The sequence below is a fragment of the Vicugna pacos genome, chromosome 27 (genome assembly GCF_048564905.1).
Source record: "Vicugna pacos chromosome 27, VicPac4, whole genome shotgun sequence".
NCBI classification, from domain to species: Eukaryota; Metazoa; Chordata; class Mammalia; order Artiodactyla; family Camelidae; genus Vicugna; species Vicugna pacos.
The window spans coordinates 19,766,033-19,882,939 of NC_133013.1; the positions used below are offsets into that span (position 1 = coordinate 19,766,033).

Below are 116,907 nucleotides of genomic sequence, written 5' to 3' on the forward strand. Positions count from 1 at the left end.
TGGTGTCTTTGGATGGGTCTGTTCCCCAATCATTGCAGCTGGTCAGCTGGAGCAGCCTGGCGGAAGCTGAAGCCATTCCTCTTACCCACTTGCCGGAGTACCACTTTGAAGCCATGCCGGACTGGGCTCCCGTTCCCAGCCCCTCCTTGTGTTCACTGTCCTCTGACCTGTCAAGGCCTGCAGTTAGGCTCAGGCCACACATGGACCTCCTGGGTCCTCACTAATGCTCTACCCAGCCCTTGCGGGGAGGGGGCACTTTCTGCCTCTGTGGAAGTCCCTGTGCGTTTCTGGCCCCTCCCCACACCCCTTCCTCTGCACCAGCACAGCCTAAGAGCCCTTCCCAGTCTGCTCTGTAGTCCAGGGCCCTGGCTGCCCCTTCAGTGCTGTTCACGGGACACATGAGATCCAGGAAGCCTGTGACCACAGTGGCCAAGACTTGGATCAGTGACAAGATATGGGGTATGATATGAGTTGGAAAGAAGAATGTTCTGGGAAGAAGTGAGGCCTCCGCCCCCAGGTCCAGGACCTGTCTAATCTGATCCCAAAATGTGTGCTAGGTAGGCCCTGCCTTATCTCTGCAGAGGCTCACTCAAGGATGCTAACATGGCAGAGCTGTGGGAGGTTCAGCCATGGACCTAGAGTTTTGGAAGAGATGGGCTGGGCTGGGCTGTGCTGAGGGCTCCCTTCCTCTCTGACTGACGTTTTCTCCCCGCAGCTCATTCGCTAGAACAGAACGGGCCCCCTCCCCTTCCTGGGTTGAAGATCGCTACTCTGCCTGCCTCCGCAGTCCCAGCCTTCCCAGCTGGGCTCCTCCTCCTCCTGCCCAGCTGCAGACTCAGACTCTCCCTGCTTACACCTTGCTCTCCTGCTTCCTGCCTCTCCGGAGACAATCTCACGCACAAGAACCATTCTCTTAAGAAGGGCTGTTATTGCTAATCCCACAGCCTGGGACACATTCCAGAGAAACCAACACAGGGCTTTGACCAACGTTCCCATGCTCTGGACTCTCAGGGTTGGAGATCCTGGGGCACTTTCCAAGAGGTTCTGGGAGCCTGGTCTGTGAGCTCCTCGGCATGCTTTATATATAGGCTTCTGGTTCCCACCAAGTCAACTCTGCAGCAACGTCCAGGTTGGTAAGGAATTCTCTGATGGTCCTTGTTCTAATTCTTAAAAAAAAGCCCCCACCTTCTTTCTCCTGCTGCAGGCAGTGCTGATTCAGAGACACGAGTGAGAACGAGTCTACCATTCAAGTGGCCCTTGTCTGGTAGATCAGTCCCATTTGAGAACCTGCAGTGACAAAAACAGTGATTCCAGGAAGACTTTGGGGCCCCAAGGCTCTCAAAGCAGCAGCAGCCCCAGCTGCTCTCCAGTGCCACAGAGCCCAGCAAGTCCCCAGAGCCAGAGGCAGGGCTGTCCCCTGGCACTGCCTTTGTTCTTCCCTGAGAAGAGGGCCACACCTGCTTCCCCGTCTCTCCGCAGACAGACTTGCTCAGGGACTCTTCAGTGACAGGGCCCTGGGGGGGATGATCAAAGAACTAGAATCTTGGTCTTGGAGGATCAGGGCTGAGGCACCACATCTCGAACTATCACTGGAGTGTGTTTCCTGTAATACAGTCAATCAAGATGCTTTGGGACAAATGCATCCCAAGGTCAAAACCAAGTATGGGTAACACTGAGCTCTAGCCCCTCTTGGAAGGAGGGGGTGGGGGGTTACAATGTGCATTAACATAGTAAAGGCTCTGAAAAAGCCTGTGGGAAATAAACTTAACTGCATTTCAGTCCATGATTTCTAAACATATTTGATTACACTTCTTTTTTTCTGGCAGAACACATGTTAATAGAACACCTTTTACACCTTTAGGAACCACTGCCTGCTCAGCCTCTCTCCTCACGGGGAAGGGCACCAGGGAGGGCCCTGGGTCTCACTGCCACCCCCAGAAGGCTTGGCCCAGGTGTGGAGGGCTCTACATCCTCACTACTCAAGTATGTCTGTGGAGCAACAGCATTGCTGGGTTGCTGGGATCTTGTTAGAAATGCAGAACCTCAGGCCCCACCCCAGACCTACTGATCTGAATCTGCATGTTAGCAAAATCCCCAGGGGATCTGATAAACGGCAGTTTGAGAAGCACTGTTCTACATCTCCTGTTCTTCCCCCTCCAAGATGGCCAGTTGGGTCATCTCCCCAGCTAGGTGGGGGCCCTAGGCTCCGTATCTGGATGTAGTTGACATAGCCTGAACCTTGTACCTGCTTAGGAATTCCCCACATTATGAGTTCTTCTTCCCAAGAGCCCGTGAGGGGAACCAAAATGGACTGCCAGACATCGACAAGGCTTCATTTTTGCAGAGGCTCATGAAAAGGACCAGGGAGTTCTTCCAGCTTGGCCTCCCCGTCCCTGATCAGATGCCTCTTCCACAGAAGGACCTGGAGACTCAAAGATGGTCATCTTGGGGGTCCAACCAGAGTCACCTCTGAGAGTCAGTCACAGCCTCCCCTAGAAGGTCAGTAGTGATCATTCACAAGGGTCAAACATAGTCGCTCTTAGGAGCTCTCCCCTACCCTCGCCAACCCCCTTAGGCACCCAGAAGAAAGGAAAGGTAAGCCAGAATCTAGGGAGAAGATGTTTTATTGAGATTTTGCTACATAGATAGCTACCGAAAGCTGAGAGGACTAAATGGAGCAGCTGCTGTCTCCTCCCTCTGCACAGGTCACCTAGGAACCCATGGGGAGGGGAAACTGGGGGGAGCCTGACAATGACTAGATAGAGAGAGGACCCCTGGATGGTATCTGGAATGAGGAGTCTGATATGAGAGAGGAAGAGAGAGAGGCTAACAGCCTAGGTATCACAAGGGAGGGAAAAGTGAGGGCCAAATAGGTCACAGCACTTGGGATCATTGGGTCAGAGCCTGTACCACATCCTTCACCAGCATAGTGCCGATCACCATCTTCTCACTGTTGACGGTCAGCTGGGCAGCTCCAGTGGGCTGGGCGTCCAGGGTCAGCAGGACCAGGCTCCCGCTGGTCAGTGTCCTCCCTGCAAACCTGGGGTGGGAGTAGAGGAAGGGGCTCAACCCTGGGGCATGGGACCCCTCCTTCAAACCAGCCCTTCTCTTCCCCTCTGCTGGTGGTCAGTACCTATACTCATCAGATGTCCCACAAGGGACACGACCCAGGTTAGCAGTGGCAGTAACTTTCTGTACCACAACGTGGTCACTCCGACAGGTGTCTGGCAGCGTGAGCTTCTCTGTGATCTCATTCATGCCCGTCAGCTTTCCTGGGGACAGAGGTCATGATGAGGGCAGAGGCCGTGGTGGGTGCACCTGCTTCTGCCCACTTAGCATCCTCACCAGGCTCTACTTAGGCTGGGCAGGTCTGAATCTCCCTCACTGGTCTTGAGGAGGGGTCACGTCCTTCTTGAACCTGGCCCTCCCTCAGGGAGCCTCTGTATCCTCACCCCACCCAGGGGTCTATCCACAGTGCTGACCAAAGACTGAGCTGGCGTTTCCCCACTGTCAGACGTCTGGGCCACCAGCCGCTTGAGAGTACCAGTGGACTTGGTGGCCAGTCAGTCCTTCCTAGTTGGCCCTCCAATCCAAGTTCAGATCTCTCCCAGCTCCTAGAGGTTGAGTCTTCACAAAGAGATCACTGGTGGCTGCTGCTGGTCCCCCCAGACAGGCCAGAGTCCAGTAGTCACATGCAGCCCTCACAGGTGGACCCCTAATTTCACCTGTGGCAATAGCTCCAAACCTGCCCAGGATTCCTGAAGCCCTTGGGCACCCACAGCATCCCTAGAAACCCTCAATCCACTGACCCCTCCTCTACACTCACACGCGCTAGCCAGCATGTGAGCTCCTCCATCTGCCCTCCTCTTCAGCCTCTTTCTCCTCCTCCTGCTGCTTCTCCCATTCTTCTCCTTTTGAGAATGGACGTGCCCTTCCGGTTGCTTTCACCCCCTCCATTCCTTACTGTGACATTTTCTTGCCCCTGTTCTTTTAGCTTCTCCATGATTAAGTCTCCTGGCTCCTCAGAAGTCCTCTCCAGAAGACAGATCCCTCATTATATTAATGCCGTGTCTTCCCCCACCATTCACGGCCAAGGTCCTCCAAAGAGGACTCCATTTCCTCTGTGTCCACTTTTGCAATGACCTGCTCTCTCTGATACTGGTAGCAGCTTCCTATCTGTGGCTCTGAAGGTCTTTGGTCATCCCGGCCTGTACACCCTCTAGGCACTTTTCTACCTTCTCATCTCTCATGGTTCTCCCACCTCTTACTCTGTTCCTTCTCTTAACCTTCCCTTCTTTTTCTCCTGAAAAACACAGGTTTTCCTAAAGGAAGGTCCTTGGCCTTCTTATCTTCCAGCCCATCTCTCTCCCAGGCTGATCTCACTCATATTCGCAGCTTCAATTATCACCTCTATGTTCCTGACTCCAGCATAGGAGTATTTCCTGGGCACAGACCCACACTTTTAGCTGTGTACTAAACACCTCCTCCTGAACTTCCCAAATGTATTTCAAAAGCAGCTTATCCAAAACTAACCAAGATCTTTCCCCCTCCCTTACCATTCTTCTTTCTTCCAGATTAGGAGATTGGCAAATTACAGCCTCAAGGTCAAATCCAACCCACCACCTGCATGACCCATGATTCTTTTTTATATTTAAGTGTTGGAGAAAAAAATCAAAAGATGGATATTTCATGACACGTGAAAATTATATGAAATTCAAATGTAAGTGTCCACAAATAGAATTTTATTGGAGTACAGCCACATACATTCATTTACATATTACCTGTGGCTCTTTCTGTGTTACAACAGTGAACTGCCACAGAGACCACCTGACCCAGAAAACCTAAAACATTTGTTTTATGGTCCATGAAAGAAAGAGTTGGCTGACCCCTAGTCTAGATGAACAGCACTGCCATTCTCCGTACCATCTAAGCCAGACATTCTAGAGTCAGTTTATATGTCTCCTTCTCCTCCTTCTTAGGGCAAATGCCAATGGCTTCTCTCTCCCCCACTGCAGACTTTCATTTTTTTTGCTATGGCTCTAATCCTGGTCCTCATCATCTCTCATCTGATCTTCTGCAATAGCCTTATAACTAGTCACAGAATTTAGTCCAAGGCCACACACCAAGCAAGTGACAAGCTTAGAACTTAAAGCCAGGACTCATGAAGCCCCATATTTCTTCCCACTTTCCTCTTGCATATTCTCTCAATTCCAGTTTTAGCTGTAAATGTTACCAAATTCCTCTTTTTGAAGCAGAGGTCTGAACCTGACCCCCTCATTGCTCAAAAAAAACTTCAATGACTCCTCCACTGCTAGGAAAATGAAATCTATAGTCCTTATCTCTCTAATGATGGACTTGGACCTCTGTGACCCCTTCCAGCTCTGGGATTTTTGGACTGAAATCCTTTAGCATAGCATTAAAGGTTTCCAGAAACTAGACCAAACATATTTTTAGCTTTGTTCTCACTACTCCCCTATGCTAAGAACTTCTATGTCCCAGAGCAAACTGCTCCCTTCCATTCTTCCTCTAAACTTTCACTAACACATACTCATGATGTTTCCCTCAGTAGGAATGCTGGCCTAGAATTTTCTGCCTGGCTGAGTCCCAACTCTCTCCCAAGCCTCACTGAAGCGTCCTGGAGCCACAAGTTGTGAGGCTTCCCTCGATCTGCAGGAGCTGGGGCTCCCTCAGCATGACTGTGTGGTGGAGCTGAATGAGCCCCAGTGGGTGGTGCTGAACACTCTCCCTGCCCACCCCCAGGAGCACTCACCCTGTTCCTTCTTGAACTCGTTCTCACTCATGAACACGGGGGCCATCAGCTCCCCAACAGGTGGCTGAATGGAGACGTAGAACTGTCGGGTTTGGGTGCTGGGAAGGGTAGGAAGAGACAGAGGGAGAGGTAGTGAGACCAACATCTCTCCCCTCACCTCCCTCTTTGCCTGGAGGCAGGGCTTAGAGGCAGCAGGAGAGGGAGGTAAGACCTGAGGTCTTGGGAGGCCTTCCAGACCCATCAGATCATGGTGTATCCCCACCTACTATCACCCCACCTCTCCCCAGCCACCCTACTACCCCTCTCCATGAGTTGGACACATACCACAGCTGGAAGTTGGCCGCCTGGGTCGAGTCACAGAAATTAATGCCCATGATAGCAGTGGCAGACTCTCCAGGTGCCAGGGACTCTGCAGCAGTATGAGGCAGGGAAAGGGGGAGAAGGAGACACCATCACTTGACAGGTCTGGAACCCAGGCCCATTATCCCATCCACTGCCAGAGCTGACCACCCCTCTATGGAATGCTGGCTTTCTGGGCCCTTGGAGACTGTTCTTGGTTTTTTCCTAAATTCTAAACACCTTTCCCCATTTAAGTCAGTTCTGGAACAACCAAGCCTCAAGAACCTCTTGCCCTGATATGGACTTTCTCATTTTCTAGTCTGTCTTGTCCACCAGGGCACGGACTGTGTTAGATGCCATCTCCATGCCCCTATAGCTTAGACCCTGGCCTGACACAGAGGGGGCCTCAACAGCCACAGAAAGACCAACTCCACCCAGGAGCCTCCTTCTCCACAACCTTCCGCACCGATTTCAGGAAATTCCTGGATGCTGATGCCAGCAGGCAGTTTGGGGGTGCCCACATGCAGGCCCTTGATGGGGGTATCAGAGCTGTTGGAGAAGTGGATGTGCACAGACACCATGTGGGGGTCCCCGGAGAAAGGTTGGCGGCTGAAGGTGTAGTCCACAGCCAGCCCCTCGCCAGCTACGCGGTGCAGCAGCTCCTGCCTCCCAACACCCAACACTGGACTCAGCAGCTAGAGGAGAGGAGGAGTGGGGGAAGTATAGAAATGAGCAAGAAGGAGATAGCATGTCCCAGCCTTGTCCCCACCTGTGGTCACAGCAATAGGGACTCAAAGCTGTCCCCTCCATCACATTCCCTTCACACAAACCCATACCATAGGATGCAGCACAGAAATGTGTCCCTGCCTCAGCCCAGTGCCTCCCCATCCCACTGACCGAGGGCACCAGAGAAGAGTCTGTGAGTGTCAGGCCCTCCAGGTCAGTAGCCAGACTGGTGGACACAACCATGGGAGGAGACACAGGCTGGACACTTGGAGGGGTGACTGTGGGAACATATGAAGAAGACTGATGAGGGAGAGGCAAAGTGGAATTGGCTCAGATCTAGCAGGAACCCAAGGCGCAGGGAGCAGACAGTTCAGCACCATGGACAGCGAGGCACGTGGCAGCCTGGTGCCTCTGCAGGGATACCCACCCTTGACCCCAAGCCCACACCTGGGGAGGTTGTCCTGCTGCCCTCTCAGGGCTGAAGATGTGTTCTGTCTGCTCCCCCAACCCTGAAGCTCTGAGAAACCTAATTCAGAACTCCCATGGACCTTCCAGAGTCACATTACCTAGGCATCCTTCCCCTAAGACTTCTACCACCCAAACTCACAGTCCTCTAGATCAAGCAGGGAGATCTCCTTGGCTGCAGGGGCACTTTTGCTGCTGGGAGGCTGGAAGAGAAATGTGGGATGTGAGTGTGGAAAGGGACTATCCTGGCCTGTTTGGGTTGTGGGGAGATGCCTGGGCCTGGCCCAGAGGATGGGGAGGGCCCTGGTCCAAGAGCCCACCCCCTTTCTGCCCCAAGGCTCTCACTGTTTTTTTTCTCCAGGAGGCAGGTTCCACCTGCTCCTCCTCAGTCTCTGATGTCATCTCAGACTCTGATGAGCTGCTGCTGGAATCGCTGCCCTCGTCTGAGGATGTGCCTTCTCCTTGTCCCTCTGACACCTTCTTCCTCTTCTTCATCTTCTTCTTACCTTCCTCCTCACTTTGTTCACTGGAGGAGAGGGGGCAAATGGGGCTCAGGCCCAGCCTGGATGGCTCCTCCATGCCTCACAGAAGAGTAGGAAAAGCCTTGGAAAGCAGGGGTGAGGGTGGGGAGCCTGGGCCAGTGGAGTCCACACCTAAGCTCCTAGGCCTGTGCCAGCTCAGGCCCCCGTCCTGACTGCTCTTCATGCTGCCCCCATGAGGTGCAGGCCTGCCGCAGAGACCTCCCGCGAGCAGACCAGCGGGCCCATCAGCTCATGGGGAGGCTCAGGGGCTCTTAGGAAACTGGCTATTAGCCCTTCTTTTCCTGGGGAGACCCCAGAAGCCCCCCAGTCATCTTACCTCTCACTACTCCTCCCTTTCTCCTCGTCGTCTTCCTGGTCTTCATTGTCAGACTCACTGTTGGACTCCCCAGAGCCACTCTCACTGCTGCTCTTACTGTCCGATTCACTCTCAGACCCGGGGTCTGTGGATAGACCATCTCAGGCTGCCCTCCCTTGTGTGCAGGACTCCTAGGGTTCCCTGGGTGCCCAGCTTCAGACTCAGCACTGAAGCAGTAAACCTCCCACACCCTCAACCTGCTCCCAGTCCCAGACGCCAACTAGATCACCTGGGACAAAGATGGACCTGTATGGACAGAGACCTGAACAAGCATCTGGGACATGCAATCCATTAGGTGCATAAACACACGTGCAGGTGCACTCAAGCAGGTGCACACCCTGTTGGACACATGACCATATAAAACATGAGCACACACGTGCACCAGCCAGCCACAAGGCACACACATGGGCAGGAGCACAGGGCCCCAGCTCTGCCATCTCCTCACCACTGTCTGCAGACTCTGTGGGGCCTGACTCCCCCTCAGAGTCTGAGTAGAAGGGTTTCTCCTTCTCCTTCCTCTTCTCCCGATTTGAGCACTTGGTCCATTCCGGTACCTGGAGATGGAGAAGGGGGTCATTAAATGATGGGTGGGGAGGGGGAGGGAGAGCATGAGGCCCTCTAATCTGTCACCCTGCCTCTTCTTGGGGCCCCAACTGGTCCTGTCGCCAAGAGGGAATAACGGAGGGGAGGGAAGGGGCACTGTCCACAGAGGGGAAGGGATGCTGTTCACAGAGGGGGACTGCCAACAAGGAAGAAACAGGGTATAGGGAAGGCACAGGGCTGCAGCACACAAGGGGAAGGGGAGGGGGCAGCACAGGTTGGGAGAGAGCACTGCACACGGAGCAGAGGGCACACAGCACACTGGGGCAGGGGACCTCAGTGTATTCGCCCAACAGGCCCACGTGGGTCTCAACAAGGGAGAGATCTTCTTCCTGTGCATGGGGAGGGTATCAGGAGGGCTGGCTGGCACACCCAAGGCTCCCTGCTGTCTATCCCTCTGCACACACAACTCAACCCTCCACCCCTGCTGACCTCCACGTTGCGCACAGATGGATCTGGGGCTTCCTCTGGCCAGTCTGGGAGCTCTTGGTAGCCCGTGGCCTTAGCGTTGAGCAGGTGGGACAGTGAGCCCAGCTGGAAGTGGTCCCGGTCTGGGGACAGGGTAAGAGGTCAAGCCAATGGTGACAGTGAGGAAATTGCCCTGGGACTTGTTTCCTAGGTGAGGCTGGGTGGTGATTCTGGTTGGAAACCCCTAGCTAGACAGAAGAAAGGGGTGGTCGTGTCCCCTGACGGTACTTCTGCCCTGACTGAAACTTCAGGCCCATATGCTGGAAAAAAGGTTGTATGGCCCAGCTAGAGCAGGACTGAAGGACAGAAGCAGAGGAGGGCAGGAGGGGACTCAGCTCAGAGCTGCTGCTGGCTTGTCCTCCTAGGTCTACCTGCTGGGGATGCAGAAATGTGAGTGAGGCTTCTCTTCCAGGGCAGTGGGGACTGTGCTGTTGTAAGTCAAGCTCAGGAAGGAGGCCTACTTGGGACCAGGGTAGCAACTGTGAATAAGAGGTCAAGGGGCAGGGAGGTGTGTCTGGTCAGGCTCCAGACTTCATGGGGAGGGGTGAGCAGTCCGAAAGGGAGTGGGAAGGAGTCAGGGCCAGAGGAGGGCAATGCAGAAACTTGTAAGTGGGAATGGTGTTAGAGAGAAGAAAAGGACCATTCCCCTTCCTCCAGGGAGGTTTTCACATCTGCCCCATCCCTCAGAATCTCCCTATTCCTGAGGTCCAGGGAGGAGAAAAAGCAGAACAAAAAGATCTGCAGGAGAACCAAGCTTGGTGAAGGAGGCTGCCCTCCTGGGTAGGTTCCTGGGTCCAGAGAGCCAGCTGGAGGACCCTCCCGCTCCCCGCCTCTCTCAGAGCCTTTGACATGGGAGACCAGCCCAAGAAAAGAGGCAAGGCTGAGGGCCTGAGGCCCAGGGTTTGGGCTGAACTCCAGTGACAGCCCACCAAGTGCTGGCAACTGCTATCATGGGATCCTTACAAACCTACACCTCTCCTTTGTATGGTGTTTTACTTCCTGTCTTCCTGGGCCCGTGGTATGTAAGATCTGGATATATAGAGCCTGCTCAGGGAGGTGGCTGGAAAGGGGATCCGGAGAGGAGAGACCCAGGTGAGGTGATGCTGGTGGTGGCTGTGAGTGGGTGAAGGAGCAAGCCCTCAATGCTGCACGTGGGGCAAAGTGCTGGGCCAGGGGGACAGGACTGGCATGTCTCCAGAAGTCCTGCCCATCACAGCCTGGCACCAGGCTAAAACAGAGCTCTCAGCAGGGAGGTCTGGGACTGGGGTGCCGGCCAATCTTCCTCTTCCCCCATGAAGGCTACTCTTGATTTCAGCTCCCACCTTTGAAGGATGACTCCAAGACTGGGGCTGGTTTGGGTGCCAGGAAGAGCTTCTTGGCATGGCGGCTGAGGGCCCCACCCTGCTCCGAAGGGACGATGAGCTGCCGGGTGAAGCGCGCTCGGTCTCGGATATCGTAGTTCTGGTCATACTTGGCCAGACTCAGCACATACTGGGTCAGCAGCTTGGTCTGGGGGACAAGAGGTGGGACATCAGCCATCACAGAAGGTGGGGACACAAGAGCTCTCTGAGCCAGATTCTTTAAGCCAACAGCTCCAAGCAGTGCCGCCTCCACCCGGTTTTCCCTCCCACCCTGCCACTGTGTCAGACCCTGCATCTTTTCTCACCTCGCCGGCCCTGACTCCTGACCCCAGCTTTGATAACTACCATGAGTCAGCAAAAGAGGCTGCCCTTTTGGAATCCTCCCTCTTGGCCCTGGATGCCATTCTTCCTCAGGTTTGTGGTCCCTGCTGCCCCAGGCCCAGTTCCTACCCCACCTAGTCCAGGCTGGGCTAACCCCTCTACTCTGGGCTGGGGTGCCACAGTGAGTGAAGGGCTGGAAAATTCTGCTGGACCTCACAGCTTCCAGGCTCCATCACCCAGGGGAAATTATACAACAAGAAGAGAAAGGAGAACACAGGAATGCCCTCAGCAAGGCCCCACTGACCCACAGAGCAGATTCTGAGCAGCCCAGGGGTCTCAGAGGCCATAATCCTCCCCTGGAAGATTCTAACAAGATCAGAGCAAACTGCAACTGCCTATGGGTTTGCTGAAGTCACATAGGGTTCATAGTCTGGAGTCAAGGCAGCCATATTCCAGGACCCCACATCTCAACTTCTGCCCTGATCTGACTAGTCTAACCTGTCTTTAGAAAATGAGGGTGCTGGCCATCATTTATGGGGTATCCTCTAGTGCCAAGTACTGTGCTAAATGTTTCACTATCTAATGTAATTTCCATAACCCTCCTGAGAGGTGGGTGCTATTGCCACATCTACACAGAAGCAGACTCATTAAGTCACTTTCCCAGGTTAAGGAGCCAGTCAGTGCTACATCCAGGCCTGGACCCACCAGAGTCTACTCTGTCTGCTTCTCCCTACTGCTCACCATCCATGGCTGCCCTCATCCAGGTCTCCATCCCTCAGGATCAAGACAGTCAAAACCCACCAAGTACATACATCCTGTGTCACCACAGCCAGAGTACGTGGGGAGATTCTGAGCGACGGGGATCAGCAAACCAACTCCTGAGGTTTATGGTTACATAGTGTTAGAAAGATGTCCATGAGGCACAGAGCCCCAAGATGCTGAACCAAAATCATCTGTTCCACTCCTACCTACAGCATGACCCACGAGGACTTCACGTTCAGCTCAGTCCCTTCCAGCATAGCACCATCTGCAACGCTGTTCCATTATAGATAAGTACTCGGAACCACATACTACCCTAGGATGCCACCATCAAAATGGACTTCATCACAGACCTGCCTCTCCCTTGGCCAGACACCATCTCACCAGCCAAGGCTAATGGGCACCCTTATCAATGTGGTCCATTATTAAGATGCTGCTGATCTTCCTCCACAGACTTCCCAGCTGGCTGATCACAGACTTTCTCCCTCCCCCGAAATCCTTGCCTAGTTCTGGAAAGAAGTGTTCAGGACTTGGATCCATCTGTCCATCTGTCAACAACCAACATAAGGAGGGACTGGACCACCTCCTCCACACTGCAGGATTTGCCTATAACAAATTAATTACCCTGCTCCACCCTAAGGACCCATTTCCCAGGGATTATGACAACCAGTCTGCAGCACCCCAGGCCCACCCCTCCACCTCCCACCTCAGCCTAGGAGTGCAGGAATTATAGGCTGCTCAAGAGGGCCTATGAGACATGCTTCATTGCACCAAGAATGGAACAAGTCTCCCACTGACCAGTGGGCTCCAGCTGCCGGGGAGAATTTTAAGTTGGGAACACTGATACTTTTTCAAGAACCTATACTAACATAACTGCTACCTTGCAGACACCTATTAAATCATGCTGGGGAAACTATCTATTCAAAAAAATAAAATGAATTAAAAGACATTCTCATCTGACACACTGCATAAAAATTAGCTCTAGATATGAGGCAGACAGACGCCTAGGTCCTCCCCCACAATCCTTGCCTCCTGATGCTCATGCCTTGACCCCCTCCCCTTGAGCATGGGCAAGACCTGACCAATAGAATATGGCAAAAGTGACTGGGAAGTGAAATGTAATCCTATGGTTATGTTTCATTATATAAGACTCCAGCCTTGCTAGCAGCCTGGTTCCAGAGACTTTTTTCCCTGTAGCTTTGAAGAAATAAGCAGCTATGCTGGGAGAACCCATGTGGCAAGGAACTGAGGGTGGTCTCCACCTGCCAACCAGCAAGAAGCAAGGGCCTCAGTCCTGCCACTGCGAGGAACTGAATCCTGCCACCAACCATGTGAAACTGAATGTGAACCCTTGCCCAGCAGAGCCCCCAGTTGAGAATCCCAACTTGACCAGCACCTCAACTGTAGTCTTACATAAGACCCAACTAAACCGTATCTGGAACTCTTGACCCATAGAAATAGAAAACAAACATGTTGTTTTGAGCTACTAAGTTTATGGTAACGTACTACACAGCAACAGAAAACTAATACAGTGGATTAAAAAAACATGAAAATAGAAAAAAATCTGGAGGAAATTAATGGATGAAAATTTTAATTCATATGTGAATGGGGAAACAACTTTCTAAATACAAGGTATTGACAGGAAACAGAAATGAAAAGACTAATGTATTGAACAAGACACAAATGTACAACTTCTGGATGACTATATATAGGAATCAATTTTTTTTAAAGCTGAGGAAATATAAAATTAATGGTGATCTTTTCTAGGTAGTAGATCTATGGCTAATTTAAACTTTTAATTAATATTTTTCTGGAGTTCCCAAATGTTCTATGATGAGCATGCATTAGTTTTATGACATATTAAAAAAAGTTACAAACTTTTTAAAAAGTACTGCCAAACTTATCAGAATCTTCCATCCACTGTAGAAGCCAGATTTCGGTTCCTATCATGCCCTAAGCAGACCCTCCCCCCCCCACATATCTCACCAGGCATACAAAAGCAAACTCACCTGCCAAAAGCATTCCAGACAGTTGCCCCAAGTGGCTGCAAGAACCACCCTCACTATCACTGCCACCCCCAGCACTCTCTCAGTGCATCTATTATTAGAGCCTTTGTGGCCTCTGGCCTAGTATCTGATTATCTGCTAAGCAACAGAAGGGCAGAGCTCCTTGGTCTTCTCCTTGACCACAGTCTGGGCCAGGATCTGGTGTGCAGTGGGGGTCAGTACGAGAGGGAGATGGCTGGGATTGTTGAAGCCCTGTGGAAGGTCCAGAATGTTACCCGCGGTACTGTGATGGGGGAAGTATCTCTGCTTTTTTGCAAAGATAGCCATGCGCACATCCAAACTACCTCCCTCTTAGAATGCCAAGAATTCCCCTTCCTCCACTACTCCCAGAACAGGCTGGGAGGAAAGAAGAGACAGGAGGGTAGGAGGTTAGAGGAAAGCTCTCTATATTGAGTCAAAGAACCATTCTAAGGGGCCTGTGCCTGGAAGGACCAACCTTCAGGTGAAGGGTACCTGGAGGTCAGTGTCCACTTGCCTAAACAGCCTACTCCATGCCTTGATAGGGCTGGGTCCCCTGTGTCCTGCCCAGGAGAGGGGTTCAGCTGTATATACCCACAGCTCTCTGTGCTAATCCTGACCGCACCCTTTATTGCTCTGCATGTGGTGCTGTTTCCTTGACTTGGCTATGACTGTTTGGGGGCCAGTAAACATGTCTTACTCACTGTCATTACCCCCAGGACATAGCTCAGTGCCAGGCATAGTAGGCACTCAGGAAATGCATGTTAATTAAATCAGTGAATAAATGCACATGCGGCTGACAGTGACAACTTGGGGGAAATGCCACGTGGGCACACCCAGGCTTATGAAAACATGCCCACATCACCATTCTCGGGCTCAGGACTCTGGCTCAGTCCTGAGCCTGTCAGATGTCCACCTACTTGGGCGGCCACCCACTCAGGCTGCTTCATCTATTCAAACGTTCCTCCCACCTGCTTCTTCCTCCCATTTGAATAAAGGAGACACACAAGTATTTGTTCTATGACTGAAGGCTTCCCCGTGGTGCTCCCTCTAACTTTTCTGTCTCTAATCTGCTTCTCCCACGGTAGTGACACCCACAGACCCAGCCCCTCATTGCTTCCAGACAGAGGCTGTCATTTCCACCACCTGACAAGAGTCCCAGCACGTGACAGCCCTGCCTCCCAGCTTGACCCACTCTGGCCACCATGGATCAAAGGAGCCGCTGATGAAGCACTAGTGCCACCAACCAAAGCATCCCATAGAATGACAAAGAGGCCACCTTCAGGCCAGCAGGGATGTCACAGTCTCCAGGGTGTGGCCCAGATGCTTTGCTCCAAGGGTTGGCAAACTCCTTCTATCAAGGGGCCGAGTAACTATTTTAGGCTTTGCAGGCCACATGGACTCTGCTGCAACTACAACATCCAGACAATAAACAAATGAATGAACATGGCTGTGTCCTAATAAAATTTTATTTACGAAAACAGTCAGCAGGCCAGATTGGGCCCGTGGATGGTAGTTTGCCAACCCTGGTCTTGATTAACTGAGTGGGGCAGTGACTGTGGGAACTGTCATAGTGCTTGGTGTCCCCAATACCTTGGAAAGCTCTGCACATTATACTTTTTTCTCAGCAGAATCTCCTGGGACCATCTCAGAGGATGCCGGACACTCGAGAGACTTAATATCCTGGTATTTCAGCTCAGTTGAGCCATGTCCTTGGCTACAGTGCCTCTTATAACTTTTCACCTTGGGAATGACAATGGCTGCCAATACCACCCAAGGCTGAGCACAAACTTGCCCTCTTACCCCTGGCACAGACTAGCTAAGCATCACCAAGCTTCCAGAGGAAGCACAAACCACACCTCCTGGGACACAGAGTCGCCCATCAGTGCCTGTCCCTGCCGGCCCCTCCCCTTGGCCACAGTGTTCTAAAGGCAGCAGGTAGGGACACTCCCACTGATAGACTGGAAGTCACAACCCCAAAAGAGAGCCTCTTGCACCACCCCTACCAGGCCCTTGGGTCCCCAGAGGAGCTGTGGACACTGGGAAAACACTGGCTACCTGGGCAGACCAGCCACCTACCCTGAGCTCTCTCTTCAGAAAGAGGTGCTGGAGTTCATGCCTAGCTGGTGAGGGCCCCCCACTTCTGGGGCTCAGAGTGTTTGAGGAGGCATCTTGCAATCTTTACCTGCTTAGAGTTGGTCAGGTAGAGCTTGGCTGCCAGGTTGATGACCTGCAGCTTAACAATATCCTCCTCTGCTGTGAAGGACTTGGCCATTTTTCTCAGGACATCAGGTGCAATCCTGGGGACGTGCTCACAGTATTCACCAATGAGCCACAGGATGCTGGCTCGGGCCATGGGCACCTGTGGGTGTGGGAGAGGAGTTAGGACTGGGGTAAATGTGAGAATGTTGGAGGGCCTGCCAGGGAATTGGCACTCTTCCTATCTGTGCTGACCTATTGTATCATGGGATTCTCTGGAAACGGGGGTGGGAGGTGGTGGGAGAGAGATTATATGGCAAGCATTTCCTGGGCAGCATCCCCTTCATCCCTAGGGTTCATTAGCATGAGCAGAGCCTTCAAGCCCCCAGTTCAGTCACGGTTTGATATAGAAGATTGCTTTTCTGGATCCATTGTACCCTTAATGCTTAACTGCCAAGTTATTCTTCCTGAATCTTCAGGAACTCCTTGTTTGAATGTTTCAACTCGGCAGTGTAACAGAAAAACACATGATTTGTCAATCGGCCACCCTGGGCCAAAGCTTTGGAGTGGTGGTCCAGACTGTGGATGGAGTTCAGCAAGGGATCCCCAAAGGGAAGGTGACTCAGGGTCACATGGCTCATCCATCCCCTTCTTCCACCTGAAGACCTTTCAGAGCCAGTATGGAAAGTTTGGAAGCTGATTTTTATTAAGGCCAGTGTTTAACCTAGGGTCTTAAAATCATGGGGAGGATATTGATGTGGGGAGGGAAATATGGGGTTACTCCCTCACCTGGATGTTGTCTGTGAGCTTTGCCAAGTGTTTGATGATCTCTCCGTGCTGTGCTGGCTGCATTTGCAGCAGCTTCTTAATGACAACCACTGACTCTGCAACCACGAGCTCTGTGGAACAGGAAATGAGCGTGTGGAGAGGAGAGTCAGACGATCACACACAGGTAGGCAGACGCACTTGTGATGTCCCCAGGCCCTTGACTCTCTTCCTCAACCTCCTGTACTTCTGCAGGTTCCCTCAGAGGTGTAGGAGCACTTACACACCAAGTGAGGCAGACAGACTGGTGAACACACACTGCCTGTACAGACACTGGCCATCAGAGTTAGACATGCAGGCAGACACCCACTAGTCATTAAAGCTGGACACTCAGACACAAACACTGACCATCACGGTTGGACAGCAGCTGCACCAGGCCGTTGAGGCAGGTGTCACGGACTCGGCCTATGTTAGTTGCACAGCGTCCAATGGCCTGGATCGTGGCTGCCACAAAGTCCTTGTCCATGCTGCGAATGTAGGTCTGTGGGACACCACAACAGTGACCCCTCATTCCTCAGGCCTAACTCAGCAGTGACTCTGCAGGCCTGAGGGTGACCTTCCAGAAAGCTGTTACCCCTCATTCAATGACTCATCATGCCAGAGAATAAACTCCATGAAAAGGAGTGACATCCTCTTCCATTACTCAGTGGTTCCCTAACCCAAAGCCAGCAGAAGGCATTGGGAGGGGAGCTAAGATAGCAGTTTCTCCACTTTGGGCCCCTAAGAGAAGGTCTGACCCACCAGGACAATTCTCACTGAGCACAAGGAGCTGTAGGGCAACTCTCCCAGGCCCCTCTGGCCATGAGCTGACCCCTGACCCATACCTGGAATTCCCGTAGGACAGTAGGGATGTTGGTCTCATTGGCCAGGTTGGTCAACACTTCGAGCTGCAGGGAGGCAGAAAATGGGCAGCATGGCTAGTGGGTTTTCTGTGCTTTCAAAACCCTTCATTCCAAACACACTTCTTCCAAACACACTTCGCAAGAAAACGATCCTCAGGCAGGACAGCCCTGTGTCATCCTTAGACTGGTGAGGAAATTGATAAATCATGAAACTTGTCCAAAATGTAGCATGACCAGTTTACTTCTTTAATGGACTCCCTGATAGAATGTGCTTACAGTATGATCATGTCGCCTCTCTACCTCCAAGAAAAAGGCAAAGCCTCCTATTGCTTTTAGGATAAAGACCAACGTCCTTACCACAGCCTGTAAGTCCCCAAATGGTCTGACTGCTGTCCACCTCTGATGTCCCACCATTCCCCTCCTTCCCCTCCCTGCCCCAGGCACACAGTCAGTCAGACCTCTCCTGCCTCATGGCCTTTGCAGATGCTGTTTCCTCTGTGTGGAGCACGTCTTCCCATTCCTGTCCCTGCATTTATCTGGAGACTTCCTGTTCATTTCTCAGGTCTCAGCTCAAGCCTCACCTCCTGAAGGAAAACTTCCCTGACATGAGACAAGATCAGGCCCTCCTCTTTCTGCTCCTATATAGCTCTCTGTGCTTTCCCTTCATATCATATTTTGCAAGTGGATTTTTACCTATGTTTTGTGATTAGCTGCTCAATGTCTCCTCCTCACCCCAGCTAGACTGTAAGCGCCACAAGGGCGGGGTGCCTGACTAGTTTGCTGTCTGTTGTACCCCTCAGTCTAACCATAAGACACAGTAGGTGTTCAGAAGGGTTAGGAGGATTAACTGCTGCTGAATGAAGTCACTCAAAAATGAGGAGAGCAGGAATAGAAGGTGAGTATGGGCTCCTGCCACTTTTCCTGTGGGTGTATGTTTGCACGACAGCCTAAGTGGGTAGGCGTGTGGGAGTGATAACACAGTGGGTGGGAGACAGACTATAATGGGAAAGCATGAATTTTGGAGTCAGCAGACCTGAACTTGGCTAGTTACCTCACCTCCCTAAGTCTACATTTTTAAAAAGTGGAGAGAATGTACACCTCCTGAGGTTCTCATGAAAGTTTAATTACTTCATATGTGACAAGTGGCAGGTGTATAACAGATATCAGGCAAAGGACAGCTCCTTTGGCCCTGTCCCCCTGCTTTCATTCACTTGGCTTCCTGGGCAAACATTTGTGACTGGAACAGCAGTGCCAGAATTAGGCAGGCACCAAGGTGGCCACTGTGGATATTTGAGTGGGTCGGTGGGGTTGGAGGCAGAAAGGCCACATGCACTTCTGTCCAACACTCACCTTTAGGATCTTGATCTGGGTGGGGTCGGTGGACCTGATGTAGAAGCTCTTCAGGTACGGCTCGAACATGCCCTGGCACAAGAGAGGCAGCCCCAGGGAGCTCCACCACAGCCCTAGACCTGCTTCTCCTCCAGGGCACCCCGCTCCTCTCCTGCCCCAGGGCCCAGTACACTTCTGCCCCTAACTGCCCTCCACTCCTCCATTCTTCCCTCCTCCTCACACCTGACCCGGTCTTCCTTCACCGGGCTTTCCTCCCTCAGCGGCCCTGGGATCCACGCTCTGCTTCTCCAATTGCTTTTGGGGCCTCCCCTCCCCATGCTCTGCACAGCTAAAGCACTCCCCCTTTCTGCCTCCGCCCACCCCCGTGCCCTCAGCCTCGCAGGAGCCAGTCCCCGGACTGCCAGGCCAGACCTTGGTCACTCGCTCACCCGGCGCTTGATGGACATGGTGGCCACGTTCTGGAGCACCACGTACTGCACCTCACTGTGGAGAGGAGGGGTCAGAGGTACCTGGGCCCCTCGGCTGGGGTGAGGGGCAGCAGGTGGAGAGAAGGGAGGAGAGCCAAATAGGAGGGAGGAGAGGAGCAGTGTGGGGAGGTCTCCGGTGGCAGGAGGGCAGGGCTGGGGTCAGTGCGGGAGCTGGTGGGCTAGGGCCCGTGGTGTGATGCGTTTATGGTGCGGGAGAAGTGGGGCAGGCCCGGGCCCAGCCCCCGGGTGTGGGCGGGGAGGGCGCCCACCTGTGGCTGCGCAGCAGGCGCACGAGGGCCTTGGCGATGACGCCCACCTCCGCCTTGGGCGCCAGGTGGAAGTAGAGCTGCGCCACCGCCATGACCACCGCGGCGCTGCGGCTCTGCAGCAGCGGCTTCGTGTTGCGCAGCAGCAGCCGGTGGTCGGGGTCCATGACGTAGGGCTTTCGGGCGGGCAGAGCTGTGGCAGTCGCCTCCTCCGACCCCGGGCCCTTGGCTTCATCCTCCTCGGAGCCGTAGAAGGCCTTCTCAGGGTTCTCCTCCAGCAGAGACTCCTGGAGAGGGAGACAGGTGGGGCACTGGGCACCTCCTCCAGGCGACCCTCCTACCCACACTGCCGGGCGAGGGTGGGGGTCCCGCCCACTCACGTTCTGAGTGGGGCTCAGGAACTGCGTGCGGGCGTAGCGGGTGAGCATGCTGATGATGACCACCTGGCCCCACTCCTCCACGTCGATGAGCAGGTTACAGAGCTTCCGGTAGTTCTTGTGGATCAGGTCAATGCGCTCCGGGCACACCTCCTCGAAGGCCATCACCACACTGCCTGCCACCAGCTGGGGAACCAATAAAGGCAAGAGAGCATGAACGGGGACGGAAGGGCCTCTGCCTGGCACCTTTCCTCCATGCAACCCTGTACGTCTGTATACGCACCGTGGTCTTGTCGGCCAGAAGCTTCTCAATAACCTCTATCAGCTGGTCCTTCTGGTCAGAATCCAAACTGAGGGAGAAATTGTTGAGAAGAATTTGCCCCTCCCCCCATCTCCAGCCTTCCTAATATCTGCCAAGCTGTGTTCACCTCCCTCACCCCAACCCTATTCACAAAGAGGTGTGAGCCACTGCCTCCAGTGTCCTCCATCTGTCAGTTCCCCCAAACTATCTTAAACCATCTGAAGAGTTTTTTTTAAGATGGCAGCCTGCAAGACTTGGGAGAGGGCAGGTAAGGGCCGGGGGCTTGGGGTATACCTGTAGAGCTTAGGGATGGCATGGGCAGCTGTTTTCCTCACGTAGGGTGACATATCTGAGGCAGCTTCCTTGATGGCCAGCATCATGATGGGCACTATGATGGGCACACGGATGCTAGAGAGGACGCGGAGGGCACTGGCACGAATCAGCTGGTTGGGATCCTAAGGACAGAGGTGGAGGCAGAGCCATGGGAGGGCAGCAGGTGGCCCGATGGGAGAGGCCATACCTATGGAACTCACTGTTCCTAGTTAACACCAGCTCTTACTTCCCTGACTGCTGTCTTGAGCCTGGATGATGTGCTAGTGCTGGGTACCTGGGGGCACTGCCTGAGGGCACCGACTCTTGGCCTCGCTACAGAAATCTGATACCTGAACTGATGTGGCACTGGGCTGCTTCGCTTTCAGGAAGAGTAACAGTATTTCCAAATACCCAAAGTTCTTGAAACACACCTCCTGTTCCTGAGGGGTGTGTGTGAAGGGGGAGGACATCTTTGTGTTTCCACTGGAGGTGACTGCCAGCAAATGCAAACTGGTCTCCCTTCCAAAGAGTTCATCCTTACAGCCCTCTCCCAGCAGCCCCTCAAAAGCTGCCCTTTTTCCTCATTCTCCACAGTGTTGAAAAGAGAATAGGTGTGTAGGCCCCGCCTCTTTGCTCCTATTGCTTCCTACAGACACCTGAGAAGAGCCTCAGACAGTGTACTGTAATCATGAGATGGCATAGCAACAGCAGAAGCTGTAAATTACTGTTAATCTTGGAGGATGGTGGACAGTGGGAGAGGTGCTGGTACACTAAAGGATAGATGCTACCCTGATTTTCTAAAAGGGAGAAAGAGAAGATCCACAAAATTACAAGTGAAAATGATGGTAATCCCTGACAAAATTCTGGAATTGAGTTTTAAGTAGATGGTTTAGAAGCACCTAATTAAAAAGCAGAAGTCTATTTTCTTAAGGTCAAATCATATCACATTCACTGCTAAAACCTATTATCCTTTTTTTTAAAAACACTTTCTTTGAAAATAATTATGGACTCACAGGAAGTTAATCCACCCCCAAATCCATTTTCCTTTTTGACAAGGTAATTAGGCTGATAGATATAAACACTATGTACCTTGATTTCAGCAAAGCATTTGTAAGAGTCTCTCACAGCATTTCCTGGATTGCCATTTTTGATGCCAGTCTTTTGTCTCACTTAACATGTAAGCATTTTAAGAGCAGAATTCACGTCTACTTTATCTCTGAATAACCACAGCCCTTTGCACATGAAAGATATTGAGAAATTATTTTGCTGTTGAATAAGATCTTTCCTAACAAGATAGGATGATGCTGGCTGACTGCACAGTGAGGTGGATCAACAGTTTGGTAAAATGTAGTAACTGGGGTAAGTTTTACTAACAGATCAGTGTCAACCTAGAAACATGATACACGGGGCTCATTGTTTGTTGCCTTTGTCTGAATATCTTATCAACATTTTGGAGGAAGACACAAAATCAGGACAAAATTCAGATTCAGAATCACCCTGGCTTGGATCCTGTGCTAAACCTGTAAAATGAAATATAACAGAATTTCACAGGGAACTCAAGGGACCAACTGCATAGACAGGATGTAGGAAGACCTGGATTATCTGCTTGCCAACTGGAAGTTTGTCTGAATTGAGCCAACAACTTAAGTGGGATGCTAAGAAAGCAAACACAGCCTCAGCCTAGGTTGAGGGAAAAGGCTGGTTCGGAAGTGTAGGAGAGCCCCCCAAACAGTACCAATAACAAAGAGAAAATGAGTTTTAGAGGAATACATATAAGGTACTGTTTACAAAACAATGTTATATATTATTTAGGAATATCTAAATAAATAGTAAAACAATAAAACGTGCATATGAATAAAAAACAGGAAGGTACATAGGGAGCTCTGGCGATTTGATAAATCTTTCATTTCCTATGCTGGGAATACATTTCATTACATTATTCTTTATGCCTTTTGCAGATCTGAAATAAATTTTTAAAAATTACAGCCATGGAAGTTTCAAAACGATATAATTTTTTTTTAAAAAAAGCTGTAATCCTCTCACACCTGTGAGAATGGCTATGGTCAAAAAGGTAACAAATAATAATGTCGGAGAGAATGTGGAGAAGAGGGAACTCTCTTGCACTGTTGGTGTGAATGTGAATTGGTGTAGCCACCATGGAAAAGAGTGTGGAGATCCCTCAAAAAATTAAAAACAGAACTTCCATATGACCCAGCAATTCCACTCCTGGACACATATGCAAAGAAAATGAAAACACTAATTTGAAAAGGTGTGTGACCCTAATGTTCATAGTAGCATTATTTACAAGATATGGTTATTGCTATCTCAGCATTATTGCTGAGATAGTGGATAAAGAAGATGTAACACACACACACACACACTGGACTATTACTCAGTCATAAAAAGAATGAAATGCTACCATTTGCAACAACATGGATGGACCCAGAGGGTATTATGCTTAGAGAAATAAGTCAGAGAAAGACAAATACTATGTTTTCATTATTTGTGGAATCTAAAAAATGAAACAAATTAATAGAGCAGAATAGAAACAGACTCACAGATACAGAGAACTAGTAGTTACCAGTGGGAAGGGGGGTGAGGGTAGGAATAAGACAAGGGAAGGGGATTAAGAGGTACAAACTAGTAGGTATAAAATAAATAAGATACAAAGATGTAACGTAAGGCACAGGGAATACAGCCAATATTTTATAATAACTTTAAGGAGCATAAGCTACTATACAAATATGGGATCACTAGGTTGTACACCTGAGACAAATATAACATTGTAAGTCAACTATACTTCAATCAAAACAAAAAGAAAAAACAGTTGTAATTTAAGACAGAGTGCGGGCTCTATCACCGGAGGTGACCTGCCAGGTATCATTTGCTCTAGATGATCCTTTGTTCTAGGGCAAAGGTTGGCACACTACAGTCCTCCGGCCGGATATGTCTTCTGCTTTTTATAAATAAGAATGTATAAGAACCTGGCCATGCCCACTCATTATGGCCACTTTCACACTACAATAGCAAAGGGGAGCAGTTGCAAGGTTGAGACTGGATGGCCTGCACAGTCTAAATTACCACCTCCTGGCAGTATACAGAAAAGGTTTGCTGACCACTGTTCTAGAGAAATCATTGCATTGAGTTGGACTGAACGAGCTCTGGTTTTCTAAAAAGGGAACAAGGGCGGCTGTAGGAACTTCAGGTCAGTGTAAAAATCTGTGCACAAATACCAGAATGGTTCTTATAAAATGATTCAGCCCCGATTCAGATCAATCTGAGACAGATAGATCCTATGGTTTTGACTTTCACAAATAGCCTAGCACAATGAGTGGCACAGAGATATCCAAGTATTTGCTGAATTAAAGAACAGCGTATGCACATGCCCATGCTTTCTGCCCCACCTTGGAGAAGCAGACTTTGTCTTCCCTTCCTGCCAGCCACAGCAGACTGAACCAGGCATGAGCCCTGGGTTTGGGCAGTCAACGCTCAGGCTGCTCAGCAACCTACAGAATCAGCTGAACATGAAAAGATTAGCTGGACCTTTCTGAATCTCTCTCATAAGAATTTGAACTAAATGTGTGGGAAGACTAGGGAGCGTTAATGGCTGTAATCCGCACTGAAGAGTCTGATTTGGAGAGAGAACAGAGTGGTGGGGATGCTGGCTTCTGTACCCTGGAGATTATCTTATACTAACCAGAAAAGCACCCAGTGGAGGGGGTCATGCCTGCATTTAATATACAAAACAAGAGGTGAGAATATTCAGTTTATATAGTGTGGGGGGATTCAGCCTCCACTCCATTCTAGAATACTTGAACTCCATTCTAGAATACTTGAATCTTCTGTTCTAGAATACTGTTCCTTCCCTTAGGTGAAGTCAAGTTCCGCCTTCCTCAAAGAGCATTTCACCACAACAAATGTGATCCAGGTCCTTAAAGGCAAATATTTTGCATACATTGGGGCATCTAAGGCAAGTCAACTACTTCTTCTGGTGCTAAACAGAATAATCAATTTGTTCCAATTCTCCAGGAACAATCGGCTGTATTGAAATTCTTGAAAATGGACTGGTTCTATTTTTATGTTCTCTGTGCTGACCCTCAGACCTAACTTCCACATCTAGTGTTGCTCTCCTGCTTGGTAAACTTTGTGATTTTCCTCTCGGTGGAGCTCATTTGTTTTCAGTAAGCCCTTCTGTCCTCCTTACCAAGTTCCAGGTGAAAAGGTTCAAAAGCCATCATTCTCTACAGAGATCTAGACTAGGGGACCCTGCCAGTGCCAAGGCTTTGTCACCCAGAGGTGAGGAATCCAGGTCAGCACCTCACAGAACCCTGTCTTAAGCAGGTTGACTTCTGCCTGGCTGTGGGTCACAACTCCGTTACACCAGTGGAGATGAGGGCCAATTACCAGGAGCTCAGGTGGTTCATATCTGAGGCAGCCTCAAAGCACAGGCTCCTCTAAGTCTGACTCTCAACTTTAGGCAGCTAGGAAAGGGCCTCCAGAGCCTGCCCCCATGCTCAGACCTCTTCCTGGGCTCACTCCTGCAATACAACATCAACAGGGCCCAGACCCCAGGGAGGCAAGCTGAGCCCTCTGACCTTTAGGCCACGCTGGAAGGTGGAGATGGAGAGCAGGGCTAGGTCTTGCTGCTCCTCAGCGTAGCGCACCAGGTACACGTAGACAAGCTTCTTCACCTGGGAAAGAGCGGGTTTCTCAGAAGGGATTGGTACCCCGACTCGTGAGATGTCATCACCCCAGCTGGCTGCAGTCCATGGGGTGAGCATCCTGGGTGAACCCTGGCTCCTTCACTCTAACGCACATCTAGTTCAGGGACATGTAGACAGTGCCTTTTCCTGGACCAAGGACATTTTTGAGCAGATCAGGCCCCCAGGGGCTGGAGGGTTCCCTTCCTCACCCCCAGTCAGCTCCAGTTTATTCCTGGTGGAGGTGGGCATGAGGGACCCCTCATTGGGTAGCACTCACCTCTATGTTCTTACAGGCCACATTCTTCACCACAGCAGGAAACAGGTCTGAGGCATTCTTTCCCCGGGCGATCATCTGGGTGGTGGGATCAAGGCAGGGGGAGAAGGAGAAGAGAGGAGGCCAGCACTCATTAGGGGAAGGTCCACAAGGAGCCAAGGACATATGTTCTTTGATTCCCAGGCCCCCACCCCAAGGAAGGACCCCTCCTTCCGCCCTCACCGCCACAATCCTCTTCATGGCCTCCAGCTTGAGGGAATCCTTGTTGGTGTCCAGCATCTCCTTCAGGTCATCATGCCTGGCAGGAGGCACAAGAGATCAGCTGAGGGCACAAGGGTGGTGAGGGCGCTGTCAATCAGTAGGATCCAGGCAGAAAGAAGGGACATGGGCATGGAAGGTTCAGGCAGGACCCAACCAGAAGGGCAGGTGGTAAAGGACAGATCAGGGAACTTGGGGTCAGGAGAAACATGTGGGCCAGCCAATGTTATGGGCTGAATTGTATCCCCCGCAAAACAGATGTTGAAGTCCTAACCCTGAGTACCCCAGAATGTGAACTTATTTGGAAATAGAATTGTTTCAGTTGTAATTAGTTAGGATGAGGTAACATTAGAGTAAGGTGAATCCCTGATCCAATATGTCTGGTGTTCTTATAAGAAGATGGCCCATGGTACCAGGTTGAAAATATGAAGTCATGGCCTCAGGGAGAATGCCTTGTGAAGGCAGAGGATTGGAGTGACACATCTACAAGTCAATGAACACCAAAGATTGCCAGGAAACTACCAGAAGCTAGGAAGGGCGAGGCAGGATTCCCCTACAGGGAATCCTGCTAGCACCTTGATTTTGGACTTCTAGCTTCCAGAACTGTGAGACAATAAATTTCTGTTGTTCTAAGCCCCCAGGTTTGTGGTTACAGCAGCCCTGGAAAACGAATATAGTCAGGAGATAAGAGGATGGGTTTGGGGTGGGAAATTTAGGAACCCAGCCTAGGAAATGGCCAGTTGGATAGATGAGAAGGACCTGATGGGTGTCAAAACAAGAGCCAGATACCCGTGCCCTGGCTGAGGGTACTCCCAGGCCCTGACCCCACAGATTGAGCTGATTTCAAGGACTGGACAGGTCCTAGGTGCTCCAGAGTCTATTGAGATGGCCTTATAACAAACACCAGATATGTCACTCAACATTCAACAGTCATTCAAGGAAGTTATAAAACCCTAATGTGAGAAATAAATGACAATTTGAATAAATAACCCCTTTCACAAGGCAGAGGGGAATAAAGGTAGCCCCCAAGGCAACATACAAATTGAATTTCAATGGAGGCCTTTGTCAAATTTCCTGAAGTGACTGCAGATTTCATCTGGAAACAAAAATCAATAAGTAAGAATTCCAAAGAATTTGGGAAGGAGGGAGAGAAGAGAACAATGGAACAGTGACAGACAACTCACCCTACTGGAATTCAAAACACAAAACTACATGACAATGATAAAAGCCCTCTGGTACCAGGTTAAAAATATAAAGTCAAAGGTCATAGGGGGAAATTTCACAAATGGATCTAAGTTGATACATTAGGGACAAAAAACTCACCAATGAGAGAAAGAAACTTTGTCCTTCCCTTAAATAAATATTGTTGGGACAACTGCCATGTAGCAAATAATTTAACTTGTTTACATATCTCACACCAAAATGAAGTCCACATTTATTTAACAGTTATATTATATATATAGTTTTTTAGATAAAAGGGGAACTTAATTTTCAAGGTTATAAAATCATCAGTAATAAGATAGCTAGGTTTAATGTTAACTTTATTTTTAACTTAAACTAAATTTAGGGGGCGGAAAACCCTTTAAAGGCTCAACCTTCACTTAGTCACATTCTGAGATACTAGGGGTTAGGATTTCAACATATGAATTTGAGGGAGACACAGTTCAGCCCATAACAGCAATAGAAAGGAAAATATTTGGGATATAGTGAATAAAAGTTTAATATTCAAAAGAGGTAAAGTATTGATGTAAATTTAGGGCCTAAATTCAGTATTCATTGTCAGGGCTGCTTCAAGCCCATCTACCATCCACTTGCCCCTCCAGGCAGACATAGCTCTGAGATGTTGTTCCCCATTCAGTGATTGGAGCATGGTCTGGTATTCCCTGGCCATGTACCCTTGTGCAGTGAACAACCTGCCCAACCATACCCAGAGGTCCAGGGGCTGGTGGTCAAAGAAGTGAACAGAGAAGTGTGAATAACCCCATGAAAAAATGTGTCTGGTCATAGCTGATAGAGCTGTGTGACCACTGATGTACTCATATGTTGCCCAGACAACTTCACAATGTGATGAGCAGCTCTGTATGGAGACCTGCACATTCTCTAATCCCCAGATGATACTCGGATAACCCACAGCTTTGACCTAGGGATGAGAACCCAGCCAAGAGAGGTATCACCAATGGTATGAATTAAAAAATCAGTGTATACAATTAGTCACAGAAGTGAAACATTTAGAAGCTGTAGAAAATCAGAAATTGGAGGTAGCAATATTAGGAGAGGGAAGAGCATGATAATAGTCACAAAGAGGCAAGTGTGACCAGTGCTGATGCTGCAGGATGAGTAAGTGACAAATACTAAGAGGAAGAGAAGAATCTAACACACACCTAGTCACAGGGCTGCATTTTATAGAAACCTGTGAATGCTTAAGAGATAAAATCAGAAAAGACAGGAGGAGTGCTAAGAAATTGATGTTCAAGGATTTAAAAAGTGTCTTTCCTGAAGAATTTATTATGGAAAGCAAAATAAAATTTTGATGCCTTCCAGAACACAGAGGACTTGCTGGTAGTCAGATGAGGGCAGATGTCCAGACCCACTCATGTTGCTCTAAACTTGGGATGTCCCCCAAACCAGAGGACATTTTCTACTCCCTATGGCCATGCCAAGGTCAGAAGATAATCACCTTGTCACTGTCCTAAACACAAACCAGATGGTCAATTCCTAGGCGTGTTGAGCTCAGGACATGTGGCTGTGGACAGAGGTACAGACCACTCAGCTGGGCCTGGGCAGCACTGAGGGTGTGGGAAGAATGACAGAGCTGGATGTCACCTTTCCTGGTAAAAAAACGCACACCACTGCAACCCCCAGGATCTTCCACACATGCCCCAGCCAACTCACCCCTACAGATACCTACACATACCAAGAACCCCGCTGAACGCTGGTGCCACCAATACACTCCCATATCTCCCCCACAGACATACCTACACCCCCAGACATAACCATACCCCCAAAGACACACCTACATCCCTCCAGACACATATAATCCACTCATAAACCCCCACCACACAAAAAACCTTTCAGACACACACCCCCAATCCCCACAGAAACACACACAGTCATAGACACATACAGACACTTCCCACAAAAACACTCTCAACACATAAACCCACATACCTGTGGACACACACACCTCACCCACAAATCCCTACAGACACTCATAGACACATACCACCACAAGCCCTCTCCATACCCCTCAAACCCTGAACTAGACATGCACAGCCCACACAATGCACATGCCCTACGTACAGTCCCTCCATAGATACACACACCACACATACTCTACACACACACACGTTTTCGACAAAACTGGGTCACTCCAGTCTTATTCACCAAAACGGCCTGTGGACTCCTATTTGAGATTCTTCATGATAAATATAGGCTTCTAAGATCAAACAAATCTAGTGTCACAGATCCTCTGACTTCCTCTTGAGGAATCAGGTGGGTGTCCTCATTGGTCAGTGTGGGGTGACTTCACTGGGACCAGTCAGAGTTTGCCCAGGCCCCTTTAAAGCTGGCTGTTCCCTAAAGCAGACTTCCTCACACTCGGCTGTCCTAACCGCCATGACAGATGCCACGGGCCCATGTCAAATGCCTTCCACATACCCAGGACATGTACTGGGGTACGCACACTGCCCCCACCCAGCTAACCTAGTGCACACACTCCTGGCTCCTGAAGGCTCCAAGGCCCTGGGCAAAGGGGACTCGAGGGAGGGGAGGGGCTGTCACAGCAGACAAGCAGAGGCAGGATTGTCAGATGCCCACTAACACAGACAGCAGATCCCTCTACCCTGGGTCCCTCATCTTTGCTCCCACCAGTTCATGTTCCCAAGAGGGAGAGGAAGGGAGAGATACACAGCAACACTCTGAGGCCATGAAAGATTCATCTCATGTAGTCAGATCCCCTTACACTGCACTCACTGTGACCTGACCTCTGGCCTGGCCTGGCCTGAGGGGCTCTCCGGGGGTGACTGGAGCCAGCCGGGGATAAACATGGCATATCCACTTCACCTGATAAACACCTTCCTCACTCCTCTCCCCACCCAAGTCCCATTAGATGGGAGAAGGTGGCCAAGTATTTTATCCTGTGTTTATCCTGTGCCCAAACCTCACCAGAACCCACTTTAGCCAAGATCTGGGGGATGGAAAAGGTCAAATATTTTGCTCCACCCTCGAATATTTTAGTATCCTCTTCCCTTCAGAGGTTACAGGGAGATAAGCTCGTCTCCCCCCAACTCAAACTCTCAGTCCCCGCACAGTGCCCCTGACAGCCCCCTCCCTCATAGACCTTAAGTGCCGCCCAGTCCTCCTGCTGAGGACTGGAACTTAAAGGGGTCTGGGCTCAGAGTGGCAGCTTCCCATCCCTTGACTTCCCGGCTGTCTGTGTGAGGGTCCCTGGGGGCTCCTCTGTACCGCAGTGGCTGGCTCTGGTTCTGGCCTTGGTCAGTCTCCGGGCAAGATCCTTCCCGGGATGTTTCTGGGGTCGTGTCTTCCTCTGGAGCCTGTAGCCACCGAAGCTCCTCCGGCTGAAGGGCCTGGTACCAGGGTGGCGGCCCACCTTCAGGGGCCAGCACAGGGCTGGCAGCCTCCTGATCAGCCCCACAGGCCCCTCTGCCCCCTGGCCTCACCACGGTCCCTGGGAGCTGCAGGAATCGCTGCATTGGACACCAAGTCTTGATCCAAAATGGGACTGAGCTGACCAGGGAGCCAGGGATGCCTGTCACTGTCACCAGACAGCCCGCCCCGAAACTCAGAAACCAGACACTGGCGGGGAGGAAGGATCTGGTTTCCTCTTCGCTGCTCAGAGACAGGGACTCACCAGGGGGAGGAGGGCAGGGACTGGGGACAAAGCCAACCCCCAATATCCAGGCAGGGGACTAGGAGGGGTTAGGGAGCTGATCCAGACAGAAGTGAGGCTTCCCTCACCTCTACTCTCATGCCACAACTGGACCTCTGCCTCCCAGAACTGCTCTTCCTCAGAAATCTTATTCACCCTGTGCTCCCTCTGACCCTAGCTCTCCAGATCCTCACCTATCTTTCCAGAGCCAGTTCCTTGATTTTTCCCTTCCTATCAGCACTCTCTTATCCCTACTTCCTTCATACCTGGCCTAGGCCCCCCACGTCAACCCCTCCAACTGCTCCCTACCCTGCCAGGAGCTGTTGCCTTTATTGGCTGTATTTCAAACCCACTCCACGCTCCTCAAATTCTCACCCCTAGCCTTGCCCTTGCAAGCTTCACTAATTGCTTCTCATAGAAAATAAAGATCTTAGATCAAATCCCCCGCAGCTGCCAAACACCTGCATCTATGCTCTCCTCTCCTCCTGCCCTCCTCCCTCGGAGCAGAGCTGGTCCTCCTCAAAACCATGCCAGTCCTCTGACCCAGCTCTTTAAGCCTTCCCTCCCATCACTCAGGGATCTCTGCCTCCTTCAGTTCCTTTCAGCCTCCCCTACACTATTGGCTCCTTCCCATCAGCAGTTAAACTTGCTCTAGTCTCTCCCATCCTATAATAAACAAAGAAAAATAATAACAAAAATAAAATAAATAAATCTTGAACTGAAGTTCTCCTCTGGCAACTCTCTCCCTCTCTTCCCTCTACAATCACACTTCTTGAAAGAAAAATTCCTATTCCCTGTGTTTATTTTTTTAATTCCTATTCCTATTCACGCCTCTATTCACTTTAATCTGGCTTCATATGCTGATTAGAAATTAGGGCTGAGGGGCCATGTTTGCAACTTACATGGTTCAGGCAAAAATATTTATAGCTAGATGGTTAAATAAAGCAAATATGGCACAATGTCAATGTTTGAATCTAGGTGGAGGGTATACATAAATTCATTACATTATGTTTAAAACTGTTCATTGTATTATGTTTAAAATTGTTCATAATATAATGGGGGGGTGGAATCTAGCTTCTCTTCTAACTTTGCCAGAACTGGTCTCCCAGGGCAGGAGGTGGGGGTTGGAGCAGGGAGGGGTTGCCCTGCACTTTGTCAAACCAGTGGTCACAATTTCTTCCCTTATTTGAGTTGAACTCAATGGGCATTGACACTGCTTATATCTTGCTTCTTCTTGAAACTACATTTTATTTTTCCTCCTATCCTTGGCTTACTTTTTCTCAGTTGCCTTGAGACACTTTCCCTGCTCTCTGGTCACCCTTAATGTCCATGTCTTCAGGGTTCACACCCATGCCCTGTGAACTTATTTTACTGCAGGCTGTCTAAGTTATCTTCACTTCGTTTTGTGGCTTTGATTGACATATATATACATACATATATATATATACATACACTAATAATCTCTCCTGGAATCCAAATCCTAACACCCTAGGACTAGACTTGAATGTACCTCAGAGTTTACAATCTCGGCATGTCAAAAGCTGGGCTCAACATTATTTTCCACAACTTTGCTTGTAATGACTTTATTTCTAGTTACACTGTATGGTACCATCATGTGTCCGCTGCAAGAACTAGTAACTGGAGTATTATCCTTATCTTTTCCTGGCCCCTTCCTCTCCCCTCCCCTCCCCTCCCAAGTTATCATCAGGTCTGTGGCTTCTACCACTTCAACAGCCCTCAAACCCTCTTAAACTTAGGCCACCATCATGTCCCCCCTCCTCCAATTTCAACATCCCCTCACTTGTCTCCTGCTCAGTCCAGCACATTCCTTCTCCACAATCCAGCCTGGCATCCTTCTAAAATGCTAATCTGCTATTGCCTGTTTAAAACTCTTCAGCGGCCACAGCCACCTCCAACCTTGGCGTCTCCTCACCTATATTTCTGGTCACTCCTGGGGGCTTGCTCAGAGATTCTGGCCACATTGTACTAACACCTACAAAACCTGTGACCAGGCTCTCCTTCACCTCTTTCCTCTGCCTGAAACATACCTCGCTCTCCCCCTCTCCCTTCTCTCCAGGCCCAGGGAACAACTCCTCATCCCTCTGACTGCCCCCACTACACTGAATCGTCACTGACAGAATCTTCCCTGTGTTCCCCTCTAGACAACTAGAGGACGTTCTCAAGAACTGAACCATGCTCAAGGCTGCATTTAGTGACTAGGACAAGGACAAGGCCCTTAAAAAATGCTTGTTTCAGAACTCACGAATAAACGAATTAACGAACGAATGAGCCAAAGGTAAAAGGGAAGAGTGGTAAGCACAGGGGCAAAGTAGGGACCATAGTGTGGGCGCCAGAGTGTAGATGGGGATGAGAACACGGGGACCAGAATGAGGGAAAATGGACTGTAGGAGGGGCCAGGCCTGGGAGGTTCTGAGTATGTATCCAGCACCGTCCTTCCCGGACAGGCCCGCGGCTCAAGCTCGCCGATTCTGGCCCCTCCCCTACGTTCTTTCAGGGTCAATTCGTCACGCGCGGAAAAAGGCGAGGACCCTGTGATCCAAACCTACAAACAGGAGAAATCCTGGGGTTGGTCCTCCAGAAACGGAGCTGGCTAGCCCATCCCCCACCAGCCTCCAACTCCCTTGCCGGGTTCCAGGCCGGCCCCTCCGAGCAGGGCGCTGGCGTGGGGACGAGGGTTGCAAGGGTCGGTGCCCGCTGCGGGAGGGGGCTTCCGGTCCGCGGCGCCGGGGCGGGGCATGGGCTGGGCCGCAGCGGACGGGCCCAGGCGCTGTCCGTGGTACCGGAGCGCGTCTCCCGCTGCGGCGCCGGGTCTAGCCACCCTCTCGGCGGGCTCCCTCACCGCTTGTAGTCGGAGGAGAAGATGCCGCCACTCGCCGGGTCGTGGCCGTACTCGGGCTCCCCGGGGCCCGCAGAGCCGCCCTTGTCGTCGCTGTAGGCGGGGGCGGCCGACATGAGGCAGCAGAGGAGAGAGCTTCGCTGGAGAGGAGTTGGCGCGGCCGGGATGCGGCTGGGGTCGAGGAAGGGAACGCAGTCCGGGAAGGCGAGGTCGGCGGCGCGGCCCGCGCTCTGCAGAGGCAGCAATCTGCTGTGGCGGAGGCAGCGCGTGGATTTATCAATCAGGGCGGAGGGCGTTGAGGTTCTTAAAGGCACCAGCGCCTGCGGAGCGGAAGGCGTGTCCGTGGGGGGAGCGGGAGGGGAGGTGCATCAGGGTCTAGCCCCGCCCCAATCCCTCGGAAATCAGCCCCCGCCTCAACCCCGTAAGGAAGGTTCTTGACCCTTTAAAGGTCTGGGGGTAGGTGGAAGTGCCTGGACTGATGATGGGACAGACTTCCAGGATGTCAAACCCACTCCAGAACACCAGGTCTCAGTGGTATGGCTTCTAGGAAGCTCCGCTCATTCCAGACTCAAGAGCGGATACTCACCCACACAATGAAAGAAAAGGTGGGGTGGGGTGGGGGGTTAAGAGAAAAGCTGTGCCACAAGACTGAGACTGAGGGTCCTACAGCAGGAAGGAGGCACTGCACCCTGAGACTGGGTCAGAGACCAAGGTCGGTCCCTCTCCCCACTCCATTTTTCCTACAAAATCTGGGCCCCTCTGACAGCGTCCTATTTTCTTACCAGGAAGCCAGGGACCTCCCTGGAGATGATGGAATTTAAGGAAGGCTGAGGAGCTTACATACAGCAGGCTGCTGTAGATGTAGATGCAGATGTGGAGAGATGGGGAGAGAATAGCGGGGGCGGTGAACCCTGAATTCAGCTTCGGAAAATAGTTTAATGACCATTTCCGAAGCCTCCATGCCCACCTTGGCATGCCTGAGGTCATGGCTAGTCCATAGTCAAGTCCACATCCACTGACACCTAGGAAGGAAGGAAAAGGGAAGAGGCTGAGTAAGGGTCTGGTATGATTGCCAAAATTCTTGAATCATGTGAGGCCCCCGGTTCATCTCCCAAAGCCCAAGGTACCCCAAGGAAAGACGGCCTGGGTCTAGAGGGAAAGTTGTGAGTGGGCTGGAGAAAGGAGTGGGATCTAGTTGAATTAAGGGCAATAGGTTGAAAAGCTGGGATCTCCTGCCTGGGCTTGGGGGAGGAGGTGAGGAAGACTGGATTCAGAGAGCAAAAGGATTCACAGGGCTGAGTCCTGATCTCCAGAATCAGAATTGGTGGGCCTGGGTGGAGATGGGTGAGGCCTGGAAAGGTGGAGCTTTGGTTCTGTACATGGGTTCCACTGGGGAATGGGAATGAGGGTTGACCAGGACCATGGCAGCGCTTGGCTGAAGTAGGCTGAAGTAAATAGATATGCCCAGGACCTGTGAGCTGGGATCTTTCTGCAGTGGCCCCAAAAGGGTTTCAGAGTAGAATCTTAACGAGTTAACAGGCCTAGCTTGCTTCTGGGGGCTTTGGGTCTACCAGAGTAAAGTAGATTTTGAGTTTGAGGAAGGTGACCCTGGGTGGGGAGGGAGGCGTGAACTCTGCAGCAGCAGATTGGTTAGCTGCATTTGTTAACCGGCTCTGGAGGTGGGGTGGAGTCCTGGGTGAGTAGCTGAGCTGTGCTCACCGGGCTAGTGGGACTCTGGTCTTCTTGTAGGGGGTCCAAGCTGAGCAGATGTAGTGCAAAGTGCACACCATTGCTCCGCATTGGGTGATAGGAAGGTGGGTCAGCGTCCATGGCTTTATGTACACAGCACTCTAGCACAGAGTGGTCAATCCCCCTGCATTTACGCAGCATGTGCCAAAGCCAGTGGGAGCGCAGCACCGGGCGCTGCCCCTGTTTAGATACAACACCTTCACAGTAGCCCAAAAATGTGTGCAGCTTGTGGCCACCAGGATTCTTGCCTATGGGGATCACCCGACAAGTGTGAATCAGAGCTGAGCTTAGGTCATGTGACTCCAGCCCTAAGATCTCACACCCCCATCTCCCAGGAGCCGGTAGCCCTGCGCCACATGCTCTGGGCCCCCAAGCACCTGTCTTCAGGGACCTGTGCCATCTGCCCTGACCCACAGTCTTCATCCCCATGAAGCCCCGCCCATTGATGGAGTGGCGCTTGATGGGAAGCCTCTGTTCCAAGACGAGGGCCCTGTTTCAGCCAGAGACACTCACCCTGGAAGTGGATGATCTCTCCTTGGCCACAATACATGCCCACATGGGCCCCGCACCAGCGTCCAGTGCGGGACATCAGCCTGAACAGGAAGAGGTCTCCAAGCTCAGGTTGGCTGCCCTCCAACTCCACAGCCTCAAAGAGCTGACCTAGGAAAACCTCAGATAGGAAGAACTTAATGGTGCTGACTTCCCCAGTTGGAGCCTGGAAGGAGGAATGGACCAGACCGCTGGGTTTTTGCAGGCCAGGATGAAGGAGAATCCAGTTCCTTTCACTGGTCATTGGGTTAGATGGGCTACCTAGGCCTCAGGGAGTCCTGGCTGGGGGCTAAGCCTGAGGTGAATGTCTTCACTATCCCACACCTGCCTCCTTGTGCTGAGGAACTTCAGAGGCCTGGACATCATGGATAAATCCTGCCCTGAGCCACCCTTCAGTTTCCAGCAGTTGGGACCTCCTCATCCAACATTTTCTTCCCATCTCAAATTCCAGCCTCTCCATCCTCTTCCCCTCCCCATCCTCTAGAATCCCCCTTCCCCAGTCTTCACCCATCTTGCCATTCTCTGGAGGCAACACTGGGGACTGCTTACACCTAAGATGAGCAGAAGTCCTAAAGAAAGAGAGAAACCTGGGTGAGATCTAGATCCAGGACAGGCATCTTTTCCCAAGTCTGAGTGAGAGAAGACTCCTCCAACAGCCTCAGCTGCCAACATCTATTGAGCAACTGCTCATTTGATGCTTAATATGATCTGACAAAATGGGTACACTATTCCCATTTTCAGGATAAAGAAGCCAAGGTTCACAGAAGTTATACATTGCCAGAGTACACACAGCTTAATCTATGCCTGTGTGACTGTTTCTTGTGCCCTCTGTACTAAACATAAGTCACCTCTCTTATCTCCCTTTCCTCTACAAAGTAATGAGAAATGCATTTAGTTCATATTTCTTCTACCTTTACTGGGAACAGAGGGCTTTGGAGACGGGAGGATGGCCTCCTGGGCTGTGCCTGAGCTTTGGTCCCAGAGAAAGCCTGAGAAAGGGGGTAAAAGTAGGGCCCGTTGAGCACTGAGCCATCTTGAGCTGGCAGAGGAGCTGGGAGAAGGAAGTGGCCCATTCACTGCTCACCCCTCTCCAGGTCTCTATCTATTTTGGAAGGGAGGGGATTGACTCCAGCAGATATAACTTGGTGGGAAGGACCCACATACAAATGAGGAGCAGGGATGCCCAAGCCACACTACAGAGTGCCAACCACTGTGTGTGGCTCTCTGTGTCTCTCCTGTCCCCTGACCCTCTCCTTCCCTCCTGGCCTCAGTCCATAGTATCCTCTACCTATTACTGGGTGAGTCACATTTTCCCAAACTGGGAGCTGTGAAAGACTCGGGGGACCAACTCATCCCAGTCTTCCTGGGGCCTTCCAGGTTTGTAAAACTGAAAACCTTACATCCCAGGAACCCAGCAAAATTTGGACGGCTGGTCACCTTAGGCTCAGTCCTCCTGTCTCCCATCTCTCTCTTTACCTCAGGAGACCACAGGAGGACCTATTCATGTGAACAGCCACGTGGACTTTGGTCATGCTCTCCTGCAACCTACCAGTAGCCTCTCTTGCTTCCCACTCTCCACATACCCATTGGGCCAAGCAGTGGTTATAGCTGTGGAAGAGGGTGGACTGTCCTGGCTCCTGTTGGGGCACAGGGACCCCACCTGGAAAAAGATAAGACAAGTTGAGGGCTGCTCTTAGTTACCTGGGATGTGAAGCTCATCTAAGGAGGAACAGAACAGAACAAAACAAAACAAAACAAAAACCCAAAACACAGCTGTTACCCCTTGGCTCCTGAGGCGTGAGGATCCAAGCCACAGCCCCTCTCCCCTCTCCCCACTCAGGCTGTGCACTCTGCTTGAGGGGCTATCCGTCTTTATGCCCATGAGCTTGTGTTGCAATGCTGGATACAGCACTGGAAGACAGAGTCCTGCCTATGCCACTTCTCTATATGGGACATCAAATACGCCACTTCCTCCCTCTGGGCCTCAACTTCTGCATCTGTCAACTGGGGACAATAAGCGTGGAAGGCTGGGCATCACAGGACCATTGTGAAGCACTGAGAGCTCTTTGTGAGCAAGACAAGGAGAGAGGGGCAGGATTTGTTATCTTCAGTCTGTGCCTGAGCATGCAGAACTGAGCATCAAAGAAGGAGGGGTGGGGAGAATGTGTCTTTCTCAGCTCAAAGGAGAAAAACAACGGGCCCTTAGAGACTGGCTGCCTCCCTGTGACCCCTGCCCCAGAGCTCTCAGGAAATCACCCAGCTGGAAAGGCCCTGGAGAGCAGGGCCCCACCCCTGACTCTCCCTCTGAAAAGTTCCTGAGTGGTGATGGGGGTAATCATCACTGTCAGCTGGGCCCCTGGACTTTGAGTCACGATCTGGATGAGGAGATGCCCCTTTAGATAGGGGATCTAGGCCCACACATGGGGTTCCTCCAAAATGATAGTAACATTTATTGCCAGAAACTGTGCTGAAGCCCTATTTAGCCCTAACAATAATGTCATGAAATAGATACTGTTGTTTTTTTCCCCCACTTTACAGATGAGGGAACTGAGGCTTGGAGAGTTTGCCAAGGTTACAGACTAGTAAGTGGAGGAACCAGGATTAGGCCCAGATGGTCTGGTTCTAGTGCCCATGACCTTAACCACTGTACAGTACTGTTTCTCATGCTGCTGGCACACGAGCTCCCCCTCCCCCAGACGCCCCCCAGCAGGAATTCCTGACCCTGTATTCTTCCTGACCTTACCCTTGGCTTTCACTGAGCCACGCGGCTGTTTTCTTTGTATGAATGAAAAAGGAACAAGGTCCTGGAACAGTGAGCAAGAGCTCAGGGGACAGAGCATCCCACTTTCTGGGCACCTGGCCTGACAGTGCCATCCACCCCACTGGGCCTCCTTGCTGGGGACATGAGCTCTTTCCCCTCTCACCCTGACCGAGGCTTTCAGGGGAACAATGGTGAAGGTGGTCCTGCAACTGAGTGTGGGAGTGACAGGCAGTCGCTTTGGAGCCCCAGGCCCTGCTCTTCCCCCAAAGATTCCTGAAAGACCTCAACCCAGTGGGGCCCTATCACTGAGCACAGGGCTTGTGGGGCCATTGTGGGGCCTTGGCTTTGTGGCTGCTGTCTGGCCTGAAATTCCCACTCACTTCTGACTCCCTTCAGTCTAACTCTGGACAAAGAATTCCTCTGTGGGAAGCAAGGTTTTGGGGTCACTGTTCCCAGCCAGCCACCTCCAGCCAGAACAAGGGTTAGGCTCTCCAATGGGGCAGAGCAGGCCTTTCCTTTGAGCACCCAGCAAACCTTGGGCTGGCGCTTTCTTCCCTTACAAAGCTTTTGGTCACCATCTCCTCTCTTGGCCCAGAGTGATCCCACCTGAATCCTAGCCCCCAGCCCAAGTAGTTTATCTCGCAATAGTCATGCTCTGTACCTTGCTAGGTTCTCTCCTTCTGTGGCCAGAGCAGGGAGGACTAGCTGTTTGCCCCTCAGACACAGGAGCCAAGCAGGAAGCCTTGGGGCCCTGTTCTGAACATCACCACCTGGGCCAATCTGATGGCAGCACTCCCTCCCTCTGACAGCTCTGGGGGCAGCCAGAGACTGTAAGGCTGGGGTCTGGGGAGGGTAACTGGTGTCCTCACCCACCTCTCTCCCCTCCTCCTGGTGTTCAGCCCCTACCCCATCCCTGCTTGTGCTGGCACTGCCACTTGGGCCTGCTCTCTGAACCCACTCTTCTCCCCTTACTCCAGGGTACCCAAGTGCCCCATACCCACCCTATTGTGGTCAGAGAACAAATTCTGTATGATTTCAATTCCTTTCTATTTACTGAGACTTGTTTTATCAACTAACATATGTCTATATTGATGAATATACTATGTGCACTTGAAAATGTATATTTTGCACATTTAGGGTGTAGTATTCTATAAATATCAGGTCAAGGTGGTTGATAATGTTGGTCAGATTGTCTATATCTTTACTGATTTTTTAAAATGTAGTTTTCCTATCAATTAATAGAGGGACATTAAAACTTGCAACTAGGATTGTGAGGTTTCCATTTCTGTCTTTAATTCTGTCAAACTTTGCTTTGTGGATTTTGAAATTCTATTATTAGATATATAAGGATTTTATTATTGTTATTTTTTTCTGATGAATTGATATTTTATGGTTATGGATGTCACTCCCTATCTCTGCTAATACTTTTTGCTTTGAAGTCTATTTGATCTGATATTATGCTCACTATTTGCAGGTATATCTTTTACCATCCATTTACTTTTGATCTGTCTGTGTCTTTATATTTAAAGTGCATCTCTTGTAGACAAAATATAGTTGACTCTTCCTTTTTTTGGCAATCTCTGCCTTTAAATTGGTCCATAGATGTTTAATGTAATCATCGATATGGTTGGAGTTTGACGTGCTATTTGTTTTTTCCCTTCTTATTTTTGTTCCTTTGTTCTTCCATTCCTGTCTTCTTTTGGCAATAATCAATTTTTTTTAAGAATTTCATTTTATCTACTGATAGATAGCTCTACCTCTCTGTCATATATTTTAGCTGTTCTTCTAGTATTACAATGTAACCACTTAAGTGTTCACAATCTACTTAGGGATAATATTGTACAACTTCACATAAAATGTAGAAGTCTTGTAACCAAATAGGTCCATTTACTACCATCCCGGCCCCACCCTTTATGCTATATTTGTTATATGTATCATATCTACACACATTATAAACTCCACAAGATAATATTTTTGCTTTAAACTATCCTGTATTTTAAAGAAAGTAGGAAGCAAAAAATACTCTTTTATATTTACTCAGGTATTTACCACTTCTGATCCTCTTCATTCATTCTTGAAGGCCTAAGTTTTTCCCTGGTATCATTTCCCTTTAGCCTGAAGAATTTCCTTCAGCATTTCTTGTGGTGAAGATCTGCTGGTGATGAGTTCTCTTAGATGAATTATTTTATCTGAAAATAACTTTATTTCATCTTCATCCTATTGGGGTGTATAATTTTGTATTAACAGTCTTTCTTTCAGTACTTTAAAGATTCTCTCCCACTATCATCTGACCTTTATAGTTTTCAGTGAACGGTCAAACTCAAATTATTGTTCTCCAGTATTATTGTTCTCCACTGTTTTTCTTTGCCTGCTATTTAGATGACTCAAATAGTTAAAATCAGAAATGACAGAGGAGACATTAAAACTGATACTAAAGAAATACAAAGGATCATAAGAGACTACCATGAACAATTATGCATCAACAAATTGGACAATCCAGAACAAATGGATACATTCTTAAAAAGCATATAACCTTCCAAGACTTAATCATGAAGCAAAAGAAAATCTGAATAGACTGATTACTAGTAAGGAGATAAGGAGACTGAATCAGTAATCAAAAATCTCCCAACAAACAAAAGTCCAGGACCAGATGGCTTCACAGGTGGATTCTACCATTCAAAGAAGAATACCAATCCTTCTCAAACTCTTCCAAAACATAAAAGAAGGAATGCCTCCAAACTCATTTTATAAAGCCAGCACTACCCTGATACCAAAAACAGACAAGGTTACCACAAGAAAATAAAATTACGGGCCAATATCCCTGATGAACACTGATGCAAAAATCCTCAACAAAATATTAGCAAACAAAATTCAACAATACATTAAAAAATCATACACCATGATCAAGTGGGACTTATTCCAGGGATGCAAGGATGGTTCAACATCCACATGTGACACACCACTTTAACAAACTGAGAATAAAAATCATATGATCATCTAAATAGATGCAGAAAAAGCATTTGACAAAATTCAATATCCATTTATGATAAAAACTCTCAGCAAAGCACACATAGAGGAAATGTACCTTAACATAATAAAGTCCATATATGACAATCCCAGAGCTAACATCATACTCAATGATAAAAAGCTGGAAGCATTCTCTCTAAGATCAGGAACAAGACAAGTATATCCACTCTTGCCACTTTTATTCAACAGAGTATCAGGAGTCTTAGCCAGAGCAACTAGGCAAGAAAAAGAAATATAAGGCATCCAAATTGGAAAGGAAGAAGTAAAACAGTCACTATTTGCAGATGACATTATATATAGAAAACACTAATGACTCCACCAAAAAACTGCTAGAGCTAATAAATGAATTCGGTAAAGTTGTAGGAAATATATATATGTTGAATTTCTACAAATTAACAATCAACTATGAGAAAGAGAAATTAAGAAAACAATCCTATTTACAATTGCATCAGAAGGAATAAAATATCTAGGAATAAATTTAACCAAGAAGATGAACGACCTTTACACTGAAAACTATAAGACATTGATGGAAAGAATTTGAAGAAAACAAAATAAATCAAAAGATATAAAGTACTCATAGACTGGAAGAATTTATATTGTTAAAGTGTCCAAAGCCACCTACAAATTCAATGCAATCCCTATCAAGATTTCAATGGTATTTTTCATAGAAATAGAACAAACAATACTAAAATTTGTATGGAACCACAAAAGACCCTGAATAGCCAAAGCAATCTTGAGAAAGAACAAAACTGGAGGCATCATGCTCCCTGATTTCAAACTATATTACCAAACTATAGTATTTAAAACAGTATAGTATTGGCATACAAACAGACATTCAATGGAACAGCATAGAGAACCCAGAAGTAAACCTATGGTCAATTAATTTATGGTAAAGGAAGTGAAAATATACAATATGGAAAAGATAGTCTCTTCAATAAATAGTGTTGGGAAAACTGGACAACCATATGCAAAAAAATGAAACTAGACTATTTTACAGTGTATATAAAAATTAACTCAAAATGGAATAAACACTCGAATGTAAGACCTGTAACCATAAAATTCCTAGAAGAATAGGTAGTAAAGCTCCATGATGTTGGTCTTGGCAACAATTTTTTGGATTTGACTACAAAAGCAAAGGCAAGAAAAACAAAACAAATAGGTAGGACTACATCAAACTAAAAAGCTTCCGCACAGCAAAATAAATCATCAACAAAATGAAAAGATAACATACTGAATGGGAGACGATATCTGTAAATCATATATCTGATAAAGGGTTAATATCCAAAATATATAAAGAACTCATACAATTCAATAGCAAAAATATCTAACTAAAAACTGAGCAGAGAATCTGAATAGACATTTTTCTAAAGAAGACATACAGATGACCAATAGACACATGAAAAGATGCTCAACGTTCCTAATCATCAGGAAAATACAAATCAAAACCACAGTGAGATACCACCTCACACCTGCTGGAATGGTTATTATCAAAAAGACATGAGACAAGTGTTGGCAAGGCTGTGGAGAAAAGGAACACTTTTTCACTTTAGGTAGCATTGTAAATTGCTGCAGCCACTATGAAAAACAGTAGGGAGATTCCTCAAAAAATTAAAAATAGAACTACCATATGATCCAGCAATTCCACTACTGGGTATTTATTTAAAGGAAACAAAAACACTAATTTGAAAAGATATGTACATCCCAATGATGCCCCATTATTTGCAATAGCTAAGACACGGAAACAACCTAAATCTTCACAACAGATGAATGGATAAAAAAGATGTGATATATAGATATAGATACAGATATAGATACAGATATAGATAGACAATGGAATACTATTCAGCCATAAAAAGAATGAAATTTTGCCATTTGCAATAAGATGGATCAACCTAGAGGGTATTATGCCAAGTGAAATAAGTCAGACAGAGAAAGACAAACTCTGTACAATCTCACTTATATATGGAGTCTAAAAAACAAAACAGACAACAACAAAAACTAAGTTAATAGATACAGAGGACAAATTGGTGGTTGCTGGGATGTGTGTGGGGAGCAAAATGGGTGAAGAAGGTCAAAAGTTACAAACTTTCAGCTATAAACAAAGCATGGGGATGGAATGGCCAGTCCAACATGGTGACTAGAACTAATGATACTGTGTTGCATATCTGAGATTTGCTAAGAGAGTGGTTCTTAAAAATCTTCATCACAAGGAAAAAAATTGTAACCATGTATGGTAACGGATGTTGACTAGACTTATTGTGGTGATCACTTCACAGTGTATACAAATATCACATCATTATGTTGTACAGCTGAAACTAATATAATGTCAATTATACTATAAACAAAAACAAAACCAAACAAAAACCCTGGTGACCATTTCAGGCAGCAGTGGAGACAGTACCTCAAGAGAAGTTTCTGATCAACAGTCTTTGAAACAGGTGTGCTTATATATTCCAATTTTATTTCTATGATAAAAATCATTTATCTCCCTGTTTTATAAGTGAATGATCATCTAGTTATGCAAAGTTTCACATAAGTTTTCCTTCCAGAGGAAAATGACTTAATCAGGATAATCAAATATTCTAAATCTCCTCTCTCTTCTATTAACATTCATTTATATTCTAGAAATTTTATGCCTCTCTTGACAAACTGCTAAACTCAAATCAATTTCTCAAAACAAAATCCCCTCTAAATATTATAAACCTTGAGCTTATTGGCCTAAAAATGCTGGAGGCTGAAACTTATACTTTGGTGGACAAACCATCTCCTCTCTTGGGCCCTGGTTTGAGTGGGCAGACTGACATCCACTAGCCACACATATTGTACATCACCAACTTCCTGCCAGAGATAATGGGGTTCTATAAAATATTATGTAAATATTATAAGTGAAGAGCAATAATGAAATACAGCTGACCCTTGAACAAAATGGGTTTGAACTGTGGAGGCCCACTCATATGCAGATTTTTTTCAATAAATAGTGACAATCCACAGTTTTGAATCTGTGGATGTGGAACCCCAGATGTGGAAGGCCAACTATAAGGTTATACATGGAATTTTGACTATGTGGAGGGTCAATGTCACTAACCCCCACGTGTTCAAGCATCAACTGTAGTATTAAATGAATAAATAAGTGTACAAAATTATTCAGATATAGAATGAACAAGTGAACCTTAAAGTAGTTGTTTAATGAAGTTGTGGGTAGAAAATTTCTAATTCCTATTCTAATATCCTAATGCTAACTTAGTAACAAAAGAGCATTATTTTACACAAAAAGAAAACGCTAGGAAAAAGTGGAGCTTCATAGGAAGATGAGAAAAAAAAAACCTGTTTTATGTTGAGGATAAGGAAGACAAAAGACTTACTGAGAACTCCACTAGAAAAATGAGTTACTTAGAATTCAGCTTCTTCTGAACAGATTCAAATTCCAACTTTCTCATCCAAAGACTCCCTACATAGTAAATACCATATAAAGGTAAAGCTGCAGAACACATAGTCCACGTTCTGAATTTTATGGTCAGAATGACTCAAAGCCTCATAAATAAGCTTCATTCCATAATCTTCCACAAAATTGGCACTCACATTCAGGTGGGTCAAGTTCTTGTTGCTTGGGAAAACAGTGACCAGATCACAGCAGCTATTCTCCAATGACAGAAAAGCAGCCTAGAGGGCGAAGACAGACACACGAGAAGCATTGGCGTCAGGCACTGTATACCCTGTACCTTGTGCATGCCTAACCTTCTCATGGTCTATCATCATTACTCCTCTTTTATTTCTCTCCAGGTCTCTTAGGTCTCATGCTGAATGATAATCCAGGTCCTGTATGTCTTAATCAGCTCAGGCTGCTACAACAAAACACTACAGACTAGGTGCCTTAAGTAACAGAAGTTTCTTTCCTGCAGTTCGAGGCTGGAAGCCTGAGATCAGTGTGCTAGCATGGTGGAGGTCTGCCAGGGCCCTCCTCCTGGTTTTTAGATGAGTGTCTCCTTGCCGTTTCCTAACATTAGCAGGGAGAGGGCAGAAATCTTTGGTTTCTTGTCTTATAAGGGCACTAATCCCATCATGAGGACCCCACTTTCATGATCTCATCCAAACTCAATCATCTCCCAACATCATCTCCAAATACCATCACAGTGGGGGTTATGGCTTCATATATAAATTGGGGGGGGGGCACAATTCAGCCTATAGCATTGTACCTATTTTGGAGTATTTCTTCTTTTAACAGTAGCTGATAGTAGTAATAAGCGTAATTTAAGAGCTTTTTATGTACCAGCACTGTGTTGTGTGCTTATATGGATAGTTCCACATAGTCCTTATTACATAGATGAGGGAACCGAGTCTAGTTCATTAATGAGACTAAGGTTACAGATGGTAAGCTGTTGCAGAGTTAGGGTTTGAGCTCAGGCAGTCTGACTGTAAGTCCCACATTCCTAATTCCCTCCCTATACTGCCTCAACCAGAGGAAAAATCATTTTGAAATCTGATGAAATGAGTTCAGGAATTTGTTTTTGTTGTCACATTTTTACAGACTAGGTAGAGAAGGGCTCCAAGTATTAAAGTGGTTCTTTTGATAACTACTCATAAGAAAATTAACCAGACAGACAAAAAAGATGTTGACATAGAAAGAGCTGAAAGCAAAGAAAAACTTTGGAAGGTGTACCAGTTTGAAAGGGATAACCCCTTGAGTGCTATTCAGATGAGACACGCCTTGTAGAAAGCACCAGAAGTGATGACCTATCAAACTGGCTAACAAGGGAAAAATGAGTGATGACTTACCATTCCTTGGCCCTAGTAAGGGTCTAGGGAAGTAGCACTGTCAAATACTGCTGGTAAATATGTAGTGGCACTCTTCCTGGAGAGGAAATTTGGAAATATGGATTTAAAACTTCAAATAATGTACTCTCTTGAACAAATAATTTTTTGAACAAATAATTTAAATATAAGAATTTAGCTTAAGGAAGTCAAGATGTACACAAAATTCTATGTATATAGATAGTCATTATATTACCTCAAAAATAGATTTATATATATTCCGGTTATTAAAAATGTACTAACAGTTAAAAAGTTCAGAAGATACAGAGATGTCTAAAGAAATAAAAACAAAGGACTTTGGATATTACCTCTCATATTTAACCATTATTGTAACTGGGCTCCCTTCTCCCCTCAGTCATATGTATGCATGTATCTAATTTATAGTTTTATAACTCATTGCTTTGTAACCTGCTTTTTTCCCCATATTCGTCTTGCCTAGTTATTGATGCCAAAAATACAGATTCACATCATTTTTAATGAATGCCTACTATTTCTTGCATGAATAGACCACAGCTTAATCAATTAACTCTTGATGGACTTTTAGTTGTTTTTAATGGTGAGAATTGGAAAGCAATGATATGGAATTGTCTTTTGTTATATTTGGGAGATAGAAAAAACAGTTGATTTTTTTCATCTCACCCTCTTTAGACCTCGTTAACATAATACTTAAGAAAAAAAAGGGACATAAAAATCTAAATAAAAGAATAGGAAAAGAACCATCAGTAGATCAGAGATTTCAAAAAAATTCTGGAAGATAGAAAGTTGATGAAGGAATGATAAATGATGGGGAAAAGTAGGAGGAACTGGAGGGTGAGAGATACAGCCAAGGAAGAAACTAATTCACTCTACAGAACACTAGATGGATGCAGAACCAGGAAATACCATGGCCCACTGAGTATAGGAGAGAGACATAGGGCAGGATTCACACATGAAATAGTTGTCCCTCCCTCCTACCAGCATTTAGCATACCTTACAGGTAAGTATCTACCGCAGGGTGAGGGTGTGATGGAGAAAAGGAGAACACTCAGAACTTCCGAGCATGTACATACGCATGAAACACTGAAAAGCTATTCTCTAAATAAATTTGTTGCCCCCATAGAAAATACCCAGCATTCTTCCATTCAGAGTAAAATATCAGTATTCATGTCCCATCATCTTAGCCAAATGACGTCTCACTCAGGTACAGAGAGCACATAGCCACCATCACCTCAATCTTAAATAGGTTCTTGTCTAAGGAAGTCTGGTTAATGCGGGTGCACAACACACACTAAAGGGGAGGGAGGATGCCCAAATAGGCAAAGAAAAATTTTATGTTTAAATTTTTCTCATCTTGCCATAAAATAGAGATTTTATTTCATCACTACAAAGTCCCTTCCCGGGACACTTGAAATATTTAAGGAACATACTCTTTACCAGTGGAAAGTCAAACCCATGATGCCATGCAAAGGGCCTTGTGATTCTTAGAATAAAATTCCAGCTAAAAGAGAAACTGTTTTCACCAAGGTAAACTCTGAAATCATAAACATGATGTGAGGGGCTGGCTGTACATTTAAACCTTGGTGTCATGAATCAGTAGATGTAATCTTTTTTAAACAAATTTTTTTGGGTTTTGTTTGTTTTGTTTTCCAGAGTAGAGGTAATTAGGTTTGTTTGTTTGTTTAATGGAGGTACTGGGGATTGAACCTAGGACCTTGTGCATGCTAGGCATGCACTCTACAACTGAGCTATACCCTCCCCCCAGTAGATGTAATCTTAACAAGGTTACACAGAAGAGAGAGGTAGAAGACACACATCAAAGCTCAATGAACTTTGAAGGACATATTTTAGACATAGAAATAGACAGGGAACAAGTGGCTGTGAGGAAATTTATTATCAATAAATTGTCAACTATGGGACAAGACAGCAGGATGAATTCGCGTGGAAATGAAGTCTCCCTTTTCAAACATACTAAAATGTTACCTGTAATACTTTAAGAGAAACCTAAACTCATAGTTGAGCCTGAAAGCAACAGGTTTTAAATTTATTTTAAAAATATATACATATAATATATATAGCAGATTCTCTTTCTATAAATATACCCTGATTGCTTGTAATATATATATAACCAAACCAAACTTGGGTCCCCTCATTTGCATGCAGTAAAGCCAATCTACTACACTGGACTGTGGTAAAGGATCAGCTCATGGACATTCTTCTGACTGGCTGGTTGGCGGTGAGGTAATTGGGAGTCAACATCAACCTTTTGGTTCCAACCCATCTGGGGTCAACATACTTGTGGACAGCATACAGGTAACTTCTTCCATCTTGTGGGGGTTTCAGTATCTGCAAAACAGCTTGAAGGGTTTGGCTCAGAATATTTTCTATAGCCCTTGAGGGAAAATCCAAAAGTCCTAGACTTTGTTTAATGACTAGACTATTATTATTTTGTCTTTCTTGACTGTTTTCCTTTGTTTCTGCATTTTCTCACTGGTCTAATTTCTCTGATTAAATTTATTCTTTGGAACTTGGAAAAGGCATAGGGGGCTAACGTTTTTCTACAAAAAAGAGGCAGGTGGTGTATACTGCAGGGTGGGGGTGGGGGTCTGTCCTGGGAAGGCCCCATAGAACCTTGCTCAGTTACATATATATATTTGCCTCTATTTTATACATATATATTGAGAGAGAGAGAGAATATTTAGGTGTCCTAAATAAAAAGCCTGCAACAATGGGACTTGAAGCCCCATGATCCACAAAGTAATGCAACCAAATACCTGCTGTAGGGACTGGATTTTAATACCTGAGGCATAGGCTTGTGCCAGCAGGAAAGCTGAAACTGAGGCAAGAGCCAGGAAAGGGCAGCCTCTTCCGTGAACTAAAACAATAAAAACTTCAGAAAAGGATTGGCAGATTTAGCAAATAAAAATACAGGACACCCGGTTAAATTTGAATTTCAGATAAACGGCAAATATTTGAGATGTACATACTAAACAATTATGCATTATTTATTTGAAATTCAAATGTAACTGAGCATCCTGTATTGTATCTGGTAACCCTATCCCAGAATGAAATGAGGGGTCAAGTCAGGCATATATTTTAGGGGATGATGGTTCCAAAGAGAGTAGCAAATACAAAGGCTGTGAGGTAAGAACACAGTTGACATGTTTGAGGAATAAGAAAGCCAGAGAATGGCTCAAGTGTTCAGAGCAAGGGGCATAGTGGTAGGAGATGGACTAGAGAGGCCATCTGGGGCAGAGATCTCATAGGACCCCGCAAGACCATGGTCGGGATTTAGGATTTTCTTTCAAAGTATGATGAAAAGTCATTGGGCACTTTGTCATGGGAGAGTGACTGGTGATTTAAGAGGATTACTCTGGTTTCTGTGTGGAATAGAGGGACAAGGGAAGGAGTCCAGTAAGGATGCTCAGCCAGCAATCCAGGCAAAGATGCTGGTGGCTAGGACTGGGTTAGTAATTGTAGGAGGGGAAAAAAGTGATCTGATTCAGTATATATTTTAAAGGTAGAACTCATTTGCTAATAGGTTGGATATAGAATATTTTTGAAAAAGAGGCATCAAAGATGACTCCAAGGTTTCTGATCTCAGCGACTGGGTGAATGCTGGCACCCTAATAAGATGAGGAATACTATGGGAAGAACAGGTTTGAGGGTGGCAGAAGTCAAGAGCTTAGTTTTAGACATGTTAAGTTTGAGATACATATTATACATCAAATTGGAGATATGAAGTTAATGTTTGGAAGTTTAAGTTTAGAGTTCAGAGGAACTGTCAAGACTAAAGAGACAATTTGAAGCGCAACAAAATAGAGATGATTAAAGTCACTGTACTAGAGGAAACCAACTAGAACATCAGTGTAGACAGGAAAGAGGATCATATCCTAGAGTTTTCTAACGTAAGAGCTTGGGAGAAACAGGAGAAGACAGCAAAGAAAACTGAGAAAGGGCAGCCAGCAAGGTAGGAGAAAAACCAGGAGAGTGTGTTGTCCTGGGAACAAATGAAGAGAATATCAAGTGGGGAGAGATGAGCTGATTGAAATGCTGTTTGGGGAAGGAATAGGATGTGGCCCATGAGCTGTCTGTGGCAGTTTTTCAACATCAAGGGATTCTAGGAGACATAACGAGAATGGTTTGCTGTGGTGGGGATGAAAGTCAGATTGGAGTGGGTTAAAGACAGTAGAAGATGAGAAAATAAAGACAACGAATCTATAATTTCAAGGAGTATTGCTGTAAATGAAAGCAGAGAAATGGAGTAGGGGCTGCAATAGAATATTAGGGAAGGATATTTTTGTAAATGACAGCAGTTATTAAAATCTATCTGTAAACTACAGGGAATCATCCAGTAGAGGGAAAAACTGGCAATTCAGAAAAGAGAGGAAGAATGGCAGGATCACAGTCCTTGAGTGGTTGAGAGGAGATGGAGTCTAGTTCACAGATGGAGGGACTGGGTGTAAATAAGAGCCCAGACTGACCCATACTAATGGGATGGAAGTTATGTGGGACAGATTTGGGAAGGTGGGCAGATGGGGGCATGGGGAGGACTGAGAGTGTGGGACTATATCCTGATTGCTTCTATTTTATCAATAAGAAATTGAGGAGGTGGGGAGAGTTCTGGAGAAAGAGAGGAAGTGTGAAATGTTCTCCTGGAAAAATCAGAGAGTAATTGCTAGAAAAAAAATATTGGATTATCTTCAAGAGAAATCACATCTTTATAGCACTGAATCCTCATGTTCAAGGTCTTGATGCACCTTTCCTTCATGTAAGCCTTCCTTTTTGTTTTTCAGAACTTTCAAACAGTTTTCCTCATACAACTCTCTGTCCCTTCAAACGTGGCAACAATGTCTGGGTGATGGCTTTTTCAAAGCTAGGTGATATGGAGGGTATGGAGTTTAAAAAAAAGCCAGATTTTTATCTTCAGGGGTCATAGCATCTGTGAGTCTAGGTGTGTCCATCTATACGGACAGTTGGAATGGAGTAGAATGCAGGGGGCTGACTAGTTACTATGGGAGTTAATAGCAGGCAACAGCCAATCAAGAAGAGGAAGAAAAAGATAACAGGTCACTTCACCAGGAGCACCTATGCTCCTGCAGTTCTGCTCACTTCCCTGGCACTGGAGGGCACTCATGTGCAGCTGTTGGAGTCACAGGGAGTGCTGACAGGTTAGCAATTCCGCTTGTTTCATTTGGCTGTTCCACTTGAGACTTTTCTTGATGTCTCCTTTTCCTTTTAGAGATGTATCTAAAAGGAGCTAGCTGGGTGTTTTGAGCATCAAGCTACCAAATGAGCCTGATCTTTGTTTTGTTTTGTTTTTTTCCCTTGTGCTATTTTTTTGGTCAGGTTTTGCTATTAGGGGAATGCTAATAGTATAAAATAATTTGAACAACTCTCCTCCCCCACCTCATATCATAGCACAGTTTTCCAAGAAAAAAATTCAACAAGTAAAAGTTGTGCAGCTTGAAAGCAGCATTCCAGGTTTAAGGGACAGACAGCGTGAGCAGACACCCCAGGATGAAAAAACACAGGATATGCTCAGAGGTTAGGATTTAAGACTTTTCTTAAGAAAACTGGAATAAGTAACACAAAGTAAGTTTGGCTCAAGTTTCTAATTAATCTTCAAAGCACAACCCCACTGTGAAACACTTCAATCTACTCATTTTATATAAAGAGCAGATGCCAAACTCTTCAGCCTGCATTCAAGATCCCTCCTGCTTTAACCTAACTTATTTTACGTGTCAGCCTGTGCTTCCTGATGTGTGATGTCTGTCTAGCATGCTGTCTATGATGGCACATCTAAATTCTACCCACCTATCAAGGGAATAACCCAAATGTCCATGAAAACTTCTGAGATCCTACTGAACTATATTTGAATTCACTTGTAGTACAGCTATTCATGGTCAATATTTGGGGGGAGGGTATAGCTCAGTGGTAGAGGGCCTGCTTAGCATACATGAGGTCCTGGGTTCAATCCCTAGTACCTCTATTTAGAAAAAAAAAATGTGTGTGTGTGTGTATTTGTATGTGTGTGTCTGTGTGTGTGTGTAAACTTATTCCCCCCCCAAACAAAAGTTTTTTTTTAAAAAAAAAAGGTAAACTATTGTCAGTGGTGTTTGGCTTGCGTACTTCTCAAGCTCTTTGACAGCTATCCCGTTGGAGGGTCTCCCTCTCTCTCTCTCTCACACACACACACACACACACACACACACACTCATGTCCTTCCCCGACATTAGAATGTGTTTTATCTGGAAATAGTGTCACTGCAGATGTAAGTAGTTAACATCAGGTCATACTGGAGTAGGGTGGGCCCTTTAAGATGACTGGGATTCTTCCAACAGAAGAGATACAGACAGAACACCCTCTGAGAACAGAGTTAAAGAGGCTGGCGTGGTGTAGCTACAAGCCAAAAAAGGCCAAGGATCGCTGGGCACCACAGAAACTAGGAAGAGGCAATAAGGGGTTTTACCTAGAGTTTCAGAGGAAGCATGATCCTGCTGACTCCTTTATTTCGGACGTCCAGCCTCCAGAACTGTGAGGGATTAAATATCCGTTGTTTCAAGCCATGCAATTTGTTACTTCGTTATGACAGCCCTAGGACACTAAGACAACAGTAATTTTAATTCTATCTTCCCAGGCCTGAAAGTGCCACATCCACAGTCTAGCTCAAGACTACGTAGGGGCCCAATCGCAACCACGGTAAGGGAAGTACTGAGCTTCCAACAGTCCTAGCAGTCAGACGCTTATGAGCTACTACTGTGAGACGTACTGCCAATGCTCAGCAAACGGTAACTATTATTACAGCAAGATATGGGACTACACAGGTAAACGACAGACAGTAAAAAACTAAATACAGAACGGGACAGGTGAAGCAAAGCAAAAAACAAGGGCAGCTGGCGGTAGGAAGCCTTAATTTCCCAGAGGACATCCGTGGGAGAAGGAGGTTGTTTTCTGAGGAGATGGAGTCTCCAAGCCGCCCTCCCAAGGCCCGCTGAACGGCTCCGGGGCCTCTGACCGCGGCCGTGGACCCAGAAACGACAACCCCCAGTCCAGGTGTTCCTTCGGCCGACCCCACCGGGCGGTTGGCATCCCTCCACGGAACCGTCGGCCGCCTAACCCTATTCGTGCCTACGAGCGACGCCTCGTAGCGGCCCAGGACCTCACGCTGTTACGTGGGGCGGGACTTCCCCTCACGCCCCGGAAACCAGAAAGAACTCTTTTCCGCCGGAAGGAGGAAGGAGTTGCGGCCGAGATCGGACCCCGGAGGGCTGCTTTTGTCGCGTAGAGTAAGGCCGATCTCTGGCCACCGTGCCGGACAGGTGACTGCAGCGTCCTTGTAGGCAGGCTGGCTGGAATGTCGGGCTTCAGTGGATGTGGCGGGGAACCGGAGTAGAGGTGAGGGGTCGGTGTATCTGTCCGGGTCAGCGCCACGAGCGACCTAGGTCTCGTTCCTAGTTCATTGTGCTTAGCTTCCTCGGCCTCTTCTGAAAAACGAGGTTGGTATCTCACAGAGCTGTCGTGGGGATAGAGGTGGCAGGGAGAAATCTACACTCAGAATAAAGTTTAAGAAAAAAAATTTCACTAGGTGAAAGGTATGTAACGTGAAGGTCTATACAGACCCAGACTTTCTGAATCGATGATTCCTGCTAGAGGCAGCAGCACCTGTTGGATTAATTTGAACAAGTACACAAGCATTTGGTAATTTTTAAGCTTTCTGAATCTGCCAGCAGTCACTTGGTATTAGAGGTGGAGCAGAACCACCTAGGTCTTAACCTCCTTCCATCTTAAATTGAAGCACAATCTCTGAGAAGAGACAGGCTGAATGTCACACAGCTTATTAGTGACAAAGACAGGACTAGAAGTTAATTTCTTCATTTCCAACCCAGAATTGTTTCCTCCACACTGTCGTGTCTCTCTGGGTTGCTAAACAATTCATCTTTTTTAGGGGAAGTGAGCAGGAGTGAAGAGGGTGGTGGTATACATTTAGGTACAATATGAATCCATCAAAGGCAAAGTCAGTATGTGTCAGGGAGTTAGAACTGTGTCGTTTATCTACATTTTAGATACTCTATAGATGGAGTTGAGTCTTGTGTTGCTTCTGTCATTTCCTATTGAGCAATGTATGTGTAGTAACAGAATATGAAGGTGAAACTTTCAGTACCTGTACATACTCTTACACAGAAAGGGCTGGAGTTCATAGATATATGCTCACCCTGGAAGACTTTAAACTTATTTATTATTTGAGTTCTGACTATGACTATTTGCTGTAGCATCCTGTAGAAATGTTTGCCCAAAACACTATCTGAATCAGAAACTAGTTATAAAGAACTTACAAGTTGCCCATAAGTCCAGGTGAGATGCTGTAGAGTATACTGCAGTCACCTCAGCTGTCCCCTTAAGTGATAGTGCATTTAGTGCTTGTACTGTTTAAAAGTACTGTGCATTATCTTTGTCATCTTTCTCATATTATTAGATGGAAATGTCTTGTAGGAAAGTGGGCAAGCCTAAGAGGTCTAGGAAACAACCTGTAATGTCAGATTGTCTGTCAAATTCAGGGCCAGGGGGGTAACTTCCAGGGCATATGAACCGAATTTATATTTCAGAGCATTTCAAATGTACATGCTGTAGATCTTTGGGCTCTTTTAAGAATAGTCAATACTATAATATTAAATGTGTCAAAGTCTCTTGAAGTGATGGAGGTGGAGCTTTCTAAACCACATACATCTTACCCACCCCCTAGATTCTTCTAAGCCCCCTCTCATCCTTCTCAGATTAGAAGTCACCATGGAGAACTATTACTAATGGGATTGTGTTAGATCCCTCAGGTGCATTGGGACAGAAGAAAGGTTGAAAATCACTTGTCTGTTTTTAACTTCCCTTGCTCCTGCCAAAACACACAAATTTGAAAGCTGCTTTCTAATAGAGACTTTTCCTTTAATTTGGAAGATAATTTGATGACTTTTTTTTCTTTTCAGGTGTATGAGTTCTTTCAAAGCAGAACACTGTTGTTTCCACGTTCTGATCTTTCAGAGATTATGAAGGCACAATTCCTGCCTTTGATTTGCTTAGTCAAGTGGAGTAGACACAGGTCAATGGTGGCAGCCACTTAAATATTCTAAAGGAGGTGAGTGTGTGGCACTTCACTCAGCCTGGGAGAGGAAGGAATTAGAGAATGCTTCTAAGAAGTAGCTTTTAGCTATATAGGCATTACTTAGGTGGACAGGAAGGGGAGGTCCATTCCTGGTGCCCAGGAATCTGGCTGGTTTATGAACTATAATTTGTACAAAAGACACTATCAGGTGTCTTTTCCAGAGCTCTATCCTTATTTTGGATAATGCTTCTCTTGTTTTCCTTCTCTTTCACTGCCCCCCTCCCCATAATTGGATAGGTATTTGGGATATGAAAGGAAGTCAGAAGGTAGAAATCTTTTTGAGTGGCATAATAATAGGATGGCTTTCCCAAAAAGTAATGTATATACTCAGTAAATTCATCTGTAAAAACTCATTTCCTGCTTTGTTAAAATGCACAGCTGGGAAAACTCAATTTTGTTGGTTGGATGCTTTCCCAGTGAGTGGATTAAATTCTTGTCTCAATTCAGTCTATTTGAATAGAAGGACATTTCTTAAGCTGCTTTCAATGAAGAGACCCACATTTAGGCTTAGGATTGAGCACGGGAGAGACAGCAAGATTAGAATCCAAGTTCATACCACAAAAACATTTATATTGCCTATGTCTGAGTGACTGCATGTTTTAATCAGCTGCAAGCTGTTCAATTGAATTTGCATAATTCAAATAAATGATAGTTTAATTCCACCAGCATCTGAGTGAGGTGGAAATAGAGTAGAAAAACCGATTCTTTCAAATGTGACAAAATGAAGAAAAAGCCATCAGTTAGTAAGTTGGGTTTAATTTTTTTCTGGGATTGTAGGATAGCAGAAAACATGCTGTACAGTAGTAAGACATGAACTAGTACCTGTTCAAAAGCATTTCTAAAATGCTTGGGGTATTTTGCAAACTTGGGGCATTGTTGTGCCCAGCTCCTTGTTACGTTCCTTCCAGGAGACATTCTAACTGACAGAAAAGATTCTGCCTGGCTAGAGTCTTCCTTCCAAGTCACAAACTCTTATCTTGCATTTAGATTCATTAACCGTTGGTTGCAGTGAAGCAAGCATATGTAAGAGTTCAAATCTCTTAAAGCTCGACGTTATAAAAGTAATAAATGATCATTCCCTTAATATCTTGGCATGCTAGAGGACAGTGCTTTAAAAGCTGGACTTGGTCATGTTCCTCTGGAGACTTAAGACAATAGAGTCCTTGAAGTCAAGCTGACTCTGCTTTTAGCCTCCTAAATGAAAAGGTAGATAGAACAGGTCTTGTTTGCAAAATAAATTCAAGACCTACTTATCTACCAACAGCAATTACACCCTTTCCATTGTCATAGGAGTAGTAACTTTATGGATGAGTAAGGGTAGAGAAAGACATAGTGAACTCGTGAGAATCTTACTCTACTAATTGATAAAAATGTGACTAGAAATTGGAGAAGTTGGTTAGGAAAGTGAAGGAGAGGTCGTTTCCTATAGTGCAGTCTTCTTAGGGTCCAAGAAGTTTTCTGGTAGCTAAACCTTGGCTAGGGACCAACATGTTCTCATTTATAGAATGCCACGTCATGGTGAATTGTGCTGGGACGGCTGCCAGTGTGTGAGCCATGTAAGATTATAATTTTAACAAATTTTGGAGGGTGAGAAGGGCAAACTGATGACCAAGTACATGCTTCAGAAATATTTGATTGGATGTGTCCAAGTGATTGCATATTGTTGTTTGAACCAGCAGGAAGTCAGTTATTAAACACTTTTCCAAATAAAAGCAAACTAAATTTTACCAGAAACCAGTGTCACTTTATATCCCAAGTTTGTTTTTTGCTTTTTTTTTTGTTTGTTTGTTTTTGTGGGGTTGAGGGGGGAGGTAATTAGGTCTATTTATTTATTTACTTTAATAGAGGTACCCAGGACCTCGTGCGTGCTAGGCACATACTCTACCGCTGAGCTGTACATTCCCCCCCATTATATCCCAAGTTTTTAACCAACTTTCTAATCTCATCTAATAAGGGTGCCTTAAATTCGGACCATTTGGAATCACTAAACCTGTGTTAGTTTACACCAGGATTCTGTGGTGGTTTTATATCTCCTCTTTCCCCTTTTGTTAAGGTGGGGAAGCCAAAGCTTGTGTTAATAGCTTGCTCAGGAATTCTAAAGTGATACAGGTAAAGCTGAGAAAAGAACAGATTTTGAAAACTTTTGTTTTAACTAATCAGTATGAGGGACTACGGCTACAGTGGTCTGATTTTTTTTTTTTAATCTTTTTCTTTTTTTTTTTTAACAGATTTATCAACAGGTTGCAGGTGAACATGGCCTTGAGGTAAATCCTGCCCCTTGTTGAAATTTAGTTTCAACAGATTGTTCTTGGTGTTTTAAGGAATTAGACTATTTTACAAAAAAACAAAAGTTTTGTTTTGGTTCTGTTCTAGACTTACTTTTCCTTGTAGAAGATGAGAAACATGTTTAAACAAAGATTCTTTATGCTGAATAATTGTGATTGTTAAAGTTGGTCATCTGCCTTGTTTAAATTAAGTGGGTTTTAAATGTTAAAGCTCATTCTAGACCATTTTTTTTCTAGATCAAGTAAAATTTTATTGAAACCTTATAGATGCCTAGTTTTTATCCATTTTATCCACAGTTATATTACATGTGAAGTAAAGCCTATTAGATCCCTAAATTCAAATCTGCCTTGTCTGTAATGTGCTACTTTCTCCTTGGTAGTATCTTTTTTCAGTAGCTAAGAACATTTTTTAAGATACATGTGTGTATTTTAGTTGTTTATGACTGGAACCACCTCTGTGCTTACATTGGTTGTACCTTATTTCCGGGTAGTGATCGGGGTTGTCTAGCGAGCTTTAAGATTGTCAAGTTGAGTCATGAGTTCAAGAATCTGAATTTCCGTTTAAACCAACAGGCAGAGTTTTGAGATAGGAGATAAGAGGAGTTCCTCTGTCAGACTTCTGAGTGTATAAAGTGAAAGAGTCTTCATTAACACAAAACCTTAAGTGATGAGATCAGGGGTGTATCTGTTTGCAGAAGCATCCAAGGGGCACTATACTAAGTAGTCTCTGAGAATTGCTTCACAAGTGGAGTCATTTACTCTGCATCTTGATTCATAAGCTTGAAAGTGCTGTGTGTGCAGAGCTTTAAGTGGCAGCTGGAAACAAACTGGAGAACCAGAAATGCAGCTAAGGGGGCTGGGCATCCAGGTCACAAAATGGCATGAGAGCAGTGAGGCAGGAGGCCCCAAAGCCACTGGCTAGAGACCCACCTCTCCTACCAGGGCTTTGCACTTAGTGGACTGATGTTTTCTTGTAAGATTGTTGTGCATTTGTTATATGTCATATACTGTTACACATTCTCATGCTTGTCATTAAATCTCCCATCCTGTAAGACGATTATTTTTCTCTTTGTTTAAAGGGAGACGGAAGCACAGGGAGATGAATGTGACTTTTCTGGGGTCATAAGGCAAAGTAACAATTGATCCCAGGTCTTCTGATTTCCAATCTGGTTCTCTTTACATTACAGGACAGTTCCTAGAATCATTTGCAACTAATGTTTTCTTTTTTTCCCCAGACCTGTCCCCCCCGACCAAGCATGCACACAGTGGAAGCACCTTATTATTCTTTGCGTGTGGGCTGCTGGGTGACACCAGGAAGCACGCAGTCATAGGTCGTGTTGCATTTTTCCTAATCTTGCCATCAAGCCACAGATGCCCTCCTGTTCCTTTGTACTCCTTCCCTCCAAGTTTTTCCATCTCCTGGCCATAGGTTTTTTGCTATAGTTTGAAAGAGCCCTGCCACCCCTCACACAGAGAGCAGTGAGAGGCCGAAGAGCAGTGGTGGGATGAGGAAGATGCGCGTTTATTCAACAAACGCTTAGTGTGCACATGTTAGCCCTAGGGGACTGAGTGATGAACAAGACAGACACTGTCCTGCCTTCGTGGAATTTGTCAAGGTCATTTCAAAATTAGAGGGAGTAAGTACTGTGAAGGAGAGAACGGGTGGGTAGAAAGAGTGTTCAGTGGGCAAAACCTTACTAGAGTGCCATGACTATTGAGAAAACAGGAGAGGCCACATGACTGCCTGGTGGGTGGCCTCTGGCCTCCTCAGGTCTGTTCTTGGCTGACTAGTGAAATGTCACGAGTGTGCTGGGGTGGCTGGAGCCACTAACACTTACACATCTCCTCCCTCCTTCTTCCCCACGTGTGCCATAGGCCTTGGAGACTCAGATATGTTGCATATACACAAATAGACCAGTACAATCTGACAGCCTGAAAGACCTTTGAGTTTGTTCAGTCTGAGTCTTCATTTTACAGCCGGGCCTGGAACTGACTGACCCAGCATCACATGGGTGGTAGTGCTCAGGATCCAGGTCAGGTGACCTGAGTGCCAGCACCCCAGCCTGCCAGGTCACAACAGGAGCCATAAATGATGCTGCATGCATGGGGCTTGAATGCCAGGTTCAGCTGGCTGAGGTGTGAGTGGCTGGGTACAGGAGAGACGGGAAGCTGGGCATCAGAACAGTCTAATAGAAGGTGACATGCTTTGGCATTGAAATGCCGTTGTGTATCTTGAGACACCCAGGCTTTTCCAAAGAAAAACAGGGATGCACAAATTGACGAAGCTGACAACTGAACGTGTACAGATGCTGAGAAATGTCCACGTTGAAAAATGACAGTTTTGAATTTTCATAGTCTAATAGAATGCCAATCTTCCTCGGGGAAACCGTTATTCTTATATCTGGAGTCGTCTTGTTGTGTAGAAATTCATACTTATGCCTGAAGATTAAATGTTGATAGTACAAAGCTTCAGAAATTATGTAGATGGGCCAGTTACAGAACATTTCAATTTTCAAATACTCTTACAACTATTTTCTTTTATTAAAAGACGATCAAAGTAACAGGCCATTTCTAAATATTTCTTTTCTAGAATGTGTCGTAAGGAACTTATATTTTAAGTTTGTTTCTGAACAACCATTTAACCTAAGAAACTTACATACAGCATCATAAACTCATATTGCATCAAAATTTCCCCAGAAATAACATGTTAAAAAATTTGGATTTCAAGGTTCAGGTATGTAAATCCCCTGTAATAAAGGCATTTGAAACAGGGCATCTCATGATCTTTCATGTAATAAGATGGCCTTTTGGTATAACCTGGCACAAGGACTCTGAGTCATCCCTTTCCTAAATTCTCCAGCTGAGCAGGGCACTGCAGGGCCTGTCACCGCTCAGTGTTGGGTAGCACCAGCACCCTCTCGTGCTGGGGAGGTTTTCACTGGGAAGGGAGGTTGCCTCTGTGTGCTTTGAAAAACGCTTGAAACCAAAGCCAGCCATAGGAGTTTCCTAACTGCTACTTACAGGCGTTTGAAGGGCCCTGTTTGCCAGCGTGCTGGTCCACACGGCTGGGATGAACACTGAGAATATGACCCAAATGTGTCAGAGGAAGCCAGCCTGTCTCCACCCCAGTCCACCTTATCTTCTCTTAACTGAGCTGCCAGGAGCTAAACAAGTCCTTCCTTCCTGTTTACCCTCCCACCACCAACAGAGTCTAAGACTCTGAACCAAAAAACATGAGTCCTCCACTGTTCACACACAGACACACCCCGACACTTGGACATCTTTCCAAGGTGGGGCTGCAGACTTCTGCTCTAGCTTTCAGCCCTCCACCCTTCCTTTTTCACTCTATCTCATGTTCCCACCCCTCTTCTGTCTTCTGGCCTCACCCCTCCTACTCCACACAGACGCCTACTCTTCCTTTATGTTCCCCCAGTTTTTCTCTGCCCCTTGTTGTTAACCTTTCTAGGAGAGGAGACTTGGATTTTTAGTTTTAACTTCAGGTAGAATCTCCAGAAAGAGCATTTGGCTCAGTGCACAGTATTTCTTGCATCCCCCAAACTGGGTCTGAGGTTTAGCAGAGTCCATTACAGACTAAGCATCTTACAGGGGGAAAGCTGGTCTTCCCACTTATGCTTGGGCCTGACAACATTCAACTAACCACAAGGGAGGCTCACGGGCACAGAACATTGGATAAAACATTAACAGGATTCAGCACGTTGAGGGTCGGAGGCCCCATAGTACACGCGGTGCAGGGAAAGTGGTGTGAAATTTTTTGCAATTTTTGAGATGAAGGGAGGTTGTATCCATGGCCTTCTAAGTCTGAAATGTCTGTTGGTCTGGGCCTCGTGGGACTCCCCCTGCTTCATGGAACTGCATTAGCGGACAGGGTGCTTAGCAGCAGCTGCAAACCAGAGTTAGCTGTAACCATCAAGCCTCCGCCCACATCTACTAAGAAAGGTGAAACTGGGGCTTCAGATCACACTGTGTCTTTACTAAAACTGAAGTTGAGCATAAAAACCAATCACTTAGTGGTGAAGAATGCTGTCTTTGGAGCCAGACTGCCTGGGTTTGAATCCAAGCTCTGAATCTGTGTGGGGTGGATTACTGAACTGCTGTAAGGCATAGCTTCCTTATTTTTAAAATGGGATGATACAGCTGTGAGAAGTAAATGAGATAGCATGTGTAAGAGTGTAGAACAGTGCTTGGCACATAACATGCTCTTCATGAATTTTAGCTGTTTTATCAGAGAAAAGTACCCAGAGCTGCTCTTTCTCTTTCCATCTGGACTTTAGGGAAAGGGGCTAAAAAGAAGTCCTGAAATACCTTAACATGTTTTACGAAACATAATGTGGGCCTTAATTATTACTAGTGAAAGCCTCTGGCTCTATTCTTTCCAAAGCACATTTTAATCTTAAATCTTGGGCGTCCAGATTTCACCTTACCTTGCTGATGCAAATGTGTGCCTCATGCACCAGGAGAGGCGGTTTGCTCCCAGGTCCTCCTGTTTAGGAACATCATCAAAGGCCACACCCACCGTGTAGTCCAAACACTCGTCCACCTCCACCTCCCAGTAATGGCGCCCTTGGACTGGAATCAGGTTTCCCATGACAGCAACACACCTGGTTTCAGAAAGTGGAGGCACGTGTGATTTGGGGTGACCCAAGCTCACTGTGCAGGTGAGTGACGTCAACTGCTGGGGTCAGTCGGGGTGGTCTGGAAGAGTGGAGGCAGGTGTTGGAGCACCTCATTTGTAAAGCAACACACCCTTAGCTCCCAAAGCTCACCTGAGTGATGCTGAAGGTGGGAAGAGGATTATTCACTGCGGTAATAGGTGAGGAGGAGACAAGCCAATAGAAAAGGCTCTTTTTTTTTTTTCAGTGATTGGGCTTTTATAGTAGCAAAAAGGCCTGGTTCACTTGTTTAATAAGAAGAAAGGGATTGAAACCCGACAGAATGCAGCACAGTCAAGGGAACCTGGCGCTTGAGGTTCCCGAACCGGCCAGCACTTGCTTATGCTACAGACAGCACGGAGGGTCCCGAGGTGATGCCTCTGTTAGAGGTGACCACAGGTGGAAGAGAAGAATTCAGATTTCAGTGGCTGACCCATGAAGAGCAAAATAGCAAATTCCTCACAGATTATCAGTCACTGGGAATAATTACACTGACGAAGGTCAGTTACGTTTTGTTCCACAACAATAAAGAACTCTGCAGAGGAAGGTTTTTGTCGGAAATCAGATCACATCATATCTCAAGTGAACAGTCTACCTCCCACAGGAGCCTCCGATGTTAGCCAGACTTCATGCGGCTCCCCAAATCCCTAAGCGGATCTGTCCAGCTGTCGTTAACACATTATCTCCACTCTCAAAACCCCAAGCTGTGAATGCCCAAGCAAAGCTCTGGGAAGGAGACTGCACGTTAACTCCTTACCTGTAAAGTGAGGCCAGCTCTGTTCCAAACTCTATTCCAGACCCACATTTCCATCCACCTGTTGTTTCTAATTCAGAATGTCCCAAACTAAAATGATCACATTCCCACCGCTCCTACCTGCCACGCTTGTGTTTTGGGTGTGGTGGGGAGGTGTATACACTACTCTTACTTTCTGTTATTAGATTCACTGTCTACCCAGTAACCCAAGGCAGAAAACTAAGACAGGGATAATGCGGTTATAAGCTCAGCTTCTAGTTTAATTCCAACTCCAACTCTTAATGGCAGCGTGCCCTTGGGCAAATTACTCAACCTATCTGTGCTTCAGTTTTCCTGTGTGTTAACTGGGAGCTCACAGGATGTTGTGATGATTCAGTGAGTTAATCCACGTAAAGCATCCAGCACTTGATAAGCACTGTAAATCCAGTGACTCCACAGTCCCCAACTCATCCGTCTCTTGTTTCCCCCTTAACCAGTGGCCGCTAGCCTCACTGGTGTTGTGTTCTAGGTATGGTTGAATCCCTCGGCTCCTCATCCACCTACCGCTGAGTTAGTCAAGGCTCAACAGCCTCCTAGCCTCTCCCCATCCCTCTGCAGCTTACACTTTTTGCAATGCACTCTGGTCATGTCATTCTCCTACTCTAATCCTCCAGTAATTCCCACCATCCTACAGGATAAAGTCCACACTTCTTTTTTGCACTGGACCTTATCCATCGTTCTTGCCTCATCTTCCACTTCTTCCCATTATGGACCCCACACTGCAGACACGCCAAATTGCTCCTAGTTCTCACAGCATCTGATCTTTCTGGCTTCCATTGTTTGTACATACACAAGGCACTTTTTGCCTTGTTGTCCTGGATAACTCCTCTTTATCCTTCAAGACTTTGTCTCTCCAAGAAACCCTCCTTGGGGCTCTTACAATCCCTTGTCCACACTTACACCTTATCTTCTAGATGTGTGTTTTTACTTATGTGTCTCCCCTACTTGCCAGTCTGAGTCTCGAGTGGTCAGGGATCGTATCTTTGTCTCTTTATCCCCAGCACACAGCACAGTGTTTCACGAGGCAACAGATATACTTGTGACAGGATATTAAAATGGGACTGTAATGGGCAGAAGGCCTAAATAAGCAATTCTCCAATGAAGACATACGAATGGCCAACAGGCACATGGAAAAGTGCTCAGTATCACTAGTTATCAGAGAAATGCATATCAAAACTACAATGAGGTATCACCTCACCAGTCACAATGGCCATCATTCAAAAGTCTACAAACGATAAATGCTGGAGAGGCTGTGGAGAAAAGGGAACCCTCGTACACTGTTGGTGGGAATGTAGTTTGGTGCAGCCATTATGGAAAACAGTATGGAGATTCCTCAAAAGACTAAAAATCGACGTACTATATGATCCAGCAATCCCACCCCTGGATGTATATCCAGAGGGAAACTTAATTAAAAAAGATACATGCACCCCAATGTTCATAGCAGCACTATTTACAATAGCCAAGACATGGAAACAACCTAAATGTCCATTGACAGATGACTGGATAAAGAAGTTGTGCCACACACACACACACACACACACACACACACACACACACACACACAATGGAATACTACTCAGCCATAAAAAATAACTGCCATTTGCAGCAACATGGATGAACCTGGAGATTGTCATTCTAAGTGAAGTAAGCCAGTAAGAGAGGAAAAATACCATTTATGATATCACTCATATGTGGAATCTAAAGACAAATGAACTTATTTACAAAACGGAAACAGATTCACAGACAGAAAACAAACTTATGGTTACCAGGGGGGAAGAAAGTGGGAAGGGATAAACTGGGAGTTTGAGATTTTCATATACTAACTAATACATATAAAATAAATAAACAAGTTTATACTGTATAGTACAGGGAACTGTATTCAATATCTTGTAGTAACTTATGGTGAAAAAGAATATATGTATGTACATGTGTGACTGAAACAGTATGCTGTACACCAGAAATTGACACAACATTGCGAACTGACTATACTTCAATAGAAATATATATATATATTTTAGAAAAGTTAAAACGGGAGTCTAACTCAGCTTGGCTGGACCCCCACACCACGGCTTCATGATCTGATGACTGCAGCTCTGGCGGCCTGGGACTCCACCTCAGAGGCCACATCTCTTCTGCCAGCACCAGCCAGCTCCTCCCCCTTCCCCTCCAGCCCCCTTCCTCTCATTCATTTCTGGAATTTATTTTCCCCTTCAAGGCTGCATCTGTCGTAATCCAACTTCACCTGAATACCAGCACATATTAGGTTGGTTCCCAGACTGTTCAGATGAGGGGCTGATAAAGTACCTGCTAAACCGGGTGTCGCTGGGGAGCAGCTCCTTGGTGGGGGCTTTCCTGGTGCTTCGTACAACTGTAAGCCCATCTTCAGAAACGGTCAGCCAGGGATGGCAGGTGTGCTCGTTCAGGGGAAAGTAGCTGCCTGTGAGGGGAAGAAACACATGGAGACCCCCAACCAATCACTCCACAGCTCTGTCAACACTGCGCTCCTCATGGGCCGAGGGTGCACCACACGTGGACGGCTTAGCTTCCTGTGAGATACACGTGAGCCTGGACCTGGCGTGGCAACAACCCCCATGTTAATAATGATGGCAGTTAACACGTGTTGGGGGTTATTATGTGTCTAGTGCTGAGCTAAGCGGCTTGAGGGTCTTATCTCATTTGATTCTGACAAGTACCCAGGTGTTAGTATTTCCATTTTGTAGAGGTGAAGACTGAGGCACAGGGTGATTAGGAAATCAGCTGGCAGATGCTTGAACTCAAAACTGAACCCAAGCCCCTCTGATTGCAGAGGCGGTGCTTTTCACTGGGAGGCTAAGTACCTGCACGTGGACAGGGATTTCTAACCCACTAGCCAAGGGAAATAGGAACTGAGGGAATTCTTAATGATCAATATGACGAAGGTTAGCAAAATTCAACATTCAACTTTCAATTAGGGCAGCTGGGGGAGAAGGAAGGAGATTGTAACCACCTCCAAATCATGGTTGAAACACAAAGCACATCGAAAAATGGTACAGGATAGATTTCATAAGAAATTAGTTTGTTAAAATCCTTTGTTTAGGAACAGAGTAACTCATTCCCCATTATCGTCTCTTAACCAAAGCACTTCTTAAGTTCCCATTCCATCACTTTCAGTGCTTCAAACTCTGGTTCAAGCCTCACCATCAAGCCGTTCACATTTATTTTCACAATTCGATGCCACTGGAAATTTCGGCTATCTGAGCAGATGGGTGAGGGGGAGGCCGGTTCCCACCTTTCTGCTGACAGGTGTGGCTCTTACTGCCTGCTCCCTAGTCCCCGATAAGGATTGTTTCTGAGTGTGTGTGTGTGTGTGTGTGTGTGTATATATGAATATACATATACATTTGAATGTGTATATATATATATAAAGTCTTTTGCTGATTCATGTTCATTTCAGTTTTTCATAAATATACTCAACAAATTATTTGAACAGACTAATTCAGAGATGACAATAGCCAAGAGCTCGCTGTCCTTTTTGCTCTGCTCTTTTCTTGAAACAGCTGGAATTTGACATTTCAAAACACCAAGTCGGCACAGGAAATCAGAAATGCCAGTCAACCAGAGGAAGGTCCCAGCACAACATAAAAGAAAAACCTGAGGCCTAATTCCAGCACCTCCCACCTCTCAGGCAGCCACTTAACATGTTTTTCCCATCTGTGTGGAAGAAACGTAAGTGGGGGACTAACCACACTCCTCCTCCTGGCATGAGGAAATGAGGGCAAAATGACACGCTATCCCTCAGTGAAAGATCCCAGGCAAAGGAATGTTGTCCCCTGGGCCCAGGCTCCCTGCTTCTGCTTCCTGCCTGCACGTCACCCAGTCAACCAGCCTGAGCTAGACTTGCTCTGTGAGGTGTGGGAAGAGCCGCTTGGCTTCAGTGCATCTTAGGAAAGCTCAGAAGCCAGAGTCACGGCACAGCAGGTGTCTGGAATGCTTATAGTGACATCTCTGCTGACTCAAGATTTGGAAGTGAGATGTGACAATTCTATGACGTGATGATGGCAAGTGAGAAGGGGAAGGGGCTGGACGTGGAGATACGGGCACCACCAGGGCCAGACAGGGCCCACAAGGAGGCTGGGCAGCCAGGTCTGGGCTGGGCCTGTGGGCAGGAAGATGTCTGGGCTGATAGCAGGGAGATAAGCCACGGCCAATGGCTCCTGCGAATTTCATTAAGACTCCATCCCAGGGTTGGTGTTCGGTCTGTGTGAAACATGCGGAGTCTGGGCCACCCAGGTCCAGTGTGACAAGCCTCTAGTCCACCTGATGGGCATGGAGAAAAACCTTGAGTTCTAACACTTGCTCAGCCACCACCTGCTATATGACTTGGGCCTTCAGCCTCCCTGTCTGCAAAACGGGACTACCAGGCTTTGATCACCCCTGAGTCCCTTCCTGGCCTGATTTGCATGTGTTCATGTTAATGAACATTTATCGCTTTCCCAGTGAAGTCATAGCAGCACTGAGCTTGCCACAAGGTGGCCCCTTTGAGTCCCAGACAGTACTGGCTGGGGCACAGACCTGTGGTGTAGACCGTCACGGGCTCGCTCCTGGCACTGGGGCCCCCAACGTTGAGGGCTCGCACGGAGATCACGTAGCTCTGCCGGGGCTGCAGCTGCACCAGGCACTCGCAGGTCGGGATGCCCACCACAGACCTGCAAGGAAGCAAGCCCCAGTCACCGTGGGGCCAGGGTGGCTAAGACCAAGCGCCAGGCTTTCCTTTCAAAGCTGGGACTTTTTCCCTCACCTGTACGCCCCTGTCCTCTGCAGCACAGACAGGAGTGTCGACCCCCTCAGTGTTCCTTCCCACTTGGGTCTGCTTTTCTTATTACCTTGAATCCCTCTGTCTGTGGCCATCTCCCCTCCAAGCTCCCCACCCTGTGTCCCAGGCACTTAGCACCATGCTCAGTCTACGTCTAATGCTGCAATGGTGGGGTGTACGTGCAGTTGAATCCAGTGTGTGTCGGTCTGTCTGGTAGGACCATAACCTCTCTGAGGGCAGGAGGGCCAAGTACCACTTACCCATAGCAGGCTCTCAGCCCGAGTTTACGAACAAACGGTCTGACTAGAGCTGAGAGGCCAACAGAAGCCCATGGCTGCTAACCCTTTTGAGGAACTAGCCTACTGAGAATGATCTAACTTATTTAAATTGTACAATGCAGCATTATAAGCCCTTGACTCCTGCTGTCTGTACTCCTGCAGCTGCCAGCCCCATTTCAGTCCAGTGGGAAAGAGAAGCCTTCAGGGTGATGCCCATTTACAGATACAACACCCACCCCTGATGAGGCCAGGGTGTCCAGGTCACTGTGACTTGGCATTTCTCAAGCCATCACTGGCAGAAATGTAAGATGGCAACCATGACAAATTGACAATATCCTATAGAAGGTATATCAGAGGGAGAGGTGGCTTTTGAGCTGAGCTCTGAAGAATGACAAGGAGATAACTGGATAAAAAGGGAATAGTAGATTCTCCTACATAGCAGAAGCATGTGCAAAGGCCCTGTGACCTGAATAAGCATGGAAAGCAGGAGGAACTAAAATATGACCAATGTGATCGGAGCCAGAGAGGGAGGGAGAGCTGGTGCAGATGAGCTGGAGAAGCAGAAAGAGGCCAGAGCCTGTGAAAGAAATTTGCCTTTTCCTCAGAGCACTGGGACACCATGGGTAGATTTGTACCAGGAGAGTAAGCACCAGCCCAGATCACCTAGGTCACTGACCAGCCTTCTTATGACCCCCATCATTATGGGCTGGTCCCAGGTATCAGGTGCTCCTATCAGCACAAATTGCAAAGGAAATCCTAACCATTCAGGTGGCCAGATCATTGGACTGTTTGCCCTGCTTCTGAGTATGTCCAGAAGTAAATAACCAAGGTCAGCCCTGATGTGGTTGTAGACGCATGGATTCTACCTGAAATGGATGGGTGAGTGGGATAGATGACCGCTCCCAAGCCTGGCATTTAGCATAGAAGAATCTGCCTTACTAACAGATGACACCAACTCTCCTCCTCCACTTCACCAGAGCTCAGTGGGTGCACAGCAGGGCAGACCCTGGGCTTGGCGGCTGGTGCTGGGCTGCCTAGCTCATTCCCCTCCCACAAGCTTCTGGACTGCCCGCTTGTAAACCAGAAGTACATCCATGTTTCCTCCGCTGTACACAGCTGTATGCTCATAGGACCTGCAGGCCTTTGTGGTCGGTGAGTCCAGCCCTCTTCTAGCTGTGAACCCCTCCAGATCTCTGCCAACCTGGGAGGAGTGTGAGCCTCCAGACAGCCTTCCACTGTGGACACAATGTTCTTTTTACATCGAACCCTAATCTTTCGTTTCTCCCTCATGCAGGTCTCTCTTCCCCTTAAATGCCAGCCAGGTGGGTTTCTTGGTTTCCCCAGTTCAAATAGCTCACTCCTGCCTAGGGGCCACATGGCTGCCTCTGCCAGCAGTGTCCCTGCATCCAGATTCTCAGTCCTCAGCCCTTCCCCCAATTCAGGTCTCAGTTCAAATGTCCATTCTATCCAAGATCAGCCCCCACCTCCACCATGTGCGCTATTTCATTATGTTTCTTTTCCCTTCATAGCACTGTATTTTATGTATTTGTTTTCTTGGCTTTTGTTTATTTCCCCACTCGACTGTCAGCTCTATAAGGGCAGAAAATTTGTGTCTAGTTCACCAACGTGCAGGCACCACCTACGGTGCTCAATACTTGTGAATGAGTGATAAACTTTGGTCGGGCTAAGAAAGCAAATCTGAGCTCTACCATTTATTCGCTTATCCTCCACTCATCCATCATTCATTTTCAATCATAGCATTACGGCTATTGCCACAGAAACTAAGCAACCTAAAATTAAGGCTCCTGTGATGTCACGAATTCTGACCTTCTCTCCAGACTCCACACCTTTCCTAAGCTGTGTCACTGAGTCAGGTATTGAGGCCTCTCATGCCCAGCAAATGCCCCCCTGACTTACTCAGTTACGCCTGAGGCTTCCGGCGTTTCTGCCGGGGTCAGCTCCACTGTGTACGAGTCCACCGGATTCAGGTTGCCAGACTCCCAGCAGATCAGTGCAGCCTCTTCGCAGCTCCTTATCTCTTTGCTTTTTATAATGGGGGGAGAAGGCGCTAAATGCAGGGGAAAGGGAGACATGAGTAACCGCTGTGTCCGTATCCAGCCCTGCGGTCCTGAGCAGGGGCAGACATCACAGGCACCCTCTTCCCACAACAGATTCAGTACAATAAAAAGCAAACCAGGTGCTATAGACTGAATATTTGTGTTCCCCTCTAATCCGTATGTTGAAACCCATTCCCCAGTGTGATGGTATCTGGAGTCTTTGGGAAGTGATTCAGTCATGAGAGTCGAAGGGGGTTATTATACAACAAAACCCAAAGAGCTCCCTTACCCCTTTCTGTCCTGTGATGACACAGCAAAAGACAGTTGACTATGGACCAAGAAGGGTCCCCACCAGACACTGAATCTGTGGGCACCTTCATCTTGGACTTCCCAGCCTTCAGAACCATGAGAAATAAATTTCTGTTGCTTAAAATCCACTCAATCTGTAGTGTTCTGTTACAGTGGCCCAAACGGACTAAAACGCCAGGTCTTCAGATGTTCCTGGAGTGGAGGGCGGATGGCTGCAAGGTTCAAACGGTACTGTGTCTGGGAGGAGTAGTTTTTAGTATTTTGAGACCAGCTATGAGAGAATTCCCTGCCATATCAGGCATATAGATTTGGGGTATTAAATGTAAGAAAAAAAATACAGAGTTCTTCTTGCCCTTCCAGGTGAAATCAAGAGCCCGCCTGTCACATCAAGAAAAGCCATGACTCCTACGTCCCCTTCAGTGAAGGTCCTGCTGCAGAACCGAGTGGCTCCGTTACCTGTCATGTATACTGCACACTCACTGGCGGGGCTGAGGCCAGCCCTGTTCTGAGCTGTGACCCAAAATTCATACTGGGTATTTGGCACAAGATTTGTCACTGAGCAATAGGTTTCTTTGACGGTCATTGTAAACTCTGGGGGGGAGAAAAAAAGACAACAGTTCAGCCCTAAAATAGGCCAACTTGCTCCAAGTTCATTGCACTGTAATCTACTTTCCATGTAATAGATTATAGAACTGGCCACCAACTTTTCCCATCCCTGTATCCAGGCACCTCCACAGTGTGACTTTGCTGATCCTTCCATTAAGAGGTTTGGTCTTTCTCACTATCCCTTGAAGCTGAGCTTAACCATATGACTTGCTTTGGCCAATGAGACCATAGCAAACATGGTGCAAGCAGAGATTTTGGAAGTGCTGGTGCATAGAGGCTTGTCGTCTTCCTGCCAGGAATGCTTCTATCTCCATGTGAACACACCTGAGCCAGCCTTCTGGAGGATGAGGTCACATGGACAGAGGCCCCAGCCATTGCAGCTGAGGCCCCAGACATATGAGCAAGGCCATCCTAGCCCATTGAGCCCTACCCTAGCTGGCACAGACCAGAAGAACTGTCCAGCCAATGCACAGAATTATAAGAAATAATAAACGGCATTTAAAAAACTGAAGTATAGTTGATTTACAAGATTATGTAATTTCAGGTGTACAAAACAGCACCCCCATTTAAAGTTATTATTATAAAATACTGGCTATATTCCCTTGTACAATATAGCCTTGTAGCTTATTTATTTTATACAGAGTGGTTTGTGCTTCTTAATTCCCTACCCTCATCTTGCAATCAAATCAAACAAATGAATATAAATATTTGTCATTTTTAACCAATAAGTTCTGTACATGTGCAATGTCCAGGGTGTTGTTACACAGCAAAAGCTAACTAATACACTTCCAAACATCCCCAGACTCTTCAAAGGCAGTGACAAGTCATTAATCTACCCTCTGATATCAGTTCTTTTATAACAAAGTGGTCCATTGAAAAGATCTTTATCGGTCACCAGGACACAGCCCCAACACAACAGTCTTTTCTGCAGAGAGTGCCAACAGGGTTGATTTGTGGCAAAAACTGATTAATCAGATCTGAGTTTTTGGTCCCCAACCTCCTTTCAAATCTCCCCCTTTTCCTTCTATGCCTCTTTAGTTCTTATTCTGACCACCCTTGCCCTCCCTCATCATTGCTTAAACCTACTCTTACTTCTCACAAGAATTCTCCTTCCTTCGTAGTCCCTGGGCAGAAAAAGCTCCCTTACCTTGGGCACTCAGAGCCCTCCACCCACATGACCTGGCACAATGAGAAGAGCTCTGGGCAAGAAGCCTGCAGACTTGATTCTTGTCCTGGTTCTGCTGTAACTCATGGTGTCCCCACCAACAGCTCATTTCTCTCTAGCTCCCAGTTTCCTCATCCATAAAATGGAGATCTCTAAGTCCCTTTCCAGCAACCTCATTCTGACCCCATGTACACAAGACAGTCTGGGCCAGACTGGTCCTGATCCCTGATTCCTTCAGGTGCTCAGCTGGGGCTTCTCTGCAGTCAGACCCTCCCTTCTCAAAAGGAGAATGGTTTATCCATTTTGGGGGGAGGGGATGCAGAGAGGCAGCTACTCCAGCCCTAACCCCACACCAACTGGCTCCATTCCTCTGGGGAGGGGATGGGCCAAGAGCTGCCCACAGTGGAGGCTGGGGACCATTCCCAGCCACTGGCTCCATCTGGGAATGTGGATCAGATCTTAAGCAGCCCTTCCAGGCTGCAGATCCCTCATCCCCCATGGGGGACTGCAGACTAACCCTCCAGTTTCTCCCAACACAGGGTTGCTCTGAGGACAGCCAACCTGCCCTCACATGCCAGAACCTGCTAGAATCCAGCCAGTCCAGCTGGGCCTTTTCTAGGAGGGGCATCCCCACCCTTCCTGCACATAGTGTGGCTAGAGACTCATCCCAAGGACAACTCTGACTCAATGGCTGTAGATACACTCCACAAACTTTAGCCTGGCTTCATGGTCCTCCCCAGTCAGACCCCAGTGCGCCTCTCCAGCCCTTTCTGCCTGCATCCCATCCTCTGTAGTTCCTGGATTATGACAGCTCCAAGGAGCTAGGTGTGCAGATTCATCCCGTCTCTACCTTCCCAACTGCCAAGAAGGCAGGGCCCTGGTCTCTAAGGGGCCTTAGCCGTTCTGGAGCATGACTCTGCTCCTGGCGGAGCCTCACCTGCTCGGTCCCTCCCAGGCGAGCTGTCCCGCACTGGCTGGTAGGACAGCTGATAGCTCTCCACGGTGTCATCGGAGTATATGCTCCAGCACACTCGGACTGAGGAACCCGTGGCTGAGTTGGGGGACTGTGGGTTTATCACTGGAGCAGAAGGAGCTAGAAAAGGAAAATGGAGAAAAGCAAAAGCAAACGAGGAGGCTTAAGTAGACAAGTTGAATGGAAACGGCCCCTTTTACAGGACTACCGGCCCCCCAGTGCATCCATGGGTTTTAGAAATGGAAGGGAAATGTCCGGAGTGGATAGGGATGGGAAGGCCAAACCTCCCAACCACGAGCCTCAAGCAACAACCAGTATGTCCATTCCGGCTTTGGCCTATCCACATGAGCTTGGGGAGGTGGGGTCAGTGACAGCTACCGAGGCCGGGATATGGTTCATGAGTCCTGCCCGAGGTATGGGTCCTCTGACCCTTCCACACACAGCCAGGACCACAGCACTGCTGCTTGCAGCTCTGGAGTGAATGAAGGAGTGAAAGAAGCCTTCAACAGGGCTCTGCTTTCTCTGGGGGATCCGTCCAACAATCACCTCCTTTACTACGATGAGAGAAGACTGGGTTTGGCCAAATTGTGCTTTTCAGATCCAGCTTCTTTAGAGTTCATCTACTGAGTTCTTTTCTTCTCTGTAAGTGAATACCTCTGCCTCCCCCATCCCCATACAGACTCACACACAACTGAGAAACATTCCTTGTTTCTCTTCCATAATTCTCCCATGGCCCATAATTCTTCTCCCATGGCAGCACCTCCCTCCACCCCAGTCTTCGTTTCAAATGCTAAAATCGTTCGGTCCTCCAGGTAAGGCTTAAAGGAATGTACTCAGCCTCTCCTTTCTGGAAGACCCTAACATGACAATGGTGAGAAGAAGAGAAAGAATCTGCATCCCCAGTGATGGAGTTCAGGATGCACAGAAGATACCCTACTACACCCTGCAAAGAATAGCCCCACCTGGGGATGCAGTAAGAGGAGGGGTAACTCCGGATGCAAGCAGGAGAGCGATGGGCTGCATGGGACCCGAACACAGGAGGGTGGGGAAAAATCTCGATGTCTCTCAAGCACCGACTTGGCTCATACTACTTTTCCTTTCCAAACGACTGGGCCTGATTATGCAGGCAGCACCATCCCCAGACCATCCAAAGGAATCACAGCTCAGTGAAATCTCCCCTTGATCCAGTGAGTCTAAGAATGGCCTCCAAGATTTATGATTAAGGATGTTCACTGAGGTATGGTTTATAACAGTGAAAAACCTAGAAACAACTAGACATCCAATAGTTGAGGAGTAAGTAAACAAATTAAGGTATACAGCCATGAAAATTATGTAGAAGAATTTATCAGCATGAGAAAATATTTATCACAATTGTTTTGCTAGAAAAAGCAGATTACAAAAAAGAATGATTCCATTTTTATTTTAAAAAGTCCGTGTAAAGGAAAAACCTAAAATGATATATACAACATTGTTTATAATGTTGTTGGGTGTTGGTGAGAAAGGGAAGGTGAGTAGTCCAAAAAAGCTGAGTTCTAGCATTATTCTTAGAAATTAGTAATCACTATAAGATTTCTAAGAGCTACATGGCACCATGTGACATACTGTACATACATAATCTCATTTATTTCTCATCATGTCCCCATGAGTCATTATTATGCCCATTTACAGATAAGGAAACCATGGCTCAGAGAGGTTAGGTAAGCACTCTGGGGTCACACAGCTAGAAGTGGCAGGGATGGGATTCTCATCAGCTCCATAGGATTCCAAAGCACATCTCTTAACCACTATGGAACATAAATGCAACATTCAAGGAAATAAAATTCAGGATATTTTCTTGGAGTAAATTAGGCACAGAGCAGGTGGGCGGGCTACCAACAAAATATTTCAAGGCTTCCTGAGGCCAGATGTTAGCATCCTGGAGAGAAAGGGTGGGCATTTACCCTGGAAAAGTCAGCCTCTGTTCCAGCCCTTATGAGCCAGAAAGACAAAAATAGGAAGCTCATGAAGTTAAAGGGGGAAAAAAATCTTGTTTCTAAATGTTTATAATTTTTTTTAGCCATCAAAGTTTCTAACTCAAAGCTCAGGGAAAGCAAAACATGTTTGAAGGTTGCACGGTGGCGAGATACGCACCTGGGATGGTGTTAATGGAGCCCATCAGCTGCTCCACATCAGAGAAGTCCAGGGTCTGGTCTTCAAAGTCAGGCTGCGCTGAGATTTCCACGTCTGTTTTGGTTTTGAGGAATTTTCCGAGTCTGTCGGTGTAAAAAGACACGCTAACAAGAATGGAGGGGTATTCTCCTCAGGGGTCACTGATGATTAGTAAAGAGGGCCTCTTGGCTGAACTTGTTTTTAAATTGAGTTATAGTCAGTTTACAATGTTGTGTCAATTTCTGGTGTACAGCACAATTCTTCAGTAATACTTGAGTATACATATATTCATTTTCATATTCTTTTTCACCATGTTGGCTGAAATTTCATTTCCTTATTTTAACACGCCGTGGGCTGCCTTCTGACATCTGCTTCAGTGACTGACCTACGAGGTCACCGATGCAGATGGGTGGGGTTGCTTTCCAACTTCAAGGAGAGGAGAAGGGGTGGGGCCGTGTAAGAGGGTGGGGGGCAGGGGGAGGTGTGCATCAGCAAGCTCCAGATTCACACCCCTGGAATCCTCAGATGCTGACCTGGAAGCCCCCACCCCATGGCACCCCAGGCACCAAAGACATCTAGCCTCTCTGGGGCTTCCTTCTCCACATGGCCAAATGCCCTCCAGCCAATGATTGTGCCAGGGGCTCTGGGGCTTCTGCACCTGCTCCTGGCAGTCACAGGATTTATAAGTGGCAGAGGCGGAATTTGAAACCGGGTCTGCCATTGCCAAAACACATGCTCTCAACCCTTACATTATTAAGCTTCAGTGTTCGTGTTGCTTTGCAGACATTGTCTTATTTTATTCCCACAAAATTATTCGTTTATAGATAAGGAAGATGGGTCCTAGACTGGTTGGACTTGCCCAAGGTCATGGGGGTAGCAGGATTTGAACTCCTGTCTGACTCTATAATGTGCACGCTTTCTGCAGCACACAGTCTGGGTCCTGGCCCAGCTTGGGGGTGTTCGGGACGCTCTCGAGACCTCGGTTCCTCCTAGTGAAAGGAGGGGCTCTGGGAGGCCATCTGACCCTGGGCTTGCTGGCTGGGCCTTGCCATACGCTCCCTTTCAGCTCTGAGATTCTGAGATTTGTTACTAGGGGGTCCTTGTGACCCCACACTGTCATTCTAAAGCCAGTCCTACTTACTTTTAGGGGAAGTCACAAAAGCTGAAACTGGGAGCATATAACCAGGTGGAACTGAGTCTATTTGGGTATCTAGAGGTAAAAGGAACAGTAAGAGCAAACACATGTCAGAACAAAACTATTACCTGTCAGCCATAGCCACAGCATCCTAAAAAAGGAGGAGAAAGGGAGAAAATATTATACTGATTTTGGAAATAAATTTCTATTTCAAACTATATATTACTATAGACATACTTAAAAACTTGGAAATTAGGAAAAAGGAAAAAATCAGCCATACCCCACAGCCTAACAAAAGCCACTCTTACGACGTCTGTGCAGTGTTTTCCATGCTACTGCTTTTCCTCAGTAACATTATGCAAGCACTTTCCATGTTACAGATGGTCTTTTGGACCCTCAGTTTGAAAGACTGTGTAACAGTTCATTGAATGGAAACTCCATCATTTACTCTATTGTTGGACATTTTGGTTGTTTCCAATTTCTCATCATCGTAAATAACATTGAGACATCTTCACACAATTTACTGCCTCCATATTCCGGATTGTGTCTCTGAGCTACACTGGTATTGTGGAACCACTGGTTCAAAAGGGCTGCATGTTGAGGGCTCTAACGGTGCCTGCCAGCCAGCTGTCCAGCTTGTCATGGCTTCCTCACCCCAAGCGTGGCAGGAAGGAGGTGCTGTTGGACTTTGAGGGACCACTATGGGGTGTGGCCAATACAAAGGCTGTATTTGGCAACTAGGAAGCTCTGGAGGCTTGTGAAGAAAGGAGACTACAGCTCTGACTGAGACTGAAATTTCCACAGTCCAGTGCATGCGGACTTGGGGTCAGACTGAAGTGGATTTCAAGGAAATCAAGAAATGGATTCTTTAATAATTTCCATCGCTAATTATCAGAAAAATCAAATCAAAACTACAGTAAGGTATCACTCCACACTGGTCAGAATGGCCATCATTAAAATATCTACAAATAAACGCTGGAGAGGGTGTGGAGAAAAGGGAGCCCTCCTATACTGTTGGTGGGAATGTAAATTGGTGCAGCCACTATGGAAAACAGTATGGAGTTCCTTAAAAAACTAAAAACAGAGTTGCCATATTATCCGGTAATTCTACTCCTGGGCATATATCCAGAGGAAACTCTAATTTGAAAATATGCACACACCCCAATGTTCATAGCAGCACTATTTACAATAGCTAAGACATGGACACAACCTAAATGTCCACTGATAATGAATGGATAAAGAAGATGTGATACACACACACACACACACACACACACACACACAATGGAATACTACTCAGCCATAAAAAGGAATGGAATAATGCCATTTGCAGTAACATGGATGGACCTAGAGATTATCATACTAAGTTAAGTCAGTCAGAGAAAGACAAATACCATATGATATTACTTATATGTGGAATCTAAAATATGATACAAATGAACTTATTTACAGAACAGAAACAGACTTATAGCCATAGAAAACAAACTTATGGTTACCAAAAGGGAAAAGGGGTGGAGGAGGGATAAATTAGGAGTCTGGGGTTAGCAGATACAAACTACTATATATAAAATAGATAACAAGGGAGGTGGGTATAGCTCAGTGGTAGAGCGTGTGCTTAGAATGCAAAAGGTCCTGTGTTCAGAGATAGATAAATAGATAGATAGATAGATAGATAATTTTGCTGTACACCAGAAACTAACACAACATTGGAAACAACTATGTGTCAATTAAAAAAAATAAGTGGATTTTTTTGCATGTCTGAGTTTATGAAGTAAGATTTATAACTGCTGTACTTGTAACTGGAAAACTGGAGGTGACTTTTTAGTTTGGACAACTTTCTCCCTAGAGCTCCAAGAGGCCATCTGAGATGGCCAGAAACTTCTCAGAGCACTGTTTTTGCCCCACTCCAGGATGAGGAGACAGATCTCTGGGTAACCAGGACAGAGGAACAAAACCTCTGGTGTTACCTGAGCAACAGTGGAGGGAAGGGTCTGCTGTGTGTGAGCCTGCTCAGCCACTCATGGCAAAGCTGTGCAGAGAGATGAGGGATGTGTCGTCATGGTGATACATCCAGTGGAACCAAATGGAGCCTAACCGTAAAAGTCAATTCCAACACCTCCAGGCAGAGGGGGGACAATCTAACCTACTCCAGCCATAACTTGTCATTTCAGTTCAGTAGTTCATTTCACTTCATTACTGACCTTTATGAAATCAACCTTCTCTTCGTGACACATCTCCTCTATTGTTTCCATCAGCTCTTTGCAGGTATCAAGATTTTCTCCACAGGTGACCAGCTGTCCATACAAGGCTTCCAGCTTCTCTTTCTTTTTCTCCCCTAGGGCTTGTATTTTTTCTTCGTATTTTTGAGCAAGTGTTTCCAAGATCTCATTGTAATGTGACTCAAAGTTTTTTTCTTGTCTTCCAAAATTCTCCTGCAAGACAGTTGACCTCAGTCATCATTTCAGTGCATGTATGTTGACTACAGAGTCATGTAGGTCATGAAAATGTATCTACCCAGAGATGTTTTAATCCCTCCCCGTTGTCTTATCATCTCTTGCCAGGATGCTGGGGTGGACGTAGTGGGAGCTAGGAGTAGGCGTCTCCAGCTAGAACCCCAGGTAAAACCTTAACATAAAATACTACTTTCTCTCCTGGTAGCATTTTGCAATCTTCCTCCCCATTCCTCTTCCTCACCCCATCCCACCTCCTTCTGTTTTAGCCACCTCCCATCACCATGACAACCAACCAGGAAGATTATCAGTGATGAGTCAGCCTACCACTGGAACCTTGGACCTTAACATGGAGATCTTTGCCCTGGGAGATTCCCACCTATCTTTCCCTCCTGAGCTCTCAACATCACATGACACTCACCTCCACTCCCTGCTGCTTGGATTATGCAAACATCAGGATCACACACATTCTCATACCAACTAAGGAAAAGCTTCAGGGGAAGGGGAATAAGGGTTATGGCCAAAAGGTGCTGCCTAATAGATGAGAAAGGGCAGGAAGGCAGAGGGAGGGTTGTGACAGTACTCAATCCTGGAACGCAATGGATAAGAAACATTAAACAAAGCAAATCAACTCCCGGTCCCCCTTAATTAGACTGGAAGCCCAGGAGAGCTCTGCGGGTTCTGACTGATGTCATCCTCAACAGCGAACAGAGATATTTTCAAAGAAGAGGCTCAATCATTCAGGGAGTATATACTGAGCACCTACTGTGTGCATAAGACTTGTCAGAATGGTGAAGCAGAGGGAAAAGCAGTAGGTAACCCCCTCCTTGTGTTGAGGAGGAGGAGCTCAGAGTCCTCACTGAGGGTGAAGACACTTTGGCATGAGTGAGCTGGCAGGACAGAGTGTGGGGAGCTTTGTCCTGACTATTATACTCTTACCCCTCCTACCACCCACCACCTGTGCTTAGAAGTGGAAGGGCCCAGCCCTTCTCTGTGCCTTCCACAGGGAATTAGTGCAATAGCTCTCCCCCCCTTTTAAGACTGGGGAAGAAAGTCTAGCTTCAAAGGAACGGGGCCCAGGGCTTAGTTAGTTCACATGAGGCGCTCTGTTGATACAACCTGAGGCCGCATTAATAGACGTAGAGCGTCCACATGAAGAGAGGGGACACAAAGTCCTCTGGGCCTTAGTCCTGGCCCACCGCATCTGGAAGGCTAGACTGAGTGCTGGCACCCCAGCAGTAGGCCTCACACCTACTAGGCACACCCAGCGGACTGTGACATGCTTGATGACAGGCACAGAAATATATTAGTCTTGTGAGAAACAGGTAAAAGCTGAGGAAAAGAACACTTATGAATGATAGGATGGGTGTCTTGCAAAGCCTTTTCGAGGCTGGCCCATGAAAGAGCCCTACCTTGTAGTAGGACTGGGGATATAAAGACACGGAAGACCCAGCCTCCCAGTGAGAGCTCAAGTTTCAGTAGGGAATGCTGATAGGGAATCACTTCCACCACGGTATGGGAGGGCAGAGAAAGGGTGAGAGGAGAGGGGCAGTACTGATACCATTATGTTCCAAGAAGACAAATTCTCTAACGCCTACCAGACACAGGCGCTGACCCAGCCGCTGATGGGAGCAATGCATGTCTCATGGGTCATTAAGCATGCTCTTACCTCCACGGTGATGAAAACTTCCTCCAAGTGACTTGCAAAATTTTCCATCTCAATAATCTGCTTCTCCAGTTTGAACATGTTTTTGTGGATTTCATCCTATCAAATAGAGGATTGTGAAAAGAAATTAACGCTATATCTGTCCTGTCTCTCTTTTGTAGGAGGCATTTTAGATTCATTTCCTGCCTACATACTTAAGATACAAATGCAATATCAAGAGAAAGAAGAACGAGGGAGACCTATCTACCTTGGCGCTTTCCAGTGCTTTGTTGAGCGGCATCACCTCATGTTCCTTGTGTTCATCAAAAGCCTTCTCCAACGTTCTTATGGGGGTTTTGCAAGTGACACAGAAGACGTCAGCAGCTTCCTCTTCGTCCTCCTCCTCTGGGATGACATAGCATTCATACTCCTCGCTGGCACGGCCATGGGTGTACCTGTAGGCTTCCCGCAAGTCCTGGCACTGGCCTGCTGAGCCCCATCCCCCGAAGCCCAGGTCCTCAGCCTTAGCAGCCTCACCACTAAGTCTCCAGTCTCTCTGCTCCTTGGCAGGTTCTATCCCTGTCATCATGTAAGGAGGATACTCCGAAACCTCTATTCTGGGCATGGTTTCATCAATAAACTCATCCCCTAATTCGTGATCATCTTCAAGTCCATATAAATGGACAAGCTCATCCACTTCCTCTTCAAGGTCTCTTTGAGTCTTCCCTTTCACAGCCCCTCTGGGCTCATTGGTCATTTCAGCTTGGACTGCTTCTCTTCCCATCCGAGTGTTTTCTTCTGGGAAGATGGGCAGTCTGTCTTCAGAGTCGTACAGATCCATGTGATAAAAGTGGAAGTCCTTGGGAGCAGCAGACTTGCCCAGTCCTGGTGTCTCCCCCATTTCCTCCTCCATTGAGCTCTGGAGGCTCTGGGCAGCACCCCTGCACAAGACGGGGCCTTCCTGGACAGGTAATAGTAGCTATCCCGGGTCCTAGAACACAGAAACCCATTTCTGAGAAGGTCGTTGATGTACATGGTCATTAGATTGGGCTCAACTTAATTAGAACTAAAAAAAAAATCATCTGAGCAGCTTAGTTGCGGTTTTACTTAAAACAATCTGTAAAAGAGGTTTGTTTTCCACAGGAGGATGGGCTTCCTAAGCGTAAAAGAGACAGGGGAAATTATGAAAAACACAAATTGATTTGACTAACAAACAACTCCTATACATTTAAAAAAAACCCAAAATCTCAAAAGGCAAAAAAATGGGAAGTATCTCAGGCAATTATTATTAAACAATAATTACATAAATTAACTGAAAAGAAAAATCTCAATAGATTACTGTGCAGCGATAATTCACAAAATAATTACCTTTGCATACAACAGTACCTGTATAAACATTTGGAAAATAGTACCTGTATAAACAGAGAACAAGTAAGATGCCATTTTGCCTTTTGATACCCAAGGCTGGGGAAGGGTACAGGAAAGTGAGTACTCTCATACATTGTTGGTTAGAACGTTCATGGCCCCACTTTTCTGGAGAGCAAATTTGGAAACATGGATCAAGAGCCTTTAAAATATTCACACTCTTTAACCTACTAATCTTCTTCCAGGACCCTAAGGAAAAAATCTCAAATACAGGGGAAAAATTATTTCTATATATAAATGTCCACCACAAAATTTTTCACAACAGCAAAAAAAAAAATTGTAAAGCCCTAATGATTAGAAGAATGGTTAAGTAAACTAGGATATGTACATTCTACAGAATATAATGTAGCCTTTAAAATACTAGGGAGAGCAAATATAACTTGGAAAAAGAGTTATAATATCCTAGTAAGTAAAATAAACAGAATACTCATTATACATAGACTATGATGTCTACTATTTCAATGGCGGTATGTCAAATCTAGAAAGAAATAATAATAGTAGCAGTAAACACAATATTAGTAGCAGCTGCTACATATTGAGGACTTTGTGCTCTTTCTGTGCTAGGCAGTTTATACACATTCTTCTATGTGGTGGGCACTACTGTTATCCTCATTTTACAGATGAGGAAACAGTGGTTCAGAGAGGGTACCTTATGCAAGGTCACATGGCTAGTAAGTTGCTGAACTGGGATCTGAACTTTAGTGTGAGTGGCGGCCATGACACGGTGCCTCACAGATATCCAACTATAGGAGGCATAACTGACCAGGGCTTTTGGCTGCACTCTGAAGGTCACTGTTACATCTGCATGAAGGATACGCTTCTCCATGGGCATCTCCCATCCAGTGACGAAGTATACCAGGGACACTAAAGCAGATCCATTTCTGATTGACACAGAACTACTCTCATGGCAAATTTTGGCTGGAGGACTCCTTGACGGTCTTGCCAAACCTTTCTTAGGGTGCATGGAAGGCTAGGGTGATTCCTCCAAATCTTCCTTCCTTCTCTCATTCACTGTGGGCCAGACTTGTATCATGGTCTGACAGCTCTCTAAGCCTTTCCTATCTTCCTCCTCTCTTTATCTTACACAGGTGTTTCCCCTAATAAAATTATTTCATATCTAATCTCATTTGGTGCTCGCTTCTTGGAGGACCTTGATTACCAGTCTTTGGACTACAAAGTCCCTGCTAGCTCACACAGTATTTATCTTTCTCTGTCTGACTTATTTCACTTAGCATAATTCCCTCAGTGTCCATCTATGATGCAAATGGCAAGACTTCATTCTTTGTTATGGCTGACTAGTATTCCATTATCTATCTATCTAGTCTCACATCTTCTTTATCCACTCATCCATTGATGGACACTTAGGTTTCCACACCTTGGCTATTATAAAAAATGCTGTAATGAACATGAAGGTGCATAGATCTTTTTGAATGAGCGTTTTTGTTTTCTTTGGATTAATAACCAGAAGTGGAACTGCTGGATCATATGACAGTTCTGTTTTTAATTTTTTCAGGAACATCCATACTGTTTTCATTTTCTTACACAAAACCAGGAATTATGTGAGATGTTTATCTTATTCCTTAATAGCTTTAAAAATAACTTTATTGAAATATAATTATACTAAAAATTCACCTGTTCTAAATGCACAATACAATGACTTTTAGCGAATTCCACCAATTGTGCAACCATCACCAACATCCAGTTCCTAATGCCCTCCTTTTAAGAAAAAGTGGGGTAAACCTAATGCCTTAAAAAAAAAAACCAAACTAGTATTACTAAAATCTTCCAATGTAACGCTAACGCAATAAGGTTTTGAGGAAAATAACAAAGCAAAAATATTTAAAGATACAGTTGAGCATTTCCCCTCTCCCACCAGCCATAACATTTATGATCCAAACAGTTTCCCTTAATCTCCATTTACAGGGTCAAAGCCAGCTGTCTGTCTTACTCCTTGTTCCGCAGTCGCACACAGAAGTCAGGCTTAGTGGCTGCCCCTATCAGCAGTGGGGGACTTTGCGACCTTCGCTGACAGACTGTCCTTTCGATAACCATTCTAAAGCTATATAATAATAATAATAATAATAAAGCTGTTCACTTTTCTTTCCTCTATTCCCACTTTTGATTGCCCTTTAAATATAACATTTTCTGATGGTCTAATTGTGAAATCTACAGACACCGCCCGTGCTCTCTTACTATCTGCTCTATGTTATTCGATCCTGTTCACCCTCCCTTCTCCCTGGCCCAGCTGGGAGCTCCTCCCAGGCCACTGACTGCTGGAATCTTCCCCGGGTCCCTCCCCTCCAGTTCCTCTTCTCACTCTCCACCTGCTCCCGGTAATCTCGGCCACTCTCGCAGCCTCCTTGTCCCCCTCTCTGAATGGCTCCAAACCCTTGTCTCCAGCCCTAAGCTCTTCCTGCACAGAGGCAGAGGTCATTAGGAGCAGCTGCCTTCCTGAACAGTCCCAGTCACCTCAAACTCAGCATCCCCAGATGCCATTGCCCCTCACATGCTCCTTTCTGCTTTGATGTGTGGTGTGACATCCATCCTGTCTCCCAAGCCACAAGCCGGTGTCCACCTCTACAGATCGCTCAGAAGATGCACGGAGGCCCACATGGTTTGGCAGGCTTCCAGAGAACCCACGTTCTTCAGCCTCTCTGCACTCTGGCCTTTAGTGTCTGGGGGGTCCTGAACTGACTGTCTGGGTCCCACTCCCCTCCCTGGACATTCATCCTTGTTTCTCAGCCTCTGTCTGCAGAGACCAAGGATCACTCGGCTTTCTACCCGTGACCTTAGGGACAAGAACTCGGCCCTGCATCCAAGGCTGATCAGAGACGACCTTTTGCCCTCCAGGCCAGACTGCCTTCCTGACTCCTGGAGATAGCCAGCCAGGCTCCCCATGCTTCCTGTCTCCACGCACTCTGAGTTCTGCACTGTGAGCCGCAGGGAAAGGCCGGGGCGGTGATGAGGACAGCAGAGGACTGACTCAACCCCACATCTGGCCCCATTTTAGGAAGGTTTAACCCAAGAACAGGAGGTTCTGGATCCCAGTGATGGAGACCTGCACCTCCCTTAACCTGGAAGAGTCCCCCGCTGCCTCTCTTCTTCTGGGGCTCTACACCAAATATTCATGCCCCCAACTGAATCATGGCCACGGCCCTCCCTGGAAGTCCCTCACACATCCCTCGGGGGCTCACCCTGGCTCTTGCTCATGGCAAGACAAAAACACAAGACCAATGGTCTTCTCTGGCCATGGCGGGGACAGTGGTGATGTGCCCACACAGACTTGGCCCTGCCAAGCCCCCGGATCCCCTTCCTTCCCTCTCAAGTCCCCACAAGATGCTGTTTTTCCATTTCCTCTGTTAGCACCACACAGGAGGTGGACTTCCAGCAGCCATTAGGGGACAAAGATGCTGCTGTCCTAACCCCAAACCATGCCTGCAACCGGTTTCCGGGGTCTGGATCCCCACAAGGAAACTACTCCCGAGGCTCCAGGCCTGGGCACATCGTGCTTGGGAAAAGCTTCAGGCTCATTCTCCAATGCTCTAAAACTCTTCACATGGAAGAGAGTGGTAAACGTCATTTCAGTCATGTCTGCTGAGGCTGAGTACCACGCCCACACAGCACTGATGCACAGGGTACCAGCTCCACTGTGTCCTGGATCACCAAGAGGCCACTGCTGGGTGAGGGGAGGGATGAGTGAAGACTGCTCCCAGAGGCAGGATCATAAAGCAGGAGGCTCTGGGGCTAGTGCTTTGCCTCCCCGGCATCCAGGACGTATGAAGATCCTAGAGCCTGCTCGTTCTTTCAGGTTATTTGTGAGAACCGGGCCCACCATTAGACCCTGGCTGGGTGGCCTTGGCACGTCCTCACCACCACAGCCTGTTTTAGGGATGGAGAAGTAGGACACATCTCCTGACAATGGATCTGTATCCCAACAGAACTGGTGCTGAGCAAGATCAAAAAGCCCCTCTACACACACACACACACACATGCCAGACACACACGCCAGACACAAGGACTGCAGTTCTTCCTGGGTAGCATGGGCAACACCTCTACTTAGCCCAGGTCTCTCTTAAATGGTTCCCATGGCCAAGGGGCTGTCCAACTGTGGAACTTTGCCTTCTCCCCCATCAACAATCTGTCCTAGGTTCCCACATCTCTTATTGGTCAACAAAGCAATCAGAGCCTGCTGTCCTCTGGGGCTCTGAACACTGCCCCCGCTCTCCTGTGTGTCTGATTGTGTAACTAATCAGAACTACTCCACTGTGGGAAAGGACAAGCTCTTCAATGAACAGTGCCGGGAAAGCTGGATAATCACATGCTGAAGAATGACATTGGACCCCTATCTTACACTACTCACCAAAATTAACTCAAAATGGATTAAAGACTTCAATGTAATTAAAGACCTGAATCCATAAAAGTCCTAGAAGAAAACATAGCAGAAAAGCTCCTTGACGTTGGCACTGGCAACAATCTTTTGGACATAACACCAAAAGCACAAGCAATAAAAGCAAAAATAAACAAGAGGGACCACACTAAAGTAAAAAGGTTTTGCACAGCAAAGAAACAATCAATACAGTGAAAAGGCAACCAATGGAATAGGAAAAAATATTTGCAAACTATCTATATGATAAGGGGTTAATATCCAAAATATGTAAGGAACTCATACAACCCAAACCCAAAAAACTCTAATAATCTGATTTAAAAATGGGCAGAGGACCTGAATAGACATTTTTTTTTCCTAAAGAAGAGATGCAGATGGCCAACAGATGCTCAACATCACGAATCATTTAGGAAATGCAAATCAAATCCACAATGAGCTGTCATCTCACACCTGTTAGCAAGGCTATTATCAAAAAGACAAGAGATAACGAGTGTTGATGAGGATGTGGGGAAAAGGGGAGCTCTTGCTCACTCTTGGTAGGAAGGTGCATTGGTCTAGTCACTATGGAAAACAGTATGGAGGTTCTTCAAAAAAATTAAAAATAGAATTATCATATGACCCGGCAATCCCACTTCTGGGCATATATCTGAAGGAAAGGAAATCATTATCTTGAACAAGTATCTGCACTCCTGAGTTCACTGCAGCTTTATTCACAATAGCCAAGATATGTCCATCAATGGATGAATAAAGAAATACACACACACACACACACACACACACACACACACACACACACACAGAGGAATATTATTCAGCCATAAAAAGAAGGAAGTCTTGCCATTTGCAATAGCATGGATGGACTTGGAGGGTATTATGCTAAGTGAGATGAGTCAGAGAGAGACAAACACTGTATGATTTCACTTATATGTGGAATTTTTTAAAAGCTGAACTCATGGAAACAGACAGTAAACTGGAGGTTGCTAGAGATGGTGGGGAAAATGGGGAGATATTGGTCAAAGGATACAGACTTCCAGTTATAAAATGAGTAAGTTCTGGGGATCTAATATACAGCATGATGACTAGTGTTAACTCTACTGTATCATAATCCTTGAAAGTTGCTAAGAGAGTTGACCTTAAATGCTCTCACCTCACACCTAAAACAAAGGTAGTTATGTGAAGTGATAGAGGTTGTAACTAACCTTGTTGTGGTAGTCCTTTCACAACATATATGTGCATCAAATCATCACATTGTGCACCTTAACCTTGCACAAAGTTATACGTCAGTTATATCTCAGTAAAGTTGGGGGTGGGGAAGAATAGCCCCATCACATAGAAATAACATCTGACCATTCACACTTGCTTTGAGCTCTGGCATGGCATCATGGAGGGGCGGGGGGATGTGGTGGAGGGCAGTGAGATCCAGAAACAGAAGCTGAGAGGATGAGAGGGTTAGGTTTCCAGGGGTCTCCTGAGCTTAAGAGCCGCTCCCCTGTCTTCACTCCACCTGGCTCCTGGCTGCTGTCTCCACTCCAGGGCCGTTACAGCCCCCACCTAGCTGTGCTGGAGTTTCAGAAGTCCTGATCCAGCACGCGTGGGGCAACAAATTGTGACCTGGGAAGTCTGCACCCACACAGATCACCTGAGTTCTTCTGTGACTCCAGGTGACCCCACCACGTGCACGGGCTGTGGCAATGGGCATCATTCATTGTACCAGTAGGCACTGACTGTTCATGGGACTGGAGAGGTGTGGACTCAGGCGGATTCAAGAGAACAGGACTGTGCCTGGCGCTGGGGGTACAATGAAGGAGACACAGTTCCTGGTGTAAAGGGGGCCCCAGACAAGTGAATAAGGGACTGCCCCATCTGGGCTGGTGCACAGCTTCTCAGAGACACCACTTCCCTCTGTCCTGGGACCCCAGGATACCTCCGCTTCTTAAAGCACAGGCTCTGGTCACATGGGCCAAAATCACACTATTCCCCCGTGTGGCTCCAGGATCACACCTGAGTGTCACCTGGTGGTCAGGAATCTTTCCCGACACCATCTTACCTCTCCAGTCCCCTGGCGGTGCACCCCATGGCTGTCCTCATGAGTGTCCCTGCACAGTGCAGGCAGAGCACCATGCTGCTGTGCCCCGGAAGAAGTGGTAAGTCTGCATGCACGTCCTGCATCCTGAGGGCTCCATAGCTGGCCAGTCTCAACTCCCCGGGGCATCAGGGTAGTCATCCCCACCCCCTGCTTTAGCTCCACCTCCCCAAACAGCTGGCCTTCTCCGGAGGGCACTGCTGTTCCTTCTGACCACTCTCACTGTCCTCCCACGTAAGTCCCACTGGAGGCCCTGGCTCAGAGAGCGCCCCATCCTTCCCACTGCTGTTCCTGAAACTCCCACCCATCCACCATGGCCCATGCCTGTCACAGCCTCATGAGGGTATTGGGGCCTCTGCATTCCTAATTCCATTAATAAGGGCATGACACCCACTCCAGAGCCCAGGAGCTCTTCCCTGACATCGCCCAGTCTGATTAGTGCCCAGTGAATGCTGATTCTGGTTCTCCCTGCTCAATCTCCAGGGAACCTTCCTCCACTCCCTCCCCTCACCTGTCCCTAGGGCCTCTTTGTTCTGGATGCAGGAAGTCCTGTGTTTGTGTCCTGTCTCTGCTACTTCCTAGCAGTGTAGCCTTGGGGAAATCACCTCAGTAGGCCTCACTTTTGTGAGTCCATGAAACGGGTAGCTGATAGTTGCTACCTCATAAAATTGGCATCTAGAGGAAATAACAGAATGTGTGAACGATGCCCTGCACGGTACATGGCTCAGAGTTAGGTCCTCAGGAAATGTCAGCTGCTGCCATTATTGCTGCTACTGTCGTTGTTGCTTTTGTTGCTGTTGTTGTTGTTGTTGTTGTTGTTGTTGTTGTTGTTGTTGTTGTTGTTGTTGTTATTACTTGGACCTCAGCTTCTCCCGCCTGGGCTCTGTTAGGGGTCTCCCACCTGGTCACTCGTGGAGGGGGAGGGCCAGGGTCAGAAAGCGAAAGCCCACAGTGACCACAGCAGTGCGGAATCACCTGTGGCCACTGCGCGATCGTTCTGTCCCTTGCAAACTGCTGAAGGATGGGGAAGGCACCAAAGCGGAGCAGCCTCACCTGCAGGCACAGGCCCTGCTCTGAGATCACCCCTCTTTACAGCAAGAGTTTCCAAGGGGCCTAGGCACAGACATGAGATTCTAATGCAGGGTCCCTTGGAAAGCATCTAATCCAATTTCTCGACTTTAGGACGGCAAAACTTGAGTTCCTGAGAGGATAAAAAGCCTTACTATGGCCCATGTCACTTAACAAGGATTGATCCGGGGCTACTCTGTATCCAGCCGTGCTGAGTCCTGGACATGACCCAGGCAGGTAAAGAGTTGGATCCCGCCCAGTTTTCTGCAGACAGAGCAGCAGCCCAGCTAAAAATAACACTTACATTGCCACATGCTACCAGAAGGGAGAAAACCAGGGTTCTGTATTATCCATAAATCATTACGGGAAATTCTTTCAACCAGTGGCTGGCGTGTGAAACACTAACTCGAACACGAATTAAACAAGCAAGAGGACTGGAGAACACTGAGCACAGAAGCTGATAAGAGCAAGTTCACCCTCTCCAGCATTTGCCCTTTGAACACACCAACACAAGCTGGTCTGGGAACTTGGCAGCAAAGGAGGAATTTTGCAACACCCCCCAGAGCTGACACTCATCTTCCCTCTCAACATCCAGACTCTTTCAGCTTCTGAGCAAAATATTCAGTTTGGGGAGAAGAGAACATTAACATTTTATAAATGGTAAAACTGAGGCTTAGAGAAATATAGTAATAAATCACAGTCTACAAAGAATATATTATTAGATGAATAGGTTCTACTCTGTAACATAGGTCCGCAGTTAAAAAAAAAAAAGGGCTTTTGCTTAAGTCTTCTATGGGAGGTGTGCTCCTACGCTTTAATTAGAAAAGTCCCTGAAAAAAATGTTTTTTAACCCTTTATATGTCATGGGTACTTCTGAGAATCTACTGAAAGCTGTAAATTCTCTTTCCAAAAGTGAGCCCATAAAGACACAAACATAATTTTGCATGTAATTTGAGACGCTCACCCATGTAACCCCCAGGAATTTCCAAGCCACAGATAAAGAAACCTGCCTTAAAGTGTTAGCTGTACAGTTTTGCAAAATGGTTCAAATCAGCACAGTCCAAACCGGAAAACTTTCTCTAGGAGGAGGGGGTATGCACAACAAGTGAAAAAATGGTTATGAAGCTGTTTTTCAGTACTTGAATCAAAGCATAAAATTATGATTTATCAGCATGCACAAGCAGATTAAAATAAAGGATTTTTATCAACCTGACACCATAGCCAGATGATATCAACATTTAGGGTTCCAAACTGTTCTAACAAATGGGCCATGCACTAAAAATGCCCTAAAGACACTGCAAGAATCATCAGCCTCTTTCTACCTGTATCCAAGGCTTTCACACCCTGTACCAACACCACATTCAGTAAAGGTGAATCCATGCTATAAGAAGGCACAGGAAATGTTCACACTATTTATTGCAATTCACACACCTGTAATTTAAGATGCTATCCTTTCCCACCTGAAGGAAAGATACTGCATTAACATTGTGGCACCAAGTTACTGAGTATCTAATAAGAAGATTTGTATTAGAAAAATATGACCCTCCAAAAACTTGCCTGCTGACTTAAGGATCCATAAGTTCTCCTTTTCCTCTGGGTAAGTGCTGGAAAACTGCAGCCGTGTTCAGCAGGCTTTCCCTCCAGGTGACCTCTGTGTGCCCTGTAGGCTGCCCCTGCCTGTTTTACCCCAGGGCTCTACAAGTGGGGCAGCAAAGGCGGTGGTAACACGAGCTGGCTCCGGCTGCAAATAGCAACAGGCCTGCCATGAGTGAAAGGCCAAATATAGACCTGCCCACTGCCTACTGCTCAAGTGTCACCAGGAGAGGTCACATGCTGTCCCCTGAGTTACTCCATTTACTGTGAGGATTTGAGCCCGGTGGCTCTGCGGAGGGACTCAGATGGCTGGTCATGTATAGTGGGCTGAGGGCTGTCACAGCAAGGGGAGAAGGGCCGCTGCAGGCCACGCAGAGGAGGACTTGTGGGATCCTCTGCTGTGCACGGTCCACCCGGCCTGAGGGGCTTTTCCCAAAGTCTTTTGAACAAGCACAACTCTGAGGGTAATTCAATCAACTGAATTTTTTCTCCCGCTATTCCTTTACTTAGGGTGGGAATTATTCTCCCCTCTGGATGAAAATCCAGCAGACCTGTGACTTTCTGCTCCCTCTCAAGTAAGACACAGTCCTAAGGGTCACGTGAAGGCATGCATAGTCTCCATTCAAGAATTCAGGCAATGGAATACTACTCAGCCATAAAAACTGACAACATAACGCCATTTGCAGCAACATGGATGCTCCTGGAGAATGTCATTCTAAGTGAAGTAAGCCAGAAAGAGAAAGAAAAATACCATATGAGATTGCTCATATGTGGAATCTAAAAAAACCCCAAACAAACAAAGCATAAATACAAAACAGAAATAGACTCACAGACATAGAATACAAACTTGTGGTTGCCAAGAGGGTGGGGGGTGGGAAGAGATAGACTGGGATTTCAAAATTGTAGAATAGATGGGCAGGATTGTGCTGTATAGCACAGGGAAATGTATACAGGATCTTGTGGTGGCTCACAGGGAAAGGGATGTGATGGTGAGTGTATATAAGTTCATGTATGGCTGAGGGATTGTGCTCTACACTGGAATTTGACACAACATTGCAAAATGATTATAAATCAATAAAAAATGTTTAAAAAAAATTCAGAGCACAGTCCAATACACTAATTCAAAAGTTAAACTCAGTTCATCCAGCATCAAAATCTTCTCCTTGCCCCAGCATACACCTCTGTAACTGGAAGTCTGTCCTGGGAAAGGAAGGATGAAGGCGACCTCTTCTCCCCACACCTCCTCCCTGAGCTGCAGGCTTGTTCACCAGGGGCAGGGGCTGCTAAGGTGATAAGGCAGCCCCTATCTGAGCTGATGCCACAGAAGGCTCTAGCTTCTGGCTCTCTGGGGCAGGCAGATGCTTCGAGTGCTCTCTCTCTCCCTCCCTCCCTCCCTCTCTGAGCTTTCGTAAATCTCTGGGATTTCCCATTACTCCAGCCCTTTCCCCTGGAGGCCCCATGACCAGGCTGAGAACCACTCTATTTCAGGGGTCCCTTGCATTCCTCCTCCAGGCCCGGGTGAGCCACCTCCAAGATTGCTCAAATGAGGTCGCCTCACCCACGCAGCTGGTCCTCTTAGGCAGGATCTAGGCAAATCCTTGCCGGTTCTGTGTTCTTGCTGGCCCACATCTGGGTCTTGAGAAGTGGGCCCCATCCTTGGTCCCTGCAAACTCTGGGACGCAGATGATCTCAATGCAGCCACTTCACTGGCGTTGCCCCAAAGCAGTCAGTCTTCTCTCTTCAGGCCACCATTGGTCCACCTGCAGGAAAGACAGCAAGCTCTCTGAAGGGTCCCTTGGAAGACCCCTTCACTGGGCTTGGGGGTAGAGGGTGGGACTCCAACCCTCCCCGAGTCCAAAACAGCTCTCTCTGGAAAAATCGTCCCATCAGTCTCCCTCCCAAACATCCTCTTTTCTTCATTTTGATTCCTTTTTATTTTCTTCAATCAGCGGAGAACATGAATTGGGTTCTGGACCATTTCCTTTAAAAGCCTGCATATGATGATTTGATCTCAGAGTATTACATCTATTGCTTTTTGAAGCTTTAACCAAAATTTCATTTTTAAAATACTGTTACTTCCTTGTCTGTACAATAAAAATATTGGAAGTAAAACAAAATATCAAAAGCAAAAACTTTGAAAGAAAAATTATGCAAAGATATATGTACAAGAATGTACACCACAGCATTACCTATATTGGTAGAAAACTGAAATTAATCTCTTTCTACCAATACAGAACCCATTAAATCACAATACTGTCAACTCAGTATTGGCAAGTATTAAAAATAATGATGTAGATGCCTATTTTTTTAATGTGGAAAATGCTCACAATGTATTTGTGAGTAGAAAGAGTATACAAAATATCATTACAGTATAATTACACACACATTCATGCAATGAAAGCAGGGTTTCTCTCTTTTGAGTCATTTTACTTTTATCTTTATATCTTTGATATGTCTACTTTTATAATAATTATACATATCTCTTTAATTTTAAAAAATCTTTAATTTTTATTATAAAATAGTATATAATATTTGGCTTAGAAAAAAGCAAATACTACAAAAGAGCCATAAAGTGAATTTAAACCAGTCATGCATCCTGGTAACAACAATTATTAGGTTTGGTGTGTATATTTCCATATTTTTCCCTAAGAATATGTCAATTTATTCCCCTCACACAAAATAGAAATTAATTTTATAATGAGAAACACTGCTAATTTCATTTTGAAAAAGCAAATAATTTAGAAAGACTACTAGAAAGGATAAAGTAGTATAAAAGAAATACAGTAAAAAGACATACTGTAAAGAATATACAAAATAGATATTAAAACAGATTTTTAAAGAATTATAAGTAAATCATATTAGCCAAAAGGAAATACTAAAAATAGTTCGAGGAAAAATAAATCACTTCTGCTAGGAGGTTACCTCTTCAATAGGACTGGGTAACAGCCAGAGCAGCTGTTCTGAATCCAAGACTCCCCCTCCACACATTCACACTAAAGGGGGGACCTTCAGATAGAGGCGACTTTAAATCTTCAAACTACTTTCCACAGAAATTCCTAGATGCCTTGGGATCATCTTCAGGGGGAGAGATGCCCCGACCATGGCTTCAGCCTGGCCCTACTTTTGTTTTGTTTTTTTGGTTGTTGTTAGTGTTCTACCTTGGTTATAATAGCCAGTGCAAATCTGATTCTAGGCTTTCCCAGCCCCAAACCTTCAAAAGCTCTTTCACTGGTTCCTGAATCAAGCCCTTGCAAACCTTGTTTTGATGATGGGTTCCTTTTCATGCTCCCTGGACGTCTCGCTCCCCAACTGGGTCCTCCATTCCCACTACCCCTCTTAGTGCACTCACAGGAGGGGAACTGACATGTACAGTATTTCTCATTCTACGCTGTGCGTTTCCCGGGTAGAGACCACGGCTGTCTTACTCCCTTTGGCGCTAACCATGTCCAGATCCAACCCATACTCCATCCCCACCTGCAAATTAGATTTCCTGACCTCCTTAAACTGGTCTTCAATAGCCAGGTGGTCTTATTTAGCCTGAGTGCCTGTGAATCTTAAGAAAAGTTTCTTTTCTGTGTCTCAGTCTCCTTATCGCTAAAACGAAGAGTGAGAACATAGATTGTATTTAAATGTGCTGGGTGGGAGCTGGGATACTTTGAAGACACCTTTTTTGTATGCCTCCTTCCGCGACCCTTTCCTCTTCAAACAGGCACACAGGAGGCATTCCATAAAAGCTTGCTGAAACGGTAAGAGTGAATTTGTGGCTTTTACCCAGTGCTTGACGCTTAGAGGCCCTCAGTAGATAACTATTACGTTTAATTTAATGTTTGATCTTACCATTCTTGAAAGCAGGAACTATGTATTCACTAGGGCCCTGATAATAGAAAACTAAATTAGCTGGGCTCCAGTTCTCAAGAGGTTCACAGTTGAGGGTAGGCGGCTACGACAACTCGTCTATTTAACAAATATTTTTTTCAACATCAGTGCGCACACAGGTGGAAAAGGTGAGGCAAGAGTGGTAACTCCCCACCTCCAGCCTAGGTTGCGACATCGATTGATTCAGAGGGTCGGGTCGAGGACGACCTTTTCATCTTTTCACTGGTTGTCGTGAACCCGCCCTTCTATTACCCGACCAATCCCGGAAACGTACCGGAAGCGTCCCAGGCCGCAGACAGCCAATCAGAAGTGCGGAGGGTGGAGATGGTAGGGGCACTGACGCCGATTCCAGTTGAGCGAAAAATGACGCGGTCCGAGTCGTACAGTGGCTTGGGGTGCAAAGACGCCGGACCCCGACGAGCCGAGCCCTCCGGGCGCTGACCGCCGGCGGCCATGGAGGACGAGCAGCCCGACAGCTTGGAAGGCTGGGTGCCAGTCCGCGAGGACCTTTTCGCCGAGCCCGAGCGGCACCAGCTGCGCTTCCTTGTAGCCTGGAACGACACGGAGGGCAAGTTCGCCGTGACTTGTCACGACCGCACGGCGCAGCGGCAGCGGCGGCGGCGGCGCGAGGAGAGCCGGCCAGGGCCGGAGCCCGAGCCCGAGCCCGAGCCCGCCGCGTCCCCGCCCAGCTGGGCAGGCCTGCTCTCGGCCGCCGGGCTCCGCGGCGCTCACCGGCAACTGGCGGCGCTGTGGCCGCCGCTGGAGCGCTGCTTCCCGCGGCTGCCGCCGGAGCTGGACGCTGACAGCAGCTGGGCCTGGGGCCTGGGGCTCGGGCTGTGGACGCTGGTGTGGCCTGCGCGCTCCGGCCCCGGCGAGGCGGCGCTGCAGGAGCTGTGCTGGCAGCTGGAGCGCTACCTGGGCCAGGCGGCCGACGGCTGCGGCGGCGCCGCGGTGCGCGACGCGCTCTTTCCGGTGGAGGGCTGCGCGGCGGACTACGAGAGCCCACGCGAGTTCCGGGAGCGGGCCCTGCGCGCGCGGAGGGACGAGGCGGGCGCACGGCTGCGCCAGGTACGCACGCACGCACGCACGCGCGTGGGGCAGGCGCCCAGTCCTCCCGCGTGGTTGTGCCTCAGGCCCTTTCCGAGGGTGGGCGAGCGCGACTGGGGTCCTTCCGCAGACCGATGCTGGGCAGCTGCAGCTTAACCGTGTGATGCACACGCAGAACGCGCAGCCTCACAGGTGCCCTTCACCTGTCCCGGAGCAGCTAGGGGGATTCTGCGGAAGCCGCGTGGGGCCGAGTTGAGAGGACTAAGTTACATCAACGTTTTCTCGTAGTTGCGAGGCAGTGTAGGCCCTTGAACCTTTACCCTGAAAATACTGGCAGAGCAGGCTGTTGTAACAGGAAATGCCAGAAAATACTGAAAGAAAAACTAGCAATATCCCATCTGTGTAGAAAATTTCAACACGGACTAAATGTAAACAACGCCAGGTTCTGTGTGTGAGGGATGACCAATAACGAAGACAAAATGTTACAGAGAATGAAGGGGCTTCCAGGAGACAGGTTTTTTTTTGAGTCATAAAGACTCGGTCAAATGGAAAGCCACAGGATGTGAACTGAATCCATTATTTTGGAATAGCAGCAACAAGAGAGCAATTTTAAGCTTGAAGGAAGCAATTTGAGACACTGAGCAATTCATTTTCTGAGTGGTAAGCTTACAGAAGTTAAGGGAAGGAAGGTTACAAATTCACAAAAGGGTTTAAGAGAAAATATGGCTCATCTATCCACAGCTAGTTGACCTTCCTTAGCCACGATTTAGTGCTCTGTCCTGCACCCCACCCATGCCTCTTGCTTGTCCTTTCCCATCAGAGGCCGTTCTTAATCTGAATGATTGTCCCATTCGAGGAAGGGAAGCTGTACGAAAAGAATTCAGTACCATTTCAAAATCTTAATCATATCCTCTCAAGCAAAAGTTTTCCTGAAGAAAACTTTGCACCCACTTTTCATGGGTTGTTTTCACTTTATGAGGGAAAACCACAAAGGCAGTTTCAGGCCAGTCGACCGTTGATCTTCAACTTTGTCATTCTGAAAAAGACTTTTATTTTACACACCTGCTTTCTCACAGAGAGAAGTGGTTTTTTTCCTTAAACTCGCATGTATGTTACTATTGGAAAAATTATACATAGAAAAGTCCATTCAGAGAGGTGATTGCACTAGTATAATTCATGCTGTTAAATTAGCTATTCACACTAGTGTAGTTCACATGTTTACCTGGAATTTAAAAAGGGCGGGTAGAGGGAGAGCTTAAATACAAAGTATCCTGGCTCCGTGAAAGTGTATATAATTATCTTAAAACTCAGCTCATGTTTAGAATAGAAAAGCAGTTAATTCTAGAATTAGACCAGTTGCTAATATTGCTAGTATATATAAAGTGAAGCCAAATGTTTGAATTTTTCTGAACAGTTTAAGAAATAAGACTGAAAAGTATCTATTGTCTTAAGTTTACTTTTTTGTGTGTTTTAATTTTCTTCAGGAAAACTTTTGCTTCTTAAAAAAATACTGCTATTATCACCTGGATAAAACCACAGCTGAACATAGATCACTTTATCCTTAAGTAGAGGGATGGAAATAGAAAAATTTAAGGATGTATTGATTGAAAAAAATCTATACTATTACTTGATTTTGTTTCTCTTCTCCTGGAGAGTAAGATAATTTCTTACAAAATGAGTTTATCTAGATTATAAATGCTCAGTTTATTTTCTCCCCTGCCTCAGAAGAAGCACTCTGCAGAGTGTAGAGCCACATCTGTGACTCTGAAAATGAGTCTACAGTGCTGGTTGGGGCTCGTGGCAATATTAACCTGGGGAATTAAGAGAGTCAACATGCTGGAGAAATACGTGGAGGCATATCTATTCTTTATGAGCTTTCAAAAAAGGAGTCCAGCCTCACAAAACCTTTATGGTCAAAAAAGTGATGGAAAAATATCCTCAATTTACAACCTAGAGATAATAGTTGTTAATTTTTGACTCTTTCAGGTCCTTTTCTCTGAGTACTTAGTACGCAGTTGAGATAAAATTTTCAACTCCACTTCCCCCTTCACCCCCCTATTTATGATTATACAAGTCCCCAGGTTACTAAACAGTCTTCAAAAAGCACAGTGGTCAATGATTATAGTAATACTATTCTACCATGATTTATTTAACCATTCTTACTGGGCATTTTGGTTGAGGAAAATAGCATTTTCTTATTTAATCAGTATTTTAAGCGGATGCTTTCAAGTTTAGAACATTCAGATTCCTTGAGCTTTGTTTGGTATGAACGTACAAACACTGTCCATACTTGAGCTTTATTTACATTTTGTCTTCTAGGTGCTTCAAGGGCATGAAAAAGCCCACACCATGGTAGCACTGATGAAAGTGTATCAAGAGGAAGATGAAGCATACCAGGAATTCGTTACCGTGGCAACCATGTTCTTCCAGTATTTACTGCAGCCATTCAGGGATATGCGAGAACTTGCAACTTCATGTAAGCTTGCTATTTTGGTACGTTTTCTTTATATTTTTACGCTATCGGATTTACTGTTTATGACATAAGATTTCCTTTGTCACATTGGAGATTCAATCTGTGTTTCCCCTTTGGGTTCACTTTTAGGTTTAGATCATATTGTAGATAGACCCAATTTATTTTTTAAAATTGATTTTAAATGAAGACATTCTGCACTGGTCCTTTTCTTAATACATTCAGATTTTTGTAGTTTTTTCAAGATTTCTGCAAGATTTTTCTACAGATTTTCTTTGCCAATGACTTATTTTTGATGTGATGCTTGCTCACTTTAGCTTATTTTCAGCTTCTAAGGAACGGGCAAACTTCTAAGAAATAGGATAAAAATTTAAGTAGAAAGGGCTGGGGTTGTAATTCAGTAAATTAAACTTTAGTAAGTGCTGTCATCGCTCTTGTTTCATCGAGCCGTGAAACAACCTTATGAGACTAGTTAGAGTAAGTGTTACCATTCCAGTGTTACAAATGAATCTAGATAGCTAGTTAGCGTAACTGCTTTCTGTGGGTCTCAACCAGCTGGAATCAGAAGACAGCAGAGAGATCTCTGATCTCTGTCCCCTGCGCTGGGCCATCCTTCCGCACAGGCGCTTGTGACCCCTGCCGGGCTACTGTACTGTAAAAATGGTATCATGTTTAGATGAAATATGTCATCCCAGCCTAACCTGTGGAGACAGTTGTTCTGTTCGTTATTTTGAAAGTATTATCTGGATTGTCTTTACTCTGCGTATATATTTTTCTTTCTTTAAATAACAGCTTTATTGAGATGTAATTCACAGACCATACAATTCATCTATTTGAAGTGTACAATTCATTGGTTTTTAGTATATTCACAGTTGTGTGGCCACCACCGCTGTCTAATTCCAGAACATCCTCCTCTCCCCAAAAAGAAGCCCCATGAATAGTCACTCCCCATTCCCCCCAACCCTAGGCAACCACCCATCTGCTTTCTGCCTCTAGATCTCCCTATTCTGGACACTTCAGATTGTCTGGAATCATGTGTGTCTGGGTCCTTTCATGGAGCATCACTGTTTTCAAGTTCCATCCATGTTGTAGCATGTATTAGAACTTGATTTTATTCACTGTCAAATAATATTCATTATATGGATATAGCACATTTTACATATACATTTAGCGATGGGTGGGCATTTGGACTTTTCCACTCTTTTGCTATTATGAATCATTCTGCAGTGAACATTTGCATACAACTTTATATGTGGACACACATATTCACTTCTCTTGGATATATACTTAGGTGTGGGATCGTTGGATCTTATGGTAACTCTTCAACCTTTTGACAAACGGCCGGACTATTTTCCAAAGCAAATGCACCACTTCACGTTCCCACCAGTAAACGAGGGTTCCAATTTGTCCACGTGATTTTCGAAACTGTTATTGTCTGTCTTTTTGATTATAGCCATCCTAGTGGATGTGAAGCAGTGTCTCATTGTGGTCTTGATTTACATTTCCCTGATGGCTAACCCGTGTATGTTTCTTATATCACTCAATCATGCTTGGTAGAAGAATAATTGAATACTAGATGACATAGGATATGTCATAATCACACATGTTTTAGGTTACTGTATAACTTTCCAGAAAGTAATACAGTACCTTCAGAAAAGAATCACGGTATTGAAAAGCTTCCTGCCATGTCCTTAAAAGGAACCATAGTGACAGCTAACACTTGACTGCCATGTACTAGGCTCTATGCTGAGTGCATAACAACACAGATCTCTTTCAAACTACTGTGTATTATTATTAATAGAGAACCATAACTTGACAGCATTCCCTTCTAACTTCCTACTAAGTTATTCTAGTAATGCAAAGTAAAAGTAGGGTTTCTTTTCTTTATGCTCCAGAGTATCCCTTTGTCTCCCAGAGGATGCCCACTTAGAGCTTTATTCATCCTCAGTCAGGAACTGCTGAATGAATATAATTTACCTTACTAAGCCGTAGTAGCAAAAGTAGGTTTAAATAATCCATGTGACCAGTTTCTTTCAGTCTCCTAATGGCTCTCCATTACTGTTGTCTCTTACTAATACAGCTTTCCCTTCTTTCTATAGAAGTCCTTGGATGAGGACGATCTGGGTCCCAAAAGGATAGCTGCCCTGCAGAAGGAAGCCCAGGAATGGACCAGACGGGCTGAAGAAGCTGTCGTCTCTATTCAACATATTACAGTCAATTATTTTGAAGAAACAGTAAAGGCATTAGCAGGTAATAATTTAAAATGCTACACTAAGATACATGTGACTTTCATTTTATTTAAAAAAAAAACATTTGAGTGCTTCTTAAGCAGCAGGTACTGTATTTTCTAGGTACTGGGGATTCAATAGAAGGATAAGCATAAGCAGACACTGTACAGTCGGGTGAGGGGAGAGAAGTCTTAAGTATATATTCATTCGAACACACGGAAAATGGCAGTGACAAAAAGCCACACGAAGAAGAGAAACATGGGGCTCTGAGAGCCTGTGAGAGAGAAATTAGGCTCAATCAGAGTGGTCAGTGGAGGCCTCTGAGAAGCGGCACTTGCCCTGATATCTGAAGGGTAAACGGAGGTGGAGAGAGCAAAAAAGTGAGGGAGGAATGGTCCAGAGAGGAGTAGCAGCGTTTCCGGAGGCCCTCTGGTTTGCGGCGGCTTGGCCAGCGTGAGGAACTTACAGAAAACCCAGGGGCTGGAGCACAGTCCCGGGACACCTTGTTTTATTGTGCTGCACTTTACTGCACTTGACAGATAATGTGGTTTTTACAGATGGAAGGTTTGTGACAGTCCTGCATTGAGCAAGTCTGTTATAAAACAGCAAGTGCCTTTTTCCAACAGCATTTGCTTACTTTGTGTCTCTATGTCACGTTTTGGTAATTCTCCTAATATTTCAAATTTCTTTATTAGTATTATATTTTTTATGGTGATCTGTAATTAGTGATATTTGTTATTATTCCAAAAAGATGACAACTCACTGAAGATTCAGATGATGGTTAGCATTTTTCAATATAAAGTATTTTTAAATTAAGGTATGTACATTGTGCTTTTAGACTTAATGCTATCGCACACTTAATAGACCACAGTATAGCGTAAACATGACTTCTTTATGTAATGCAAAACCAGAACTTTTGTATGACTCACTTTGTTGTGATCTTTGCATTATTGTGGTGGTCTGGAACTAAACCTGAATTGTCTCTGAGGAATGTCTCTACAGGGAATGTGGTGTGAGAGAGTGCTGGCAAGACAAGCAGGGATGAGACCATGTGGGTCTTCTGAGCTGCCTGAAGGACTTTTGTCTTATCTTAAATCATTGTCAATAGTAGCGCCAAATAGAACAACTTATTGTCTGTCAATCAGTTTGTTAAATTATAATACATGCATAAAGAGGAATACATGTAGCTATTAAGCATGATACAGTAAGTGAAATAAATAAGATGTAAAGCAGAATGATGGTCCTGTGGGGTTTTTTTGTCCAAACTATTATCATCCTGTCTGTCTAGCTAGACACAGAAACAGTCTAGAAGTATATGCACCAAAATGTAAGAAGCAATTGCTACACGTGAGATTCACGATTCTTTTCTTCTTCTTTTAACTGAAGTATAGTCAGTTACAATGTGTCAGTTTCTGGTGTACAGCACAATGTCCCAGTCATGCATACACATACATATATTTGTTTTCATATTCTTTTTCATTAAAGGTTATTATAAGATATTGAATATAATGCCCTGTGCTATACAGAAGAAATTTTTCTTTTTTTTAAATCAAGTATCTAAAATTTTATACCAATGTCTGTGTATTATTTTTGTGACAATAAAATCCCTAAAATACCTTTCTTTTAAAAAATGATGTTCTGTAGGTAACATGGGAGGCAATAAAGAATTCGTTCAGGATAAATTTTTCTCTTTTTAATGAGTTGTAATTACGTTTTATTTTGTTAATTATAATCCAACAGGAATGCAGAAACAAATGGAACAGGATGAGAAGAGATTTGGCCAGGCTGCCTGGGCCACAGCGACTCCCAGGTTAGAAAAACTCAAGCTGATGTTAGCCCGGGAGACTCTGCAACTCATGAGGGCCAAAGAATTGTGTTTAAATCACAGAAGAGCTGAAATTCAGGGAAAGGTGAGACAGAGAAAAATGAAAGTTTGTTTTAAAAATATAGTTTTATTTTAGGTAGCACCTTTCTTTCCAGGAATTGTTAATGAGCTCCTTTCTTCGCTTATTCCACACCATCTTCTAGTGGATGGGAATTTAGAGACTACGGAGGGTTGGCTATGAAATTTCTCTTTGGTCAGGATATTTTTGAAATGTTATATTGTAGGATTCACTTCATAACATTGAGCTCAGTACTGAAGTAGGTAACATAACTTGAAAGTCAGTCAAGCCATGGTTTCAGCCCAATTTTAGAATAATCAAAGAGGTGCTTCATCCTAGGATCAGTCACTTAGTTTTTTTCCTGTAACATTATGACTTTAAAGCAGAAGACATTGTAAATTCTTCATTGCCATTTATTTTTCTCAAAACCTAAATGTTTTCATATGTGTCAAGGATGAGAGAAAGTATTTGTAATAAATGTTGAAGAAGGCATTTTTATTCCATTAAATGAAATGGAAAAATGTTTGTTTTCTATTTGCTTTTTTAATATTTGATATTGAGCAAGGAATAGAAAATAACTTGAATGCTTATAAGTTTGCCTTTCATGTACTAATTATTTTTACTCACTCTTATTTTTGTTTAATGAAAACCAGATGGAAGATCTTCCAGAACAAGAAAAAAGAATAAATGTTGTAGATGGATTAGAAATACAATACTATGAAGTGCAATTAGAACTATACGAGGTTAAATTCGAGATATTAAAATATGAAGAAATACTGCTTGTTACACAGTTGGACTCTATTAAAAGACTTATAAAAGGTAAAATTTATATTTAAATGTATATGTTAATACTTTTAAGTTACACATTCAAGGAAATATGGACCATATTATCAATTCTTGTATATTGTCTAAAACATCTACTGAAATTTTCTAAACAAAGTTTCCCTTAAGTATTTTTATTATTCAAGTAATATATTCATTGGTAAACACACAGCAAAACAAGGGAAAACTATTATTACCCCAGTTCCATCATCTAGACTTAAGCTCTATAGCTCTGTAGCCTTTTTTGTATGCTGATGTTTATAAATAAATATTTATCAGTTTTTTAAACCAAAACTATATATCATGTTCCATAACTTCTTTTTCATTTAATACATAACTGTCCTTCCATTTCAGGAAGTAATAAAAACATCAAAATTTTAATGGCTGCATAGTATTCCATTCTATGGACATACCAGAATTTCCAGGTTTTCACTGTTGTGAACAGCAGCATAGTGAGGAACCTTTTATACGGGTCTTAGCGGAGAGACTTTTTCCTTGGAATAAATTTCTAAGGATGGAATTCGGTCAAGGACAATGCACATTTGACATTCTGACACACATCTGTTAAGACAACACTACAACAAGCATTTGATGTACATTTTTCCTCACCTCTATTTTCTAATTTCTAAATTTCATTCTACACAATGGCCCTCTAGATAGGTTGTACAAAATGACACTCCCATTGGTAGATTTTAAAAAAGATTTATCTCCTTATACTTATTCTTTTAAATTCTTGCCTACTTGATAGGAAAAAATATGGCATCTTCTAATTTTCATTTATTTAATTACAAGTGATGTCAAATGCAATTCTGTTTGTTTACTGGCCATTTGTACTTCTTTTATTCACTGCCTATTCAAGATCTTTGCCCATTTATCTTTGGAATATTCCCTTTCCATATTAGAGATACTACTCTAGTATCTGTCATATGTTGCAAATAATTTCTGTTGTTTCCTTTTTCTTGCCTTGTAGAAGTATTTAATTTTTATGAAGTCACTTCTGTCAGCCTTTCTGCTTTTGGTGTTAAAACTCCTTATCACCAAATTATATCAGTTTTTACTTATGTTTTCTTTTAATATTTTTATGATTTTGTTGTTTAAAATGTTTAGCTCTTTAATCCAGATGAAATTTTTTTTGACATGGGGTAGAAATCTTTTTCCCCCCAAATTGTTAGCAGTACCAATCACTGATTTTAAAAAACACTTTTCCTCCTGCTTTGACTTGTTAACTATCTCATATACAGAATTATTATATTTATTTTAATCTATTTATGAATTGTTATTTTCTTTCATTGATTTGTGAGTGGCTTTTGATACCAGCACCATGCTGTTCTCATTATTGTACCTTGGAGGCACATGTTAGTATCTGGTAAAGCAAGTAACTCCCTCTTTACTTTTCCACAAGCTTTCTGACTTTTCTCGCTCCTTTATTCTTCCAGATGTACTTTAGAATCATTTTGGCAAGTTCAAAACAAAAAACCCCCCAAACTCGGAATTTTTATTGGGATTGTGCTTAAAATTAGAGATAAATTTGGGGAGAATTGTCGTCTTTTCAGTTTTGAATCTTCCCATCCAAGAACGTGGTATGTCTCTCCATTTACTTAAGTCTTTTTTTCTTCCCTAAAATTCCTCCAAGTTTAATAATTTTCTTCACATAGATCCTATACATACTTAATCCTAGGTATTCAAAAAACTACAGTAGTTTCAGGTTAGAAGCATTTTACATATTTAGGAAAAAATTCTATTAGAAAAAAGTTAATTTGGAAGGATGCATGCCAAGCTGTTTGTGTTTTCCTCTGGGAATAAGATTCCAAAGGTTTGGTGAAGGTAGAAGGAAAATTTCACTTTTTATTTTATGTACTTCTGTAGGGTTTGAATTTGTAATAATTAGCATGTATTTTTTAAAAAATCAATATGTAATCAAGATGAAATATCATTAAGGCACCTTAATGATATCCTGCTGATAGAATGTAAGTTGCCTTTCTGGAGAAGAGTGATTTGACAGTAGTTACCAGAGCCTTAAATATTCATCTGCTAAGGAAGTAATAAAACTGTACACAAAGATTTACTCAGAGATGTGCATCATAGTGAAGCTGATAATAATGGAACATTGGAACATTCTAACAACAGAGAGTGCTTAAATTCAGGAATACTGTGTTGCCATTAAAATTACATTTCCATCACATGGAAGAGTTTCTCTAAGGCCTCTGTTTATTGACATGTAAAGCTATATACGTTGTGCGTGTGTGTGCACATGTATACATATGTACATAAATGTTCATCATGGTTCTCCCTGGGTGGTGGGATTACAAGGATCTTTCACTTTCCTTATATTAAAAAAAAGCATGCATTATTTTTCATAATAAAACGTTTTTTAAAAAATCATTAATATGTTTCTAGATAAACAGGATGAGGTTGTCTATTACGATCCGTGTGAAAGTCCAGAGGAACTTAAAGCCGTTGATCATGTCCTGGGGCTGCAGGATGATAAGAGTTTGGAGGTGAAGGAACTCAGCCGGCGGTGCCAGCAGCTGGAGTCTAAGCGGGGCAGGATCTGTGCCAGAAGAGCCTATCTCAGGAACAGAAAGGTAGGAGCGCCCCGGGCAGCCTTCTTCCCTTACCTCTTCCGAGGGGTTCTTCTTTTGTGAGAGATACAGAGGTACTGAAAATAAGGCTTTTATCAGTGATTACTTTTGTGTATGTTTATGTAGCTATCAGTGGCTACAATTAAAATATATTTAAATTTTTCTTCTTAAAAAGATACTTTTTCCTTTTGGATTTAAGCACTCATTGTAATCTCTAGCTTTTAATGAATTCTTTCAACAACTATTTATTGAATGCCTATTATATATACAGGTATTTTAAAAATCATAGTAGGTAGAAACTTCTGATCAGCTATAATAAGTGCTAAAATTAATTTTACTGTATATTGTTGAGTATAAAATGTCAGAGATACTATTCAGCTTATTTCAATCTTTATATTTGGTGAGTGATTTTTTTCTTAATTTTGAAAAACTCCATGATTACATAAAAAGGTAACATTCTAAGAATGGTTAAGCATAATTGAGATAGAGTTTTTGATACAATTTTTTAGGTATTGTAGGTTGGATGTACTTACGCAGGTTATGTTTGGAAATATTATTTAGAACATTATGGGGAAATGTGTTTGAAACAACTGCATTGTAACAGATTCTTAGGACACATCCCATTTAAGAATGGGGGACTGCCCGTATGTCCTCTCACTTCCACCTGGTTGGAGGATTTGCCTTTTCATCTCTCAAAGCATCAAATCACAGCCGTGGCCCTCCTGACCGGGAACAAGTGATTCCCATAAGCAGCCAGTCAGCCCACGACCGTGGAGGAGGCAGGCAGTACCACTGAGCTATGCCGTAACTCCTGTTACTAAATGCCCTTTACTGCATCCCAAGTGCAGTGCTGTTTTTAAACTTCTTATGCTATAGCCCATGGTAATATTAAAAACCACATAGTGTTAAATGTATAACCATGTAAATAAAGAAAAAAACAGAGCGATGAAATTGTATTATTCCACCAGGATCGATGCAAAGAGAATCATCGACTCAGACTGCAACAGGCTGAAGAAAGTATAAAAAATTTTCATCAGCATCATATTGTTCAGAGGGTGAGTGGTGGAAGGAAAATGTTTTATATTTGCATAATGTGACACTCTGGCTTAGGTTCGTGGAACGTGGAGCTCCACTGCCCTGTCAGCCCTGATCCTGAGGAGGCTGTGGCCCGGCCCTGCAGCCTAGGTGGCAGACGCAGCAGTGCGGGGCTGGAGGGGAGGCGATAACGTCAGGTTATGGTCCCTATCTCTTTCTCAAGACTTCTGAGAAGTTTACACATCTATGTTCGTTTAAATCTAGAAAAGAGACAAGAAAAAAGAGGAGGAGCAAAAGAAAAAAGAATGGATAAACCAAGAACGCCAAAAAACACTCCAGCGATTGAGAGCATTTAAAGAGGTGAGTTCTGGAAATAATTGCTTCTCCTCCGTTTTTCTGGAGAAACAGATGACAATCACCCATCCTAGGAAAAAAGCGTAAAGTATTAGGAACAGATAACTTGGAACATAAAATGTTCCCCAAATGCCATTATTTGTAGTATTTAAATAAAAAACAAAAATACTAGGAATAAAGTACTCATGCCCAGACGCCACCTCCAGAGATTCTGATCATCTGGGGTAGGGGCCTGGGTGTGAATCGAAGTAGGGAGTGAATTGAAGGGGAGCTACATGAATACCAGATGAACGAGGTGGGCAGTCTCCTGTCGGTCAGCTGTCAGCAGAAGATATTGACCAGTGGGACAGAGTCATTGTACGGGAAGGAGTCTGAGGGATGCAAGTCCAGCCCAAACCAGCCAGAGCAGGGACAAACTGTCAAGTGTAGACAGTGTGAAGATGGTATGCAGATGACAGGATCAGGCTGCCTGTGCTCTCAACAAACTGGAACAAGTTGACCTCAACTTGGTTTAAATTGCAGTTTTTTTGGCCATGGACATATACACCCCTCAAGATTAGTTTCTTTGTAGGATTAGATTTTTCTCTAGCAAACTAATATGTGAGAGATCAGAACTTTCTTAACTCTCATTTTAAAATTACAAAATTTATTCTAAACCTAAAAATTAGAGAACCATCCATAATTCCTGTTTTAACTGTCACTTCGAGGTCCACCCTGCTGGTGTGTGTTCTTCATAGATCTGTTTTTACATGGTTATATATTTAACACTGCGTCATCTGCATTTTTTAAGGATGTTTCATAGACTTTGTACTATTTATGCTTTTTCATTGCTGCCTAATACTTAAACTCAATTCACCATAATTTTTTTCAGCTATTGTTGCTATTTAGAGTTTCTGATTTTTCATACTAAAAATATGAATGTTTTCCTCTGTATCCTTTCACATCTTTACTAAGAGAAAGTGTATACCAAAGGATATACATGCTTATTCCTTAGTATAGGTTGAGTAGCAAGGGTGGCTGCCCAGAGTGAGGAGGAATCACTTTGTGAATTAGAACAATCCATGCACAGAGACTCTTCAGTGTTCATTTATTTATAAGAAGTTTCAGCATGTTGATGGGTTTGCATTTGTGGCAAGTTTCTCACAGCAGTTTTTCATTTTCAGAGATGTCCAGGTCAGTCTGTATTAAAGACCTCTCGCTTACAACCTGTAGCTCCAAAGCTGCCAGGTGGACTTCCCCAGCAGACATCCTCGCTGACGTCTCAGACGACAGCAGCAGTCATTCATCCGTCCTCCAGGAAAACCGGAAATGCTCCCTTATCTGAAGTTAGTAATGGGACAACTCCTGAGCGTGAAGACTGTGCTAGAAACATCCCTGTCCAGACTTTTGTTCCAACTGGTGACCAAACACACCCCAGATCCAGTGAGCAGTTGTCACTGTCACCACCACCACCTCCTCCTCCACCTCCTCCTCCACCACCACCACCACCACCGCCACCACCGCCGCCCCTCCCTGCTCAGCCCTTTTCTTCTCAATCTGCACGTCATCGGAATTTACACTTCAGGACTTCAGATCAGCCACTTCCTCTAGTGTGTGGATTGCCTCCTGAGAGCCCGCCTGGTTCCTCAGACAGTTTTACCTGCCCAGGTAATCCGCTGAGCTGTGCCTGCTCACCAAGGGTGGTTGAAACGTTCAAGCTTTAGAAGCCATTATCTTCAAATCTTTTTCAGAATTCTCTACAATCTTAAAATATTCCAGTATTTGTTGCCTTAAGTATTTACTCTTTTATTGCAAAGTTACCATAGCCTAAATCTGAGTTTGATAAATGCTAACTCTTCTTGAAGAAACACCTCTGTACATTGAATGGTCACATGACTTAAGATCTCTGAGGCTGTTAAAGAATCAGTGGTGTTTGGTTTCTGCCATTGGAATATGCTTCAGTGTCCCTTTGAATTAAGCGTACTGTTGCATCTCTGAGTCCTTTACAGAATTAAATTGTTGCATCTCAAGCAGCATATTGGTTGTGAATTATCTTGGAGGAATGTTAGAATATGGAAGGCTCTTCTTGCAGACCGACTGGTAGACTGAGAAACCTTGCTGTGGGAAATCTTTCTAAAACTGAGGGGTCCAAAAGTCAGTGGATAGCTTTTTGCATTTTGCAAGTATAGTATGCTGAATATACTTGAATATTTCTTTGTTTAATGAGGGCTATAATTCTAATTATAGCTTAGACATTGACTATGAAGGAGACTGGCTGAAATCCGCCCAGACTCAGAGCCCACTGCTTTGGGGTGTATTTGCATGTGTGATAGATAAATCCAGTCAAAATGCTGTGTACACGCTTGTTATAAAGACTATGCTTGAGTACCTCCACCTAGAACATGCAGGGAAGGGTATGTGATAGGTGATGTGAATTGTAGCAATATAACAGTTCCAAATTGTGGTTCTGGTTAATGTGTATTCTGGCTATTCTGAGTTCAAGGTTCCCCTGTACCTAGAACCAGGTACAAATGAACATGTCCACACTATTAAGTGGAAACCAGATAGCTCATTTCCACAGGGTCTGTAGCAACACTGTGTAAGTGAAATTGAGAGCTCACATGCCTGGGTCTAGACGTGGCAGGTCTCTGTTGGGGCGCCGCGTTCCTAGCCTGGTGTAGCGCTCACAGTGTGGGGAGCCCTGTTCAACTCACACACACGGCTCATTTCACTGAAAAGAACAAGAAAGTGTGAGTTAGCACCATAAAACACCCTCGGCAGTGAAACTTTGTCTTACTCCTAGAAGGGAACTGTAATGACAAGTTACAGGTTAAAATCCAAGGTTAGTTTGTTCGCCGTAGCATGGCGTTTCAGTCCTGAGCTAGAGACGACTATTCATCCTGAAGCCTCCGCTGGAAGATCTCTCACAGTTGGTGGCCACGGTCACGCCCCTGTCCCCAGCAGGTAGTAAAAGATTTTACTCCCCCTTCTGCAGGCGTCTCAAGGTGCCAGAGTTTAAAAAATAGCTTCTCCTCACCAAGGCCTTGAAACTCTGATCTAATTTGTGTTTTGACATCCCTTCACACCCTCAAAAATAGAACACGTTAAGTCACCACAGGGTAATGAAGGTGGAACTGAACGCACTCTATACAAAGAGGTGTGCCACTGCCACCCCCTCCAGGTTCCCTGAGCCACTGATGAAAGTTTTACTTGAAGCCTTTTCATGTGTGGAACCTGTCACAGAACAAGTCATCACTGACTAACATCCAAGGCAGAAGTTAGAGAAACACAATGGGGTACATTAAAAAAAAAGTTTAAGTGGGATGGGAAATGGAGGAGATACCATTTCAGAGGCACACTGGTTTGGATTACTTAACACCCCAGGTATTCACAGCTCTCTTCAGGGTCACACGAAAAGATAACACCTGTGTCCTGGAGAGCAGTCACACTCACAAAAGCTGTGCTGACTGCTGGCTGTGCCTGTGAGTTGCTATGGATTTGAACAGCAGTGGGAATGGAGTGGTCAAGGTGCAATACTAGCAATTAAACTATCCTGGATTCAAACAGGGAGCTCTGACAGTTGACCTTCCTAGCGGATAATCAGAGCGTTTGTTTATGGAATGATGATCACCTGTTTGTATCAGGGCGTTAACTGATGTGACTTACCACATGTAACTCGCACAAAAATGTCTTGGCATCTCGGGGAGAAAGAGTATGATGTCTTGACTCCGGGCTCTGTGTACTCAATTTCAGGATCCATGGATGAAGTGCTGGCCTCCTTACGGCAGAGCAGAGCCCCTCCCCAGAGGGCGCAAGCACCTGCCCCGTCCCCGCCCCGCGCCCCAGTCAACGAGCACATTCTGGCTGCCATAAGGCAGGGGGTCAAACTGAAGAAAGTGCACCCTGACGTTGGCCGGAGCTCCAGCAACAAAGCAACCAGCGACCTAGAGAAGAGCATCAAGGCGGCGCTCCAGAGAATCAAGAGAGTGTCTGCTGACTCGGAGGAGGAGGAAGGAGAGGACGATGGCAACGAGCAGAACCCCGGCGAGTGGGACCACTAGTCTCTTCTCCAGGGCCCCAGGCCCTTCTGGGAAAGCCTATGAAAGGGGTGCTGGTAGACTGGCCACCTAACACCCCAAAAGATCAGCAGGGCTCTGTGTGTGACGCTGCTGCTGTGTTTAACACCGCGGCTCTTCAAGTCAGGGAAGGAAGCAGAGATGTGGAGACTCTCACACGCCAAACTGGAGCTGGGATCTAAGAAGCCACAGTGAGCACCGCTGGCACAAGAAAGTGGTATTTATTGTTCACCATGGATAGTCTAGAATCATTCCCTTATTCTGAAAAACGTTTATACTACTGTGGTGAACAGCACTACTGACCGTTCCTTTCAAGTGTGTGTAGCGGTTTCCTTGGATTTAAAGGTTTGAATGTGAACGTTATTTTAACAATTATCAGAATAAATTGCTTATAAGCAGGAATTATCTTTAATATTTTAAATGAGGGGGGGAGCTATTTTAAATAGCTCAGTGGTAGAGTGTGTGCACAGGGTCCTGGGTTCAATTCCCAGTACCTCCATTAAAAAAAGATAAAACCTAATTACTTCCCCCCCAAAACAAATAAAATAATATTTTAAATGAAATGTATTTTATGTATCAAGCACTATAAAAATTTGTAATAAAGAACCCTTTATAATGCATCAGTGTCACTTGTGAGGAAACGGAATGTAGTATCAACACAGCCGACCCTGCTTTGGGTGGGTTTAAAGTTTTTAATAAGATTTCAGGTAAATGTTTATTTAAGCGAATACTAAGGATGGGGGAATAGTGCTGTTCCCCTCAGGAACTGAAGTCTCATGCTGGAACCATTTCTCCTCCTTGCTCTGTGCTAAAATTAGGAAAGGGGGAAAGACCAATACAAGGCCATCTACTCATTTCTCAAATTGTCCAAAGCATCCCCATGAACCTCATCACCCTCACTCCAGCCATGGCAAGCCTGAGTTTCCACAGAACAAGATGAATGACCCTCCTTTGTTTTCAAAGAAAAGCTGTGATAAACCAAAACCGTTCTTACAGTTTCTTCTTGGCTGATTCTGAGGGGCCTCAGCTGGCAGAGCTGGGAGGGGTCTGGTCCTTCTTCAGCGACTGCAGCCTGGACCTCCACGCACAGCTGGAGATGCTCCACTGGGGCCACTGCCAGGTTACCCCCCGGGTCCATCAAGTGTCCGCCCTTCCCTGACCTCAAGTGATGCGACCCAAATCCAGCTCCTGTGCACGGAGGTGCCTCTCTGCTCCCTGGGCCCAGGCCCTGGTGCCCTGACCCTGCAGTGGCCTCTGTCCCCACTGCTCCCTTTCCTTTTTTCAGCTCCCCAGGGTGCTGCACAGGAGGACACCCTCCCTCCCCACCCCCAGCTGGCAGCTTGCCATGCCGCTCACAAATCCCAGAGGCAGGTAACGTGGCTGTGCCCCAGGCCACCGCCTCCACCTCCGACAGGCCAAGTTCAGCACTAAAATTATCTCTAGAAAGAATTCGGTATTTTTAAAAATGGCAAAATCAGAGCTTTGCTGGACTTTGAAATGCTTATTTTGCAATTTGGTATTTTTATTGTAATTATTGTAATTTCAGTATTTTGAGATACCAGTTAGCTTATTCGGGCTCAGATAATTCTCAGAATTTGCTTTCTAAGTGCTGCCAAAGATAAGAAGCCTTCAAAAAAGGATCATTTTCAAGAGAGTTCTCCCAATTAAAACTCCTTACCCAACTGTTTTCAGTGCATGAAAACTTCTCCTCCTCTGGAAACTTCTCTCCCTCGTTTCTCCCTTCTTCCAGCCAAGACTTGAACTGAGTCCAGACTCTGGCCTCAGGGAATTCAGAGCCAAGGAGAGGGACAGGTATTGCTTCCTTTGTCTAACTTCAAGCCTCTCCAACCCACCTTCCAAGTGCTGCCAGTCAACCCCACCTCTCCCCCAGGGGAAGTCCCTCTCCGCTCTCCAACCCACTCCGGTAAAGGCTGGCCCTCAGCATGGTACCAGACCCTCAGAGAGCCTCAGAGACCAGCTGCTGCTTCCGCCTGCCCCTTCCCCCACCACGGCAACACCAGGCTGCTTGCTGCCCGCCCCTGGACGGCCCTGCTCTCTTGAGCCTAAGTGCCCGGGATGTCCCAGCCCTCTACGGCCCTGTCCTGGGAAATCCACATCCATCCTTCAGTCTCATCCCCATCATGTCCTCCTCTCCTAAGTCTTCCCTGACCCCCTGTTCTCCTATACGACCACTGCACCTTGTCCCGGACACCAGCCCCACTGCCTTCCCAGTCTACAGCCCTGGCTATGAGGGCAGCCTTCCCTGGCCATGTTTCATATCCAAGACAGGCCATCTGGCCAAAGTGGATTCTAGGAGAGCCAGTCCATAACTAGAAACATCCTATGGACTATCCTGGAGTGAAAAACCATAAGCTGGGCCGATCAGACTTACTCATTTATTTATTTGTTCCCTCTCCAGCATCTGAACTGGGGAATCAAGCGGGCAGCAGCAGGAGCCGGAAATCACCCATCGTGTGAAACCATGTAGTTGAGTCCATCTGCACAACAGAGGTTCTCACTGATACGTAAACTCACGTGAGGAGTGTACTGGGTTTCCATTGCCGCCACAACTAATTACCACAAGCTTAGGGGCTGAAAACAACACGAATGTATTACCTTACCATTCCATAGGTCCGAAGTCTGGCATGGGTCTCACTGGGCTGCGTGGCTTTCTGAAGGCTCCAGGGGAGAAGCTGTTTCCTTGTCCAGCGTCTAGAGGCTGCCTCTGTCCCTTGACTCGTGGCCCCTTTGTTTATCTTCAAAGCCAGCAACGTTGCATCTCTCCGACTCTTCATAACCATATCTCTTTCTGATCCCACTCAGGAAAGGTTCTCTGCTTTTAAGAACTCATGTGATTAGACTGCCCCCCTCCCAAGAAAATCCAGGATAATCTCCCTCTCTGCCAGTCCCTAACTGTACTCACACCTGTAGGGCCCCTCCTGGCATGTAAGGTAATCTATTTACTGCTTCCAGGGATTGGGGTGTGGACGTCTTTGGGGAGCCATCATCTTGTCTAGCACAGGAGCTTGCTAAAACGCACACTGCCAGGCCCGCCCCACAACGGTGCTAATCCAGGAGGTTTTTCTGGGAAACCCCAGACAGCTCTGAAGCAGCTGGTGTGCAGACCAGCCTTAGAAAAACACGAATACACACAAGTCAGTCAGGAAATGAGGGGGCTGTGGCAAGGGGAGGGGGAGGCAGTCATCCTTAGAGTCACTGCGGGTTCCTTCCAGGCCCTGGAACCTGTTGTCTCACAAAGTCCTCAGAGTGGCCAGGGCTCACCCCAGCTCTGGAGAAGCTGGGTGTCCCCTGAACTCCCGTTCCTGGTCACCTGTGAGAGCCCTGCTTGAGGGGAGCCTCACAAATCCCCCGTCTGCTGAGTTCCATTAGCACCTGCGACGTATCATCTCGCCTCTTCACTGGAGTCTAACACATCTGTGGACAGTATCTGTGTCTTTTCACCTTTGCGTTCCCAGGGCCTGGGGCATAACGGGGCTCAAGAAATATCTGTTAAATGAACACACGAATTAGTGATTTGAGGGCCGTGCGGGTGGGAAGAGCTATATAAGAAGCATGAGAGAAGTCCCCTGGAGTGGGTGATTTTAATCGGGAGGGCCCAGGCCTTTGAGCTGGGTCTAAGAAGAGGGCTCAGGTTGGAAGAGGGGAAAGATTCCAGGCAGGGGAAGATCAGGAACAAAAAACCACAGAGAGAAGGCAACAGCAAGGCCTGGGCAGGACCAGGGAGGTGGCTGGTGTGACCTCACGGGGGAGGATGGAGAGACAGTGCCAGAACTTGACCCAAGCTATAGGAAGAGGCCTCTGGCAGCTTTACATAAGAGGGTGGTGAAGGTGGAGAAGATCCTGGAGTGAGCAGATCAGGACTAGGACAGGGACAGCCTGGTGAGAAGAGGCAGAGATAAGCGAAGAGATCAGGATGACCAGAGGAAGAAGCCCGAGACTGTGGCTCACTGTACCAGCTGCAAGGGCAGGGACATAAAGATGGTGCCGACACTTGGGGGGTGGTGGCGCCACGGTCAGGGATCGGTGGGGGAGGGGGCAGCACTGGACAAAGGGGAATGTGAGGAGCTGGCTCTGTCCCAGAGACTGGAGGCGGTGGTGGGGGTAAGCGTGTCACGGGAAGGTGATCCAGGTCGGATCCTTGGAGACCCCCACACTACACGGCAGGAGGAGGAGGGGGAGGAGAGGTTGGGGAAAGACAAGAACTGGGAAGGAGAACTTCAGTCATGGGAGGATTATTTCAAAAGAACGAGGTCAACTTTCCCAAATGCCCCAGAGAAGGAAAACATAGCACCTGATTTGGTGTGGTTCCTGCAGCGCTGGGCGCCAGAGCCCTCCCCCAAGGCTGCAGACTGCCGGCAAAGCAAGCAGGCAGCGGGCCAGAGTCACTTCCACTCAGTAGTGGGCTCTCGTGCAAACATGCACCGGCTTACCTAGCAGTGCCTTCAAGTTAAATCACCCTCCACCCCAAACCTCTGCTGTCACACAGGGGATGGCTGCACAGAGGGCCTAGGCAGTCGGGGGCTAGGACAGCCTCAGGGAGATGTCTGCAGCACCAGAACATCGGAGCAATTCAGGTATTCCCGAGGGTGGAAGCCTGACACAGAGGTAGAGGAGTGAGAGGGTGGAGCAGGAACAGGGGCCGTCTCAACAGATACGGACCCCTTCCCCCAACAATCCTGGAAAGATGCAGGCCCCAGCCTTCAGAGGTTCACTTCTGGAGAAAAGGAGGTCCCAGGACTGACTGAGATCAAAGTGCATGAGCCTGGTAGAACGAAGGCTCAAAACAGAAATTTACTTGAATGAAGGGAAAATAGAGAAGGTGGTATTTCTTTCCCTCCTGAGCTGTGCGTTGAGATTCACACCTCCTCCACATGTTTGGGAAAAGTTGGTCCTCTGCCTGGCACAGACTTTGCCATCTGAATAATCTGCTCAAATAGCTCTGGAAAAATCTTTTCTGGTAGAATGAGTTTCTGAGATTAGCTTTTCCCCCAATAGCCAGGA

The 116,907-nt window shown here is 46.0% G+C and overlaps 3 protein-coding genes, 1 long non-coding RNA gene and 1 other non-coding gene across 20 annotated transcripts; 3 read left to right on the top strand and 2 right to left on the bottom strand.

Moving 5' to 3' along the window:
* Positions 1–2,608: 2,608 nt before the first annotated feature.
* On the bottom strand, positions 2,609–53,747 carry AP3B2 (adaptor related protein complex 3 subunit beta 2). 13 transcript variants are annotated; one of them, XM_072950866.1, is made up of 33 exons: positions 53,641–53,747; positions 52,993–53,125; positions 46,509–46,584; positions 45,315–45,395; positions 40,758–40,925; positions 35,912–37,607; positions 34,432–34,671; positions 33,653–33,969; positions 25,869–25,944; positions 25,650–25,724; positions 25,265–25,360; positions 20,652–20,812; positions 20,340–20,406; positions 20,060–20,242; positions 19,683–19,966; positions 19,375–19,429; positions 18,947–19,018; positions 17,579–17,641; positions 17,103–17,235; positions 16,719–16,828; positions 15,916–16,092; positions 10,588–10,774; positions 9,230–9,348; positions 8,643–8,751; positions 8,159–8,282; positions 7,646–7,826; positions 7,443–7,503; positions 7,007–7,113; positions 6,576–6,804; positions 6,095–6,179; positions 5,771–5,868; positions 3,134–3,272; positions 2,609–3,040 (listed from the first exon to the last, which is right to left on the bottom strand). In XM_072950866.1, exons 8-33 carry the CDS (start codon positions 33,763–33,765, stop codon positions 2,890–2,892), a joined length of 3,255 nt encoding a protein of 1,084 aa, XP_072806967.1. In that variant the 5' UTR covers positions 33,766–33,969; positions 34,432–34,671; positions 35,912–37,607; positions 40,758–40,925; positions 45,315–45,395; positions 46,509–46,584; positions 52,993–53,125; positions 53,641–53,747; the 3' UTR covers positions 2,609–2,889. The 13 variants fall into 13 exon arrangements, 12 of the variants coding, with proteins under 12 accessions (XP_072806967.1, XP_072806966.1, XP_072806965.1 ...); XM_072950865.1 differs by lacking the exon at positions 53,641–53,747 and having other exon boundaries at positions 35,912–36,113; positions 37,531–37,607; positions 52,993–53,097; XM_072950864.1 differs by lacking the exon at positions 53,641–53,747 and having other exon boundaries at positions 34,432–34,502; positions 34,617–34,671; positions 52,993–53,097.
* Positions 53,748–53,782: 35 nt separating this feature from the next.
* On the top strand, positions 53,783–71,975 carry LOC107035265 (uncharacterized). 3 transcript variants are annotated; one of them, XR_012064808.1, is made up of 5 exons: positions 53,783–53,918; positions 55,499–55,647; positions 57,903–57,938; positions 66,959–67,127; positions 71,219–71,975. It is a non-coding gene; the product is annotated as an uncharacterized lncRNA (long non-coding RNA). The 3 variants fall into 3 exon arrangements; XR_001460714.3 differs by lacking the exons at positions 66,959–67,127; positions 71,219–71,975 and adding an exon at positions 59,195–60,731; XR_012064807.1 differs by lacking the exons at positions 66,959–67,127; positions 71,219–71,975 and having other exon boundaries at positions 57,903–59,016.
* LOC116285863 (small Cajal body-specific RNA 15) lies at positions 56,813–56,940 on the top strand. Its single transcript, XR_004195605.1, has one exon.
* Positions 59,458–95,953, bottom strand: FSD2 (fibronectin type III and SPRY domain containing 2). Of its 2 annotated transcripts, XM_072950875.1 has the most exons (16): positions 95,684–95,953; positions 93,092–93,293; positions 92,085–92,248; positions 91,498–91,681; positions 81,249–81,971; positions 81,005–81,100; positions 79,087–79,317; positions 77,014–77,036; positions 75,733–75,854; positions 73,567–73,722; positions 71,315–71,449; positions 70,410–70,560; positions 67,974–68,107; positions 65,727–65,859; positions 62,402–62,578; positions 59,458–60,398 (listed from the first exon to the last, which is right to left on the bottom strand). In XM_072950875.1, the coding sequence occupies exons 5-16, from the start codon at positions 81,891–81,893 to the stop codon at positions 60,146–60,148; spliced, it is 2,256 nt and encodes a 751-aa protein (XP_072806976.1). In that variant the 5' UTR covers positions 81,894–81,971; positions 91,498–91,681; positions 92,085–92,248; positions 93,092–93,293; positions 95,684–95,953; the 3' UTR covers positions 59,458–60,145. The 2 variants fall into 2 exon arrangements, with proteins under 2 accessions (XP_072806976.1, XP_031547664.2); XM_031691804.2 differs by lacking the exon at positions 92,085–92,248.
* Positions 95,736–113,510, top strand: WHAMM (WASP homolog associated with actin, golgi membranes and microtubules). The gene is made up of 10 exons (XM_031691807.2): positions 95,736–96,477; positions 98,776–98,949; positions 101,026–101,176; positions 102,895–103,064; positions 103,691–103,856; positions 106,257–106,444; positions 107,410–107,496; positions 107,741–107,836; positions 108,994–109,477; positions 111,563–113,510. The coding sequence occupies exons 1-10, from the start codon at positions 95,863–95,865 to the stop codon at positions 111,868–111,870; spliced, it is 2,439 nt and encodes an 812-aa protein (XP_031547667.2). The 5' UTR covers positions 95,736–95,862; the 3' UTR covers positions 111,871–113,510.
* The last annotated feature ends 3,397 nt before the right edge of the window (positions 113,511–116,907 follow it).

Excerpts from the sequence above, each read along its gene's own strand:
- AP3B2 (XM_072950866.1), bottom strand. The coding sequence starts at position 33,765 with ATGTCGGCCGCCCCCGCCTACAGCGACGACAAGGGCGGCTCTGCGGGC. Across the intron at positions 9,349-10,587 it reads CTTGGAGTCATCCTTCAAAG|ACCGGGACCACTTCCAGCTG; the intron begins GTGGGAGCTGAA and ends CCCTGTCCCCAG. Across the intron at positions 5,869-6,094 it reads GCGGCCAACTTCCAGCTGTG|CACCCAAACCCGACAGTTCT; the intron begins GTATGTGTCCAA and ends TACCCTTCCCAG.
- FSD2 (XM_031691804.2), bottom strand. The coding sequence starts at position 81,893 with ATGGAGGAGGAAATGGGGGAGACACCAGGACTGGGCAAGTCTGCTGCT. Across the intron at positions 75,855-77,013 it reads GCTGTGGCTATGGCTGACAG|ACTCGGAAAATTCCTCAAAA; the intron begins GTAATAGTTTTG and ends TTACACCGACAG. Across the intron at positions 60,399-62,401 it reads CACACATTTGCATCAGCAAG|GCATAAGTATGAATTTCTAC; the intron begins GTAAGGTGAAAT and ends TTTAATCTTCAG.
- WHAMM (XM_031691807.2), top strand. The coding sequence starts at position 95,863 with ATGGAGGACGAGCAGCCCGACAGCTTGGAAGGCTGGGTGCCAGTCCGC. Across the intron at positions 107,497-107,740 it reads AGCATCATATTGTTCAGAGG|AAAAGAGACAAGAAAAAAGA; the intron begins GTGAGTGGTGGA and ends GTTTAAATCTAG. Across the intron at positions 109,478-111,562 it reads AGACAGTTTTACCTGCCCAG|GATCCATGGATGAAGTGCTG; the intron begins GTAATCCGCTGA and ends ACTCAATTTCAG.